At 56.7% G+C, this 139,139-nt stretch overlaps 1 protein-coding gene across 5 annotated transcripts; it reads left to right on the top strand.

Moving 5' to 3' along the window:
• Positions 1-18,180: 18,180 nt before the first annotated feature.
• Rxra (retinoid X receptor alpha) lies at positions 18,181-115,432 on the top strand. 5 transcript variants are annotated; one of them, XM_020177356.2, is made up of 10 exons: positions 18,181-18,296; positions 86,315-86,580; positions 91,370-91,520; positions 92,120-92,299; positions 99,950-100,119; positions 102,431-102,560; positions 106,125-106,257; positions 108,452-108,543; positions 109,803-109,908; positions 111,635-115,432. In XM_020177356.2, the coding sequence occupies exons 1-10, from the start codon at positions 18,269-18,271 to the stop codon at positions 111,780-111,782; spliced, it is 1,404 nt and encodes a 467-aa protein (XP_020032945.1). In that variant the 5' UTR covers positions 18,181-18,268; the 3' UTR covers positions 111,783-115,432. The 5 variants fall into 5 exon arrangements, with proteins under 5 accessions (XP_020032945.1, XP_020032948.1, XP_073908969.1 ...); XM_074052868.1 differs by lacking the exon at positions 18,181-18,296 and adding an exon at positions 19,210-19,360; XM_074052869.1 differs by lacking the exon at positions 18,181-18,296 and adding an exon at positions 64,586-64,738.
• The last annotated feature ends 23,707 nt before the right edge of the window (positions 115,433-139,139 follow it).

Here is a 139,139-nt window from a genome sequence, read left to right as displayed (position 1 = left end):
ACCCCAAGATGACATATCACATATACACACACATGCACACACACCTGGCATGACCACCCTCTGACCCATGGTCTGTGCCCAGGAAGCATCTGAGGGAAGAACCTGTGTCCACAGAGATGTGTGGAGAAGGTTGTAGTCAGAGGTGCTTAATCCTAGAAATAGTTGGGCTACTTGTTCTACACCTGGTTGCTGGACCCCAAGGCGGCCCTTACCCACTGATACTTAAGTGTGTTTAAGGAGCTGGGAGGGCTGAGGACATAGTTCAAGTGGTGGAGCACTTGTCCAGAATGTGCGAGACCCTGGGTTCAATCCAAAAAAAAACCACACCTGGAAAATGTGCACAATTGAAAGCTTAAGTGAGAAAAGTTTATTAAATTAATAATCTGATTGAAAATGTATATTAATACTTAAATAATTATATAAATTAATGATTTAATTTAAAGGTATAAAATTATAAATATAGCATGATCCCAACTATATTTATATATTTGCAGAAGAGTAAGACAAAGATGAAATTAAAGTCTTAATAGCGGTCATTTCTTCAGGGTGAAATGGCTTTTTTCTTTTTCTTTTGGTGTCTTATCTTTATCTTCTAAATTTTCCAGACTTTCTCAAATGAATTACATTTTATGATTAAAGAGGAAATGGCTTAAAAATTCACATCACACAGGACAAAATACATGCAAAAGTGTCCCCCCGGCCCCCGCACACTGCATAACGTGAAAAAGACATTCCCTGCACACGTGTGCGGCACTTTACAGTTTACAAATGCCTTTACCCGCACAGGTAGTGGGAAAGACTGAGGTAGGGCTCCAGAGGCCTGCTTGTCCCTGTCCTCATATTCACTGCGTGACCTTGAGCAGACCCCTGGCTGGGCCTGGTCAGGTTTCCTTCAGATGGCTCAGACGCCTGCCTCAGGGCTCCACTTGCTCTTCTGGTGAATTCTGTTTCTGCAGGGGACCCCGGGCCTGGTCAAGGCCTGAGCTTGTGGTGTCTGGTTGGGGAAGACAGTCAGAGACCCCTGCAGGTCCCAGGAAATATACACTACTGACCAGAGTCAAGGTCCTTCCTGGAAGGAAAAGAGACCAGGAGATACATCAAAACAAAGGGATTGACATGAGTCTGCAGAGGAGGGCGGGGTGTCCTGAGGTCAGTGTAGCCAGGACGGCTACAGCAAGGGGCAAAGGATGGAGGTTTTAGAGAGCTCGGGGGAAGGGAAAAACTCCACATGTTGATGGAGTGGAGTCAAGTTCATCTTGTGTTCCTGAGTTCCAGTTCATTTTCCTGAAGAGGCTGCTAGCTGTAGACACTTCCTGCTTCCCCAAACGTGGGTCTGTCCTGGTGTTTACATGCCATACCTCCTGCACCGGCTCCTGGCTTAGGAGAGGCCATAGCAGTCCCTCAGTCCCCACCTACATCCTCCCGCAGTGGGACTCTGCAGAGCCTCCTCTATCTCCACCCTTTGTAGACTCCTCAGGGCTCCTGTGGCTCTTTCCACTGGAAACACGTGCCCCCTTCTTTTTGGTTGGCTAACCTGACACTCACCCCCTCCTCATTGCCATCCCTGCTCCCCCCACCCAATGCTTATCATCCATCATACTCAACCATCACCCCAGGGTAACAGGCAGGCTGTGCTTCTGGTCACTGATGTGTCCCCAGCTTCAGTTCAGGCCTGGCACTTAGGAGATACTCCACCACAGTTTCTTTGTTCTTTCTTTTATCTTTCTTTCTTTTTTTCTTTCTTCCTTCCTTCCTTCCTTATTTCCTTTCTCTCTCTTTCTCTCTCTCTCTCTCTCCACACACACACTTTCTTTCTCCCTTTTCTCCTCCCTCCCTTCTTCCTTTTTGGTGGTACTAGGGTTTGAACTCAGGGCCTCCCACTTGTTTTTTGTAAATGCACACCAGAAATGAAGAGAAACAGACCATCCCCAATGTGCCTCATCCAGTAAGGCCCCTCATGCAGGTCCCCAAAGCCCCTGGAACTCTGGAAAGCATATGCCTCTTGCTGCAGGGATCCCCATCCTCGGTCCCCTGGCTTCCTCTGTCCATGCTTCACGGCCCTGCAGGAGACCATGTCCCTGCTGCCTCTCTCCTTCCTACCCACAGATGAATCCTTTCCTTGCTTTCCCCCTGGCCCTGTCCCTGTCCACTGGGGGCATCTTGCCAGGGCTCACTCAGAGGTGCCACCCACCTGGGTTGGGCAGAGGTGTGTCTGTTGGCTTCAGCCTCTGCCCACTCCTCACTGTCTCCTGCTGTCCCTGGTCCCTGGTCCACAAGCCCCCCAGCCAGATGGGCTCTGTCACTTTACTTCTGACTTGTCATTGTCGATAACACCCTATTAAAAGTTGGAAATACATTTTCCTCCTGCCGATCTTTTTCCTTTTCATTTAGCAAACATTGATTTTTTCCCCCTCCTGCAGATGGAATAGAAATGAAATCCCACTCGTCTCTTCAGGGTGATTTAGTTGTTAGAGCCTGAGGCAATGGGCAGATGAGGGGTTCCTCTTGTCACCTCATCCACCTCCATATGCTGTTTTGTGACCTCAGACAGTCCTTTAGCCTTTCTCCTCTGCCACGTGCCCCCCAGCTGGAAAAGGAGACCCTAGGGGCCCCGGTCTGGAGGAGCAGGAGGCTCTCCTCACCTGCCACAGCTGCCTCCCCCTCAAGAGGTTCGGACAAAAGCTTCTGTAAGAAAGCCAAGTTCAAGGTTGTGTCAACACCAAACACCATGAGGTGGCAATTATCCAATTAACTTGATTAGTGTAGACAGCACCACCAATGTCTGTTCTGCATCCCTTCCTGAGTTCTGTCAGCTGCACAGGAGCTCTGAGTACACTGGGAGCAAGCGACTGGGCCTGCAGGCACCCCAGCCTTTTCTCAGTTTCCCCATCTCTCATTTGGGAATGCTAGAGCCTCCCTCACAAACTGTGGTGAGGATTTGTGGGCTACCCTCAGTAAAAGCCTCTGGGAAGACTAGGGGCCGGCGCTTAAAGGGAGAATTTGGGGAGTATGCTCCTGCTTGTAGCCAGAGTCCACTGCTTCTGAGGGGCCGTGTGGCTGAGTCACTCTGTGCCTTGGTGTGGTCACTGACTCAACAGCACACAAGCACAGGGCTGGTGCTCCACAATGAGGGTGCTCACCACAATGGTGACGGTGATGAGGTTGCTGATGCTGGTGATGGTGGTGATGATGGTGATGATGGTGATGGTGATGGTGGTGATGAGGGTGACGGTGGTGGTGGTTGATGACAATGGTGGTAGTGGTGGTGGCGACGATGGTGATGGTGGTGATGATGACAATGATGGTTGTGGCAGTGGTGATGAGGTGATGATGGTGGTGATTGTTGGTGATAATGATGGTGGTGGTGATGGTGTTGCTGGTGACAGTGATGATAGGGATGGTGCTGTTGGTGGTGAAGATGGTGGTGATAGTAATGGAGCTGATGGTGGCGGTGGTGATGGGGGTGGTGATGATCACGGTGGTGACAGGACACCTACAAAATGGGCACACACAGGATGGGCCCCCACACCACAGGCGTTCTCACCGTGGGCACACATACAGCATGGGCACACGTGTGTGCACACACACCGAGGGCACACATGCTACGTGCATGTACACATCCCACAGACACACGTCATGGCTCCCCACACTACTGGCACACACAGCGCGAGTTTTTAAAGTTCTTTATGTATTAAAAGTTCTTTATGTATTCCAGACCCAAATGCTCTCCGTGGTATATGCCTTGCGAATATTTTCTTTCAATATGAGCTTTACTTTTCATTTTCCAATGGTGTCTTTTGTGGAATGAGAGTTTTGATTTTGATGAAATCCAATTAATTTCTTTAAAAAAGTGTCATGACGATTAGGAGGATATGGTGGAAGGATCTTGAATTCGAGGCCAGTCTGGGGTACATAGTGAAACCCCAGTGCGGGGAGAAAGAGAGAGAGAAGAGGGGAGAGAGTTCAAATTTTGTGTTCTATCTTGGAGTACTTTTCCTACTCAAAGTTGCAAAGATCTGTATTTTCTTCTGGAGGCTTTGTAATTTTGGGCTTAGTTCTATGATTCATTTCAAGTTAACTTTAGGGTTTGATGTAAGGATTGATGCTTAATTTTTTATATGGGTGTGTAGTTGACACAGCACCTGAAAGCCTTCTTTTGGACAAATCCTCTACCAAATGGCCTTGGGTCTTGTGTCAACAGTTAAGCATAAACATGGTGTCTATTCTGGACTCTATTCCTCTAATAGCCACACATATTTCACCTATTTGTTTTAAACCAGTGCCACGCTATCTTGATTAATGTAGTTTTTATAGAAAGACAATCAGGTAGGGTAAGTCCTTCAATTTTGTTTTTTTTTTTTTTTTTTAAAAAGTAACTTTGACTCTTATGCATCATCTATTTGCATCTTCATATAAATTTTGTATAGATTGCTGATTCCTCTGAAAAATTGTGCTGGGATTTGAATTGGGATTATGTTGAATCCATTTGGGGAAATCCTCATCTTATCCAAAGTTCAGTTCTCAATTCATGAACACGCTGTATCTTCATTTATTTATGACTTCTTTTTTTTTTTTTTTTGCACTGTTTTCTTCTTAATACACTTTCTGTATGGAGGTCTTGGACAAGTTCTGCTAGATTTCTTCCAAGTGCTTTGCTTTCTTTGTGTTATGATAAGTAGAATGTTTAAGATTTTAATCTCCAACTGTTTGCTAACATATAAGAGGATAGCTGGGCACTCTTCTCGTGCCTGTAATCCCAGCTATTCAGAAGGCAGAGATCAGGAAGATCATGGCTTGAAGCCAGCCCTGGGCAAATAGTTCATGAGACCCTAGCCTGAAAAAACCCAACACAGAAAATGGTTGGTGGAGTGGCTCAGGTGGTAGAATGCCTGCCTAGTAAGGGTGAGGCCCTGAGTTCAAACACTAGTACCATCCAAAAATACTATGTGTATAAGAGTATAATAGGTTTTGTTTTGAGGGGCTTGGAATTGAACCCAGGGCCTTACACATGCTAGGCAAGTGCTCTACCTTTCAGCTACATCTTTAGCCCCAAGTATGGTGGAATTTTTCTATTAACCTTGCTTCCTGTGACCTAGCTGAATTCATCTACTGGTTCTTGTTTTGTGGATTTCCTGGGGTTTTCTACATAAATAATCCTATCCTCTGCAAAGGGGGCAGTTTTACTTCCTTTCTGAGCTTTGTCTTTTATTTCATTTTCTTGGCCTTGAGCTCCAGCTCAGATCACCAGTGCAGTGTTGAACAGCGTGGCGAGAGAGCAGCCTGGCTCATTCCCGGTCTCAGGGGGAAATAAGTCAGTGTTTTGCTATTGAGTGTGATGTTTGGTATAAGGCTGTTCTGTGGATCCTTTTTAATCAGTTTAAGGATGATTTCTTCCATGCCTAGTATTGTGGGAGTTTTTAGTCTGGATGGGCGTTAAGTTTCGTCAAATGCTTCCCGACTCTTTTGAAATAATCATACTTTTATATGATTCAAGTATGTTGATATAGTGAATTCTACTGACTATTTTACAAACATGAAACCAACATTGCATTCCTGGGGTAAACGCCACTTAATCATGCAGTATTACCCTCTTTGTATATTCTTGGACTCAATTTAATATTTTGATAAGGATTTTATCAAATCTTTGGAAAGATATTTTTTCCTAAATCTTTGACAAAAGGTTTGAATGACTGATAGAATTCACCAGTGAAACCATCTGGGCCTGGAGTTTTCTTTTGGGAAGATTTCTGATAAATTCACTCTCCTAAGGTAGTTGTGCGGCACTTCTGAAATTCCAGCACTCAGGAGGCTGAGGAAGGAAGATCACTAGTTTGAGGCCAGCCTGGGCTCCATGGTGAGATCTTGTCTTTAAAAAAAACAAAAAACAAAAAAACCCAAAAAGCAAAACAAAACAAAATCCAATCTCCTTAATAGCTATAGGCTTTTAGTTCTTTTCCAAGCCGATTTTGGTGAGTTGTCTTTTTCAAGAAACATGCCTGTTTCCTTTGCATTGCCACATTTTTAGGCAAGAAAGGTGTTCCTGGTATTTGTTTAATCTCTCACAGTGTATAGCAAGGGCCTGTCGTGACAATCTTTTCCATGGCTGATCTGGTCATTTCTGCTGTCTTCACCTCTGGATTATTCTAACTAGAGGCTTGTCAATTTTACTGCTATTTTTGAAGAACCAATTTTATGCTTTGATTTTTCTTTTTTTTTTGCCTTTGTCAATTCCCTCCAAGATCTGCTACTAGTTTGTTGATTTTCACTTCCTTCTACTTACTTTGGATTTACTTTGTTCTTTTTTTTTTTAAATCACCTCAAACTTTAAGTCAACGATTTTAGTTTTTTTCCCTTTCTAATTAAAGCACTAAGGCTTCCTCTAAGCACCGCTTTAGCTACTTCATACAAATGTTGATATGCAGGATCACTTTTAGATTGCGACTTCATTCTCTGTATTTGGAGAAATCAGGCTGGATCCAGGGTGCTCATGTGTGATTTTGTCTCAGGGCTCTGGGCAGAGGGAGGCCCCTAGCTGGGTGAACTCTTGCAGTGCTGATCCCTGTGGGAGTCACAGGGATTCCCACATGGGCTCGGCTTCCCCTGTGCTCCCTCCAACCAGCCATCTCCTCCTCCTCTGCCACCTTCCCAAACTGCAGCCTGACACCTGTGTCCATATGCCCTCTACTGCTGCTGCATGGCCAGCGCCAGCCCTGCCTTATCACACTCGTCATTGCTCAGGACACTGGTCTAAACTATGTCCCAGCATGTGCTCGTGTCTGGACCCCAGCTCCTGCAGGCATAAGTCACAGTCTTGGTCCTCGTGGGTGCACTTATCTCATCCTTTCTGCACTTACAGGATTTTATCTTGCCTCCTCTCTGGGCTGACAACTGATGATGACAATACAGCACGTGCACGGCTTCCTCTTTTCACCCTGCCCCTCGTGGAAGTTCGAATGTCCCCACTTACAGAGGAGGAAAGGTGGTGTGGAGGCACTCTGAGTCGTGCCTGTCTCCGAGTCGTGTGGCTAACTGTGGCGAGTGGAAAAGTCAACCCAGGCTTCGCTGCTGTGAAAGCCAAGGCCTTCCCCCGTGGCCCGGGTGGCTCTTAGTGACATTGGTTGACGTGGACATGGGGCTGTCATTCTCTTACTCTGGCTGGGACAGGGCTGGGCCACCTGCTGTCAAAGGGGAATCTCCTCCCGAAGAGACCCTGACAAAGGTGGTAGCCAGGGAGGCTGCTCAGTGGGTGGGGTGCACTGGGTGGAGAAGAATCTCTGAGCATTCCTTTTCCTTCTTTCCACAGTCAAGTTCTTTTCTTTTCTTCTTCTTTTAAGCCAACATGTACTGTTTGCTGTGTATATACACATTGTGTTATGCTCTTTGGCTATTACTGGTGTCCATTTCACAGGTGAGGAAACTGAGGCTCTGAGCGACTTGCCCCAAAAGGTGGTTGAGTCTGTCAGTCCCCCTAGGCTGAACCACAACTTCTCACTCACACTAGGCTCCAACCTGCCCTGGCTGGTGACTGAGACACCGGAGTCTTGCCTTTAGCTCCATTTTGGAGGGGAAAAGCTGAAAGTTACCTGGGGCATTTGGGCCAGTAACGGCCCCATGGAGATAAAGATGATGTGGATACCCACCCAGGATGTCTTGGAAGCTCCATACCAGGTTCTGAGAACCATGGCCCCCAGGGGGCAGTTACAGCCTGTGGGCCCCTCTCGCCTAGGGAGGGATCCAGCAAACCCAGTCATGCATTCGAGAGTCCCCTTGTAAGAGCCGTGAGGCTGGGTCACAGCACATAGCATCCTCTGTAGGCATTGCTCCTCTGATCACAGCGACATGCCCCTCTGTATCACACCTTCCAGCAATGGGACGAGGGCTCACTGGCTTATTGGAGAGCTGGCTTTGCCTGCTGGCCTGAAACCCAGGTCAGCCAGGAGAGGCTGGCTTCAGAAGGAGACATATTCAGAACAGCAGGGGGCTGGGGTCAGGGCAGAGGGAGGAGAGCCCAGCTAATTCCTCTTCAGGCCCTGAAGGGGATAATCTAAAGAGCGGCAGGCAGGGCGGAGAATCCTGTTAGTCTTTCCCTCAGCTCCTGCAAGGGCACGTGTCCAGCAATTCAGACAAAGCAGCCCGGGGGCTTCCTGTGGCAGCAGTGGGCGTTCCGGGAGGACCGAGGGACTGTCTGCATGTGCAGACCAAGGGAGGGCGGCAGCTGGGAGTGGTGGGGGCTGGCACGCATGGGCGCCCTGCTCACAGGCTGGAGCTAGGCGAGACTCTTCCTTCTGGACTTCTTCCCTGTGCATAAAATTGGAGGGCAAAGGGAAAAAGCAAACCTCCAAGGGGTCTAGGGGCTAGGGTGGCATCCTGAGTTCTGCCTGGGGCTCTCCTTTGTGCAGGGTGAGGCCCCTGGCTCTTCTTGGGGTGTGAGTGATGTGTACCTGGCAGCAGAGCTGGCCTGGGGTCATAGGAGGTGGGTGTGTGCAGCCGGCAAGGCCAGACCAGCTTTGCCCTCCCAGGACTGGGTTTGGTGGCTTCCAAGTCACTTCCCATCTCTGAATCTGGTTTTCCTTCTTGGGAAAATGGCGTCAATAATCCCATTGATCTGTGGCATGAGAGCAAGGGCCTAGAGGCCATGGCACCGAGTGCAGGTCCCTCTGGGCTCAGAACTAACCCTTTGCCCAGTGAACAAGAATCTACCCAACCTGGCCCACCCCGACCTTCGGAGGCAGAGCCATCACCCTCACCAAGCACCCAAAGTGCCCTTTGCCCCACACCCTGTGGTGCTCTCACTTGGCCAACCTCCACTGGACCTCCCATCAGGATGCCTGGCCCTCTCATGCCCCCAGCCAGATCTGGACCCACCTACAGGCCACTTCTGTGACTGTGCCCTGCTATCTGGGCAGGAAGCCCCAGAACTCCAGACTCCCAGAGGTGCCTCTGACTAATCACTCCCTTCCCTCCTTGGTCTTGTGTGCTCGGTCCTTGGCCTGTCTTGGGTGGGACCTGGCCCACAGAGCACAAGTCCAAGGCCAGTGTGTCACCTGGGCATCATGGCCAATGAGGTCCATACCTCATTGTCCATGTCCCCTTGACCCTCCTCCTTCCCTCTTGGTGGACATTTGTGGGGTACTGGGGCCTGGGGTGCTGGGGTCTGGGGCATCCTTCTGGCCAAGCCCAGCCATTCACTGTGCTGGCACGGGATGACTGTGAACACAAGCCAAGCAGTGTCTGCGTCAGGTTTTAAAACCACCAAAATGAGCTCACTTGTCCTACTGTGGTCCAAATATTTTGACCATTAAGACACAACCTTCTGTGCTTGTGAAATTAAGTGTATTATTAATCTCGCCTGGCTGGGTGACAGGGAGCAGATCAGGTAAATCTCCTTGCCGTGCCATGAGGGAAGAAGGGTGAATATAGTCTTATCGGCATACAGTGGGCACGGGTGTTTCCAGATGATACTGATGGAGTGGAGCGACCAGGAAGGGGTGGCCTGAGGGGAGGGGGCTGGAGTCCCACAGTGAAGAGGGCATGGGAGTGCTCAGTGGGAGAGGAGAGGGCTCCAGGGCCACAGCCATGGCTTCTGCTGTCACATGGGCTGACATGGGATGGAGGTTTCTGAGCCAAGGGGACAGGGCGATAAGGCTGAGCTGGGGGATTTCACACTGGTCTTTGTGGTTAACCCTATTTTTCCTGATTATAAAAGTAATAAGGCTGGTATGATGGTGCAAGTTTATAATCCTAGCTACTCGGGAGGTAGAGATAGGGAGGATCATTTGTTTCAAGTCAGCCTGGGCCAAAAAAAAAAAAATCAATTAAGTCAAGTGTGGTGGTGTACACCTGTGGCCTCAGCTATGAGGGAGGCATAGGTTGAAGGACAGTGGTCCAAGACCAGCTCTGGGCAAAAGACCCTATCTAAAAATTAAGCGAAAAGGGGCTGGAGGTGTGGCTCAAGTGGTAGAGCACCTGTTTAACAAGCATGAGGCCAAGTTCAATCCTCAGTACCACCAAAAAACACAACAACAACAAATTAATGAAGGCTTCTTACTAGATGAGGAAAAGCACAGAGGGTCCTGGCTATGGAAGCTGTGGACCCCATCACTGGGGCCTCACCACTGTCTGCTAATGGAAAGAGTCATTACTTCCTTCTGGGGTACCGTGTGGGTGGGATCCTGCTGTTGATGCCATGTTCTCCTGAGTTGCAGTGTAGCAGTTTGAGCTCACACTCACAGAGGAAACAGGCTGGGGTGAGCGCGTGCCACCCCACGTCAGCCTCCCTGTAGGCTGAGAGGATCCAGGCAGTGGCCAGGATGTCAGGCGGACAGCATGCTTCTGTGAACCCTGTGAACAGAGGGCAGGTGGCTGGGCTGCTATGTGCTGGAGCTGTGGCTGGCCAGAAGTTCCTCAACTCTTACCCTGGGGTCTGCTCTTCATTTCTGCCGTGCTGTGAGCCTGGGTGTGTTGGCCAGGTGAGAGCTTGCTTCTCTGCTGGTGTCTCTGTGGCAAGCCATGACAGAAGGACCCTGTGCCCTCCCCAGCTGGCTCTGAACATCTCCCAGAGCCTTCTAGGAGGCTCTTCCATTGCCCTCTTGCCTCTCCAAGTGCAGACCTTCTTAACAGCTGAGACCAGCAATGAGGAACCCCCTAGCACAGCTCTGATTTGGAAGGTTCCAGCTGCTCACCTGCACCCTAGCAGCAGGTGGACTCAGGAACATGGACCTACCACCACCTGATAGCTATGGTGCCTGGGGGCATATGGGAGTGAGCCTATCTCCACTAAAATGGTCTCAAAATTTCTGGCCACATGACCTAAACTGGACAGTGCTGGAGCCTGGCCTAGGCAGGTTGCACAGCTGGTCTCATCCCAGGTGGACACTGAGGCCTTGCCACGTCAGCAGAGGGGTCATGCAGGCACAGATCTGTCTGACCCCTGGACCTTTCAGACCCAAGGAATCCCCGCTTCCTTGGGCCTGGATTTATCATAGATTCAAGGTGCAATTAACTTGGACAATAGCAAAAGGCAGCAACCACCCTTCTCAAAAGTTAAAAATGGCTAAACTTGAAAAGTGCAACCACCTTGCAAAAGTCAAGAGAAGACAGCCTGCTCCTGGGGTGTGGACCAGAAGAGTTGGGGTCTCTTCCTTTGCTGCTGGCAGGGCAGGGAGGAGGGGTGACCTGGGGTCTTTAACTTCCTTTGCCAAATACCCACAGCCCTCCAGTTGTTCTTAAAACCACAGGGCAAGAACCATGGGTCTGGGACATTGAGATTCCTTCCAGAGTTGGGTGGTCTGTGACTCTAGTGGGTCCAGGAGACATCTTAGGGGTTGGGGCTGCTGGCTAGGCTCTGGAGTCCCCCAGAGTGTGACCCCATTATACCCTTCACAATAAGGGCATTTGGGGAAAGGGCCTGGTGACTGAGCCTCTGTGCAGCCAGGAGGTTGGGGAGCTCCCCCAAAAGCTTTAGCAAAGGCATACCTGGGGCTTAGGACCAGCATGGAACTCTCAGCTCTTTAGTGATGCTCAGTGTAGTGCAGAGCTCCCTCCGGGTGGGCACTGAGGCTCCAATACCCTAGCCAGGCTTGCTGTAGTCTGGGCGGTAGTCTGGGCTCCTTCTGGGTGACCTAATTTCCAGGAGTCCCCTTCCCCAGTGTCTCAGCTGGGAAGAGGCTCTTTTAGGGGAAGAGGACCCTCTTAACAGGAGAAACAAAGGCCAATTGTCACCACCAGCTAGTAATTCATCAGCCTGTGGACTCAGCTCCCCTGGGAGTACTGCTTCTTGTCTGCTGGAGCTGGGGCTGGGGCTGGAGCTAGGGCTGGGAGCTGGGGCTGGGGCTGGGGTTGGGGCTGGGAGCTTGGGCTGGGAGCTTGGGCTGGGGCTGGGATGAGGTAGATGGAGGCTGAGTCTTTGGGTGCTTTCCAAAGCAATCCCTAAAAACCTTCCTTGTGTGTAAATTCACCTTGGCCTCCAGGGAGCCCAGATTCCTAGGGCCACTGATTCATTGTACTGATAGGTAAACTGAGACCCTAGGAGAGGAAGATTTTTTTCTGTGCAAATTGTAGAAGGACTGAAATGTAAACAGGGATTCTGAGAGCCTGTCTTAGTGCCTGGGAAGGAGCCAGGGCCACCTCAAGCAACATGCTTAGGAGGAGGAGATGTGTTCATGGGGAGGGTCCCAGCCCCTGCCCGCAGTGAGCTCCAAGGTTGGGATGGACAGCTCTGTGTGTGTGTGTGTGGTGTGCGCGCGGGTGGGTGTGGGCAGATGGCTGCAGGCCACCATGCTGGAGCTGGTTCTTCAGGTGGAAAGTGGAAGGACCAATGTGGATGAGGTACAGGCACAGTCTATCCCCTGCTAGCCAGGGGGTGGCTTGTGGGCAGGAGGAAGATGACTCAGGGGAGGGAGGAGGGCCTGAGGAGTTTTGCTCTGAGTCTGGACTTCATCCCTGGGGCAATAGAGCAGGAAAGGGTTTTTAAGCAGGGAGTGCGGGTGGGGGCAGGGGCACTGCCTGCTCTGTGCTGGGGACAGGCCAGAACCCTATTCAGGGTCCTTCATACATGTGGCCTCCCAAGGCCTGCAGCTGGCCGGAGACTCCGCAGTGGGGAGGGCAACCTCACCATGTTCAGCTGCAGCCGGAGTCCTGCCAGGCCCTCCTGGGCCGCCAAGCCACGGCTGTGGGATAATGTGTGCTGGGTGCGTCTTCACTCCATCCGCTGGCAGTCTGGGTGAGGGGACACAAGATTTTAAGCACATTCCTTCTAATGCAAGCACCAAGGAGCGCCAGGCAAACTCCTGGGTTACTTTCCCCATTCTTCAATGCAAAACGATGCCTCTTTATGGCGCCATCCATAACACTTGCCTCTCCTGCTGCCACAGCGGCCACACACATAATATTTAAACCACATTGGGGCATGACAGAGATGGATGGATATTTTTAATCCCAACAGACTATTCCGGTTCATATCGTGTCCGTCAAATAAATGTTATGAATCATTCCCCGTTATCTTTATGGGGGCAAGCTGACTACATCGAGGGGACTGGGCGCCAAGTCTCTTCCCTGAATATTTATCCAGCTTTTATGTATATGTATGTGAACAGGGGAGATTTATAGAGCAATTGTCGATAATAAATGCCCCCGTAGAGTACATTATCTTCTCGCTTGATGGGCTGCATGTGGAGAGGGGCTTGATGCAGATGGCCAGGGAGGGGCGTGCTACCTTGAGTCAGGTGAGAGGAGACTTGTACTGGAGGTTGGGATTCTCCGTCTTGGCTTGTCTCAGCTCCTGGGTTACAATAATTTCATCTATTGTCTGCCAGGCCACAAGGTCCTCCATCATTAGCTGGGTTTCTTCTGTTTCACAGAGGTAGAGACTGAAGTTTAGAGCTGGCCCTGTCCAATGGTCATGACAGAAGTGGTGACAGAGCCAGGCTGTGACCTTCTCCTCCTGAAGCCTCCCCCAGCACCGTTTTCCAAGTCCAGCACCTGTCCCTTCTGTCTGGACTCCAGTCTTACCTGGTACCTTGTGACCTGGCTCACCTACCACACATGGTGGAAAGTATCAGTGTGGTGGCTCCCTGGAGGGAGGAGGGTGACGTTGGTGGTTGCTGGAGTTTTTCCAGGGGTCTGACTACTGGCTGGTGACCATAGTGCTGGAACCACTGCATGACCTGGACCCAGTCCCTGCTGCGCTCAGTGTCTCCATCTGTGAAATGGAGGGCAGGAGCTGGACCTGCTGGGATAGGGCTAGAGGGACAGAGTCTGCCAGTGTGTGGCAGACCTGTACCCAGAGGCAGCTGGGTCCTGGGCTCTCTGAACTGTCCTGGAGCTCTCGCCACCGCTTGCATGTGGCATTGGGTTTTGGCAAGAGCATCTCTTTGGCTCTTTGGAGGCCCCTAGAGGAACCTGCTGGCCCTTGTCCAGGGTCCTCTCCACAGACAGTCCCTGTTCCCTAAGCAGGACCCACCCCTGTTGGAGGAAGACAGCCTGTCCTACCTGATTGTAGGACCCCCCTCATTTCTCTCCTGCACTGGGCTGGGTATGGAGGCTATTCTCCACTGCCTGGTGACTGAGGCAGAGGCGTCCTGCAGGGCTGCAAATGTCTCTGCAGGTTCTGATCCCCTGGGGTCATCTTCTCTCCCTCTCCTTTCTTCCTCTCCTCTCTTTCCCTCCCATTTTTTCTGGCTACTGAGCAGAACAGACAGGAGCCCTAGTGTGGACAAGCAATTTTCCTCCTTCCCTCCCAGGACAGATGGAGATGGGAGTGGGGCCCCTGGTTCTAGTCCCAGCTCCCTCTGGCCTCACCTCAGGTGAATCCACCTTCCAGCTGGATTCATTGTCACCACAGGCAGAAGGTGTTACTATTCAGTGGAGCCACAGGGGGTGAGAAATGGCCCCTGTATGCTGCAGGGCTTGGGGACAGAGGTGAGCCAGGTGGTGCCCAAGGCCTGGGCTGCCTTGCTGGGGGCTGAGTACCTAAGCCTGGTGAGGCTGTCTGGTTACCAGCTCAGGATCCTGGGGAAGGAACTGGGGAAGCCCAGCCCCTTTGGGTCCCAGGACCTGCTGGGACCCTGAGGCAGCCTCAGGGTGCCCAATGGCACAGACACCAGTCTTTAAATATACTATTTCCCAAGCGTCCTGAGACTGGTTACAAGACTGAGCCGAGACAGAGCATGAAATAGACCAAGGTACCTCAAAAAGCATCCTTCAGGGAGAAAAGCCCCAAACAAAAACCAAAACACAAACCCACTTAGATTGCAGACTGTAAACGAGTGAAATTTCTATAAAACCGTTTTAGCTGAACCTCATAGGAGGAAGGCTGGGGTGGATTTTTCCATGGCTGCCGTGGACCTGGCTACTGTACATGGGCAGCCACCATCCCGGGCAGTTTTACGTGGGAGCCCCCAATTGAGGGCAGAATGGAAAATAATGGCCACAGAACCAACAAGCAGCCTGGCCATTTGCTGTCACACAACTGTTGTGTTTGCAACAGGGCTTCTCTCCAGGAGCTGGTTCTTCCTGCCCCATGTCCTCTGAACACGCGAAAGGCAAGGCTGAGAGCCGTTCACTCTCTGTGAGTGCTGAGGCTGGATATGAGCCAGACAGCAGGCTGTGGATGCTGGACCCTCCCTGCTGTGCTTGGACTCTTAGGAACAGAGGGTCTCTCTGGAGCTTTTGGTCTTCCCTGGGTTGAGGACCCCATGTGGAAACCTGCTGTGTGCACCCTTCTGTCTCCCACAGTTCCCACAGCTTTCCCTAGCGAGGGGTGAGGCTGGGAGATGGTGAGATGGCAAGGGGGCCAGAGATCAGCGTTCCAGGCAGTCCATTGTCAGGAGGTGACCTCAGATGCTGTCACCAGCCTCCAGGACCTCCAGGCCCAGCTTTCCCACAGTCAATTGGCATGTTCGGACCTGCTGGCCAGGTCGGCTGCTTGCTGCTCCTTTCCCACCTCCAGGCCACTGCCACGCCAGCCCTTCCCCCTGGGCGCCTTGCCCTGCCTCGACCGGATCAACACGTCCCTCCTTCAAGGCCCAACTCAAGCACCTGCCACTGAGAAGCCACCTGGCTGGACGGGCCTTGCCCTCCTGTCCCTGTCCATGGCACTTCCTGTTTGCCTGCCCCATTTTGCCCCAAACTATGGCCCCTGTGTCCACGTTGTGGCCTCTCCAGGCTGCACCTCATCACCAGCTCATAGCAATATTAAAGCAACCACTACTTGCTGAGCCCCTTCTCCAAGTGGACTGTCTCCTGACTCAATCAGGAGGTAGGATTTGTTCCTATTTTCAGATGAGGAAACTGAGGGTGGTGAGAGGCAAAGCTAGGCTCTGGTTTCTGCCTTATCCACCTTGACTGCATCTTCTCCCCTGAGTTCCCAGGGTTGGGCCTCTGGTATGGGCTCTGCAGATACAACCAATATCTGCAGATGTTTGCTGACTGGCTGATCCTCAACATAGGAGAACAGGGATCATTTCAGTTTCTATCTTCCCTTACTGGCTATCCCTCTTCATCTCTTCTGTCCTGAGCCCCAGCATGAGTGGGCTGTCCGCATCCCAGAGTCAAAGGCTGTATTTCATTGCTGGCCACCACACCAGTGGGGCCCTATGGGATCTGTGTAGGCTGATATCCTGGGTGGCCCAGTGGTTCTAAAGATAGGAGACCCTGGTTCAAATGTCACTGTTACCTCCATGGGGTAAGACATGCTTCCATCTGTCACCTCCGTGGGCCTTGCTGTCCTCACAGGTCTGGTGGGTTAGTGGTGCCCACTGCCCATGACTGCTGAAGGATTCAGAGTGACCCTGCGTCCTCTCAGCCATGTCATCTCCCTGGCTGCGAGTGCTAACTGGATCTGTGAAGTCTGATGCAGGTGGGAGGACAGGCCCCTGAAGCATCTTTGGTGTGTTCATGCCACAGGCCTGGTCTAGGGGCCATGGGGACAGGCCTGAGAAATGGGCCTGGTGCACAGCACACACCCAGCACACGTCAGCACCCATGTTTGCTCTTTCTTACTCCCAGCCCCAGACCCAGCAGGAGGAAATGGGCCAGCTGTGTGTGGGAGGTGGGGGTGGGTCTGCTGCACCCTGGTGACGACAGTGGGTGAGGGCCACCTTTAAACAACCTGTTACAGGATGGGTAGTTTTGGGCAGGGAGGTCGCCCAGCTGGACAGGGTGTGTGGAGATGGCTGGCTTCCCAACCAGGGCTTTCCCTCCCATACTCCTGTCCCAAGTGGAATAAGGAAGGGCCTCCCTCTTGGACAGGCTACAGTGGCCTTTCTGGGATACAGCTCCCTGATGTCTTTAGGAGGGTCCTGTTACTGTTGCATTTCTCAGAGGAGCAAAGAGAAGCACTTAAGTGTAGCCACACAGGTGGCAGGAGAAATCTTTTTCTTGTTTTGAGTTGTGGCTATCTGGGCAGCCTGTGTGATTTTGGTAAGCCCCTCTGCCGAAGTCTCCACTCGGGACCTTGGTCTGGCAGGCGCAAGCTGGGAGCGGGGAACGGGGAGTGGGGACCCGGGCGAGGGCGCGAGGAGCGCAGGGAGCGGGGCGGGGCGGGGCTGCCCGGCCAGGCGCTGGGGCGCCGCTCAGGGAGGCTCGGCTTGGCTCCTGGCTCTGCGCAGGTAGCTCACACCCAAACCCGAATTCCAGCCGCCCTAGACGGCGGGCCGGCCTGGAGGAGGCCCGGGCTGTCCCAGGGCAGGAGTGCTTCCTTTCGTTTTTAAACAAACAAATCATGAATTTAATAGAGCAGAGAACTACCCAAGGTATAAAAATAGCCACGGGCCACAGTCACTGTCCCACCCCCGGCAGCAGCAGAGCAGCAGAGCAGCAGCAGCAGCGCCTCTCCAGCCTGGCGCCTTGGAGGAGGGGTAACGTGGGGGCGCAGCGTGAGCCGTACCCCAGCCGGGCTGGTTTGCGGGTCCGTCCGACCCGGGGCTTGCCGCGTTTAAGTGAGAGCAGGGTCTGGGGGCGGCCAGTGCTAAACCGTCCCCTAGCGGACCGGCCAGTCTCTGGCTGTGGGATTCATGTCCCCTCCTGGGCCTCAGTTTCCCTACGTGTCCGGCAGGATGCGTGGCCTGCGGCTGTCCCGCAGGGCGCCTTCTGGGCCGGGGTCCCCGCGCGGCCACGGCCGGCCTCTTTGTGTGTGTGGCCGCGCAGACAATGGCCCGGCCGCTGGGCTCCCGGCCCCGCTCTCCTCCTCCTTTGCCGCTGGCCGCGGTTGCTTTTTTTTTTTGGCAGGCGGGGAGGGAATTCGGCTCCCGCCCGCCGCTGCCCCCGCCCCGCCCTCCTCCCACGCCGCCGCCCCGCGGCTCCCGGGAACCCCTGGCGGACGCAAACTTGCAAGTTTGCAGGGCGCTCGCAACTCGGCGGCGGGCGGCGTTCGCGGGGCGGCGGCGCCGGGCGGGGCGCGCACCGGCTGCGGGCGGGGCGAGCGGCGGCGACGGCGCTGCGCAGAGTCCGCGCCCGTCGCGGGCCCCCCGCTACCCCCCTCCCAACTCCCCCCCCACGCCCCCTCCGCCGCTGCAGGCCGGGCCGGAGCGGGGCGCGGGCGCGCGGCGGGGGCGCGGGCGGCGGGCGCGCGCGCGGTGGCGCGCAGGCACAAGTAGTTTACATTGTTGGGCGACTTTTGCAACAACTCGCCGCGCCGCGGCCTCCGCGCGCCGCCGCCGCCGCCGCCGCTGCCGGCTCCCCGCCGCCCGGGCCCGGGCCGGCCGCGCCGGGGGCCGCCGCGCCGCCGTCCGCTGTTTCGCCGCCGGCCGGGCATGAGTTAGTCGTAGACATGGACACCAAACATTTCCTGCCGCTCGGTAAGTGCCGGCCGCGGCCGGGCCGGGCCGGGCAAGGGACGGGGCCCGGGCCGGTCCGGCCGGCGGGGCGGAGACGCGTGCGCGGCGTGCGCGGGGGTCCGGCCCGGCTCGCTCGGCCGCGCGCCCCCGCCTTCCCGAGAGTTGTGGCGCCGGCCCGGAGGGCGGGTGGGCGCGGGGCAACTTTTCCCGGGCCCGGGCGGGCGGCGGGAGGGGGCGAGGGCGCCGGGCCGCCGACTTGCCGGGGGGCGGGAGTGGGCAGCAGGGCTGGCGGGGCGGCAGGTTCGCTCTGGACGAGGAGAGGGTCCCCTGTCGCTGGTGCGCGCCACAGGACAGCCCGGGCGCTCAACCCCAGCCCGGCCGCACAGGAACCGGGCCTCGCCGAAGGAGCAACTTCTGCGCTCGCTCGAGGGCTCCCGGCCTCCTTGGCATCAGGACGGGGGTGGCGCGCTGGGCCCAAGTGGCCTCTGTGCCGCCCGCCCGTCGGGTTGCCGTTTCCAGCAGGCCTCTTGGCCCCTTGAGTGTTTATCCTCTTGGAAGCCGGCTGCGACTCCCTCCTGCCCCATAGCAAACCAAGCCCAGGTGGGCACGGTCTCCCTGGGGTCTCCGAACAGGAACAGGAAAACCCAGAGCTGGGGCTCCCCATTCTGGCACCCCGAGATGTTCTCCTGGACTGGCCCTACGTTTTGGGAGAGGACAGCCCAGAGGCAGGAGGGTCAGTTTTCCTGTCCTGCTGCCATCCTGCCAGCAGCTTCCAGCTCCAGATTGTCTGCCAACTCCAAACCTAGGAGTGGGCATGACCAGGGGCCCCCACCCATTGCCCTCCCTGGGGCTTGGGAGCTGGTGAGAAGGGCGGGGGAGCTACTTTATAAATGAGCTCTGGGAAGGATATTAATTTGGTGGTGGGGACGGCAGCCAGGCTGTCAGGCTGGTGAAGGATTTGTGCTGAATGGAAATTAAGACAGCTGATTATGAACGGAGCCCCATATCCATCGTCCCTTCTGCCTGCCCACTCCCCCTGCAGCCTGGGAGGTGCTCAGAACCCAGCATGGCTGCAGAGACATGTGGTGAGATTGGGAGTTTGCTCCCCATCGTGTGAGGAGAGGGGCTGAGCACCCTGGCTTGCTCACAGCTCAGGGTATCTGGGGAAGGGGATGTTAAGTTTGTCAAGCTACTGACTCACTCCCCAGCAGTAGTGAGGGAGACTGGGGCTCCAGCTGAGAGCTCTATTTGGGTGAGCTCTGGGTTCAGCTCCAGGGCTGGGCACTCATACCCAGGTTGCAGATGAGAAACTGGCCGACAGAGGCTGTGCTCAAGAGGGTACAAAGTGGTGGTTCTGCATTGACGCCCCCAGGCTGAGGATGCCAGCGTCTGTGACTTACTATTGCAGGGCCTGGTGTGGAGCTGGCTGGGCTCCTGTGTGGGACGGCATCTCCTTTGCCTCCATTAAGGCCTTCCTACATGCATGGCACACACAGAATTAGACTCACGAAAGTCCCTTCTGGAGCAGGAATAGTCAGTCTCCAGCCCCTGGATATGGCCAGGACCTGGCTGCACTTTGGCTAGATACTGGGGATGGAGCAAGTCTGTGCCCTAAACCATCCCAAGGGGGAGGGGATAGTTGTAGGAGTTGGCATATGTAGTTCTGGGAACAAGGGTATCTGGGCTGCAGGGGGACTGAGCTGGAGTCCTGTGCCTTTGGGCTTTGGTGGACTGCCCACCTGCAAGGAGACTTGGAGTCTTGTGTTCACAGAGTAGCAGCTCTCCTGGGTCCAGCCCATGGCCTCCCAGGCAGCCTGTGTTCCAGGGCTGAGTGTCAAGGCCTGGTTGCTGCTTACATTTTATTTTTTCCTAAGCTTGTGACCAACTCTGAAGTCCAGTGCAGTTGAAGGTCCATTTAAGCAGCTACTTGCCTAAGCCCTTTTGTCAACATGGCCTAATCCCTCCTGGGGGGTGAGTGTCAGAGGGCTTGGCTCATCCAGGGCCCTGCTGGCTGTTGGGGTCAGTTCTGGGAGCTGCTGGAAGGCTTGCCTTTTTCAGCTGCTGGGACACTTCTGGGGATTGGGGCCAAGGGGGCTTCCTCCTCCCAGCATGCACAGCATGGGGCTCTGTGGGCTGGGGAGTCTCCCAGCTGCCCCACACTGAGCGGATCTGTGCAGGACGGATCTGGAGGGAAAGCGAGGCTGGGGAATGTGCCTGAGGCAGCCTCTGCTTCCTGGCCCTGCTGCCCAGGACTGGCCTTGTTCCATACCCGATGGGGAGAGGCCCCTGGCCGGCCTCAGCCTAGATGGTGGGACTGGGAAGCTGAGCCTACAAAGTCTAAAGGTCTCAGACCACACCAGCCCCTCTCAGCTGCTAGTGACGCATTAGCTTGTGGGGTCACCAGGGAGCCAGAAGCAAAGCTTTAGTCCCTCTGACCATCCATTCATGGGACATTTGGGGACCTGGAGGAGCTCGGAGCCTGGTTGAGGGGCTTCTGGTAACATCAGAGTCCTTGGGACCCAAAATAGAGCACATTCCGGGCCTCCCGAAATAACAGGGTCACGTGACTCTTGGGAGGCTGGGCTTGGAGTCCAGTTCAGGCCTGACGAGGCAGTTTGCGGCTAGGCCTGGGCATTGCCGACTTGGACGCTTGTTTTGATAAACTCTGGAGGGCCCTGTTTGCTGAGTGGGGAAACATTAAGACAGCAAAATGGCCCTCCAGTGCCTGACTGTGGCTGTGGCCTTGCCATCACGCATCCTTGTCTGAAGCTGTGTGCTGGGCCAGCACGTATGGCCCAGATATGAGCTGGGCCCCTAAGGAAGGGCCAGTGGAGGGAGGAGCCCAGGTCTTCATGGTTGAGTCCCTGGGATGTGTGGGGCGCAGAGTGGAACCAGCAGCCCGGTTACATGGGTGACTGCCATGGGCTGGCTCCCAGCTCTGCCAGTACCCAGGTGGCTCTTCCAGCTGTGCCTGTCTTTGGGGCCTGGGGCAAGGCACCTCCTCTGGGAGGCTCCTGTGATTGCCCTGGTAGGGCCCTGTCCCAGCCCTGTTGTGGCTGCGTGGGAGTCTGTGACTGGGGGTAAGGGGTCGTCATTTCCCTTTCTGGAAAAAGGGGCCGCCCAGAGGCCCCTTTGTGGAATTGTTCTGTGTGTAGAGTGGGTATTCAGACTTGCGCCTTCCATTCGAGGACTGACCATGCATGCCAGGGAGCTCTGTTCAGAGGGCATGGACAGACTTCAGCCATGCAGAGGTGGATGGGGATGGGGTGAAAGTCTTATATGCCCATCCACAGCTTGTGAGGCCACCTGGGGTTTCATTTCTTGGGTGATATGGGGTCTTGCCACACTTGGAGTTCTGCAGGGCCAGGGCCGTGAGGGCTCCCAGGCCTGGCCCAGCTGTCCCACAGATGCAGGCCAGGAGCCTCCCAGCTGGCTTAGGGCCAGGACAAGCCAAGGCCTGCCCTTCTTCCCTTCTCCATAGGCTGGAAGTTTATGGGCCTGGGCCTTGAGGGTTCCGCATGAGTTGGTTTGTTTCGGTGGGAACTTGCTATCGGTCAGGCCACGAATGGGGCTGAGGCTGGGCTCTCAAGACCCTGGGTATCTGGGTTATGGTGGTCACCTTCCAGACCTTTGTCCTGTGGTGATCAGGCAGGGGGGCTAGTGGATGCTGTGGAAGGGTGGGGCGAGAGGTGCTGTCCATTGGTCTGCAGCCTTTCCTGGTTATAAGGTGCTGTTGCAGCCTGCGTTCTCTTCTCTCTCTTGCTGAGACCCTTTGTTGGTTGACCCTCTACTCCATGACCACAACCCTCCCTTGGCCCACAGAGGGCCTGGCCTGGCTGGGCCCTAAAGGACAGGCGCAGCTGGAAGAGCCGCCTGGCTGTCTGCATCTGCACAGAGAACACATTCCTTGCTCTTCCAGGGTGCTGGGTGGGCAGCCTGTTTTGCTGCAGGCTGGCTGGGAGTTCATGGAGCTCTTTTCATGGAGTGTGCTCCCCCTTTCCCAAGGTGAGGCCTGCATCTGGATCCTTCCTGTGCCTTTGGCTTGGTCAGGGTGGGGCCAGGTCTCCAGTGTTGGATCCAAACACTTTTGAGGATTGCTGGTGTCATGGAGTGTGGGAACAGAGGAGCAAAGAGGGTGTCGGCATTACCTACCCTGGGAGCTCCGCCCTTGGTCAGAGTCCCTTGGCCAGCCCCTGGCTGCTGTACCACCATCCTCGAGGTCTTTGGGGTAGGGTGGGGCGAGGGCCCGTGCGAGTGCACACCCACCCGAGCCTGGTGCGAGATGTTCTAGCATTCGTGCCCCAGCGCCTCACAGACAGGGAAATTGCACCCTAGAGTTACAAAGCAATTGTCTAGCTCAGCCGCTGAATGAGTGGGAAACGGAGCAGAAAGCAGCTAAGTAAAATTGGCCTAGGCCGAGTTGGGGAGCGAGGGGTATGCTTGTGTGTGCGCGACCTGGATGGGTGTGGACACTCACACTTACCTGGTGCTGCTTGCTGCCCCATTAGGTGCTGTGCAAGGCAGCAGGCGAGTGAGGTGGGCCTCTCAGGGTCTCCCCAACAACACCTGGATCCTGGGGCTCAGCTAGTTCTGTCTTCCCTCTTCTAAGTCTTTCTAGCTTGTCCAGGGCTCATCTGCCTCTGTGAGGATGAGTGGGGTCATCCAGTGGGTGTCTGCTGGCTACCAGGGACTTAATTTTCAAGGGCTTGTACAAGCTTCAGAGAGGCAGGCTCGCCTAGCAATGGGAAACCCAGCCCTTGGTGGGTCTGTCGGCATTTGCACCCTGTATCACACCTCTGCCGGGTTCTCCCTTTTCCTCAGCAAATTGATTTCCCAGGTGGGGCCCAGCCCTGAGCTGCAGCTGGGCTTAGAGACTGTCTGGGGTGGAGGCTTTTGCGATTGCAAGACTCTGGCGTCCTGATCCCCGTAGCACCCTCAGAAGCTGCCTACCTGCTGATGGGTTCCACACCCGGCCTGGTCCCCCATGAGTGGCTCTTGTCCTGTAGGGAACACTGGTGGCCTGAGGTCTCACTGTGACATCTCTGATTCCTGACTGAATTTTGGCTCCTCCCATCCTCCAAAGCCCTCTGGGGTCTGGAAACCCTCTGATTCCCCACTGGAGAATCATTCTGATCTGGGGGCTGGGCTGGACTGGAAGCCCAACTGGCCAGCTGTAGGAGTAAGCAGCCAGGCACCACTCCTGGAGGATCCTGTGCCTGATGGCCACTTTGCCCTGCCGGGGCAGAGCTGTATGGCAGCAAGTTCCAGAGAGGCGGGGTGGGGAGGTAGAGGGGCGGGACCAGGCAAGGACAGCCACACTGAGGGCACACTAGGTCCCTAGGGTAGGGCAGGGACTTGGTTATCTCTGTAGTCCCCACCCCCAACACACATACACATGTGCATGCGTGCAACCACACGTGTACCGTGGAGCCCAGACTTCAGGGATCTTGTGGTGAGCCCTTCCTAAGGAGAGTCTGGACCTGCTGGTGGACTCTGTCCACCTGCTGGTAGGGATCACCTGCCAGGCATTAGCCTGGTCCTGCAGCCGGTGGGGATGGGTGGCAGAGGAGAAGCTTCCTGTCCTGCCTTCTGGTGTGGGCTGTGGGGGAGGGGAGGGTGCAACAGGTGGAGGAAGGGGTGCCCTTGCCAGACAAAGGCCCGAAGGCTGGCCTGGAGGGTTAAGGCAGGAGGTGGGGTATGTATGAGGTGAATTTGGGGAGAGCATGGGTTCTTGAGCTGCTTGGGGCATGGTAGTTAGAATCAGGCCCTCTGCACGAGCATGGGAGGGTTGGAGGCAATGAGGTGGGGCTTTGAGGAGGAGGTGCATCCTCTCTGGCTCTCTGTATCCAGGTGGGGCTGGAGATCCCTTGAAGGGTCCGTCACCCTTGCCCTGGCTGGACCATTCAGGGAGGTACCTGGACTAGGGGCTTCCAGTGGCTTCCTGGGGGCTTAGGATGGCCCCTGGTCTGACTGGGATGTCTGCACCCTTCCTAGACAGGGGCTCTGGGCCATGGGGAGGAAGAGGAGCCCCTCCTCATTGGGATCCTGGGCCCCCTATCCCTGAGAGAGGTCCTCCCCCGCCCACCTCATAAACTGAGACATCTCAAGGCTGGGGTTGGGGAGGTGGGGCATGACATGAGGGAGTATTTCTGGGTCTCTGTGGGAAAGGCCAGAAAGTTTGGTGGGCAAGAGAGTCCAAGACCAGGCCTGGCCCAGACCACTGGACGAAGTTGGGGGCCAGGCCTCCTGGAGTCAGGGCCAGGAACCCAAGGAGAATAGATTATGGGGCCAAGGAGCAGGGGTCCTTGGGAGTCCTGTGGCTGTCCTTCATGATGGCCCTTGGTTCCTGAGACAAGTTCTGCCAACTGGGCTGGGCACCTGGGGGAGCTGAGGCCTGCTGCCCTGGTCAAAGCCTGTCCTGGCCTCTCATCTTGCTGTACCTGGAGCTCAGGGCTGGTGCTGATGGGCATCTGTAGTGGCTGCAGTGTCTCAAGAGTGGCGCCTCCAGTGCCCAGGGTAGGGAAGGGTGAGCTGGGCCTCAGGCCAGGCTGTGTGTAAATCCTGCAGCCGCCATGGACAAACCCTGCAGAGTTCAAAGCCGGCCGGGCGCGGTGCAGGGCTGTAATGAGGTTACTGATTCAACTGGCTTCCTGGTGCAGCAGCCCAGAATGCAGAGAGGCTGGGAAGCCCCAGGGAGGGATCTAAGTATCCCATAATTGACCAATTTAGCTTAAGTGTCCGTGCTGGCCCCGGGCAGAGGTCAGGCGGTGACAGCCAGGTGGCCAGAGTTGTTGCTCCAGGGCTCCTATGGTGCCTTGTTCAAGCCTTCCAAAGCAGGCCTGGGGCGGGCTGCCCCATGCCTCCAGGAGCCTGCGACCCCTGCCCTACTGTCTGTAGGCTGCTTCCCACCCAGGCTACTGCTGTCCGGTCCTCAAGTCTGGGGATGCAGGGGTGGCACCTGGCTGTCTGGATTCAAACCCTGCTGTCTGATTTGCTCCTTCTCTGCCTGCTGATACTCTGCTTCCTATGGGGCTCTGGGGTGCCCACACCCTGCAGTGGGCTTTGAGTTGGTTGGTAGAGTGTCGTGCTTAGCTGGGTGGACTCCTGACTTGCCAGCCAAGATCCCATGTCTGTTTCTGAGGCCTCCCGAGGCCAGGGCCTGGTTGCTTGCTTGACGAGTTGTCTAATGGTGCAGACCTCACAGCCTGCCGATGACAGTGGCCACCTCACACCTGTACTGGTGGTGGCATGCACCTCTCTTGTTGACTGGTGTCTTGACCCGCCTGTCTGACCTGTGCTGTCCCAAATAGGGCCAGGCACAGGCAGTGTGCTCCAGTAACTGCATTGGCTACAGTGGGGGCTGTGTACACTGAGCCTTCTCTGTAGCTTGGTAGTCTGTATAGTGGGCCCTGAGATGGGGCTGGTGTTTCCCTAGCAGAGCTGAGAATGTGAGACTCTGGGAGGTTGTAGGGAAGGAACGGGCAGTTCTGGGCCCTCAGTGGCACAGTTGGGTCTGAGCCCCTGGCAGCCATGGCTGTTTCACCAGTAAAATGCCTGGGGAAATCAGGGATGCTTCACAGATGTGATATCACAGTTGGGTTTTAAAGGATGAATACAAGTTTGCTGGACAGGCTGTGGAATTAAGGCCGAGAGAATGTGTGGACCTTCTCCAGGGAGTTATCGCTCAACCAAGGGTCCCCGGAAAGGATGCCCCACTGGGCATGGGCATGGAGGTTTTTGGAAGGATTTGACTGCTTGTTCAGGTTCCTTGGCATTCCTCTTAACAGGTGGGTCATAGGTCTGTGCTGGTGGGAGCCATGTGAGCATGGGGGTGTGGTCGGCTAGTCTGGGAACGATTAACCCTGTGAAGAGCTGGGGTTGGGACTGCTCCTGGCTGGATGTGGTGGCTCCGGGCCCCATGTCTGGCAGTAGGCAGCTCCTCTGAGCTGCTCCCCTCTCTCTGCTGGACTGAATGCTTCCTGGGTATGGAGTGTAACTGTGCTGGTCCATCTCGTGTTACTGCCCAGCTCAGGCACCAGCCCTGGAAGGAGTGGTCTTTGCCAATGGGAGACCCCTTCTGCCCCGCCAGTCTGTCCCTACTTCCCTCGATCCATCCCTACTTCTGCCCTTTGGCATGGTTTGCCCAGGAGCCCCTTTGTGTGCTGGCTGTGTGGTGGCCCTGTTCCTCCTCACTGGCTGGAGAATAGCTTCGATTGGGACCAGAGTCCATGGGAGGTGGCAGAGCCGCCCCCACCCTCGCTTGTGGACTTTCTGCCTAGGATCAAGGTCGAGGAGGGGCCAGGAGGTGGGGCCTTAGTCACTGGATGCCAGGCTGCCTGGTCCCCTGAGGAGGAATGGGCCTGGGGTGGGTCTGGGCAGGAAGCCCAAGATTTGGTGGGGGGCGGGCAGACCTTCTTTCGCCCTTTCAGGGTCCCTGGGCACAAGGTCAGGGTACCAGCTGTCTCTCCAAGTGGGGTCTGCTGACACTCAAGGCTGGGACCTCGGGGACCTGGCCCTGAGAGGCCAAGTGGCAGCAGTCTCCGGCCCCTGCAGCTTCTGGTTTGTTGGGGGGGGGTGGGGGGGAGGCACCCTCAGGGCCTACCTGCCTCTCCCTCTGCTGCATGCACTGTGACTCTGAGCGCCTTGCTCCTTTCCTCTTGGTCACTTCCTCACTGGCAGGCAGGCAGGAAGGAAGGATGTTGGCTGAGTGGCCGTGGGAAGTGTGCGGCTGGCGCTGCTGCCGCTGCTGCCGCCCACCAGGACCTGTGGCAGACATCCCTAAATTGAGTTCAGCCCTTTTCTGTGGCGCCCTGGACCTCAGAGTCTTTCTCAATACGGGGCTGGCTCCACACGCCCCATCCTCCAGGGGAGGTGGCTTTTATTTGCTGCTGAATCCACAGTGCCAGGCGCTGCACAGGCCTTGGGATGTTTGCTGAATGAGTTAATGCTCTGTGCAGACTCCTGTCACCCCCCCCCCGCCCCCCCCCCCGACCTGGCCTCCCAAGTTCAGAAATGTAATGGGTGAGCCCATTCATTCCTTGTGAAGATGGTTTCAGAGTCATTGCCATTGCTTGAATCACCCTCCTTCAGGGGCTCCTGAAATTTGCTGGGGAGAAGTCAGTTTCTGCATCCTCACCACGGAGTCTTGGCTCAGCATCATGAGAGGCTGCTTCTGGGGCAGAGCTCATTAATGCCACCGTCCTGTGTCTCACACAGCACGTGCCTTCCCCCCTTGGGACCAGCTTCAAGACTTCTGGGTGTCTTGTGGTTCTGGCCTCCAGCAGCTACGTACCTGATCATGAGTGGGTGCTGAGTACAGAACTCGAATGCTGGAGAGAAGTGAAAACGTGGAATCCTTCAGTTCAGTCGGCTGCGTGTCAGCCCTGCAAGGTGCCAGGGAGTCAAGCTGGGCCACTGGGCCTCTGGCACTCTTAGAAGCCATCCATAGCCACGCTGGGTGGAAGGCAAGGCCTCCCTCCACTGCCAGGCTGGGAGAGGTGAGTGGGCAGCGGGCTGCTGGGGGAGGTTTGGGACTCAGGAAGATGTACAGGGAAGAGGCTGGTGAGGGGTAGAGGGACAGTGGGTTGAGAGGTGGCCAGAGGTGATGCTGAGTGTGGGACTGAGAGTGGACTGTTCAGCATGTGTGCACAGGTGTGGCAAGGAGCTCTGGGGTGGCCAGTGTTGGGCCACACGGTCACATCCCTGGAGAGCTGGGGAGAGTGGAGTGGTGGGCCAAGGGAGGGAGGGTAAAGGGTAGGACATGAGTAGGTTGGAGGGTGTTAGTGTCAGAAGGCATCACATCTATCATGGGGGATGCAGCTGGGTCCTGGAGGGTGTGGTGTCTGACCTGTGTTTGGTGGACCTGGCTGCTACCAGGGCAGGTGGGGTACTGACCAGGTGGGGCAGCAGGGCAGCAGGTGTATTTATCAGGTGGGAGTGGGGAGTGCCCTGGGGTGGTCCCAGGAGGTTGGTGGGGTGGAGGACCCTGGGACAGCGACCTTCCAGGTTGTCTGGAAGACTTGGCCTTTAGGCTTTGGGGTGGGATCCCACCCCACCTGCCCCAGGCCTATCCCTGCTGGGGGCCCTGGTAGCAGATCTGCCAGTAAGGTCAGTGCTGGGACCCACAAAGCAGCCAACAGCTGGGCTGAGGGAGATGGCCGTAGGCTGGTGCCAGGTATTCAGTGAGTCTGGAGGTGGCCCTGCCCCTTCTCCCTTCCCATCCCACACGGGGTCTGTGTTCTCTGTCTGCCCAGGCAGACACACATCTGTCTGCCTGGGAGAGCAGCAGAGCATGTCTGCAGTCCCAGGCTGGCAGCTGACCTTAGCTCCCCCATGACCTGGGGCATCCCTTCCCAGCCCCTGGTGACCCAAACTAGGAGAATGGGCCTGGGCACCTGGAAGGTGACCCAGGCCCTGGCTCCATGTCTGCCTGCACAGGTCATAGCAGCCCAGGTTTCCTGGCTTGCTCAATCAGTATCATCATGGGCCTCCCTCAGCCTGGAATGCTGGACAGGTGTGGCAGGGTTGCTGGGGGGAGGGGAGGGTGGTCAGCCGGTCATGTGACCCTGCTGGCTTATTCCTGGCTCTCTGGGGTGGGTGGTGGGTGTGCGATACAGCTATGTAAAGAAATCATCACGGTGCTTGTAGGGTTGCCTGGTGTCGGGGTGCAGTCCTCTTTTGTTTCATTCATCGGGCTGCATCCCAGGGGCCACTCTTGGTCCCTGTGACCTGGGCTGATATCCTCCAGGTCATGGGGTCATGAGCAAAGTCACCCTGCGCCCCCCGCTAATTCCCACAGGGTGGCATGCTTCCCATGTACATCTGACTAGCTGCAGCTGTGGCTGGCAGGTCAGGTGTTGGTGGCCTCTCGCTGCAGTGGATTGCAGGACTTATCTGCTTGTGGACAGTTACTTTACTGCTTGTGCTAGGCGGTGGAACACGCTCACAGTCGGCTGGTGGGCGGGGGAGGGGACGGCTTCCGAGCCGAATGGCCCTGGACACAGCTGATAAGCTGGGAAGCTCATTATCAGGGGGCAGACGGCCCCTGTGCCCTCGGCTGTGATTCCAGCCTTGCATGGAGGCCAATGCTGTACCTGCTTGACCTTGTGGGTTCTGTGGGGGAGGGAGCAGGCTGTGGGATTGTGATCTCCGGGGACCCCCCAGAGCTCGGCTAGCCTGCCCTGGGCCTCTCTCCTGATTGACCCCTCTACCCGTCTTGGATGGCCGCCCTGCCTTCCACCCCTCCCTCCCTCAGGTCTCTTTGCCCGTGTTCCTGAGAACAACGCTGTGATTGTCACCACTGCCATCCGCCTTCTACTGAGGCCTCCTCACTTAGTGTTTGTCCCTGCAGTGGGAACCTGGGACCTCTGAGGAACCTAGGTTGCGGCTTCTGAGCCGCCGTGTCTGGACAGGGCTGGTGGTCCCCCACCTGGGGTTGGCTCCAGGTTCTTCGGAACCCATAGGGCTTAGGACCCTGCCTCTTTTGTCTTCAGCCCCTACCTGTCTGTGCATTGCCTATGGGGATCCCTGCCTTGTGCCGTCTGGAGAGCTCAGAGGGCCTGCAGCTTGGAGCCCACTTGGTGGAAAAGCCAGAACTAGACAGCATGTGTGTGGCTCTCAACCACATGGCCTTCCAGACCCTCTCCTGGTCTTGGAGCCATAGGCACTGACAGTACAGGTCAGGCAGAATGCAGGGGTTCTAAGCCAGAGTGCATGTGTCTAAGCCTCATAATGTGTGTGTGTGTGTGTGTGTGTGTGTGCGCGTGTGTACCTGTGTGTGACTGTGCATGAGCATGTCTGTGCACACCTGTGTCCAGGTGTGAGTTTCTGTGCATTGTCCAGATGTGGTTGTGTGTCTCTGTGGGCCTATGTTTGGGTGCTCTGTACCCCTCCTCTGCTGGTAGCCCCTGCAAGTCCAGGTCTGAGATGGGCTATGCTGTGTGGTTTGCTGCCTCAGTCAGCTCAGAGTGCCAAGGGCAGGGGCTGGCCCAGGCCAGGGATGGTGTAGGCTGTGTGTGTAGCAGGTACAGCCCTATGTGTGTGGGGAGGTCTGCAGTCAGTGCAGGCGCTTTTTGGGGAAGCAGCAGAGAATGGGCTCCAGGCAGTATGAGCTGCCCAGGAGTGGGGTGCTCTCTGAGGATAGAAGCCCAGGGAGACTTGGAAGACCCCCAGCTGACGTGGTAGGGTCAGGCCAGTGAGCTCACCCAGCCAGATCCCAGGGAGTGGTACGGGGCAGTGGTTCCAGTAGCAGGGATTGAGGAGCTCCTGGGTGTGACGAGGAGCACTGAAGTAGTATATCGAGGGTCAGTGGGGGCTCAAGATGGCGTGCATCACCCGTCCCTAGGCCCAGATTGTGACGGGCATCACTACTCATCCCCAGCACGCAGACTGTCTTTCACAGGCACCCCGGGCAGAGTCTACCCATCCACGAACATTGACGCAGCAGATGTCCATGGAGCACTGTGGAGAAATGCCACACTGTCAGGGAGGGGAGGTACTGTGGCCCAGATGTCCCCTCCCCGCTCTCTAGCTAGGTGTCTCAGCTCCAGGGCCCTCTGTGCCCTGGGAGAGGGAGCCGAGTCAGTCCTGCAGCCAGGGTCAGTTGCTCGTACTTTAGTGCGAATGAGCCTGGTGTGAACCCTGGAAGGCCTAGCAGGAAGGATAGGAAGGAAGGCTTCCTCTCATTGTGTTGATGAGGAAATTGAGGTCTGAGGGCTGTGCGACGGGGCTGAGCTGAGAGCCAGGTTGCCTCTGGACTGGTCTGGCGCCCCTGCCTCCTGACTGCCCACTGTGGGTAGAGGACGCCCGCAGGTGGGAATGGCTCTGGTGGGGCGCACAAGGGGATGAGGCCTGTGACTGCACCCCTGCTGTGGGGGGGCTTTAGTGAGGCAGTGGGGCACAGTGCTGCACACCCCCCACCCTCTGTTCACCCTGGGAGGTGGACTCTGGGTCCCGCTGTGGAATCCGAGGCCAGGGTACGGAGAGGTTATGAGGCTGGTTATTGGCAGAGCCAGGAGTCCAACCCAGGTTCTCTGGACTTCCCTTCAGGATGCTTCTTTTCTGGCCCCAGGTGCCAGCTTGGCTTCCTGGTGGTTGCTGGGGGTGGGGGACATGCCGCATCTGGGAGGGACTGGAGCTGAGCCTGCCCTGTTAGGCAGGGAGATGCCTCGTTTCCTACACAAACAACCAGGGCTGGCTAGAGCAATTTTATTTTTATTTCCTATTTTTACTTCCCCCTTGGCTCTTTTTAGCAACTCTGGGTTAGATAGGCCCCCGCCCTTCAGTCTCCACCCGGCTTCCTGGTCCAAGCCTCGGACCTTGGGGCAGGGGTCATGTGTGTGACCCCTGGGTAGGGGGAACCTCAGCTCAGCAGTGGCTGGCACACACCTGGGGCCAGGAGCTCCTGATAGTTCTGCCAGGCATTGTATCCCTGTCTTCTGGGAGTAGCCCTGGGCAGTGGGAGTGGGGTATGCCTTTCCTATGTGTGTGTGCGCGTGCGCACGCGTGCTTGTGTGTGTGTTAGGGTGAGGTGTGGACTTTGGGTAAATAGACACTCAACGTGCCTGACTCAAACCTGGCTGGGCAGGGTGTGGTGAGGGCAAGGCAAGGCTGTGGCTTGTACATACTGCACCCCCCTGGCCCTGGCCCTGGCCCTGGCTGGGGCCATCTGTATAGGCGCTGCTGGCTGTGGGAATGAGACTGTGATCCAGGGATGCCACCTTGGGGGTTCTGGTAGCCTGGGGTGGGGTCCCCCTCCTGCTTGCATGCACAGAGCAGGGCCTCATTCCTGCTGTTTGGAGGACATGGGATTTTGAGCTTCGGGGTCAAGTTGGGGACAGCCCAGGCTGCTGTGGCTCCTGGGCCCTAGCAGGGTGGCGTTCAGGTAGAGGACTGACCAGCCGGGGTTCAACCCCTGTAGAGTCTGTCACACTCTGAGAATCCTGGGGAGGGTGTTGCCTCATTCCTAGGGAGGACCAGGTTCAGAGAGGACTCACGGGGCCCCAAGGCTGCTCAGCTTGTGGGTGTGGATGCCAATCCTGTACTTTCTTTCCTGTGCTTTGCAGACGAGAAGCACGAACTTCAGTCAGCGCCTCAGTGTGCTGCTGCTCCCTCCTAAGCCTCTTCTGCAGGGATGGCTGGGCAGGTGGCATGGGAAGGGGGAGGGGTTTCATTTGTTCAGCATTTGTGTGGGCCTGAGCATGTGGTGGGCCCTGCAGGCACGAGGTGCCCGGCACGACAGAGTGCCAGGTGTGGCCTCCGGGAGAGGTGACTGCTATGTGCAGGCCCAGCAGGCCACCTGGTAGGTTGGGGGATTTGGCCCCATAGGAGAGATAGGCCTCCATTCTGGCCCTTCCTGCCCTGGCTGGCTTGGCCTCACAGTGCAGTTGGTGGCTGTTGTCCTGCTGCAGTGGCAGTGGCCTTTTGCTAGATGTGAGTGACGAGGGAGGAGTGGCTGTGGAGGTGCCTGCACGTGTGGGTGCCCAGGATTGTTGGGTAATCCTTTGATTAGTGGTCAGGAAACCATATCCCACAAGGGGGGAGGCACCTCCTCCTTGAGAGGCCCCAGCAGATTATGGGATTTCTATCTGACCCTCCCCTGGGAGGTGTCCTTCATGGAGGGCCTTTGGCTTTGGAGGTGAGGAGGGTGCCCGCAGGGGTCAGGGGTCCAAACTGTGTGCCCTAGGCAAGTGTATCTCCCTCTGTGAGGCTCAAGTCTGCATCTGTGAGGTGGCTAATGACACCTGCTTCTAGAGTGGTTATGAGGGTCACTGAAGCTGGGCCTTCCCTCAGTTCTGGTCCGAAAGCAGGGAGCGGTGGGTGGATGTTGCTGTGATCCTCAGTGTCCTTGTCTGAGGGACAGGGAGCGAGAGGAGTTGCTCACTCTGGGTTGTGGGGCCCATGAGGATCGCCTGTCACCCTCCTGTGGCCTCAGGCATGGGAGCACTCAGCATGACACTGGGTAATGTGGGCAGGCTGGTGTGAGGCTCTGTGCATTTCCCCAAGAGGGCCAGTTCTGGGAGGGACCACTGCTTCTGGAGCCACCCAAGGCTCTGGTGTTTCCCAGGACTGGGAACAGAGGTGGTCACTGGTGTAACCAGACAGGGACTTGGGGGTTAAGTCCACTGTCCTATCCCCACTACCCCTCTGGTGGCCAGAGGAGGGATGTGTGTCCACAGGGCGTCCCCGGGCTGCCCAGGCCTCAGGACCAGCCCCTGTTGTACACCATGCGTGGCACCGAGCCAGGGATGCTGTGAGGCTGGGTTCCTTCCTCCTTCAGTCAAGGGCCTTTTGCAACTGTGGGAAAGAGCATTTCCTCCTTGAGGGTGGGTGCCTCGTCAGCAGGTGTTGTATCCCCTGGCGCCTCTTGCTCTTGGACCCTCGTGGCCCACCAAGGTAGGCTTAGCTCCCTCCCTGCAGGATGTAGTGACCTCCCTCCTGGGGGCCTGGTTGCGCTGAGCCCTGATTCCTGGCAGCCCTGCTTGGTATGTTCCCATCTCCCCGACTGCCCCTGCACTTTTTCCTTCTGTTCCCCAGCTTAAGCCCTGTGCCCTTGTCTTCTTTATGGGGTCATTGTGTGTGAGTCAGTGGGGACCAGCCTTCCTGGAGTGTGAAGCATGAACATGGGTAAATCTGCCCACCCTGGGCCTCAGTTTCCCCAGCCCTTTCCAGCACTGACACGTGAGGTTGTCCTGGATGCAGAGGGTGGAGGAAGCTTCTCCTACCCCGGGGCTCAGCTTCCTGCCTGTGCAGCCCTCCGGAAGGGGCTGTGATTGGGGTCCGCCCCTGTGTGCCTGACTCAGCAGCCACAGGGTAAGGGAAATCAGAGGTTTCTCGACAAAACCCCAAGCCAAGCCCTGATTCTTTCCTGTGAAGGTGGATGCAGAGCCCTTGGCTCCTGCCTCCGGGGCTCCTGTCAGGAAGGCAGGGCAGTGGCTGGATGTCAGACTCTGGCTCCTCCTGTCTCCTGGGTCCCTATGCTGCTCTCCTGAGCACCAGGCAGCGACTCACTTTGACAGGTATCTGCCCATTCATCACCCCCTCCAGGCAGCTCTCCTGAGTTAGGTCATCTCCACCCTCAATAAGTGCTACACTTCCTGTGGGCCAGACACTGGTGTGGACCCTGGCAGCACTGGGTGGTGGGTGTGGGGTTGTGGGGAGAGGGAATGACACACCCCAGGGGGGCTCTGTTTCCTGTGCCTGTCGGCTGTGTGTTGAAGTCTTGGCGGGGCAGAAGGCCCTAGAGAGAGTCAAGGTTGGAATCCTGAGGCTCAGCCTGGGTTCTCACCCACCATGACTGATCTGGCTGGTTGGGCTGTGGGGAGCAAGAGCCCCGGCCGGAAGTGGCTGTGCCCCAGAGGCAGTCACTGAATCTCTGGCAGTAGTGGGGCCTTAGTGTCCCCACCTGGCAGGTGTAGGAGCAGGTGTTGGCACAGCCCATGGTCCTGCGGGCTCTTTGCTCCTTACCTGCATTTCTGGTCTTAAGCTGAGAACTCAGAGAGCAGCTGTGGTGGGGTTGTGTCTGCTGGGCAGTCAGGATCTGGCTGGATCTCTGCACTTAGGAGCCTACTCTTGGCCTGCATGGTACTGGAACAAGGGTGGATAGGACTGACATGGACAACGTGTGTCTTCCCGGCCTCTCTCCCTAGGTCTTGATCTGGTCATAGGCAGCTGCCTGCTGTGATCCTCTGAAGGTGTTTGTGGAACACAGAACTGCATGGTGGGCAGAGTCAGTGGACCAGCACTTGAGGCTGAAATTGATTGTGGCGTTTTCTCTGGCCCCCACTCTTTGTTGATGCATAATGCATGCACGGGAGGGGTTACCATTAAGTTTCACTCTCTTTCTGGCCCTGTTCATTCAGACTAAATCTGGGTTGGCTCCAGGCACAGATGAACATGGAACCTCCGGCTGGGGACCATGGCAGAGCTGCTGTGTCCAGAGGCCCTCTGCTATGGCAACCCCACCTCGATTTCCCTGTTCGGGAGGGGTAGTCCCACACTTGATTCACAGACCCAAAAGTAGGGCCTGTGTTGGGAGTGGAAGGTAGCGACCTGGGCAGCTTCTTGGGTAGAGGATGGTGGGCTGTGGGTGACAGCTTGAGTGAGGTGGTAGTGTTGGGGATCACAAGCCTCCCCCCCCCACCCTAGTCCCACCAGTACTTGTTCCAAACTCCTGACCCAATTGTGTCTTCTTCCTTCCTGGTCCCCCACTCTGGTAGGTCCTTGGGCTGGACACTGGGACCTGGCACTCGGCCCTGCTCTGCCTCCACCCCCACAGATCACCAGGGGCCAGCTGTGCTGGTTGATCTGCTTTCCGTGGTGAGAACGCCCCAGTGTCATCCCTGAGTGCCACCTGAATGTCCTCTGTGGATCTTCCTGTGGCTCCTCCCTCTCCAGGCCTCTCTTGGGGGTTACTCCATGAGGGGGTCTCTGCAGCAACCTCCGAAGCCCACTCTGCCTGCTTGTTGCTCTGAGGACCAGTCACATTCTGCACTTGGTGGTGGCTCACAGATTTGTGGGCTCTTGTGTGTTTCCTCCCTGACTGGAAGCCAGGCCCTGCGGGCACCCAGGGGCTGTAGGCCCTGCCATGTCTCCTGGCATTGCCCTAGGGGGCAGTTGCCCCAGCTCTGAGCCTCATTTTAGGAGTCTGCACACCTGCCTCCTCCCACTTCAGCCTTGTGGAGTCTGAAGCCCAGAGGAGGGATCCCCCACTGGGGTGGTAGAGATTCTTAGAGGCCTTAGGAGCTTGGGGAGGCCAAGTGGGACAAGGGCAGAGGAGGGGACAGCTGGGTCTGACCGAGACCCTGCTACCTAACATTTCTCATTTATGGGGAGGGGGTTTGCTTTGCCTGCCACTGGCCACATAGAGCACAGAGGTGGCGGGCAGGACCCTGGGCCTCAAGAGGACAGCCTTTGCATGGTCACTGTGGAGTGATAGGCAGGGGGAGGGGGGAATGGGAGCCTTGGCCTTCACCCTGGTCTGCACAGGGCGGCCATGGAGAGCAGGACAGAGAAGGGGTTAAAGTGCTCAGGGAAGTAATAACATTTCTAATTTTCCTGTGTGATTTAATAAAAATGTAAATTGCTGGGCGGACGACTCGCACTGCCATGGTGTTGACCGAGATTAATCGCGGCCGCTTGGTGGTCAGCTTGCCTTTGTCTCTGCACCCTGAGCAGGCCGGTTCCTTTGCCTGTCTGGGAGGTCAGACTCTAACGGACAGACAGTGGACCCCTCCAACCGGATGGGCAGCCGGAGCATCTGGGCATCTGCTGAGGAGGAAGAGGGCCACAGAGGGACCTCAGGCAGCCCAGCTGGTCAGAATCACCCCTTTAGCCACCTGCACCCTCACCCCAGAGGAGCAGGGGGCTGGGCTAGGACGATCTGGGGCCTGCGCTGAGGACAGTCAACTCCTGGGTATGTGGAGGGTCACTAGCCACTGTGGCCAGTGAAAACCTTCCTGAGGGTGATGTTTGAGCACAGGTTATGGGATGAGGGAGAGCAGCTAGGCAGGGATGTAGAGGGACAGCCTTGCAGGCTGGGCAGCAGCATGTGCAAATGCCCTGAGATGGGGCTAGATTGGCCTGGGAGGGGCAGTGCAGAGCCAGGAGGAGATGAGGCAAGAGCAGAAGTGGAGGTTGGCAGGAGGCAGAATCAGGTGGGGGGTAGGCAGAGGTGCTAGGCCTGTCCTAACAGTGGTGGGCAGTTTTTGGATTGCGTTGGAAGAAAAACATGGCTTCTTCCTCTGGAGTTTGGCAGGACTGGAGTCCAGTCCCTGTTGGGGACTGGCTGCCTTGGGGGTGGGAGAAGCGTGTGAATCTGGATTGACATGGAGGGCCCAGGCCTGGGTGCAGGTTTAAAGTGATTGCTGGTGGTGTTGCTTGTCGGGGGCACGAGGTGAGGAGAGTCGAGGGTGCTGTCTGGGCAGTCAGGATGGGTGTCCAGCCTAGAATGGGGCTGTTCAGGGGCAGGAGAGCAGTGCATGTTGACTGGGGTGGGAGGGGACTTGGGGATCTCCAAGAGGTGGAACTCAGGATCTGTGGTCAGGCGGGGTGTTTTGGCAGAATAACCAGTAAGCTGAGGAGAGGATGGTGTAGCTGGTGCCGGCATTGTGGTGCAGGGCTGTACTGAGCTCAGGGCCGTCATTGGGAAGACTTGTCTGCATGCCAGTCTTGTCCTAAGTTAGCCACTGTCACACAGACTGTTGGTCTGATCTCTGGGGTTACAGGTGGCCAGCATGCAGGTAGAGTGTTAGCCATCGGGCTGAGATGGAACATTGGCTCCTACCTGGTATATCCTGGCCTAATGCTCTGCCTCAGGCCTCTGGCACCTGCTTATCATCAGCTGTCAGACCTCTGTCAGGAATCTGTGGTCAGTTGCTAGGTGCTGAGGCTGGGGACGCTGAGCCTGGGTCACAGGCCCCAAGGGAGAGCCAAAGTCCTGTGGATGGCTCTGAAACACCTGGTGTCTCCAGCCTCAGCAGGGCCTCTTCCTGGACACCAGCTCTGTACCACATGAACAGAAGCTTGAAGATGGGTGAAGCTTCTGGGAGTGCAGGTGCCTGAGACCCAGTCTGTCACTGATAGGGAGGAGTGGGCTTCCTGAGGGGGCTGGTCACGCAGGGCCTGCACACTGCTGCCTAGGCAGGGACCTGTGCTGCCGTACCTCATTAGGGTCCACCTGAAAGCCCTCCCAGGAGAGGGGTTTGACTGGCCATGCAGGCCCCAATTCCCTGCCCTGTGAGAGCCCTGCTGCCCTGATGCCCCTGCCTTTGCCTGGCTACCTTGTGTTGTTGCTTCTTCTCTAGCAGCTCTGGGCAGTGTGTCCAGTGTGGGCAGAGAGCCTGGCTGGGGTCCATAGGAGGAGATCAACGTCCTCAAAGGGACCCAATGGAGGGACATGGATGGGCTGGGAAATAGGTCATGGAAGAGGCCAGCTCAGGTAGGCTGGGGGCTTGAGGAACTCAGCTGCTGGGCCTGGTGCTGCCCCCTATTCTGATGGGCTGAGCTACTTGGTGCAAAACTTCAGCAGTGGTCAGTGGTGACAGGAAGGGCCATTGGCCCCAGAAGCTCATAGGTGAGGATTGTGTATTGACATGGACCCAGTGTCTCTGGGGCAGCTTCCCTCAGGTGTCCCCAGATGACAGCAGGAGGTGTCAGGAGATCACAGGGGTGATTTCCCTGTGCACCTGCCGACTTGTCTCGTGAGATTTGAGGTTTTCAGTTCTTCACAGCTGCTTGAGCCCTTCGAAGTGCATCTCTGCGATATGCTTCCCTGGGGCCAAGCCTGCTGGGCAGTGTCTATCCAGGGAGACTGTACAAAGAAGGGGCAGAGCCTGGTTGCCTCGGGTGGGTGGGCAGGACAGTTGAGGCTACCCCACAGTGGAAGTGGTGTGGGCAGTGAGTGCTCCTTGTCCTGCCTTCGACACCCTCTTCCCCTCTTGCCAACCAGCAGCTGAGGTGACCTGTGTTGTCACCCAGGTACTGCCTGATCACCTTCCTTATTCCCTGGACTCCGACTCATGTCTCTGTCCAGAGATTGGTCAGGCAGGCCTAGGGTCAGGAAGAGCTGGTCCACCAGATGGCCTGGCAGGCACATCTGCCCAGCAACGTGAGCAGACACTGTGCTGATCGCGCTTTGATTAAGCGGTCTGTCCAGGGCTGGCTGGGCAGCTGGTCAGTGTCAGGACCCAGCCCCCTATAGGATGAGAAAGCTGCTGGGGGAGGGAGGGTGCCAATGGCTTTGGGGCCTTGGGCTGGCGCTGCAGGTGGCATGCCCAGCCCCATGTTGGCACCATTTCCTGCGTCCCCCACTCTACTGCATTTTTAGGTGGCCCTTTGTCCCTGAGCTGCAGATTCCCCATCTGTAAAAGAAGGATGGTTGTCCTCATTTCACAGCCATGTTGATGGTGTGTTGGTGGATGGGTCCCCGGGGGCCACTGGGGTTGCCTCATGCCCCTTCTTTGAGTCCTATGGTTTCCTGTAGCATCTTTCAGCTGGGAGGCCCAGTGTGTACCAGCCACTGCTGTGTGGAAGGCTGTATGCAGCCTGTGGGCTCTTCCCTTGGGAACCTGTGCAAGGGAGGCCAGGACGCCTGCAGAGTGGGGCTTCCTGGCCAGGTCCCCACCTGTCTGCAAGAAGTCTGCCCTGCTGGGATCTGTTTCATCTGGGACATTTTCATTCTTTGTTCTGAAGTGGGTGTGGGGCAGTTGGGAAGTGGTGCCACTCTCCCCTGGTATATGGAGACCCAGTCGCAGGGCTGAGGGGCCTTGCCTCCTGAGTGCATTCCCCAGCAAAGCAAAGGCCTGAGCCTGAGAGGTGGGCAGAACTTCTTCTTGGTTTTGGGGCTAAGATGGGGGCACCTGACTGTGTAGCCTCGGGGTGTGGTTGCCCGATGGGAGAAGCACGGGCACTTGGGGACCAGACCCTCTGGGCACTTTGCTTAGGAGATAACCATGTCAGGGGCCTGATTCTCCTGCAGGGGTTGGACTGGGTATTGGCAGCCTAGTCAGGAGGCAGACCTGGGCCCAAGATGCTTGGTGAGAAATCATGGGCATTGGGTGGACACAGCTCCCTGTTTTGGGGAAGGTGTGGCCCGGGGATTCCCCTTGGGGGGCCCCTATGCCAACAGAGGAGTGGGAGGGCAGAGACAAGCTGAGCAGGCTGGTCTGTAGCCCCGTCCAAGTGGGCCTAGGTACTCTAGACTGCCCTGCCCCCTTCCCCCAAACTTGGTGTGGTCCTGATACAGGGAGCCCGGAGAGGCAGCCACCCTATGCCTTAGGGAACATAATCCCTCCCCAGCCTGTGAATATTTCACCAGCAGATTAAAAATTGAAGCCGTGCCCCCTCTTCTCCTGGGGCGGGGTGGGGGAAGGGCGCTGCCGGCTCTGTTTCAGGCTGGTTTGCGTATTTTTCTTGGTAATGGAGTCATGTCAATTAGAAAATGACATTGCTGTTTAAAATGTCGTTCTGGGGCCCTCTTTAATTAAGACCGAGATGTAATAACCAATCTGCTGCCGTGAATGAATTTTTAACCATCAGAATGAGAGGTGAATGACGCAAAGCAGGCTTTGTCAGAGCCAACGTGCGGGGTCCTTGGGGTGATCGATGAAGGCCACAGCACAGCTGCCGCTCTGGGTGTGGGTGTGCGTGCATGTGTGTGCGTGTACATGGGTCTGCGTGTGTGCATGTATGCACATGTGTATGTGCACAGACTGGGATGGTGCTGGACACGGGACTCTCTGGGGTCCATGGCTCTGATGCTGTGGTTCCATTGGGAGGGAGTGAGATTGCCCGGGTAGCTGGCCTCTGAGGGCCCTGGAGGCCAAGTGGAGCTGGGGCACAGCAAGGGGGAAAGGTGTTCTGTGCTTGGGGGTGGTGATGGACTGTGTGGCTTTGGGGTTGCCTGGTGGTGTGATGGCTGCTGGTGAGATGAGAGGGAAGGAGGCAGCTGATTCTGGCTCTTGAACCTGGTCTTGAATGGTACAAAGAAAACCCTGAGGAGGGCACCCGGGTGGAATGAGTGGTCAGAGGGGGGTGGCCTCTGATTAGCCCTTCAGGGTCTGAAGGGTGAGGATAGGAAAGGGCTGCACTTCCTTTCTACTTGTGAGCAGGGGCCCCACTCAGGCCCCCTGATGGCTGATGCAGGGTCTGGCAGGGCTGCCCTGTTTTCCCTGCCTCTACCCTGCCCAGGAGCAGGCAGAGTGGCTGCTTGTCAAAGCAGCAAACTGTGTGAGGCTAGGTGTCTGGGCCACTGGCCTCTAGCCATTCTTTGAGTGGCTTGTCGGGGGTGGGCAACTTGGGCCTGGTCCTTGATACACTTTGGTGGGCCGAGGTGCACCCTGGCTGCCCTGCAGCTCCTAGGGTTCTGCTTCCCTGGGGAATAGAGGCAGGGCTTTTGGTTGCCAGGACTGATTGAGATGGAGAGTGTGCAGGCCAGGGTTACCTGCACTGTGGCACAGCAGGCCCTCAGCGTGTGGCTTCGGCTCTGTGGCCTGCTCCAATGACCATGTAGCCTCTTTGGTCTAGCATGAGTTCTGGAACAGTTGGGAGCTCAGCTTCCTTGGGGAGGTTGAGGACTTACACGCCTCCTGGATGGAGGTAGGGTAGGTCAGCCGGGAGTACTTTTGGCACATCTACTCCTCTTTCCATGTTCCTTGGGTAAGGAAGCCTGTCCTCAACTGTATTTTTCTCTGGCCTTTTCTCTCCTTGGGGCTACTAGCCTACTGCCTGGTGCCTGTTCAGGGTGCAGGAGTGCTGACACCTTTTTGGAGTCGCTGTTGGACTAGGGTTAAGGTGCAGGCTCACTGTTGGACTGGCCTTGGGATGCAGGCTGGGCATGAGCAGCCCTAGGATCCTCTCCATGTCTGGAGAGTTGGGGTATAGGTCCCCGTCTGGAACTAGGAGGAGGTTTGCCAGTGTGGCTGGGAGGGGTGGCCTGGAGCTGGGGGTGCTGGGGTTTGAGGAAAAAGCCAGGACTTAAGTTTCTAAATGAGCAAACACTGTGCTTTAGTGGGCTAAGCTGGGGAGGTAGGGGTATTTATTTTCTTAAATGAATTTAAACGGCTGCTGGAGTCATGCTCGTAAATCTCTCCGAAGGTGGAATTTCTTACAGGCCTCAGTGGTTGGAGGCTTTGAACCAGTGCAGTGGAGAGAGGGAACCCAGGTGGCCTGGGCTGTATGTGCCTGTGTGCACGTGTGTTGCACCCTGTGCATAAGTTTGGTTCCTGTGTGGCCTGGCGCAGACCTTCCTCACTCTAAGCCCTCAGCTGCTTCTGAGAGTATTGAATTTGTACAATGGCGTGCGGTCAGGTACCTGTGCACCCGTGTGCCCAGCAGTATCTCTCAGAATTTCCTGAAGGTGGTGATCTGTGCTCTCCCGTCTGCCGGTGGGAGGGAGGGTGTTGCAGCTTGACTGCCCTCCCCACCCTTGCTCAGGGTAGGAGGGCTGAGGTGTTTTGGGGCAGGGTCCCCAGGCCTCTGGAGGGCAGTGGAGGATGCTGCTAGAACCCAGTGCCCTTGGAGTGTGGTTCATTCTTGGGTCTGGGGGTGCACCCACATGGAAAGCCAAGCCACCTGTGGTGTGTCTCAACCTCTCAATGATTGGGGACACCTCTGTGAGCCTTGCTTGGAGTGTGTGGAAAGCCCATCTGTATTTGGGGGATGTGTCCCTGAGAGTTTGGGGTGGTTGGGGGTGCTGATATGGAGAGCTGTGGCCTAGCCTATGAGGCCTGTTCACTGGGGGTGAGGCGCTGGAGAAGGGGCAGAGGCAGATCATATGCCACTGTCACCACCACAGAGTTAATCAGGACATACCTGGGAAAGCCAAGTATACAGTTCCCTCCAGAGTGCCTGTTGTGACTCATCTGTCCAGGCCACCTCAGCTCAGCAGCAGTGTGGCCAAGGCCATAGCAAGAAGGCCTGGGATGGATTGGTGATGTCTGCCAGGGTAGAGGTGGGCAGGTGGAGTGTGTGTGCCATGACCATTGGCTATAGTCACTGCTGGGTGATCACCTGGGGTCTTCCTAAGCCGAGTGTGGCTGTCTGTTCTCATCACGCCTGCAGAACTTCCAGCCAGGGCCCTTTGGATCATCTGTCTTTGCTGGCCTTGCCCATGTGGGGGACCTGTGGTATACGTTTGGTGGATGAGTGAACACACCTCAAGGGGCAGCAGGCTGGCTTGGCCTGGTTTGCTGGTGTGCCATCAGGATCACCTGAGCTTATTGGGACCATAGCTCATTGGAAGTCTTCACGCCTTCCTGGGGATCCTGCTGTGCTGTCACACTTAAGGTCATCCAAGGGTACACTTCTGTGGCCTTCCCTGGAGGCTCAGCTCTTCGGAAGCACTATTGTTGCTCAGAGTTCCAGGTCTGGATTAGATCTTTCCCCCACGCTACTCAGGCCATGGCTGTTTGAGTCCTCTGTGGTCAGCTGTCCATCTTACAGATCTGTGTACTGTTAGTGAGTGCCCACTTGGTGTCTAGGTTCAAGGTGGGCATACAGACCAAGGGTGAGAGGCCAGTGGGAAGTTCCAGTTGGTGCAGAGCCTGACTTGGGATTCTGGGGTGCTGGACCCAAGAGGCTCCAGTCTAGAAGTGCTCAGGGCAGAGATTTCAGGGAGCATGTAAGGCCCTCTCTCCCCACTTATGCTGGCCTTTGGAAGGGGTGGTTAGGGAAGGGCCAGGCCACCCATCCTGAAGACTGGAGCCTGACATCCCTGCTGCACCTGCTCGTGGCACCACTGCAGGGCACAAAGGGCAGGGTGTGTTGGGAGAGGGGAGATGATTGAGGATAACTTGTCTCTGTCTCCATCTTTCTTCCCTTAGTCCATTGTTACCTGCAAGAGATGCAGGTCAAGGTGTCCAGGATCTGTGTTACGGGTCCCAGGCTTAGGAGCAGCACCCTGCAGGCCAAGGCCAGGTGTTGGTGTCCCTGGGACCATCTGAGTTCACCTGCTGGGGCAGGCCCCTCCTGCGGTGGGCCTGCCGGTGGCACTCACTGTTTCCTGAGGGGCAGCCTGAAGCCCAGTTGCCCCTTCCACTCGTGGCAGGTCAGGGAGGCAATTAGGCTTCTCCAGGCCTCAGTTGCCCAATCTACCTTGCCCTCCAGAGAGCTGGGAGTTGACTGAGACAAAGCCACATGGGCTCCCTGGGTGCTCGGCCAGTTCTGGACTTGGTGGTGTCGTTTTTGGTTCATTTTTCCTCATCAGGTGGGGCAGGAGGAAGAGGTCCAGGCCCAGAGGGGACAGCAGAGCCCAAAGGGGAGGGATGGTGGCTGTCCACACACACACACACACACACACACACACACACACACACACACACACACACACACACGCAGGTACTCAAAGACGACCTCTGAGACCAGGGCCAGGACCCAGAATCTGGCCTTTGGCCCCTTCTATCAGTGTTCCCCAGCCCAGCAGGGTGGCGCAGGCAGGTAGGGACCAGCAGTTGTGCAACCTGCAGCTGGGCTGGGAGCTCCTCCCAGGCCCGGCTCGCCCTGCCCTGGGGTCTGCGTTCTTTGGGAGGCTTCCTGGCACCTCCTCGCAGTGGAGCAGAGGCTAGGAGGAGGGCTAAGGCCTGTTCCCAAGTATCAGACAAGCCTGGGGAGGGGCCACTGCAGGGGTGAGGCAGGTATGTGCAGTGCCCTCTGGACAGTAGATGGTCTTGCTCCCCCTTCCCCCCCTCATCCCCCCCAGCAGAGTGACAGCCTGGGCCCCAGGGCTGTCCCTGTAGGAACCTGGGTCAGGCTGTCCTTCTTGCCCTGCTGAAGTGGAGAAGTAGGAACCTGGAGCCCTGCCTTCTCCAGCTTCTCCTTCCCAGCTTCCCAGATCTCCCGCCCCACCCCAATCCCTACAAGGAGGGGACAGCATCAGGATCTTGGGGGTGACTCTTCCCAGGAAACTCTGGGGCCTGAGAGTAGTTATTTCACTCATCAGTTCTCACCAGGAAAATGAGGAGGGAGAGTTCCACTAGGGGTTTGGGAGGTAGAAAATCCCAGACTAGCTACACTTGGAACACACCGGACTGTGGCCTAGGCTGGGGCCTGCAAGCTGGCCAGACTGAGGAGCGGGCCAGCATACAGTGGGCACTGCCATGGTAGGGGCTCTGTCTGCCAACCCAGGAGGCCGGGAGAGTTGGTACCTTATCCGATGGTGTTGCCTCCCAGTGATGACCCTACTCAGTGAGCACCAGTGGTGTGCCATACACAGTAGGAACCCTTGTTCCCTGGCTCTTGGATTAGACAGGGAAGGCGGGAATGGGACAAGCCTGGCTGGTGGCCTGGATGCCCTCCTGGCGCTGGGAAAGTATAGTTCTCCCAGGTAGGGGCCGCCCTGCCCAGCCTCGCCCTGCCTGGGGGCTGTCCAGCCACCACCCTTGGTGGTTGCCACAGGGGTGGGTATCTTCCTGGGCCCTTTTCACCCTCCCCCCCTCCCTACCCTGGATCCCTGGGCCCAGGCACAGCACCCCAGGACACTGAAGGCCCTAAGTTGGTGGGAAGGTGAAGGAGCAGCTAGGATGGGAACAAAGCAAAATCAAGCAGAGCAAAACAGCCCCACCCCCGCCCCCAGCCCACGCCAGCTCAGCCTCGCTCCTCATCCCTCTTATCGGTGTCTTTAGGCCTGTGGCAATGGGCTGCTCTGTGTGGTTGAGAAATGCGATGAGCAGATAGCCGCCAGGCGCTCGGTGTCTGGGCGGTTGGACAGGTTTGGTTCCTGCCCGCGGAGAGGACCCTTCCAGAGCCAGGAGGGAAACCTGGCCAGAGTTCACTGCCCAGTGAGCGGACGGGACGGCACAGCCTCTGCCTGCCGCCTGTGCCTAGCACGCAGGTTTCTGGGAGTGGGGGCTCAGGGCCAGTGCAGGGTACGTGGGGCGGTCAGTCAGGCCCTTCCCGGGCTTTAGCTTTCTCTGTGTCTCCCATGAGGAGCAGAGGTGGTTGTCTGTTACCAGAGGTCTGTGTGTCCACAGGACTGTTCTTACTGCGGCCCTGGGGAATCCCCAGCGGCTGTCAGGGTGGAGGCCAGAGAGGCCCAGGCTCCGGGTCAGCTGTGCAGAGCAGTTCTAAGCAGGAAGCAGCTCTTAGGTGGGGAGTGCCCTTCCTCCCCAGCCAGAAGTCAGGTTCTGTTAGCTGGAACATTCTGGAACACAAATGTACACCAGAAGTCAGCAGAAAGGGCCACCTTGGGGCAGAGCCCCTGTTCTTAGAAAATGGTGTGCCCCCTGTGCACGCCGTAGGGAGCTTGTTTATCCGTTTTGCCCTGGCAGCCTGTGATCTGTCTTACCCTCAGAGGTGACTGTGGGGGCAGTTTGTAGTCGATCCTGGGACAGGGTAGGACGAAGCAGAGTCTTTCCAGGGACCTGGGTCCTCAGTGCAGGGCTGGGAATGCCCAGTTGTCCACAGAGCCCCTGGAGAACACAAGGAAGGGGTGGGGATTGGCCAGTAGGTGGGGACTGGCATCCTTCTGGGGTATGGGTGGGACTGGAGGGAGGTGAGACCTAGGTGTGTTTTCATGGACAGACCCTAATGGCCTGTCTGCCTGAGGCCAGCTCCTTAGAGCAGTCTGGTGGGAGACTGGGCTGCCAGGGGGCAGGTTATCAGGCCACTGACCAAGGAGAGCCAGATGTGAGCACCTTTCCAGGTCAGCGCCTAAACGTCAAGTTCCACCTGCCCAGCCTGGCATCCTCACCTGGAGAGCACGTCCTGGCTAAGAACTATGAGCTGGGCATGGGGCCACTGTCACCAGAGACTTTGGGACAGTAGGTGGGTAAGGGTGTTGCGGGCGTAGTCAGGATGAGAGGTAGGGTGTGGGTTACTGCTGTCCAGGGCAAAGGGCCTCTCAGTCTAGGGAGGATGGAGCTGGACAGAGGGCTTCTCAGATGAGGTGACAACAAACAGATCCCAGACAAGGGACCACATAGGGAACAGAATATACAAAGGCCCAGAGGTGAGAGGGAAGCACTGACATTCTGTATGGGGCGGTCCAGTGTGGAGGCCAGGCAGTTCTCAGAAGTCCTGTGCAGGTCTGGATTTGACTGTGGTGCTGGCGAGCCATGGGAGTACAGGTTCACAGAAGCTGATGAGGTCCAGTTCTGGGAGTTCTAGGGCCCCCTGCTTCCCAGGCTTCTGTTTGGATGCTGTTCCAGAACATCAGTGCTGCTGTCCCATTCCCTGGGTGTCTGGCGCACCGGTCAGGGGCTTTGCCCAAGACTAGCAGTGTCTGTAGTCAGCAGGCCTGAGTCTGCCTGTGTGTGTGAAAGCAGCTGTACACTCAGGTGGGCTGTGAAGACCTTGGGCAGAGGACCAGGAGTCCCAGAATTGCTGCTGTGGGCTCTAGGGAAGGGGTGGAGATCCCATTAAACCCCTGAGCCTAGTGAAAGAGGAGAAGAGGGGCGGGTGAAGCCCTCAGTGCCTGGCTGAAATTGACTGGGAGGTCCACAGCCCCAGCGGTGGGGATTTTCTTTAAGCCTTGCACCTTGGACCTGGTCACTTTTTGAGAGCATTTATTGAGCGACTGCTGGGTAGCTGCCATGTGGAGGGTGCAGGAGAAATGTGAAATGAAGTCATGGCCCAGGCTGCAGTGCAAGCAGCACCCTGGAGAAATCTTACAGGCCTCTGCTCTTAAAATTAAGGAAGTGAGATGCTCAGTTAGGGTCAGTGTGCCCCATTCACAGTGGCACTGCCTTCGAGTGTGGTTTAAACTCCCGATCTCTCTGTGCAGCTGGGGATGCTGAGGCTGTACAGGGACTCCTGGCTAGCTAGTCCTGAGGCGCCAGCTGTCATATGCCCTGCTGCTGAAGGGCCACCGTGGCCTCTAATGCTTGGGAGCCTCCCCATGATAATTACCTGGCAGTAACCCGCTAATTAACAGCTGCACGTATGTGGTCATCTGCTTCCCTTCCCGGCTCTCTTCTCTGTCTTCATCCCCTGCATCTCTCCATCCTTCCTACCCTCTAGTGCTTCTCCCTGGTGCTTGTCCACCTGGGCTGCCCTGCTCCAACAAGCCCGCCATACATGCTGCTAAAATCTGACCCTGTGGAAGATGAACTCATGAATCACCAGCCTGTTCTCCTCTGGGCTCATTGCCTCTAAGGGAACGCCAGTCATAGCCTTGTCTATCTGCAGGGCGAGGTGTGGGCTGGGAGACCCTGGAGGAAGCAGCTCTTCCCTCTCCTCCAAATTAGTGGACTAGGATGGTTTTTCTGGAAGACTGAAGAAGACCCTTACTTACCCTGCCGAATAAAGAGTAAGAACTCAGGAATCATGGGGGCCTTGTATTGGCTGAGGGCAGAGTAAATGGGTCCTGAGAGTCCAGCATGAGCTCTGCGTGCACCTTGGTTGGGGCTGATGCCAAGTGCTCAGCTTCCCTGACCCTGTCCCCTTCCTTCTCAATGAAGGGCCTGTCTTGAAGGCCCCCTGCACTGTTTCCCTGTGAACTGTGCTCTGGTCCTTTGTGCCTCTGGTTTGTGTAAGCCTGGTGCTCTGGGCAGGCCCAGTTCCTCCTCGCCCGTCTGGGAGCCACGGGAAGGTTCTGGAGCTGCTGGGGCTGCAGAGCAGAGTGGTAATCTCAGTGTGGGCATTGTGCGGCCACTCCTAGACACATGGCCCCATCCTGGCAGAGATGGGCACACCAGTCATATCACACTGTTGTCCAGATGAGGAGGCATGGGCTGGGAGTTCCCAGGTCATCATTTAAGGCCTCACTTTGACACTGTTCTGCTGGGGTGGCCAGGGTGCCTGGGAGCGACCTTGGAGCTGTTGACTGCTCTTGGTGGCCTTGTTTGGGGGTGTGGGGCACTGGGCCAGGCTTCTGACCACAGGAGGCTGTGCTTCCTGAGTAGGTGACAGGCTGCAGATTGCTATGTCAGGGGGGCGGGGCAGAGTGGAAGGAAACGACTGTATCCCCCACCCCATCCCAGCCAGTCACGGGATTGTGCTGCCAGAGCCTTGCAGATGATGCAAGCCCTGGATTTGAATTCCATCTCTGGTGCCTGGGCCTCAGCAAGGCCTGTTGCCTCTCTGAGCCTCAGTTTCCCTTCCTGGAGGACTGGTGTGAGGAGAGTAGGTGGCCAGCACCGGCTGTGCCAGGCACCGCGTCTAGGCCACTCATGGTTACTCGTCTGCTCTCAGGTTGTTACAGTTGTTCCGAGGTTGAGGTGCTGTCCTGGATCTGAGGCCCCTTGACTGTGCTTGCCTGGTACTGGAGGGGATACTCTGACCACAGGGCTTCTCTGGGTTGGGGGTAAATTTGTGGTCTGGGGCCAGTGAGAAAGGCGTTCTGGTTGGCATCTCCTGGAAGAGTGACCCCATTGTAGGTCTGGGGTCCTTGTGATGGGGGGGGGCTACCCGTAGAAGGCCAAGGCCTTGGGAGCTGGAGAGTGGCCATGGTCTGCAGCTGGGTTCTGGGCAGATGCTGAGCTGTGGGCAGGCAGAACCCACTGAGGCCTAAGTGGGGTCAGAAGGCCTGATATGGGCAGGGATCCTGGAGACCTCCAGTTTCCCCTCTGAAACTGAAGTCTGGGAGCCCCCTGGTAGTCCCAGAAGTTCAGAGGGGCCTCCCTGTGAGGCAGCAGCCCCCCACCTTCTCCTCCACCCCCCACCCCACTCCCTGTGCCTGCCTGGCGCGGCTTCTCCGGATGTAGCAGCCCCGCCCCCCAGCACTGCTGGGATTTTATCTGATGGGAGGGAGAGAGCCTTCGCTGTCAGGCTGTACTTTCCCACGTGCCCTGCCATCTGACTCATCAAGTTAATACTGTGACTATTTTGTCAATTCATTCATCAACTAACTGGTTCTGGAACTTTCTCTGGGTCCAGTGCTGGGTCTCAGAATGGAACTTGAAGATTTTTTATTCTGTGCAGGTGCCGTACTGCTAAGCTTCACCAGCCCTTGGAGATCTTTTCAATGTTCTCACATCACAGATGGTCGAACTGAGGTCTTCAATGTAGCAGAGCCCCTGTCCTCCTGCTGGCCCCGATTCTTGCCTGAGGTCCTCTGATCTTGAGTAGTCAGCTGCCTTGCATGTTGGGAAGCAGCTTAGCGGACCCTCTTGTCTCTCTTGGAGTGTTGATGCCATCGTTCTTTCTTATCTCCAGCCCAGGGGTCCAACCTGGTAGGTGGCTTGGCTGGCTGGGATAGGATAGTGACAGTGGTGGCAGAAAGGTGCAGGTGACACTGAAGCCATGGGTGCAGAGAGGTTTTGGTGCTCTTGGAGAGCCTCCAGCATGCACGATTCAGATTCATCAGGGCCTTTAGCGCCGTCAGTGGCCGTCGCCCATCATTTGTTGGTAATGAGCTTTTTCTTGCTGTAATTTGTGTGTCTTAATTGCTGAACAAGTGCCTAACGGCTCTGATTAAAATCAGAGGGACTCCGGATGTTCCTTGTTTGGTGGAAGGTTCCAGAAGAGTAGTTCAGAGTGAGAACTTTGATTTTTTTTCCTAGGATGTCCTGGGTAAGGGATTCCTCCTGCCTATCCTCAGTGTCCCTGTCGGTAGAACAGAGACAACAGTGTCCCCTGAAGTGCCCCATGTGAACCCTTGACTCCTCACATTCCTCAGCACCCCATGGGGACCACCTGCCCCAAGCAGGTATTGTGGCGGGGGTAGGGTATAGGGTGGGGGAGAGCCACAGGTTTGGCTTCTCCAGCCTTAAGCTTACCCTGCAGTCTGCCACAGCTGCTCAGGCTCTGTCTGCGCTGCTCACTGTTGAGGCTGATCCCCTGTCTGCCCACCTGTCTGTGTGAGTCAGGAGGAGGGGCTCCGACCAACGTCCAGTGGTCAAGGTGCTCCTCTGTGTAGAGCCCTGATCCCTGGGGTAGCCACTGTCCCAAGGTGTAGCTGCACCAAGATTCTCAGCTGCTGCCAAGCCTCTGCCCACCCCGCCTGCCTCACCCCCACCCCTCCATGGGCTCTTGTCCATCCCACGGGTGCCACCTATCCCTGGGGTGTCAGGGCCCAGTCTTACTTAGAGGTACTGTCTGTCTGTCTGGGGAAAGTGGGGGGAGAGTCCCCTTAAGATTCTTTGCAGCACTCATGTGTCTTCTTTTATTATTATTATTATTATTATTGTGCTGGGCAGGGAAAGTTTTTTTCTGGGAGGGCAGTAACGGTGTTTGAACTCAGGACCTTACACTTGCTAGGCATGTGCTCTTAACTGCTTGAGTCACTCCCACCAGTTTTAATTTTTTTTTTTTTTTGGCGATACTGACGTTTGAACTCAGGGCCTCATGCTTACTAAGCAGGCACTCTACCACTTGAGCCACTCCACCAGCCTTCCCGTGTGTCTTCTTTTGTGCCACAAGTTTCATGTTTTCAGTGGCTTGGCCTGTTTACCCTGCACTACCCATCCGTGAACAGTGAGAGGTCAGGAGCCACATCAGTCTCAGTGGATAGCAGGACCTCTCCCCAGAAACTGGGTCTTCTCTGCAGTGGCAGCTTGAGGTGGGAGTTCCCACTAAGTCAAGCATGGAACTGACCCCAGGGCTGGGGAAGACCTGTAGACATGTGCCACTGTCTCTGAGCAGGCAACACTCAGGGCTGTGGGAAGTGAGGCTGAGGGTCTGTGCTGAAGCCCAGGGTTCCAGTGTCCAGTGGCTGGCTCCTACTTGGAGTGACTGCCTGGGCTGGTGGCCAAGCCAGGCTGTGGGGCTCAGAGGAGGATGGGGCTTCTTGGGCAGAGGCCCCACACCTGAGCCTGCACTGGCCTCACCACACACCATGTTTTCAAAATGCTCATTCTGAGCAGCCACCTGGGTGCATCTTAAGCTTTGAGCTCCATCCCAGGCAAATCCTCACTGCTGTCAGGCAGAGGAAGTGGAGGTTGTGCAAAGCCACACTATTCCTCTCGCCCTTCCATCTAGACAGAAGCCAGGGACAAATCGAAGAGCATAGGTTCAGCTGTGCGGGGTGATGGTCCTGTCCTGCATTGCTCTCCCTTCTGCAGCCATTTTGTTCCTTGTGATGGATGTAGCCCAATTAATGACCACAGATCTGTAGGTGATGGGGGCCTCACTGCTCCCTGTCCCTTCCTAGTCCGGTGGCAGCAGGGCTTTCCAAGTCTTCTGAGGTGCCCTTGAGGGAACCAAATGGTGAGCCCAGGAGCCTGGCGCATGTGCCCACCCATTCATTCCCTGTGAGGGAGGAGGCACCTATTCAGATAATCAGCTAACTCATCTCTCAGTGACCGGCTCCTGGCCAAGCACACAGTCCTCCTGGGCCAGGTATGGACCCCCCAGGCCTGTGCCCCTCCTGCACAGGAGCATGTGCCCTGGGACGACTGGCTGGAATTGTCCTCCAGAGAGGCTCCAAATGGTGCCCCTAGGAGAGGGTTATGTATCATGGTGGTGAGGACAGCCAAATGCTCACACCCGTGTTGTGCCAAGAACTTAAATGTGGGCTGAGAAATGACTGGTGCAGTAGCAGTTACTGTCCATCCAGGTACATACGCCTGTGCCTGCAGTGTCTGCCTCTCGGGACAGCCCTGCTGGGAAGTGTCTACACCACCTGGGCAGGGGATCTGGCCAGGGTAAGGCTAAGTCCTGGAGGTCTGTGGGGCCGCCTGCATCCAGGAGGGCCAGCTGGGCTTCCTTGTCAAAGCCTAGGCCTCCCAAATTTTGTCATTTCCCCTTGTTTTAGCATTTTATGGGGAAAAGCCTCCTGGAGAGCTTCACAGCTGGCAAAAGGAAAAACAAAGACAATGAAGGAAAAGAAAGAAGGTCGTTTATGCTGAGAGTGTGGTGCTGGAAGCTTGCTTTGGCCGTCCATGTGGGTTTTCCCGTTCTCTCGCCTGCGGTGACGTACTGATCTTCCTCCTAAATCTCACACTGAATTAAGATGTCTCCTCACTCAGCTGAGCGTGTAGCATCCTCAGCATCTTTACTGTAGTCTAGGCCTTAAGGAAAGATGTAGGCTTGTGGGTTAAGGGTGGGCAGGTGGGGGGCAGCTATGTGGGCAGGGAGGCATTGGCATCTTCAGCGGGCTCCATGCTCCTGTGTCCTGCCAGGCCATTGCCTCTGTGGGACAGGCCAGCTGACCTTTGGAGGCAGATTCCAGGAAGGACCTGTTGGCATTCTTGGAGCTGCAATAACAGCAGCTCCCTTCTTGGATGTCCACCTGTTGTGGCTTAGTTCCTTCAGATGTTCCCAACAGCCCCAGGAAGGCAGTTTGCAAATTGCAGCTGCAGAAACCAAGGCCCAAATGGGCCAGGCCCATTTTCTACCTGGGGCAGGTTCCCTAGCCCAGGTAGAAAGGTTCCTCCTGGCCCAGGCAACCTGCAGATTCTCTGGACCCTTTTTGCTGGAGATACAGATGTAGGTAGAGTGGCCCCAGACTCTCACCTCTACTTACGGGGAGTGGCCAGGCAGGGGCAGGGTGTGGCAGCTGTAGGATGTTCTGGGAGTTTGGGAAGACCATCTGTGGGTTGAGCTTTGTTTGCCGAGCCCTGCCTTTGTTGGACACCCAGCAGCCCCCCAGCATTGGACTGGAGGAGGAACTGGAGCATGGACTCCGCAGTGGGCTGGGACACAGCCTTACTGTGGACCCGGCTTCATGATCACTGTTGATCAGGATCTCAAATCCTTCCTGCTTCCATGTGAGGAAACTGAGACTAGAGAGGGTTGGACCCTGTCCAGCAAGGGAGGAGCAGGCCCTGTGTTCGGGGGTGTTTCTTTGGTAAAGACTGAACTCTTAGGTAAGGTGTGCAGGTGTTGGAGAGGACGTGGTACACACAGTTCCGGACGCTGCTGCTGCGGCTGCCTATGGGCCGCCCAGAGCTCCAACTTACAGATGAGTGGAGGGAGGCTCGGGGGTCACTCCCCTATATGGCACCTGGGTGGAAAACCCTTTCCTGTCAGCTGTTTCCACATGGGTGAGCAGAGGGTACTGAACAGGCACTGGGACTAGGTGTGCATGGGAAAGTGGCCCTTTCTGTTGCAGCTGGGAGGAGTTTGACCAGGACAGCTGTGCATGAGTAAGGAGCTGTGATACCTTGTGTGGGTTTGTACATGCAGCCTTGGGTGTCACCAGGGCCCTGGTGCTAAGTATGGCAAGATCCCTGCTCTTCTCACTGACCTTAGCGCTGTGGACAGGACCAGGCTAGGGCTGTGCTAGGGCCTGGTGGCCTGAAATGAATCTGTCCTCTGTCTAGAAGCTCCTGTGTATGAACCAGGGTCCTGAACAGTCCCTTAGTGGGCCTGGATCAGGATAGTTGGGCCAGGTTTAGGTCTTGATGGGCGTGAAACCCTGGCCCAGGGCAGCTCCAAGGGATTGGTTAGAGTCGGTTGTCAAGGTCCCTTCACAGAAGGGAAGTTATATGGGTCAGCAAGAACCTGCAGCAGCACCTACCTGCTTTGGGGGGGAGAGGTCCTGTGCTGGGGGACAGGCTGACAGGGAGATACACACAGAGGCCATTTGGAGCCCGGCACTTGGGGCAGCATGGAGCTGAAGTGTGAGCACAAGTGCGGGGCAGCCCTTGGGGTGGCAGGTCAAGAGACCCTGGTGTCTGTTTTTCAGAGCTTTGGGGATCTCATGTCTGACAGCTCGCCTGCTGTCCTTCCTTCTTGGGGATCTGATCAACATTTCTTCAGCATCTCTCAGTCTAGCATGCAGTGCCTCAGTAGAGACCCTGGAGGAGGTGCTGTCCCCAGTGTGTACAGGAGAGAATCCTGGCCCAGGTTCCAGGGCCTGTCCTGGCTTGTTTGTGGCGGGCTCGGGGAGGGTCTCCCATGGCGCTGCTAGGTGGTCTTCCTCCAGTACACCCAGGAGGAGGGCACATCTTTTCCTCTGCTGCTACAGGTTGCCTCTTCTGGGTCCAGTAGGCCTTGGCTGGCAGAGGCTCAGGCAGTGATGGTCGGTGCCCAGATTCCTCAGCAGGGCGCCAGCTGTTCCTGCCTTCTCCAGCCACATCTGGAATGCATTAGCTCAAGTATCAGCTGTGGAGTGGCCCTGTGGTGCTACTGGTGGGAATGGAAGGGGCCCCTTGCCCAGCACTACCTGCAGCTGCCCCCTGCCCTGGATCATGTTCCCAGGTGCAGGGCGAGCCCAGCGGGGCCAGCCTGGCAGGGCCTGGGGGTGGGGCTAGAGGAAGTATGTCTGAGGCCTGCACTTCTTGCCGAACCTAGAAACTTGGTGTCATGGGAAGGGCTCTGGGGACTGCCCACAGACCCCTTCCTTTTCCATGTGCCATGGTTGGCTGAATGTAACCTGTAAACTGCACAGAAGCACTTGCTTGGGGGTAGAAATCTGTCTCATTAATACAGTAGTCGGCACTTCTCCCAGCTGGAACCAGTGGAGAGGTCAGCAGGTGTCATCCTGGGTCCCTTTGGCTCCTAAGGGAGGGGCCTGGTAGTCCCCAGACCTGTCTTCCAGCAGCCCCTCAGTCCCTAACGGCTCTCACAGCTTTTGTGTAATGCCAGGAGCATATTGCATTGCTTGATTGCTCGAGATACGAGTCACATACCATAAAATTCACTCCATTAAGTGTACCGCTCAGTGGTTTTTACTATATTCATGGCTGTCACAGCCATCCATGCGATTTTAGAAGTTTGGACCATTTCTGCCCATTTCCAAAAGATGCCCAGGCCCTGTGGCAGTCACCTCTCACCCATGGCCCCTGGCCTGATGCTGGTGATTTTACTTGTTCTTCAGAGCAGCCTGGGGCAGCACAGTGGGTCTCCACTCTCTTCAAAACACTCAGTGGGGTACAGGGCAGTTCCCCCCTCCCATATTATTTATCCTGTGTCCGCATGTACAGTTACAGCATGCCAGGGGCTGTATCTTACAGTGTCCTGATGGAGAAACCAGGTTCAGAGTGGGCAGGACCCAGCCACCTGGAGACAGGGCTTGAACCCTGGTTGGCTCTTAGTTCTATGCCAGTGGTCCTGGCCCGGGGGTGGGGGTATGGTGTGGTGTGGTGTGGTGGCCTTCTCATCCTTGTGGGCTTTTGCAAGGTCCCAGGCCTTGACTTGCCCCCACACCTAGGTTTGCAGGACACAGTGCCCCTGAGGAGCATGGAGACATCCTTAATTTCAGCTCCATGCTTGGTGTCTGGCAGTGCCTTGCTTGTTCTCTGGGATTTCCTCCCACTCAGGCCTGCCTGGCTGGGCTCAGCCGCCAGTGTTGTGCGGACCCTGCCCAAGCTGCTTATTAAGCTAATGGTTCCCAGAGCTCCCTGACAGCCCCCGTGACATCCCTTGCTGGCGATAGCACTGATAAGATGCTCCTGCATGAGTTTGTTATCAAACAGCACTGCGTTCCCTGTCTGGAGATGCCAGCTTGCACAGCCAGGGCTGCAGGCTGGGGATGCCCAGAAAGGGCGTCTGGCTTCCAGATCTAGGGAGCCAGCTGGGCTGCAGTGGGCGGGGCTTTGGGCTCGCCCAGCCACTCTCCGTATGATTTCCATCTTCTGTGGGGTGAGGGAAGGTGCCTCTCCTGTGACTTGACTGCTTTGTGCCTTCTGGAATTGTTGGGTGTCCTGCCAAACTGACATTCTGGAGAGGGACTGTCCAGTGCTGGAAGATGGGTCATGCTTGCTGCCTCATAGATAGATCCAGTCACCTTGACAGGTGTGACCAGGTTCCCATGATGAGTGTGGCTGTGTGCCTGAGGTCCCCTTCCAGGGGCCCTTCCCTAGTTCTGGTGAGACTGCCCTTTGCCAGTTGCTGGCTTGGGGCTGGGCTTCCCTTTCTGGCCAGATAGTCTGATGCAGTGAAAGTGGTGAGCTCGTGGGCTGAGAAGGCTCAGGTGGCAGAAGGTTCTGGAGAACTGGCTGTCCTGCTGTAAGAAACAAGATGTGGTTGTGTGTGTGTATCCAAGAGAGTGTGAGATTGTATGTGTGTGAGTGTGAGCGTGTGTATGTGGGAGTGTTTTATGTACATGTGTATGTATGTGTGAGAGTGTGTGTGTATGAGTGTAAATGTGAGGGAGAATGGGTGAGTGTGTGTGTGTGTGTGTGAGTGTGTGAGCGAGCAGTGAGTGTGTGATGGACGATGGCCACCATGCCTGCGAGGGTTTCTGGGGTAGACCGTCAGGTCCCCGTGAGCTCCATAGGCCCTCAGCCCCTCTGTCTCCTCCAGTTCTCCTTGGGCCTTGTGTTCCCTGGGTTTGGTAGTCCTTAGCCTGGGTTCAAGGTTAGTCCAAGGTGGCTGGTCCCTTTCCTGTGGAGTGACCTGGGGACAATACTTCCCTTCTCCGTCCAGCTGGGTCCCTGGCTGGTAGCCTCATGTTGGAAGTGTGTGGAGTGCAGTTGGGTGGATGCCCTCCTCCTACCTCAAGGCCCACCTTCACCATAAGCCTCTGTTTATATTTATCTACAGTGACGTGTGTGCTCAGACACACATATGAAATCACAGCAGAGCCCAGGGCCTTGGCAGGGAGGTCAGCCCTCCACGCAGCAGGACAGACATAGGTGCTGCTCTTCTTCCAGCTGGACATCCTGAGGGGTTCCGGGGCTGGGCCCCAAGCAGACACAAGGTCCAGTCCTGGTTCCTGGGATGCAGTGGGTCTCGTCTGTATGGGGGAGGCCTTTGAGGGATCCAGAGGGGCATGTGGGGTGATGTGCACAGTGGCCCCCAGGGGAGTAGAGGCTTTGATGTCTTTGCTCTTGAGATGGACCCAGTGCCACCTGCAGCTGACACAGGAGGCCCCTGGTGGGAACTTTGTAAGGGAGGGATAGGCTCTCTGCCCTGCTGGGGACTCTCTGCCCTCAGTGTCCAGAATGGGCCTCTCCTCCTCATCTTGTGGTCCCAGACCACCTTCTTATCTGAGTGCTGGCTCCTGTTCTGCCTCCCCTCTGGGGCTTTGATGCCCTGGGGCCAGGCCTGGGCCTCTCCGGTGTCCCTGGTTCCACATGGGACAGAGTGCTCTAGTCACTCTTTTGTTGAGGTTCTGATTCTATTGGTACAGCCTGGTCGAGCGTGAGCCTTTCAGGCTTTCAGAGAGTTGGTCAGAGGTCATTCTTTCTTGGTCACCGAAGAGTTGTCCCCCTGTTGGGTGCACTGGGCATAGTGCAGGATGCTGGGGTGGGGGACGTCTGGACAAAAACACTTGTCCTTCTGGGTGGAAGGTCCTCTGGGTGAGCCAGGAACTTGCAGTACCTTGGCCTTACACACAGTTGTAGGGCTGGGATTGGAGGCAGTGTGGACAGACCCTAGGTGCCCTTCTGCGGAGAGGGTACTGGCGAGATAGGGTGTTACCTCCATCCTGTGGGGTGGTTGTCAGAGGGGAGACACCTTCTTTAACTTGGTCCATATGAGGAACATCTTTGGAGGGTGACTGGCTGGGGGCCTGTAGAAGAGGCGTGGGGAAGAGGTCAGCTCCGAAGGTCAGGAATTTCACTTCCAGGAGCTGAAGATGGAAAGTGGGGAGGTTGACTGGTCCTGGAGGTCTTCACTGGCAGGCAGACAGCCTCTACAGAGAGCTCCTGGCAAGGGACTGTATCCAAAGTGATCCCACCATAACTTCCACCCCCATCAATTGGAAGTCTTCCCTCCCTCGGGGTGCAGGGCTAAGAGGGCTCCTCACTGTCCTGCTCCTCTGAGGTGTGGACTAGGAAAAGTCTCTTGACTCACTGGGCCTCAGTTTCCCTTGTCCTCTGAGAGAGTTGTCATATAGATTTGGAGACCTTTTCCCTGGGCAAGGGATGCGCTCCTGCGCTCGGCCTTGGCTGTGAGCTGGGCTCAGGCCACCACGGGCACAGGGAGATGACCCAGCAAATGGCCGCTCTGGCCTTGACCTGTGGGGTGCTGGGGGTGAGAGGGGCTGATGTTGTCCTCAGGCACTCTTGAGGAGCCTAGGCTTCTAGGCTTCATGGCCTCCCTGAGCCTCGTCCCTGGCAGGCTGCAGGGAGTCTGCTCCCTGTTTCTGGCCACAGCACTGGAGGCTCAAAGCAGAGTGGCTGGGGTTTGGGCTTGTGGGGCCTGCAGCTGGGTGCTGGGGTATGGAGAGTGGGGCTTTGTGCCTTCGAGATGGCCCTCTTTGTCCCCATGGATGAGAGTTGTCCCCCAGGTCAGGGCTGACAAAGATGGATGTATGCGTGGTGTCCAGCCATCTTCCTTCACCCCTGCTCTGATGGGTGGGCGGGCAGCCGGGCTGAGATGGGTGCTGCCTCATGTTGAAACCTGTCTCTGACGCAGCCTGCGATGTTGAAATAAGTGCTTGTGAGTTTCCCAACATCCTGCCAGTCTGTCACAGGACGGGGTGTCAGGCGCCTGGGTGCCAGGCCTGGCCTGGGCCTCCCTTGTGGGGTGCCTGGGCCTCATTTCCCTCCTGACCTCTCAGGCTATCCTCCCCAGCCACTGCCAATGGTGCCAGTGGAAGCTGTGACATCAGGGCAGAGTGATGTCACTGTGGTCCCACATAACCTTACGACTTACCCATTTTGTGGAATGGGGTTCTTTGAGGTTTGGCAAGGAGTGAGGAGTGGGATTTGAACACAGGCCTTTGAGCCTATGGTTTTGCTTTGAGCAGGAAGGGGTGAGTGAAGTGAAGGCAGAGCTAAGTCCAGTGAGGGCATCTCAGCAGCATGGTGGGATGTGTGCCTTTGGCTGGGGGTGGCAAGGGCAGGGGCCAGGGATCTGGGTACCCTGTGTCCCAAGGGCAGCCTGGACTGGGTATGTGCCCAACCATTGTTGGAGACAAAGATGCCAGAGCCTAAGGCAGCACCTGAGGAATGTCCCTCTGCTGAAGGGGATCAGGTGCCCTGGTTGTGAGGTTTGCAGTGGCCGAGACTGTTGCAAAGGCCGTCAATCAACACCGTGTTCCAAGCACTCCACTTAGGAGGTCTCATGGAGCCCTCCCTGCTACCTCCTGGGATCTTCATATACATGGTGTTTAGAGGAGGAAACACAGGCTCAGAGAGGCAGATTAACCCTTCCTGGGAGTGTGCAGACCGTGGGCAGGGGAATTGGTGACCAGCGCCTGGATCCTGAAGGCTCAACTTTTTCCTGGGATCCCAAGTATGATCCTGGTGGGAGTCGTGCATACCCTCACATCCCTCAGAAAGTCCTTGCTCTGCCACCTGAACTATGTGGCCTCAGGCAGGCAGTCCAGCTCTCTGATCTGGCTGGGGTGGAGGACCCGCTGGAATCTGGCCATCTGAGTGAAGGGCAGGTACAGGAGGGCTTGAGACTGCCCACCTATCTGGGTGCTGGGGACCCTAGTGACCTGGGGACCTGGGGTTCCAGGAGTTTTGTGACATTGCTATACCAGGCTGTGCATCTGCTCCCACCCTGTCAGCAGGGTGGGGCCCAAGGGAGCATCTGTTACTGATGAGGAAGCAGGTGCCCAGAGAGGGTGGGGTCCGGGTTTGGGTGCACAGCACAGCACATGCTGGACCAGGTCAGGACGGAGGGCTGGGAGCCAGCTTTAGTGAATGGAGGTTTTGGCCGTCAGGGCTGCAGAGGTGGGTGTTGGGTTCAGACAGCAGAAGTGACAGTGATGGTTCTTGAGCACCCGTCATGCCTCCCTGATGCCTGCCTGCCTTCCTCAGCTTGCTCTTGGCTCACCTTGCTCATGTCCTGATAGTTTGTGATTCGAGGCTTTCCTGGCCACCTTCCAGGTGGGAACACTATAGACCAGAGAGGTGACATTGCTTGCTGTCATCCTGGGCTAGTGGTGGACTGGCCTTGGACCTGGGCCTCCCTGCCTCCTGGTGCTGGGATGGCCACCCTCATGGTGATGTGTTACAGTAGGTATGTCCTGTTCCCCAGCTGTGAAGAGGGCCTGGGGCAGGCTGGGAGTGGGGGGACCTCCTTGTGGTACAGGATGGGTGAGAGCCACATGTCTTTCAGGGCGCTCTCCCTTTGGCTTCTTCCTGCTGCTGCTCCACCGGATGGCACTTGAGCACTGGACAAGGCAGTCTGCCTGTGTGTCTGACTGGGTTGAGGTACCGGGTAGGTAGCCTGGCCTTGCTTATCTGCCTGTTCCTGGTACTGGCTGTGGGAGAAGCAGATGTCCGATTGAGTGACCCATTGAGTGGCCACCTGTGATCTCAATCAGTCCCCATAGCTTCCAGGAGCCACAGCTGGGGACACAGACCCCTTTTTGAGGATAAGGACCTGAGGACCCAGTGGGAGTGAGTCAGGTGCTTGTGGTCCCACCCAGCCATGTGTAGTGCAACCAGGACTTGAACCCAGGCCTGCTGACTGCGGGTGCCTTGGGTGGAGCTAGGCTAGCGGTTGGTGCTCCCCACCTGGGGGATGGATGAGGAAAGGCAGCCTCGTGGCCACTCGTTCACTTCCCCAGTGCAGTGGCGCCTGGCTGTCTGCGGGAGGGTGCCTCTGGCCTCTGGCTGGCCTGAGGGAGTGAATTGCAGACTGCCCTCCTGCAGGGCTGGGCAAGCCCAAGGGGTCCTGCCCCAGCCTCCTGCGGGCACCGGCCTGAGGGAAGCCCCTGGTGCATCCCTCCTTCCTCCCTCCCCTGTGTTTAGCCCTAGCCCAGGAGAACAGGTCTAGAGCCCATCACATGGCTGGGGGATGGCGCCAGCTAGAAGAACCTGCCCTGGAGGTGCAGCAAGTGGGTGGGCTTGGGGGAGCACTAGAATCTAGACCTGCCTTCCAGCCACCTCCTTCTTACCTGACAGCTCTTTGCAAAGAGGAAATAAGGGCTCAGAGAGTTTGCTCAACCTTTGGTGTCACACAGGTTGTCAGTGCCTTGGGCTACCGCCTGAGGTCTCATTGCATCTTGAGGCGGGCTCAGCTGGTTAAGTGCCCAGCGGGTCCTGCAGCCTGTACTGACTTTGTCTGGCTGTCTCACCCCCACCCTGTCTAGCTGCACAGCAAGTCTGTGTTTGGTACCTACTCTGAGCCAGGCCAGGATGACTCAATGCTATGATGAGCTGGTCGGGGGTCCTCTCAGGACTTGGTGGCTGGTTGAGGGTGAGTGGGTTGGCTGCAGCTGTGTGCAGAGAATGCTTTTGAGGGGTGGTGGAGACTCAGGAGGGTTTTCTTCAGGAGATTAGCTAGACAACATGGAGCTGGCAGGGGCACTGAGAAGTTTCGGGCCTAGGGAGCAGGAATGCCAAGGCTGGAGCTTGTCATTCCTGGGATGACCTGGGCTGGGTAGAGGGTGGGCATAGCTGGGGTTAGGGTCAGTGGGGGATGGGGGGCAGGTAAGGAGGGAGTAGGCATGGCCTCCTGTGTGTTACATTAGGTGTAGTTGGCTGGATATTGGGGAAACCATTCTGTCCCAATGCCACAGTGGCTTCCAGGCCTTGGGACAGGCAAGGCTCATGCAAGGCTCCAGGACCCATGCTGGAGCTCTGCCCTTTCTGGAGCTGGAGTTGGTCCCTTGAGGTAGTTGAGGCAGCTTGGTTCCAGGCAGGCCCTGGCCCCACAGAAAACTGGCTCATCTCAGGTCAGCTGAGCCCTCAGTGATGAGCCTGGCTTTGAGTTAGGGCCAAGCGAGGCTGGGTCAGTAAGCAGTGAGGTTATGGTGTGGGCTAGAGGTACCCAAGATGGGCATGGGGCTGGGACCACCAGCTTAGGTGAGAAGGTTTAAGGGCCATGGGGAGGGAAGTGTTTTGGAAATAGTCATCCTTTGGCGGAGGCTGGATGCAGGGTGAGGGTTTGTGGTAGATGTCAGTGCTGAGTGTAAAATGCCCCCCAACAAAACAAAACAAGCACAGCAAAGCCCCAGCCACCCGCAATGCTGTCATAGAGGCCAGAGAGAAAACAAAGACCAGCCACAGCACCCACCCAGCGGAGGGCCGTGCTGCTCAGCCTGTCCGGGCCTCTGTCCCGTGCCTGCAGACCGACAGCGGCGTCTGTGGCTGTGGGGCTTGTTCATGTTCAAAACAGAAATGGAACTCAAATGTGGTTTGTACAAACTTGGGATTTTCATTCGGAAGCAGCACCAGCCCCCTTGGTGTTAGGGGGATGTGAGGGATTGCCAGGCCCCAAGTGGGTACCTCTGTCTTGGAAGGAAGGCAGCTACACTCACCACTATACCACCAATGCCCGCACGTGCCTCTGTCCTGGAAGGGAGGACTTCTAGGAGCTTCTGGACCCTCAGGAGGCCTGTCTGTACCAGCATCCCTTGGTCTGTACTGCTCCTACCCACCCTGTATCTCTCCCCATACTGCACTCAGCCGCCTTGGGCTCACGATCTGACCTGCCTCTGGTCAGCTGCGTGGCCTTGGGCAGGTTACACTGTTTCTGAGCCTCCTCATCCCATAAGAAGAAGGCAGTGCTTGCGTGCAGAGTTTTTGAGAGAACCGGATGAGGTCTGTACTGGGGAGTGCTAGCACAGAATCTCAGATATCTTAGCTAATCAGAGTGCTGGCTGTGCCCCTGCAGGTGGAAGGCAGGGCATTGGGCACATGCCTTTGTCCACCTGCAGCCAAGTCCTGGCACTGAGGGTCCAACAGTGTGGCCCGCGTGGGCTGTAGGGTGTTAGGAAGAAGGGGAGGAGTGTGGTGAGAGGCAAGGCAGATTCTGGGTAGGAATAGGGGCATTTACTTTCCTTGGCAGCTGGCTGAGTGGGCAGGCTGGCCTGACGTCTGGGACTGGGTTCATCTAGCTGAGCTAGGTCTTTTGTGTCTTGGCTGTACACACACCTTCTGCCCAGGCATACTCCCTGCTGTTGTGCGTCATTTCCGAGCCAGGTCCTCCTGGCAGCCTTGTGGCCACTGACCTTGGGACTGGGCCTAGCAAGGGACTGGTACATGGGAGAACAGGGACCCCAGCCAGACTTGCTCAGCTTTTGGAGGTGTTGAGAACTTAGGGTGTGGAGCTCCAACCTCCCTGCTATTGAGCTGTGCAACCAGGGTTCCCTTTGTCTTCCCTGAGCCCCTGCCCATTTCTGGGGGCTCTTTGCAGTGCTGGGAGTCACTATGTTGCATCAACCCTAGTCATGGTGGTCACAGGACATTGATGGAACCCAGCTGGCACCAACCCTGCATCTTACTGTGCTGTTCCCAGGTAGAGGGTGATGGTGATGATGTCCTTATCACCCCCTGAAAGGAGCAGGTGAGATTGGGGGGCATGTGTGTCTAACAGCTAGTCAGAGGTAGAGGCGGAGTGGGGGTCCTGGTTAGGCCCTGAGACCATCTCTACCCCATGTCAGGCAATGCTGAGTATTCTGAAGCCAGGGTTCTGTTTGGACCTGGCTTGTGTTTGGAGGAGTAATTGGATCACGGTAAGATGCATGTGTCTTTACTAGACAACCTGACCAAGTTTTCACTGGAAAGGTCTGGAACTTCCTGGCTCTTCAAGACTCTTGTAAGTCCCCAGTAGGCTGCAGCAGGTGACCCCTGTCCCCACTAGGATGATGCTCCATGGTCCCTTCGCAGCCTTTGTGTAGCTGGAAGCTGCAGTGCCCACTCTTTGGTGGACTTTGCCTATGAGATACATCTGCTTTGTCAGACTTGGATCTTTTTTTATGGTTCTAGTATAAAAGTGCCCAGTTAATTTGTCCCTCCAGCTGCTGCCAGCTGTGAGTCATTGGGTCCAACCCCTGGTGACTGCTGTCTGAGCACATGCTTGTTGGTTACGGTCGCCATGTCAAGGGTGAGAGAATATATTCGGTGGTAGCGGATTCCTGCTGAGGTGACCTGGTTGCTTTTTGGTGTTCCTTGGTTGAACCCTGTGGGGCATCCAGTCCCCTAACACATCAGGGCCAGGACCAAGATCCCCCCAGGTACTTAGTGCCTTGGGTGGAGGTGTGGTCTTAACTGCAAGTGTTTGTGACCCTGGTTACTGTAACATTATCCTGGACTGGATTTTGTGGGAGTGAGGAGCAGAGATTCCAAGCACTCATGCCAATTTTTGATGCCCTCTCTTTTGCCTTCTGTCTGTGTTGTCTGCTACCTCTTCCTGCTGTTCAGGCCAACTTCTTGCCCTCCCAGCCAGAGCCAGGCAACGGGTATCAAGGTGCTGAGCAAGGGCTCCCCCCTCCAACTGCCTCTGAAAGGCTGGGAGCATCCAGGCTTGGAGGAAGTGCCCAGTACTGCGCTGAACTGAGCTGGATGTGCCACCAGGTAGGCAGAAGCCCTGGTGTGCAGCTTGGTATTGGCCTACCCTGGGCCTGTCCATGATGCTGTCCAACTGGAGTGGTGGCCACGTGGATGGATTGTGGGGTGAGGGTGGTGAGCAGGCTTTATGCTGACTGTGGCTGGATTAGGAGCGAGCCTAGCAGGAAACTGGCAGCTGCAGGGTTCTGGGTAAGGCCAGGGAGGGGCAGAGTGTGCGGGCGAGGTCCTGAGCTCCTGGAGTGCTTAGCCACCCTGGATGGGAACCAGTTCTGGACTGAGTGCTGTTGCCACAGGGAAAGAGGCAGGTTCTCCATCACTTGGCCAGTGTTGGGGAGCCAGCTGGCCTGCAGCACTGTTGTGTGATATGTCCAGGACCCCTGTCCCCGTCTTGTCCCACTGCCCCAGTGCAGTTGACCTGGTGCCACCTGAGGGAAGCTGAGATATTCCTGTGTCCAGAAGGGGGAGCAGGAGAAAAGGTGGCCTGACCCTGTAGGGACTGTGGCCTGGAGGGAAATGTGGATACTTCAGGTTTATTTGCTCAGAGCCAGGATCCATAGTGCCCAGAGAACAGGCCTTGTTTCCTGACACAGCTGGTCTCTGTCTCCATGGAGCAGTCCTGGAGCAGGTGCCCAGATAGTGACCCTTACCACTCTAGCCATCTTAGGACTGTGGACCACCAGCCTTGATTGACAGCTGAGGATTTGACCAATGCAGTAGTTGTCAGGTTGCTCATGCCTGCAGACAGATGGAGCAGGGCACCTGCAGACCATGGGCTCTGAGGTGCCCAGCTCCTTGCATCCTCCGGTCTCCAGAACTCCGGGGAGGCCCGTCCCAGGCAGCCTCCCAGCCTGGCCCTGTTGCTGGCTCAGAGAGACCTGAAAGCAGCACGGGAGCATGGCTGTTCCTTGGCTGTTGCTGTTTTTTTTTTTTTTTTCTCAAGTCAGATTGTGCTCCTTCAACTGTGCCTGGAAGAGAGGCTCTGCTCTGTCATCTGGTAGGGACAGAGTCCCTTGCTTACCTCTGCTTCATCTCTGGGTTGGTCAGCAGACATTGTTCCACCTGGTCACTCGCCTGCTGGTTTAACTCTGGGGTCCTGGTCCGGACTCCTCAGCCCCACCAGGGACCTGTCTGGCTCCTTCAGCCTCACTGTGCTGTCCCTGCCACACCTCTGTGCAGCAGGATTGACATCAAGTTGTCTCCTGTTATACCTTACCTGCGTTCCTCCTGATCCCTTTGCCTTTATTTCTCCTTCAGATTCCTCCTCTTCCCTCATTCACAGGTGTTAGGTGAGGGCTGCCTCCACCCTTCGGGATCTTTCTTCTGCCTTGGGGGCTCCCAGAGGGCAGGGCTTGGACCTGCCTCCTCCACTGAACCTGGACATCTCTGGGTGGGTGGTGGTGGTATATGGGGGGGAGGAACGGGACAGGTGCTGTGTGTATGTGGTGGGGGGTGGGCTGGCACTGGAAGCAGTGATAGGCTGTAGGAGGGGAGCAGGCTGCCCAGAGATGGGTGCCCGTACCAGGGCTGAGTTGCTTCTGAAACACACTGGTCAGGCCTCCTTCATTCCCTATTGTCCTTTGGGCCTGTGTTTGGGTGTGGGGCAAGGGGAAGTCATGTCTGGGAAGTGTGACCACAGTGAGCTGGATGTCACTGGCTTGGTAGCCAGTGGTCTAGTGGCTGTGGTTCTAGGTAAGAGGCTGCTCTGGGCTTTGAGCCCAGGTGTGGGTGCTCCCCAGAGGTGCTGCTCCCCTCATAGCTGCAGGCCCTTGTTCTTCTGTCCTTCCTTTTCTTGGGAGGTGGGAGGATATCTGTGATAGGACATATATGGGGAGAGCTGATATCCAGCCCTCTGGGTCCTCCCTCTGTGCCTGAGGCCTGTGAGGGGTGGCCGGCCACCTTCATCCTCCTCATGAAACTCAGCTTTCTAGAACTTAAACCTGGAGGCTTGGCAGGGAGGCAGTGATTGGGGACTTGGATTGGAGGTGCCCGGAACCCCACAGGCGCTCTGGGCCCACTGTGTCAGACCTCACAGTTTGCTTCCTTGGAGAGTAGGGGGAAGGCTACAAGGCTCCCTAGAACTGTTTGGACCTTGGGGTCGGGTGCCAGTCTTGTATGGCTGGTTTTCCTGGATTATCTGCCTGAATATGATCTTCAGAACCCCTTCCTGCTGCCCCTCTGTGGTACAGGGCTTGGCTGTCCCATATTGTTCAGGACACCCCAGTTCCCAGGGCTCATTCCACTGGCCAGTTTGGTCCCAGAACTGTGGTTGTCTGTGGTGTCAAGCCTGGGCAGGTGAGTGAGTGGCGGCTGCTCTCGGTGTGGGCTAGGGGTGATGTGCCAGCCATGAGTCATGCTGATCCGGGAGAGAGGGTAGCAGGGCCGGCTCTGGCTGACAGGCTGTGGCTTGCTGCTGGCTGCCCACGGCCGTGGGGCAGCATGGGAGCCTGCCTGGGGCTAGGTCAGGGCTGTGAGGCTAGTCAGGGCTGGGGTGGTCCTGAGAAATGAGAAGCCTCCCTCAGGCCAGGGTTCACAGAACCATATTAACTGGCACTGACAGTTGGGCCAGGGTGCCAGCAAGGGGATGGGGTGGGGTGGGGTGTCTCAGGACTGGATCCTGGCTGGGTTTTCAGACTAAAGAGAAAGGGCTTCTTAGAAGAGGTAGCCTTGGTTGGGAAGACCCAGAGAGAATGAGCACATATGGTTGGGGCCAGGCCTGGGACTGAGGTGAAGGCTGATGGCCATGGCCACTACAGGGCCAGGGGCTGGACAGGGCCTACATGCCTCCCACTGTGGCCACAGGGCCTTGGGAGAAGGAGAGTGGGCAAGTGAGTGATCAAGACCCAGGGTAAATTGGGGGTGGGGCTTCCTGACTCTGCCCATCTTCCCCAGATGTTCTGGTCACCAGTTTTGGGGGTGGCTTCAGTATGGATTAACCCCACCTCAGGCCCTCTGCAGGAGGGCAGTGTTACCTCCATCCTGGGTCCTACACAGTAGGTACTTTAGGAAATGGCTGCTGGGGCCCACAGGAGGAATTGAATTACGCCAGGGGGATGTCAGGTGGAAATGAAAGTCTGGGTGTGCTTGTCAGCCAGTGAAGTGTCTGGTGTCAGATGTGGTGATCAGTGGGTCCTTACCCTCTGCCTTGGGACGCAGGACTTTGGTAGAGGAGAGCCGGCTAGCTGGGCCTTATTGGCGGCCTTTGGTCTCTATGCTGAGGACCCCCTACCCTTGCCAGGGTGTGAGGCAGAGGGAGGGGACTGTGGATTGAGCTGTGCTGTGGCTGTGGGGGCTAAGTTTAACCTCCAGGGTCCTGTGCGTACCTTCTGCCCCTCCTGCCCTGCTTGCTTGGCTCTCCCTACTGGCTGCGTGCGGGTGGAAGGAAGCTGAGGTCTGGGTGGTGTGTGGGTGTTTGCTTTTGCCTGGTTGCACAGGCTCTGGCCAGGGCCCAGTCTCCGGCCTCTAGCACCCTGCCCGGGGAGGGCAGTGGGGCCTTCCGGAGGCCATGAGCTCAGTGCTTGGCAGGTCCAGGACAGGTGGTGGGAGAGAAAGTCTAGGCTTATGATGCAAGAAGGGTGACCCATCTCCCAGAGGCGGCCCCCAGGCTGCCATCTTGGATTTGTTGGACTGATGGGTAGACAGAGGCGGGGGATCAGACCACATGGGTTCCTGTGCTTCAGTGAAACAGTGGGTCTGTGGGATCTGTGGGGTTGTGGAGAATGACAAGAGGACCTTTAGGTCACATGTCCACCTCCCTCCAGGAATGGGTGCATCGTTACGCTGATAAATATGTAACAGCCAGCTTGGCTGCCAGATAGACTGTTTTTTCTTTCTTTCTTTCTTTCTTTCTTTCTTTCTTTCTTTCTTTCTTTCTTTCTTTCTTTCTTTCTTTCTTTCTTTCTCTCTCTCTCTCTCTCTCTCTCTCTCTCTCTCTCTCTCTCTCTCTCTCTCTCCTCTCTCTTTCTTTCTCCCTCTCCCTCTCCCTCTCCCTCCCCCTCCCCCTCCCTGTCTTCCTCTCTTTCTATCTTTCTTTCGTTTCTATTGTTTTTAGGTGGGGGTACATTGTGGCATTTACAGAAGTTTTTACAATATATAAAATATACTCAATTCCCTCCCTCCACCATTCTCCTTTATCCCCTCTCCCCCAATTCCTGGAATAGTTTCAACAGCTGTCATTTTTCCATTTACACACACGTGTACACAGTCTCTGCACCCTCCCACGCTCTTCCCCCCCTAACTGTTACCGCCTTCCCAATCCCACCCAGGTAGGAACATTCGCCCTCCTGTTTCAATTCCCATGCTGTGAGCACTCCACCATAGTCACTCCAAGCTACCGATGTGATGTCAGTGTCACTGTGTTGGGAAGAGATGGCAGGAGAACTGCTCCCTGCTGCTTTGCCCAGCCAGAGTGACCTGCACTGTCATTGTTCTACCCTTGTGCCCTTGCTAGATGTTAGAGTAACTCTGGAAGGGCCTGGCAGGAAAGACTCCAGCCGAGGGGCCAGGAGGTACCCAGCTATGCTGCAGGTACAGGTCTGTGCTGCTTGGATCTTGGGCCATGTGTGACCTAGGCAGATGTGTGCGCACATAGAGGTGGGGCATGCATGAGGTGTACACATCTGCAGAGGTCACTACAGGTAGGCTGTGAAGGGGACCATGCTGCATTACCCAGAGAACCTCGTGCCACATCTGAGGCCCCCAGCTGGTGGGGGCAGCTATGTGTCTACCAGGTGAGTCTTCTCATCCTTCATGAGCCCTCTAAGGGTGGAATGAGATGGGCGTGGGGTCATTTGGGGGTCTGCTTGTGCCTGAGGTGTGGGTGGGCTGGGAGTGTGGTTGTAGTTTGGGATGTCCCCAGAGCCCAGCACTGGGCTCTGCAGAGGCAGGAGGCAAGTCCATTGACTTTGAGAGGTGGCCCTGCAGTCTTTTCATCTGGGGGGATAAGGTCGAGCCTTCAGGGACAGGTGGAGAGGGTGATGCTTGGCGCCACCACCTCCCTGGCTGCTAAGATGGCAAGAGTTAGCATTCCAGTGGTGAGGCTTGTTGGGTGTAAATGGACCATGCAGTGGGGCCAGGGCCAAGAGCATCCTGCAGGACTCGCCCACTTCCTGCCCCACCCTGTGAGCACTGGCCCAGGCTGCCTGGCCGGGTCTGCAGGCAGCTGGGAGACTCAGGAGTCACCATTGACCATCAGCCTCCGCTGAGTTGCCATGACTTGCCTCTGGGGAATGAAGCCTTTAAATAGGACTGGACTGGGGAGGTGGGCTAGGCTGCCATGTTCACTCCAGGCAGGACCCCTGTCTATGGGCTCCTTCCAGGTGTGGTCCTAGGCATAAGCCAGATGAGTGGGGTGTAGGGGCTGTGGCGTTGGAAGGGGAGTAAAGAAGGGATCCTGGTTAGCACACAGGAGGGGAGGCAGCAGGCTGGAGATGGTCTGGCCAGGTCTCACTGAAATCACTCATGCCATTTGCCATTATTTTGCAAGTAATGTGCTTGCACATTTCTTGTAAGCACAAGAAATGTCATATCTTTTCACTCTAGAACCAGGCTCTTTGACAGCTTCCACAGTGCAGTGTAACCTCTGGGGCCATCCATTATCATCTTCTAACCTCAACCTGGGCAGGTGCTTGTGGGCACTTGTTCTGTGTGACTGGGCCCAGGGTGTGGAGGGAGGGGAGCTGTGACTGGGTCCCCTGTAGTGGAGGATGGAGTCTGGAATGTGGTACAAGCAAGCCTAGTGCCCTCTTTATGGGGAGTGAAGCCCTGCCTGGTCCCTCAGCTGGTGGGCTTTCCTGTGGAAGACAAGCAGCTGTGTATTGAGTGGGGAGGGGGAGGCAGGGCTGTTCCTGGCTGTCAGCCTGGTCAACCTGTGTGTGACGCTTCTCTGACCTTTTTCCATAAGTCTTCCAGAAAGAAAGGCACCCACCTGCAGCCCTGAGTCCTGGGCTGTTGCGGCCACATGCTAAGGCCAGGCCAAGCTGTACCTGCCTTGCATGCAGGGCCAGCTGGGCCTCTTGAGCTCCAGCCCCAGGGGAAGGGTTTTCAGACAGGTGTGAGCATGGGGGTCAGGGTACTATCATGGGAGACTTCTGGTTCCCTTCCAGCCCTGGTGACATCTCAGCAGCCCATCTTGTCCTTAGTGCCAGTGGGATGGGTAGGAAATAGCCTCGCATGGAATGGGTGCCAGCAGTGCGTGCATGTGTTCAGAGTTTCCATAAGAAGTCTGCCTTGCGGTCTGGCTACCAGGCCACAATGCTGCTGCCTGAGTAGGGCAGCCTGAAACACCAGGGCTAGTGGGCCTTGGACCTTCGGGGGGAAGTGATCAAGGCCTCCCCCTTGGGCTGGCAGGGATGAAGGCCGTGTGCTACCCCCTCCCCCGAGGCTTCTGCCCCCACCGCTGCCTGGGCCTGGCCCTTGGCTGACGGGCCACAAAAGGCACCCTGTGCCCTGGAAGAATGAGCCTGTTGTGTGGCTGGAAGGAGGCTGGGAGCCACGAAGACCTCCTTCCTCTCATGCTTCCTGAAGCCCCCTCCCAGGCAGAAGCGGGCCCTTACTTCAGTCCCCAGAGGCAGGGCTGTTCAGGGCTGCTCAGGCCTGGCCTCCCCTACTGTGGGCCCTGCTCTACACCCACCCTGCTCTGGGCCTGCTGACTCTTGGCCTCTGGGCCTGGCCTTGTATCCCTCTTGCAGGTTTTTTTCCCCAAGGACTTCCACGTGGGCCTTCATTCTCTGGACTCACTGCTGAATATGTCACTTGATGGGGAGCAGGTGGGAGACATGGTGTGATGTGAGGGCCTGGGAAAGGCTGCCTGTGAATGCTGGCTTCCTTCACAGCTGTCCCCCAGGCCAGGACAAGGACAAGTACACTGCGTCGTATCATCCAGTGTGCCTGGGTGCCAGCTGGCATTGTGTGCCATCATCCCATCAACATGCATGTGGGGAGCAGACTCAGCCAGGTCACCTGACCTTCCTGCAGCCAGGCAGCTTACTGGAGATGGAGCTGGATTTGAACTTGGGTCTGCCTTTGCCTGGTCCCTGGCAGACAGGGGTCCATCTACCCTGTGGGTCTGCCCCAGTCGTGTGCTGCAGTTTGAGGAAATGAGGCCAAGGCCCCTGTCCTCTTCCAAGAAGCTCTTGGTTTTGGCCATTGAGAGCCGCCTGTGGCCACAGGTGTCTGGTGGGCCGGGCAGGCCCTGGGAAAGGGGAACTGGGCTGTGGGGCCAGTGCCAGCACCATTTGCTCCCAGTGAGCACCCAGCTGTCTCCAGAGGCTGTCTTTGCTCTTGCCTTCCTCTCCTGCTCCTGCTCCTCCTCTCTGACCCAGCCGCCACACTGCATCACCCAAGGCTGTGGGACCCCAAGCCAGCTGGCCGGGGGCTGATGGGGCCACCACCATGGTGGGACCTCTCACCGGCTCTTGCCATGAGGCTGCACCTTCTCTCCTCTCTCTCAGGAAGGGGACTGGCCTGGCAGGCAGGGGACTGCAGGTGGCTGGCAGGTGAGAGTAGGTTTGGTATACACTGGGACTGTGTGGCCTGGGAGGGTCTTGCTGCAAGATGTGGGAGTCATAGCATGTCTGTGGGGATGGGGAAAGGGACTGGGAACCCAAGTGAGGGGAGTCTGGCAGGGTCTGGGCACAGGAGAACCCCATGGAGTGTGGCCAGCTGATGTCTGTGGCCCAGCTGGGATGGGGGTACTCCATGGTACTCTCTGGCCTTTTGTCTCCCAGGATTCCCCTGTAGGCTCGCCTGTAGGTGGGCAAACTGAGACTGGTCTTGGGTTTGCTAGACCTGATAGCCTGAGGCCAGGACCAGTGTCTGTGTAAGAGAGCCCCTTCCTCAGGCCAGAGGTTCTGGAAGAAACAACCAGGCTCTGGGCTAGGTCAGGAGAGTGAATCTCCTTGCCTTGAGGCTCCAGGCAGAACTCCTTGGGGTTTGGCCCCCTTCTCATAGGTGAGGAAGCTGAGGGTGAGTGAGCTGAGTGTCTAGCTGGTGGGGTGCAGTGTCCTGTCTTCCTGGGCCTTGTGGTGGGACATCCTTTGAGGGACAGCTGGTCCCTTGAGCTGCTTGATGCTGCCCAGGAGTAGTCGGCCCCCAGTCTCTGGCTCACTGGGGTGTTTTGGCTGCCTGTGGCTGCTCTGTGTGGCCAGGTCGGGGGAGGGCATCTGAGTGCTGTCTACCAGCTCCTCGAGGGGAGCCGGGGCTGCTGCAGATCCCATTCCACAGCATGGCACTGGCAGAGGCCGGGCTGACTCCTGCTCTTTTCTATCTCTCCCATAACAAGGACATCTGTTTATTTGGTGTGTGGCATGTGCTGGGACCATGCGGAGAATTTATACATTGTCACAGACGTCCCTAGGACACACTCCTCTGTGACCACGTTCCAGGGGAAACTGAGGCTTAGAGATGTGACTTGAATCCAAGGCTGTAGGCAGCTCAGGGAGGAGCCTCACTCAGATGTGTGCCATCTAGCCTCTAGGCTTTTGTTTTGGTTTTCATTTTGGTTTTTGAGACAAGGTCTCTCTGTCTCTGTCTTCCTGCCTTGCCCCTGAGTGCTCAGATTATAGGCATAACCATCATACCCGATGATCTTCCAGGCCTTTCAATAAATTTTCAGCCCCTCCTGTCTCAGTGCCCTGTAGATGGTGTAGACACCAGGCAAGGCTGTGTGGGCAGTGTCTGGGGGCTGCTTGGCCTTGACCTAAAACTGGAAACTAGAGCACTATGTACCCATGGCCTTGACCAAAGCCACCTACCGCTGAGGTGCCATTCACAAGTGTATCTCCTGTTCACCAGGCTGTCTATGATGAACACATGGGTACTTGATAACCCTGACTTGCTGGTGACCAGGAGCCCATTCTGGGTGTTTCAGGCTCAGCTTTCTTGCCCTCTTCTCGGGCTGTTTGGGGTGGCAGTGACAGCTTGCTTCAGGCCTTATCTGTGAGCTGGAGGTTTCTCAAAGGCCCTGGCCTGCTGCAGAGGAAGATGCTGGGTCTGGGGCTTGGTTTCTGTTTTGGGGGTGACCCCGGGCTTGGGTTCACATCCCTCCAGCAGCTGCTCCTAGGGACAAGACCTACACATTGGGCCTTCCTGGTGACTGCTGACAGGCCTCAACAGCACTGCGCTTTGGTTCACTCCTCTGTAAAATGGGTGCAGAAACAGTTTTCCAGGTCCGCTTGTGTCTTGATGTGCTAAAATTCACATAGTTACTCTTATAGAGAAAACATGCCCTGTCTCTGAAGCCAGAGGGACAGGGCATGACATGTGGGATGTGTATATGTGTTTTACAAAGGCTTGTGCTTATTGTAGCCTCTGTGTGTTTGTGCGTGTATGGGGTCATTGCACGCTTTGGTGACTGGGCTAGGTATTCTAAGTGTTGGGAGAGCACAGCTCCTGTCCTTCTCTCTGCATAGGACTCAGGACCATTGCTGTGGCCATGCACAGAAGCTGAGCCCAGGACGTCCTTTCCCCTGTCACCTGCACTCTGTTACTTCTTGCTACTTATCTCTCACTGATTGATTACTCCTTGGGAAGCCAACCAAAGCAGCATGTGAGCATTGTGTCTGAAGGAGTCAGTAGGCCCTGAGCATGGGCATCTCGGTGGACATGTGTGTGGAGTTGGTGGCAGCCGCTCCAAGTGTGTGTACTTTTCTTGGCTCATTTCTGTTGTCTTCCTGCATCTGGGTAGATGAGGGAGTTGTGCTTGTGACCTCTGACCCAGGAAGTCATGCTTCATTGTTCTTTCTCTGTCGTGTTCTCCTGATGAGCCAGGTAAGTGCCAGCAGTTTCCCAGGCAGCAAGAGAGCTGTGAGTTCTCTGAGTACACCGTGGACTACGTGTGGGTTTATGGGCAGGGATGGCTTGAAGCCTTGGAAGGGCATGTTTCTGGGACCCTTATTCTCCCTGCCAGAGCCCATCTGAGGTGGCGTCCCCCACTCTCCAGGGTGGGGGACCTAGTGGTGCTGTCCACCTAGCTTGTTTGCAATGGGATGAGGCTGCACCACCCCTCCCCTGGAGCCCTGCTCATGGAGCTCCAGTCTCCTGGGGGCAGGGCTGGTGACCTGGGCACCTCAGCATGGCCCCACTCTAGGAGTACCATGCCAGTCACCTGGCTAGTCCTGTCAAGGACAGCCCAGTTCCCACCCCTCTGGGTGTTCCAGAATGTTCGTTGTTCTCAGTTCATGGAGGTGTTTTCAGAAACTTGCCAGGAAGGAGGGTATGTGGTGAAAATGCTGTTTTCCAATCCCTGCCCTCACTCCTGGTCTTATCCCCTGGGGTTGCTCGTAGGATGCGGGGATATGAATGTGGCCAAGCAGGTTAGAAAGGACACTGGGTAGGGACACTGGTAGCCAGAGTGAAGGCTGCTGACTGATAGGAGCCGAGTGGGGCGGGGGCTTTGAATGTTGAGAGATAATGGGAAGCCTCAGGAGGTTATTTTGGTGATGTAATGGGTGGCATCCATCCTGCCAGGTGACTACGAGTGGAGGGACAGTAGTGGAGTGGGTGTGGTAAGCTGGTGTTAGCCTGGCCAGGGTGAGAGTTGAGCTTGGCTACTTTTGGCTCTTATATGTACAAAGGGACATTCCAGGGGGCTATGTGAATGGAACTCATGATCACTCAGAGCCTGGAAGGAGACCATCTGTGGCTTACCTGTTGGTCACTCCATCCCTGCCCTCACAGACCCTCTGGCCACTGGCTGGCTGGGCACTGCTGTACACTTGCTTCTGCTGTTCTCAGTATACCCTTGCTGCCTGTCACCTGTCTACCCTCATCTTTGCAGGTCATTTGCCACAGCAATCCTTGATAACTACTGATTGGTGGGGTACAGGGTTGGACTCAGTGAAGGCCTTCGGTCATAGCCTCTGAAAGGACAAGGGTGATGTCTGGACTGGGGGAGAACTTGGCCTGTTGTTCCCTGGGCGGATTCCTTCTCTGCTGTGGCCCCATCTCCTTGGTGCAGAGTGGACACTCCTACCCTTGGGCTTGCTGGGGAAGAAGGGTGGGCAGAGCCTGGCCCATGCAGGTCTGCACATGGTAACTCAGTGGGAGTAGATTCTCAGCTGGGGAATTGATTCTGTGGGCAATGAATGTCCCAGCCAAACCTGGCACAATGGGGACTTGACTACCAGAGAAGCTTCTGAGGCCCAGCCTGGGGCCCCAAGGCTGCTGGTGATTTGTCTTGGAGCATTGACGAGATTGATGGGGTGCCGAGAGAGAGAGAGAGAGAGAGAGGGAGAGAGAGAGAGAGAGAGAGAGAGAGAGAGAGAGAGAGAGAGAGAGAGATGTGTGTGACTGATTCCCATGGAGGATGAGTCGCTATGTCAGCTGATGGGTGAGGATGATGTTATGGGTGGGGTCTCTGGTGGTCCTGGTGAGCTGCAGTACATGCCCTGCCCCTGTGGGATGGGGGATGAGGAGGGTACCTAGGCTGTGGGTGGTGATGGGGGATGTCCCATTCTCGATCTGTCTCATAGGTAAGGCCCTGCTCTGTCTGCGGAGACCCTGCCAGCCAGGTCCCCCACCACCACCACAGGATGGGTACTCATATTAGGTGTTGCTGGCAAGTTGTGCTGGTGTGGCTGAGCTCCTGCCAAGGGGAGAACACTTTGTGCTGGCATGGGCTAGGGCTTACGTCTAGGTGCTGGGGGCAGACTCAAGAGAGCCTAACTTCTTACATTGACAGAGGCAGATGCTCCACCATCCAGGTTCCCTGCCCAGCTCTGCCTCTGTTCACCATGTGGCCATGGGCAGCCCTTGCCTGGCTGACACTGAGCACTGAGCCCACATCTCGAAAATGTTGATGCTCAGTGGGCTGTGGGAGAATGTGGGGATGTCCCTGGGAGGGGCCACACGGTGCCCCAGGAGCAGGGTCTCCTCTGCTCTGAACATCCCAGAATTCCCAACATAATTGTCCCCTGGCATAGAGCCAGGGGACAGATGGGTGGGACATGGCTGGGCATGGCCCAGGTCCCTGCAGTTGTTCGTGTAGCCAACGAGGGATGCAAATAACATTAGAAACACAGCAGGGGGTGGGGCAGGCAATAGAGAGCAGAGCCAGGGTTCCGTGGGTTCCACAACAGAGCTATGGGTGGGCGGGCGGCAGGGACCTCTGAGCTCCAGGAGCAACATGGCTCAAACTGAAACAATCATTTCTTTTCCTGTTGAAGAAAAACCCGCCTTCAAGAGTCCACAGGCTCAGGGGCCCCCGTCCCCCCTGGTCGGCTGTGGAGTGGTTGAGGTTTCTCCGAGAGTTCTGCTCCTTCCTTCCTGCCCACCCTCCTCGAAGGTCTAGGCAGGCACCGCAGAGGTGTTGGGGACAGAGCGGGGTCAGGCTGGAAGGGAGGCCGCAGTGCTTGGGAGCCCCTGCCTGGCTTTGGAGAGGTGAGCATCCTTCCAGGTTCCAGGGCCCCTGGTTGAGGGTGGTTCCTGTGAGGGTGAGCTGTGGTAGAGATGTGGGGCAGAAAACTGAACTCGGGTTCGGCCTGTATTTCCCTCGCTGGGCCTGGGTGCCCCTCTGCAGGATGGGTGGCAGTGCCTTTCTAGTGGGATGCTTCCTTCCAGAAGTTCACATGATTATGGTGCCAGCCTGGCCAGGACATGGATAGGGGCCGAGCAGCAACTGTCACCAAAGCACGTCTTTATCACCCTGCTGCGTCTGTGTTTTCAGATTGCTCTGTGTGTGTGCGAGGCGGCCCCTGGGTTATCAGTCTCCATTGTGCAGGGCACTGGGAGGGGAAGCTGTCACCAGCAGGTTAATCATGGCTCCAGCTTCTCAGTGGCCCTGTCCCTTTGGTCACACCTTTTTGTGGCTCTTCTCCCATGGGCATTCCAGCAGGCCTGGGGGTGACTCCCATCCTTCTCTGGCCTCTGCCTCTGGCAGCCCCTCATAGGCCACCAGGAAGGGGCAGGGCCCAGCTACTGGGCATGTCATCATGTTCTGCCTGCTGTGCCAGGGTAGGGGAGGCCATGCAGGGGCCCACGCCAGCCTGCTGAGGGTCCTGCTTTGTGATTGGAAGCCAGCTCTCAGGTCAGTCAAGGCCCTAGCACTTCCTAGGAGGACCTGAGCACCCTCAGCAGGGCTCCTTTCTGGGAACCAGCTGAAATCATGCAGCCGTGTGCCACCTCACCACACTGCCCTTACTCCTTTGGTACTGGCTTGGCTGGGGAGGTCACCTTTGTGTTAGTCTGCCACCCGTTCTCTACGGTGGGGAAGTGGGGGTGCTTCACAGTAAAGTCAAATGCCTTGGAGCTCTCCTAAAAGGACCAGCCTCAGATTTGGGGGTCATGGCCCTGGCCCTGGGTTCAGGACTCCACTTTGCAGCACCCAAGGTGTTGGTCAGATGTCTGCACCCTGGGTATGGCCATCCCATGGGGCTTTCCCTCCCAGGGTGGGAAGAAGCCTGGCCCTGGGTCAGGCTCTCCAGGATGGGTCTCTGAGTCCCACAGCTACTGCCCAGTCCCTGGAGAACTCCTAGGGACTAACCAACCTGCTGGGCTCTGCTGTTAGGGGTCAGCTGAATAGGTGGTCACCTAGCTTCTCCTAAGAAATAAGTCCTGCCCTGAACTGGGAAGTCCTGGATTCACAGGCAAGAGAAGGTGATGGTGGACAGCTGGCATCTGGGACATCTGTATTGTATGCAGGATGGAGCTGGGCGGGGGTCTGTGTGCAGTAGGCCCTGGACCTGTTAAGCCTAAAACTGTGAGTAGCCCCATAATGGGGAGAGTGACACCTGGGTGCACACAGGGAAGGTACAGTACAGCCAGGGAACTGGGCAAGGGAGGGCTGGCAGGAATCTAGCCAGAACCGTCCCGCTGTCTGGCCCAGGTATGCCCCTTTGTCCTTCCCGCAACATGTCTCTAAGCTGTAAAGAGTTTAAAAGTGGATGCAACCCTGGAACTCAGTTTCTTTATGTATACTGTGATGGTTTTGGTAGCCAGGCACTCCAGACAGTGTCCACCATAGGCATCTGGCAGAGCCCTACTGGCCCAGAAGGTGACGACAGTGACTGGCAAGAATCAGTGGCAAGATGGTGCAGACCTGTTTGGCTGTTCCTGTAGTTGGGGCTGGTGTGAGACTTGTGGCTACAGCCCCCATGAACCCATGGGCTTTTGAGGGGAGTGGGCATGGAGGAGCAGGTTTGTGCAGAGACCTTGGCTTTGGGGCCCAGGTGTGTTAGCACCTTTACTCCTTAGCTTTTTCCTGAATGCTGCTTGGGCACAGGCACCGGCTGGTCACAGAGAGCACTTCCTGACTACCTTCTTCCTCCTGGCTACACTTCACACTTCCCTCACTGTGGCTAGGGTCCAGCCATACCTGTTACCACCAAGTCCAACCATGGTACCTCAGGACTGTATGAGAGGCAGCTGCCTGTCTGGGCACCACTTCTTATTCCTCCATTCTCCCTTCCCCTCACCAGCCAGTCTCAGACTCACTGAGTGTACCCAAGAGAACCCAAAACACCATCCCTTTGCCACTTGTAAAACCCATCAGCTTCTTTGGGCTTCAGCCTCTCATCTGCACAGTGGAGCAGGGCAAAGAGTCACTCAGATGGTGGTGATGGTGACAATAATGGAGATGATAGCGACAGTTACAGTGGTGATGGAGATGGTGGTGATGTGTTGGTATTGGTGATGATGGTGAAGTTGGTGATGGTGGTGGTAGTGATGATGGTGATGGTTGGGATGGTGATGTCCAGGCGGGTCAGTCACTGAGTGCTTGCTGGATTCTGTCACAGAGGCCACGCTATCCTGAACTTTCTTTAGAGATTATTTCTCCTGATTAGATCCTTTGGGCTTCCATGGGCCTATTTCTATGAGGATCATTGCAGGGTTGTACCCTGTGCCCTGTCAGTTTGAGTTCAGTCAAGACTGAGGGGCCTTAGGTTGGTGTCCCCCGGCTGAGACTCAGAGAAAGTCAAGGTGAGAGGCCACCCTTCCTTGAGGTCTGTGGGGGAGGTCCCTGCCAGGCTCCTTCATATCTGGTTGCAGATCCTGCCTCTCTCTGCCTTCCTGTCTGTTTCTCTTGGGGGAGTTAACTGCATAGCTAGTCTTGTCAAGGACCACAGACCTTGGGCAGCACCTCTGGGCCCCTCACCTTCACCTCACACTCCCTCACTACCCTATGTTGCCCAGACTCCTGCTCTGGCTAGTTCCTGATCCCGCACTGGGGAAACTGGCAGGGTTCTTGCCATCGAGGCATGGGGGTAGGGTAGAAGGTGAGTTCAACGAGGGAGAGCCCAGCACATGGTATTACTTGGGGTGGGGGAACAGGTGCCTTTATAGGTGGTGACCATGAAGATGGGCTTCGCATTCAGAATCCTTGAGGGCCTAGGGGTCAGATGGAACTGGAGATTGTGAGGAGCTCACAGAGGCAGTGGCCAGACCAGCACCCTGACCCTGTCTGGCCCGCCTGGGCTCGCTGTCAAGGTCTGGATGCCTCAGATTTGCAGAGAAACATTGCCTCCTGAGCTCTGGCAGGAGTCTGAATGTGCTGAAACCACAGCCTTGGTCTTTCCCAGCTCCCTAGTGTCCTTAAGACTGACAGGACTGTGCTGGGAAGATGATCAATCTCCGTCCCTCTCTCAGGAGGGTTCTGCCTGGCCTTGGCCCTAGACCTAGCCTCCTGTGTCTACCCACCTGCTGCCTCTTCACTGCTTCTTTTCTGGCTCACCAATTGGTAGCAGGGGCAGGTGCTGACTTGTGTGAGGGTAATGGTGGTAGGGCCTTCCCACTAGGTCTCTGGTGCATCTGTGTCTATACTAGGGAAAATGGGAGGTGCAGGGCCAGGAAGACCTAGGTGCTTTGGATCTGTCCAACTACCTCATCTCTCTGAGGCCTGCAGGAGATGAAGTCTTGCTGGGTACCTAGGGCCAGCCCAGGCCAGATGGCCACTTCCTGTGGGTGGGTGGGTGAAGGAGGTACACACCTGCTTCGCTGTGCCTCCTTCTGGTTCTCCAGGGTCTGGGCCATTGTGGACCCAGAGCAGGGACCCTGAAGGCTGAAGGTCTTTATGAGTCGGACTGGGGGAGGAGTGGACTGGGTCCTTTCTGACACTTGGGGGGGCCTCCTGAGGTAGCCTCCCTTGTGCTCTTGATTGGGCTCTGCTCTTGATCGCTCTAGGGATAGGGTTGAAGGTAGGCCAGGGTTTCTCCTGACCACCAACCTGGTCCTGGGATCTCTTCATAGCAGGCTGAGATTTGGGGCTGGAGCCCTTGTTTGGGGAAAGGGCATGGTGACCCCAGAAGAGCTAAAATTTCATCACAGGCCACTTGAGCTGTAAGTTGACACTAAGCCAGGAGGCAGCTGCTGGGCCCCAGGTACTGTGCTCCCAGCTGGAGGTGGCTGCCTGAGGCTCAGCTGGCTCTCTGCAGGGGGTGGGAAGCAGGCCTCTGTACCTCTGCTGTTGGCATGCCCATGTGAAAGAGGAGGAAACTGAGACTCAGCAAGGTTAAAGTGTTGCATAGGATCCTCTGGGCAGAGAGTGATGGGCCCTGTGGCCCCAGGGCAGACAACAGCCCGTGCTTGCCACAGCTAGCGCCCGCTGGCGACAACCTGTCTGTCCACAACCTGTCTGTCCACCCAGCCCATTCCTGAAGGTCCCTACCCGTGAGGCTGTGGGATTCCTTCCTCCTCCCTACTGCCCTGACCACCCTTAACCGCCCCTAAACCTTGGTGCTGTGGTTCAGTCCTTCTAAGTCCTTACCACACCCTGCCAGGGCTGCTACTTCTCCCTCACTGGGTGGCAGGGGAAGCAGTTCTTCCGGAAGGTGGGGGCTGGAGCTGGGTGGCCCAGGAAGCTTTGAGGGCCCGCTAACCACCCACCTCAGGGTTTCGGTTCCGGGGGGGTCCCCAGGCTGGGGTGGGGGACACCATGCTCAGAACCTGGTTCCTGTCTGGGTGCAGACTCATCATGAGTGCCTGTGTGTTAGGCCTCTCTATATACTGGGCACCTTCTCCAGTCCTATTCGAGCCCCAGGTTCCCTCTTCCCTGACCAGCCCCTTTGTGGGGCTTCCTGCTAGGCCCTGGACAGGGCAATTGTACCATCCTCTTCTCTCTGTCTGTTCATGCAGACGTGTGGCCTACTCCCTTAACCAACCTGTGGCCTGCTCAGACCCTGTCAGGGTTGGTTCTGCAAATCCCAAAGGGCTGAGGGGAGCCTTCAGTTCTCTTCTTCAAGGCTGGAGTTCCCTGGCTGCCTAGGAGAGGTTGGGGGGTGCATTTTAGCAGCACCAGGCTGGTATTTCCTGCCACCTCCTCTGGCCCCACCTGCCAGGCAAAGGCCGGAAGGGAGTTGGTGAGGGTTCCCTGGGCTTTCTGCTGGGGTGTGGAGGGCCAAGAGGGTCTTGTGTGGGTAGTGTTCTGGAGGGAACCATGTGGCTCTGGAGCTCTGGTGGGCAGGTGCTTCTTCCTGACTGATGGCTAGTTGCTGCTTGCACACAACCATTAGAGTGCCCAGCACCTCGGAGATGCCTGGGCTGTTGCTGGGCAGGAGCTATAATGAAAGCATTCTACATTTTGGTTTTACTAAATGTCACTTCAGCTCACCATGTCCACCCTTTGGGGCCCTGGGTGCTGGGCAGTAGGCTTTTCATCTCTTCCACACTGGCTCCTGGTTCTGTGGCCAGCCATCTGCATTTTGGAGTCAGTGTTGCACCAAGGCAGCAATCTTACCACCGCCTCTTCTATGCAGCCTTCCCGGATTGCAGTCTAACAGCCGCATAGATACCTTTGCCATCTGGGGCTGCTGAGGCATCTCCACTGCCAGGGTCAGGGGTCTGCATTCCTCTCTCTTGTCCATTCCTAAGATCTCTGTGACCTCCCTGACCATGACCTCCTTCTCCAGGGTCCTGGCTTATAGCAGTTGCTACTGGTACTGGAGGGGCCTAGTAGGGTAAGGGGTGTGAGGTTCTAGGATTGTGGGGCCCTGAGTTTCATAGGTCCAGGGTTGCAAAATTTGGCGATTCAGTTTTGCCTCTCAGGTCGGCGTCCCTCTGAGGCCCCTCTGCAGTCCTCGGTAGGGGGGGCTGTGTGTCTGCTAGCTCCTGGGTTAGGTGCAGGGGGTCTGATGCTGGCACAGTGTAGCCCTGGGCCCCTTCTTCCACAGGCCCCCTTTGCAGCATGTGTGCATAAGTGTGTAGGTCCCAGGAGCAGTGGGAACCAGCTGGCACCAAGTCTTCTTCAACTCCAAAGTGTGGCTTTTTCAGAACACCTTATCACAACTAGGCAGAGCCATGCCTGCACGTGGAGGACAGCAGGCAGGAGGACTCTGCTTTGCAGGCAGAGGATGTTTAGACATTTTTTTTCCCATTCCCTTCCTGGCCAGAAAGTGTTTCTCTCCAGAAGACTCCAGAAAACACACCCAACCCATTGTCGCCCAGGCTCGGGGAAGGTGTCTGCTGTGGACATTCTGTGTAAACAGGAAGGCCTGGGGTGGGAGCCTGGGGGCAGTGCAGGCCTCCTGGGGCAGGCACTGCTGGTGTGGCTGCCCCTTTAGCCCTGGAGCCCTAGGCTCACAGCCTGGTTGGGGGAACTGTGGGACATTTGGGGGTGGGTTGAGGCAGGGAACCCTAACGTGAGAAGTGGCCACACCCCCAGGCTGGAGATGAGGTGCTCCTGTCCCTGTGTCTCCTTTTCCCATACCCCTCTTGGCCAGTTTCCTCCTCCATCTGATTAGCGCCCCCTCCTCAGCAGTTTCAGACTTGAGCCAGGTATGGACGTGCCTGGGGAGGGGGCAGAATATCCTTGGGGGTTAGCCTGGTAGCTGACAGCCAAGCAGCCTGGCCCCTTCTTCCTCCCTCCTTCTTTCCTTCCTTCCTCCGGCTGAAGCTTTCTCCTACCACACCCTCCTCTTCCTGCCAGGGAGAGCAATCAAGTTCACAGCCAGCCCAGCAGCTTGGGCCATGTCTATCCACTCAGGCTCAGCTGAAGCCCAAGACCTACTTCCAGTGCCTGGTGTGGCTACAGGTTACCACGTAGAATTTTAGGCCAAGAGGTCCTTTTCCTCCTCTAGCCTGGCTCCCTGGGCAGAAAGACTCCCCTGTGGGGGCCATGGGCAGCTGTCTGGGGACAGCTGGCTAGGGAGAGCCACCCCCAGGATGTTATGGCAAGCTGGCCCAAAACACCCTGTCGTTTGTCCAGTTCTGAGCCTGCTGCCCCATTCCACTCGTGACTGCCCAGAGAAGGGCACATGGAGAAACTGGGAGAGTCTGGAAGGGACAAATCTTCTGGCAGTAAACCCTTATCTTATTCTCAGAGGCCAGGGAGAAATGTAGGCATAGCTGGTCTTCAGGGGTGGGTCTCCAGCCTGGTTTCCTATAGGGTCACCATTCCCCCTCTGCACACCTGCAGAGCTGAGGTGTGCAGGGTTGATCTTGAGCTCCCGTCCTCTCTGCCTCTGAGTCAGTGGGGGTGTGTTTCTAAATTGCACTAAGAGGGGGCCCGGCCTGATCTAGGGCTCAGCCTACACAGACGCAGGGCCCAGCACAGAGCTGCGTACTTGTCTGCACTTCCTAGATGGGGAAATGGATGCTTGGGTACAGGTTTCCTCATCCAGGGGTTGGTGAAGGTCAGCCAAGGCGAGGCTGTGATGGGGCCATCTTGATGTCTTTCCAGGTGTCCCCCAGCAGTGCCAGTGGGCTTGACAGTGGTCACTTGGGCTGGGGAAGCTACAGATGGGGAAGTGTGCTTTTGGGCACTTCTTGTCTTGCACCTCCTTAGTGCCTCAGTTTCCTCTTCTGTCACAGATGGGTGATGGTAGCTTCTCTGACCAGCAAGGGTTACAAAGGGATTTCAGGCTGTCCTGAGCAGTTGATTTTGTGTTTGTCCCTCTTGGACAAACATACTCTCCTGCCTGTCTTCTCTTGTCAGCCACTGCCTACTCCTTCTAGACTTCCCTGGGTACGCATGGAGACACTGGGCTCCTAAAAGTCCACATATACAGGATCCAAAGCTCCATGTCTAATGGGTGTGATCTGTAGTACTCAACTTGGCCAGTAGGTGCCATTGTCATCTGTTTCAGAATTCCTTAAGTTGGTGTTTTCAAGTTCAGTAAAATGGTTTAGTCTCACCTTCATGAGGCTTCCAGTGGGTTGGTTGAGGCTCATTTGCTGGTAGAGCGTAGAGTCTGTCTCTCAGGTCAGACAGGGTGCTCATGGCAGCCAAGCTGGCCTCCCCATGGTGGACCTGGCTGACCTGTTGCCAGGCCTCCTTCCTGCAGCCTCCTTCCTGTAAGGGAAAGCATGGACCAGGAGCCCAGGAAGCTACAGGATGGAGATGTGCAAGGCTCTTTCAGGAGGGGCTGGTCCTGGTGGCTCTGAGCTGGCATTGGTCCAGGTACTGGGGTCACCTGCACTGCATGGGTCACCCAGCACCTCTGCAGATAGTCTCACAGAGCTGACTTGAGTCAAGTCTGGTTTGAGTGCCACGTCCTCAGTGACAGTGATCCTAAGGCCAGTGCTGTGTCCCCAGATTGTTTGCTCAGGGCTTCTTCCTCCCAGGTGCATGTACAAGAACACAGCTTCAGCAAGTGAGGTGGAGGGTGGTGAAGTCTTCTCGAGGTGTGGTGTGGTGCAGCCAGTGTGTGTCCCCCAACTAGTTGTAGCCAGTCTGTGTGCCTGTGGTTCTGCTTGACTTACTAGAAGCACATGTGCTCTCAGAGAGGAGCAGGAAGGGCCTGAGACCGTTTTGCACATGGGAAGGAGAGGGAGAATGACTTGCCTGGAGGTTCTGCTGTCTAGAGTTCCTTGCTGTCTTCTCCGTGGTCTTTTGGGCCTATGTGCAACAGATTTACCACCCGGGAGCCTCCTGAGCCTCCAGGATGGGTGGGGAAGGCTTAATTAGTCACTTGTTCTGGGCTTTGAAATCCTGCATGAAAGACTGGCACGTGGGAAGTCCCTGCCTCAACCCTGCTCTGTGGGCTGCTGCTCTCATGCCTGGCACCTACCCAGGCCCTCCATGAGGCCACCTGGAAGATCCCCACCCACACAGGAAGTGCCAGGTGCCCTCTTTTTCTCTCTGGTCCTCATCTGCTCCTGGAACCCCATGATTGCCAAACAGGCCCAGAGCCCCCAGTCTGAGGGACCCAGGGGTCTGGCAGCTGGACTATCTCTGCTGTAGTGCCTGAGAGGCCCAAGCCGTGTGGCCTGGTGTATGAAGTCATAGACTTTGTAGCTGTAAGAACTTAGTCTTGCTTCCTCCATCTGTAGATGGACCTTTCTAGCATGATAGTGCCCGTAGTACAGCAGGTTTATTCCTGACCTTCACCTCAACCCCTGTGTGCATGGCCTTGGCTCATCCCACCACTGAGCAGTCCTCCCCCTGCTTCCAATAGGCAGACCTGGGGTGCTGACCCTGGGGTGGCCTTGGTCAGCCTCAAGCCAGGCCTGGGCAGGACCATGGTGTCTTGGCAGGGAGCTCTGGCAGCCTGGCCTGGCCTTGTGTGGTGTGAATTTGCATCTGTAAGCATCATCAGCTGGACACCCTTGGGAGTGGGATTCTCCTGCAGACCCGTCTGTGGCCTGAGGGAGGGGGCAATGTGGGGGTCCTAAAGGCCACTCTGACCCACCCTCCTGCATGTTCTTGTCTTGCAGACTTCTCCACCCAGGTGAACTCTTCGTCCCTCAGCTCTCCGACAGGCCGGGGTTCCATGGCCGCCCCCTCACTGCATCCGTCCCTGGGGCCTGGCCTCGGCTCCCCACTGGGGTCACCGGGGCAGCTACACTCACCCATCAGCACCCTGAGCTCACCCATCAATGGCATGGGCCCTCCCTTCTCCGTCATCAGCTCCCCTATGGGCCCCCACTCCATGTCGGTGCCCACCACACCTACCCTGGGCTTCGGCACTGGCAGCCCGCAGGTGAGTGCAGGGCTGAAGCCTTGGGGAGGGGTAGGACTGGGGGGCTGGGAGCTTCACTTGCAGACCATGGACCCTAGGAGAGGAAGCTGTTTTTTCCCTGCAGAAGAGAACTTAGAGCACACGGGCAGGGCCTCAGGAAGCTCAGCTGACCTCAGCTCTGGCTGACTTGTGCCTGGACTTGGCAGGTATTGTTAGCCCAGCTTCCTTGCAGCAGCTCCTCTACCTGGCCCTCTGGTTCCCCAGGCTCGGCCTGTCTCCCTGGGAGCTACATGGCCGTGTGGGCCTGGGTCCTTCCCCATGCCCATGCTCAGGCCAGTGGTCTCAGTGCCCTGAGCCTGCAGGGGAGGCACATCCAAACTCAGTGTAGGGATGACGGGCCTTGGGCACCACAGAGATACCGGTATAGTCTGCTCAGTGGCCTGGGCTTCTCATGGCCTTGTGGACACTGGCCATTTGCAGGACTTTGATGCTTTTCCACTGTGGGGGTTCACACTGATGCTCCTCCAGCATCATCGGGCTTTTTGTGTTGTTTGTGAATCCGGAAGTGGCTGTTGTCTGGCAGGTCCTGGCCTGGTGGGGATTCTGGAGTCTTGTCCAGTTCTCTCTTCTCCCTTGAGGCTCTGAGTGCTCTTGTCAGAGACCCTACAGAACTAGGTTCCCCACTCCCAGCTCCTGTGTGGTTCTTGGTAGATTAATATCCTTGGTGTGCGCCAAGTCCTCTACCTGATGGCCCTGTCCTTGGGGGCTCTGCCTGTCCTTCCTGAAATACTTTATAAGTTTGGGCTCAGCCATTCATACCCCAGTACCTGAAGCTCTGTCGTGCCATCCCCCAGTGGCATGCCTGGAAGGACATAGAGTGACCACCTGCCCAGTCATGCAGCTGACAGCACTTGCTGTGCTCTGTGGATTCCTAAGCCCCCGTGCCCATTAAACCACAATACCTTCTGGGGAGCCCTTCCTGCTCTTGGCACAGGAGGACTGGGATGTGCTTGTGGTCTGGAACAAGCCCATTGCCTGTCTGGCTGGGCCTCTCTCCCTAGAGAAGCTTGTCAGCTTCTCTAGGACTTCTCTAGGGCTTCAGTTGAAGCCCCTTTGTATGGAAGAGTTAGGGCACCTGCACATGAAGATTCTGTCCCCTTTCATGTCACCTGGCTTTTCAGAAGCAGGTGGGAAGCCTGAGGTGCTGGTATAGAGGAGGCCAGGCCACCTCCTTGTGCCTGGCCGTTTTTTTGTTTGTTTGTTTGTTTTAAGCATAGCTGCCCCACGCCCATTCTTGCTGGCTGTTGATGCTGCATGCTAAGAAGGCAAATGAAGACTTGGCCTCCACTGTTGCCTGGCTTCACCGGCTGGCATGTGCTGGCTGTTAGGGTCCCCATAGTGCTTCTTGCTGGGTCTAGGTATAGCCAGGTCAGGCCAGAGCCACCTGGTACCCAAGCTGTCTTTTGTCCCCTGCCTGGTCTGGGGGCGGTACCAGAATAGGGCCCCACCAAGCCTCAGAGACTTATTTATCCACACCTGGCTCCCCTAGGTGCCTCCCATGGGTATGGGCCCTGTGGAACTGTGCTGGCTCCTAGGGAGGGAGTGACTGCAAGTGCTGAGTGAGGGGCTGGCAAGGCGTCAAGGTCTGTGACCCAGCCGAGCTTCTTGATGTGAGGGCCTGTGTAGGCCCATGGTGTAAGGCAGGTGCATAGGAGGCCCAGCATACTTCATGGTGCCGGCAGCTGGCCAACATTGATGGGGGGGGCCAAGCTGAAAGGGAACATGGAGGGGCTGAGGGCAGACAGAAGCCTGCTGTCCGTGCCCCACGGTGGTGGGCTTTCCTGAGTGGAGCTGGCCGAGGGGCCTGTCCTGAGCCTGGAAGGGCAGGGCGTGGTGGGTTGGAAGAGAGGAGTCAGGCAGATGGGTAGTGCTGGGTGGGGCACTGATGAGGCGAGAACTGAAATAGATGCCAAGAGTATGAAAGGGGAAATGGGGTGGCCCTCACTCTGACCACGCATGGAAGCTCGGGGCTCTAGTGAAGGGCCGTTGCCAAGCTGGGTCTTTTGGGAGATGGATTGGGAGTGCTGAAGTCCCAGGTAGATGGGGGCTATGGGACCCATGGGGGAGGGGCTGCCCTGTGCTCTGTTTGGAAGCTTTGATCCCCAGTCCTGGGCCATCAGCTTGGAGCTAGAAAGGGCAGGAGGACTGTCCTCCTGGCCTGCCTTCCTGCTCTGTACAGCCTTGCTATGGTTGCCACACTAGGACTGGCCACTGGTAGAGCCTGGATGAAGCTTGTGGCCAGCTACAGGCCTGCAGTAAGGGTAGGCACCCCAGATAGGGCTTCGCTTGGCCCTGATGTCAGGGGTTGATCAGGCTCTAGGCTGTGTGGGCTGTCTCTGGTCTGATTTTAGGATGCCCTGAAGTCACTGGGATCCTGTGGGGCCTGGCATGAGCTGACCGGGGAGTGTGGCTTGCTGCTCTGTCCAATCCCATCCCTCCTTGGGGCTGTGGCCAACCCCCACCACTCTGGCCATGGATCAGTTTACCTAAGCACAGGCACCAGGCCTGTGGGCAGAGCAGGGGCCCCCAGTGTGGTTGGGGCAGCCTCAGAAAGAGGAAATGTGTGAGGGCTCTCCTTGGCGCTGCCCAGGGGATCTGGCATTTGTTGGGCTCCCATGCACAGGGAAGGTGGCAGCTGGGTGGGCCTTTCACTCATCTTCTGGCCTGGCTTTCTGCCCAAGGGCTTTCTGTCTGCTAGAGTGCCAGGAGTCTGTACCCAGCAGTACCAGGCCCCAGCCCCCAGTTCTAGTTCCTTTCTCTTTTCCAGATAGTCCTTTGGTCCCCTCTCTGTTGCTTTCCTCTTTGGAAGCCAGCTCAAGCTGACTCTTCTTGGTGGCCCAGGGTGAACTGCAGCTATGGCCTCCCTAAGGTAGTATTTACAGGACGCCTGCTGTGTGCTCGCTCTGCTCCGAACCTGCCGTTCCATCCACTGTGGCCTTCACATCAGCCTTCAGACTTAGGCCCTGTGCTGAATAGCTGCAACAACAGGAGATTCTGCATGCTTAGTAACTCATGTGAGGATGGGAGCAGGATCTCGGGCTGGGTGTTGCCTCTGCTGTCTTCAGAGTCTCTGGTGCCATGACCCGCTGCTCTTCCATCCAACTACAGCCTCAGGGTTGTCCCTGCTTTCTCTCAGCTCCTCTACCCAGCAAGGCTGTAGAGTCTTGATCTCTGTTACTCCTGAGCCCTCTCAGGGCACCCATGAACAGCTCGCTATAGATGTGACCACAGAACATGCCCTCCTCCCTCTGAGTGGCCTCCCATCCTCTCAGGCCTCACTTTCCCCTTGGGAAACATGTGGCCATCGTGATCACCCCCTGCCCTGCTCAGCCACAATGTGAACCCAGCCTCCTGGAGCCTCAGGGTCTTGGTCTAGGAAAGGGAAGGGTGTTGTGCCAGGGCTTCCCATGCTGTGAGTGGAGGGTGAGCACAAGCCTGTGCACAGTACTGCCAGCAAAGGCCTGTCATGTTCTCCTGATCCCTGTGGATGTGCACACAGGGCCTTCAGCGAGTTACAACAGGGACTCCTCTCTCCCCTATGGGGACTCTGGATGCCTGCCCTGCACCACAGCTGCTATGTCTGGTTCCCTCTCCCTGCTGCACCTAGTGTTTCTGGGCCTCCCTGCAACCTACCTGAGGCCCATAGGCATTAAGCATCCTAACAGAGCCTTGTGGACCACCTTGGCAGTCCAGGAAGGACCTTGAGCTGGCCTCGACAAGAAAATTAGTGCAGACGCTAAGGCCCTATGAGAGGAGGCTTCGGGTGTTTCTGCTCTGCTTGTTTTGGGGACCACGTTTCTTCCTGTCCTGTGAGGGAGGGGGCTGGGGCTTGGGAGCTGTGGGGAAGGAAGGAGGTGAGGTTCCCTTTGCAGGGGTGGCCCAGGGCTATTCTGGGGCAGTGTGGCAGCTGGGATGGCTGCACAGCCTGCTTTCCGCCTTTGTCAGGGGTTTGCAGACGTGGGGGGGGAGGCCGCCCAGCTGGGGCTCTGCGCCCTGGCAGACGGGCTGCTGGCGGCACGGTGGGGGGGAAACGCCTCTGGGCCCTGCGCTGACTGCAGAGCTGGGCTGGAGTCTGCGGAACCAAAACTGCTGTGTCATTGCAACGCTGCAGCTGTTGCCAGGGTGACCGGGTGAGTTTCCCACGCTTGCCCTGGTGGCTGCCATGCAGGGCCAGGGTGTGCAGAGGCCAAGGTGTCCACTCTGTCTTATGCCTGGGGAGTCCACTTGTTTCTTTCTCCTGTCACAGCCAGAGACCACAGCCCTGCAAGGGTGGTGGGGGAATGTGTGGCAGTGTTTGAGCCAGGCCCCCACCCTGTGTGCCCGGGCCTCCTATTTTCATCTGTGGTCTGGGGGCCCCTGAGCACTTGTCCCTTGGAGTGACCAGGGTACCATAGCAAGTGCTCAGTGACAGGAGGTGGCTCTTAGGTGGGCGGCAGGCAGGAGTGTGAGCAGGGACTCTTGTGCGGGAATGGAGCCAAGGGGTCCTGGGTGTGTGAGATCTTCAGCATCTCTAGCTCCTCTGCAGAGATCTGTGGGTCTGCTGGGAGGGGGCAGCAGTCCTGCCTGTCTGAAGGCAGGACAGCCTCCATCAGCCTGACCAGGTATACAGCTGGTGCTCAGCAGGACTGGACCTGCTACCTCATGTCTGTGTGGCTGGGGGAGGGGACACTGGGACATGAGCATGGGTGGCATGTGGTCACGCCCATCACCAGCCTGTCCAGGCTGACCTGGCCTGGTCATCCCTCTACAGCTCAACTCACCCATGAACCCTGTCAGCAGCAGTGAGGACATCAAACCCCCGATAGGCCTCAATGGCGTCCTCAAGGTCCCCGCCCACCCATCAGGGAACATGGCCTCTTTCACCAAGCACATCTGTGCCATCTGTGGGGATCGCTCCTCAGGTAGGGCTGCGGGGAGCGGGGAGGGGAGGGGAAGCCTGGGGAGGGGACGGTGGGGGTTGTCACAGCATGTGGGCCTCGATAGCTGTCCCCACGGTGGGCTGGGTGCAGTAAGGCAGGAACCTGGGGTAGCCCCTTTCCATGCCCTGTGGAGTGAGGAGTGACTCTGAGGTCCTCATCTGGTATTCTCACCTGTGGTACAAAATCAGAGTGGGCAGGGTGGTCTGGAGGCTTCCAGAGAGGAGGCCACTGTGGATAGCTGAGAGGCAGCAAGGGCTGCCTCTTGTATGGCCTGAGCCTGGGCCATACAAGAATGGCCCAGAATCATCACCAAACCCCAACAACCTGAGGGTGATGAATGATGCCCACCTTCTTCTAGGGTGCAGTAGCTTAGACACAGAGCAGGCCACTTGCTGGGGACGCTGGTCTTTAGGTCTGGGACCTGCAACCCCAGTAAGTGGAGCCAGGAAGGCTGCTGTCCTCTGGTGAGCAGGGAGGATAAGGCCAGGGCCAGCCTGAACTCAGGAGGCCCCTCCTGCTCCCTGGCCTGCCAGCCTGCAGAGTAGGGTATCAGTGACCACTCACCCACCCCTGCCCCACAGGCAAGCACTATGGGGTGTACAGCTGTGAGGGTTGCAAGGGCTTCTTCAAGAGGACGGTGCGCAAGGACCTGACCTACACCTGCCGCGACAACAAGGACTGCCTGATCGACAAGCGCCAGCGGAACCGGTGCCAGTACTGCCGCTACCAGAAGTGCCTGGCCATGGGTATGAAGCGAGAAGGTAGGCCAGCATGTCCTGCAGGCCAGCATGTCCTGCTCATCAGACCCACGAGGCCTCCTGTGCCCTCTGTCCCAGGCATTCTTAGTACGGTGGTGCTTGGACTCAGCTCCTTCCTATACCTTTGGTTATGGTGCTGCGTGCTTCCAGTGTGGCTGCTTTACTGTGGGGCCCCCAGGCCTGTGCTGGCAAAGCTGCTGCCCACAGAGCTTGCCTCAGTACTAGCCCCTCTCCTTTCCCCTCACCTGCAATCCAAATCTTTACTCAGCACCTGCTTGCTGCCAGGCAGACTGGGTCCTGCCCACCCGTGACGCCCATCTTGTGTTGAACAAACAGCCTCTGCCAAGGCAGGGCAGGGCCAGGGCCCAGCACATGGGCTGTGGACATGAGCAATAGCACACAAACATTCTGAGCAGAAGTGTATCGAGGGCCGGGCTGGAAGTGGAGGTGGGAGTAGGGAAAGAAATGTAGGGAGACCAGAAAAGAGGGCACTGGGTGTGCTGTCGGCTTGTCTGGCTGTCTAGCTGCTCAGTAGGATGGTTGAAACCCTTGAGGGATGGCACTTTTGGGTTGGAGTGGTTGAGGGGTTCCTGGGAGGTCGTCTCGGGCTCTGCTGCTTTCTGGCCCTGGTGGGAGTACCTGTCAACCACAGGCTTTCAGGGCAGCAGGACTTTTGAGTCTGTTTATTGACAAGGTTCATCTTGCGGATGTATGGCAGGGCAGGTCACTCCCCTGAGGTTACAGAAGTTGTCAAGTTGTCCAGACTATCCCATGGCCTTGACCTGCCCTTGACCTCCCGATCCTGTTGCCATGGACCTTGGGTTTCCCTCTTAGCGCTCCCCTCTAACCCTGTGTCTGATGACCCTGTGTGTGAGTGATACCCTAGTTAGGTGTGTGTGTCTGGCCAGGCGACTCAGCGAGATTGAGCCGCCAGGCCAGGGCCTCATGGGGCTGCAGGTACTTTCTAGGTCAGGGTCTGCTTCGTTGTCCCCCAGTACTGCAGGAGCCTCCTTGTGTTTCCTCTGCTGTGGCTACTCTACACGTGGCCACACGCTTGGCTGATAGTGTCCTGCCTCCTTCCACCTGCGTCTGCCCTTCCCACTGCGTCTGCCCTTCCCACTGTGGTCTGACTTGAGTGGTGGCCTCAGTGCTGCTGTTTGCCTCATTTCATTCCTTTCCTTTCTTGTGCATTCTGGGCCTCTGTTGTTCTTGAGAAACTAAAACCTCAGCAGGCCACCGGGCCATGGGATCTCCCCGTAGGCTGTGAGGTTGGTGTCCTACGCAGGGTGCAGGGGGACGCAGACAGCTCTATTTCCACTCCTGGGGGAAAGGAGCGTGACCAGGGACCCAGAGCTGAGCACTGTGGAGCTGGTGTGCTGTGTACAAATGCTACCAGCCAGGCCTTTCTGAGCAGCACGTGTCTTTCAGAGCACTTGGCATTCATTCAGGCCTGCTTTTGGCTGTGCAGACAGGGAAACTGAGGCCCAAAGGTTCAGCTCTTGTTCAAGGTCACATGCTGGGCTGTGACCCTGGCCTCTGGTTCCTGTTCCTTTTGGCAGTGAGAGGGCTTAAAGAGGGAATGCCCTGCCATGGGAGAAGTGCTACCCCTATCCTTGGGGTGTCTCATTTCCTCAGGGAGGGCCTGCTGGAGGTGGCAAGTACAGTAGAGTCCCTGAAGGACAGAAACTCTGGCAAGGGCGTGCCTAGGGTGGGCAGTGCATGGGTAGGTACCTGGCAAGAGGGAGGAGGTAGACCCCCACATATGTCTCAGGAGCTTCGCTGAGCCCTGAGCCCACTCCCTCCTCGGAGCTCATTGCTTCTGGTGCTGGGCACAGTACCAGGTGATAGGATATGAGCTCTTATTCCCTGAAAGTGACTGTAAGATAGGCAGGCCACTGGCTCTGGGAAGCATGGGTGCTGGCACCTGACCCCACTTTGGGCAGCAGGCATGGCTCACAGTGGGAGGAAACCCACGCTGACACCAAGTGCCTAGCCAGAAGAAACCATGTCTGCACAGGCCGAGGCTGCCAGCAGACCTGGCATGTGACCAAGACCACAGCTCTGAGCTCAGAGAGGGTCCCTCTAGCTCACTTGCCTCCTTCCAATACCCTCACAGCTGTCCTTGGGTACTTTGTGTTCTCAGACTCCATCTGCCTGGTCCCCACAAGGCCTGGGAGTGTGGATGACACCCCATCCCATCTCAGTGAAGTGGTGTAGTCTCGGACCTGGGGACCTGGAGCCACTGGGTCTACAGTGCCCTTCTTGGTGCTGGTAGCAACTGGGTGTTGTTGCATACTTGCTCTGTGGGGGCCAGTGCCCCCTCCTACCCATTCTTCTTGCATATTCTCCTCACCCTGCCTCTGCCTATGTCCCGACTTCACAGCTATGCCCATACTTCACAGATGGAGAAGTGGGGTACAGAGGTGAGGACTTGGGGAAGGCTCAGGTTGGCACAGGGCAGGATCTGTCTGTACTCATTTGCCTGATCCAGAGCCCTGCCGGCCATGCAGCATTGTCGGCCCTATTCCGTATCTAGGTTCCCTCAGCCCCCGTGTAGTGTGCAGCCCTTGACAGCTGATTTACGGGCCGTTAGATAAACACCTGATCCCATCAAGGCACCCCCTCCCCTTTGTCTCCAGCTGAATTTATGAGCCCTGAACATGCAGTAAAAGCTGTCCTACAAAGCACTCTCATGCCCCAAACACAGCAAGCACAGAACTAAGCCCTGTGGACTGTGGAGAGCCATTTGTGTGGGCACCGGAGGAGGATTTGAGGCTCCTGTGCCCAATGGGCCCTGCCACCAACGCCTGGCCTTATGTCTACCCACCTGAGGCCTGTCACATTTTCCCAGGCACTCAGACCACAGCCTCTTTCTTGGTATGGGCAGCCCTAGTACAGCCTGGGAACTTGCCCTGCAGGGACACCCAAGGGCGGGTGGCTGGGAAGGGCTGGGAGTGCTTGGCTGCATGAGTGGGGCAGCCTGGCAGTTCTCAGAGAAGCTGTGGGGCCAGGCTGCCAACCCAGGGCGCTTGGCCCACAGCGTGCAGGACGTGCACTGTCGGCCCTGAGGGCCGCTCCGGCCCTGCTAAGTACCAGGCCTGATGTGGGAAGCAGCCAGTTGGCCTTGGTGCCATGACCTTCGCTTTCCTTCTGTTGGGCTTTGTCCTGGAAACCCAGGCTCTTGCAGAGGCCTCATTGCTCGGCACAGCGCTGAGAGAGAAGTTGGGGCCTGGCTGACCACAGTGGGGCCCACGTCTCCCCACAGGGTGGGCCTGCCCTGGAAGGAGCTGCTCTGGCTCCAGGCAGGTGGGGCCCCCAGCCTGCTGGCTGGTGAGGGATGCTGCAGGCTGATAGCGTCTGTATTGGGCAAGAGCAGGGCCTGCACCTGCAGGCAGCCGGCAGGGGCTCGTTCTGCAGCATTCCCCGATGGGTGGGGGGTGGGGAGTGCCCTGGTGGGGCCCTGGCCCCTCACCAGGCCTAGCCCAGGCCTGTTGGCTGGGGCAGGCAGTGGCAGGGCTGGGGGCCTGTAGGTGGGCCTGACAGGGATGATGGGGGGAGTGCCCAGTGTGCACCCTGTTCCCTGCTCCCTCCCTACAATGCGCCTCTCCACTTCCTTCCTGCCTCTCTTTGCTTCCTGCACTCTATCCTTTGGCTCTGGAGGACGGGGCTGCAGAAACAGCAGTGTCTCGAGTGTGTGTGGGTGTACGCACGGGTGCACAGATACAGGTGTCCCCACCTGTTTCCGCTATAGGGAAAGGGCCCTGGCAGCGTTCTCATGCTGTCCCTGTGACTTTGCCTCTTTGGGATCAACGTCATCAACTGTACTGGGGGGGGAGGGGGACATGAGCAGGGGCCCCTGTGTCTTGTTGGAGTAGCCCAGGCCCAGCTGGTGGTAGGGTTGGACATCATTGTTCACGGCGTGTTTGTGCATGTGTGTGTGACTGTCTGCGTGTGCGTCTACATGTGTGCACAGCGTTCTTATGTTCAGATGCCTTGTTCTAGATTGACTTCCTCGAGGACCCATGAGCTGAGCTGGAAGGACCCCAACTTGCTATGTGGCCTCCGGGAGGATGCCCCCACTCTATGCTTCCTTTCTGTAGGCCTTAAGAAGGGGCAGTTGAGCCGGAGTGTGTTGGTGGAATCCAGTCCCACCTGTCTCAGGGCCTCGGTGCCCTTATACCCAGATTTCCCACTTCTGGACTCTCTGCCCTCCCTGGGACACCCCCCCAGCCCTGCTGTGCCCGGGGGCGGGGGGCTGTGGCAGAGCGTACACCTGACTCTGGCCAAAGGGCTGCTGCTCCCCTACTCCTGGGCCAGTCTGTCTCCTCGTGTAGGATGGATGTGCTCGGAGAAGGGCAGCCTGGGCTGGGGTTGACTCCCTGTCCTGGATTCCCGAGGAGGCCTGGACTGCGAGGCTGCATTTGTCTCCTGGCTTCCACTGCTGCCACCTCCTCCCAACTCTCCGTCTCATAGTTGGGCTTGGAAGGATAACGAGGCGCTGTATTTACAGACGCCTCCCGCCCGAGGCTTTCCGGCGCCAGTGGAACATAAGTCAAACATGACTGCGTCTAAAAGGTGATTGAGCTGGCAAAACATAAATCCCCCAGCTCCCTCCTGCCCCCTCCGCTGTCTATAAATAAAACGATAATATTTATAATGATGCTGCTGAGAGTGGCTGGGGCCCTTCACAGCTTCAAAGTGGTTCACAAAACATTTGCTAATTAATTCTCGGCCGCCCCCGCTGAGGAGGCAGGTGCCGAGGACACCCTCGCCAGCCTAGCTCCAAGGCAAGGGAGGGTGTGCCTCAGGGCCACCTTCTTTTTGGCTCCCTGTGCTCTCGAACTGTTTGTGAGCTGGAGAAAATCCCAAGGCTGCCCAGCCCGGTGGGAGGTGCTTCTGTTCTGTATGGGCACCTCCCTGAGGGTTCATCCTGAAGGCAGGTACCATCATTGGTATTTCACTGGTGAGGAAGCTGAGATGCACAGAGAGGTTGTGGGCTTGCCTGGGGCCACACAGCTGTCAGTGAAAGCAGGCTTTGGGGCAGACACCGCTCTGCTCTCTGAGCCTCAGTTTCATCACTTGGGGAGGTACCCATCAGCACCCTTTTTAGGGACACTGCCTGTCTGGTTTTGGCCAAGATCAGCCTGTTCAGGGTCTCCTGTGGTGGGGCTGCCCCACAGGCTCTGTTCCCCAGGGCCCATGCCTGTCTCTGGGACTGGAGGAGTACCCCCACCTGGAGAGTGCCTGCCATGTGGAGACTGTGATAGCCCAGCTGGTGAAGGCAGGAGTCCGGCAGCCTCTGCAGCCCCTGCAGGCTTAGTGCCATCTGCCTGCAGTCTTTGCCCCCTCCCCTGAACTCCCACCTGCTGTCAGATTTTCCAGAAGAGCCAGGCTTGCAAAATGTTGGCCGCAGGCCTCTGCCTGACTGTTCAGCCCAGCTGGTGATTTCTAGAGGCATTGGATCAGCCTCCCATCCTTGGGTCCTAGCATGGTTGGAAAGTCCTCTGCTCCTTCTTGCAGCAGGCATTAGAGAGCATGGCCCCAGCATGGGATGGCCATTTGTGGATGCAGAAAGGATGCAGGGCCTGCCCTAGGGGAGCCTGAAGCCCAGGGAGGACACCTTTTAGACTCTGGCATGGGCCTGGAGGGGGTGTTGAGAGGTGGCCACTCAAGACTGTTAGTTGTGGTCAGGGAGGAACTGCACAGTCCTGGGCGGTCCCCTGGGGCCAGCAAAATGGGGCATTCTGACACTCCTGGGGCAGGAGAAGTGAGGGAATGAGGGGAGGGGAGGCATGAAAGAAAGCTACTTCCTTGGAGTGGTGACTTTGAGAGGAGGTGGCTGCTGATAGCTCTGGCTGGGCATGGAGGTCCCACAGTGTGCCACAGTGTACATACCCCTCCCTCCCACATCTGTCCTCCTGTCCTCCTGTATTTGCATTTCTTGAAGAAGCTTGCGGCCAGTGGGCCTGAGCAGGGCAGCCCCAACAGGGCAGTGAGGTAGAGGAAGGTTGGTCCACTGACCGCTGGTGTCTCGAGAGCCTGATGCTGCTGGGCTGTGGTCTGCCTGCCATGGAGATCCCATGCAGGGGCTGCCCAAGGTCCTGAGAGGTAGCATAACCAGGAGCCCCTTCCCGGGCTATACCCTCAGGCCCATAAGAAAGCACCATCTTAAGTCAGGGGAGGGAGGGGAGCCTAGGACCATCACCAGCCTGGGGCAGGAGGCAGTGATGGAGGGAGGAATCAGTGCCCTGTTAACATCTGAGCACTGATGGGAAAACCATAGGGGGTTTGCAAGGAGTGACCAGAAGAGCCTTTGCTGGAGTGGGGAACATGGTGGTGGACTGGACGGAGGACACTATGGGGACCCTGATCCTATTGCTTTTCTGTCTTTGTTCTTCACTGACTTGAACAAGTCTCTGCCTGTTGAGCTTTGAGCTCCTTCTCTGCAAGGGGGCAGGGAAAATGTGGGGGGCAGTGGAGGAGGGAGGGGACACTTTAGGATTGGAGCCTCAGCTTAGGGTCATTGTCCATGTGGGCAGGATCTCAGAAAGGGCCACTCTGAGGGGAGTGGCCTAAGAGTCACGTGGCCATATCCAACTTCATCCTGTCCCTACACTCCAGCTGCTGGATGCAGCAGGTAGGTTGGCAGTGCAGGTGGGACAGGTCCCTGAGTGCCACCCAGGTGGCTGCAGGAGAGGTGTAGCCTGTTGCCATCCTAGTGGGCATTCCTTGGAGGGCAACAGCCTCCTGGCTGAGGCCTTTCCTGGAGGCCTCCCCACTCCCCTGGACTGACTGCAGGCTGGGCAGCTCTGAAGTCAGTTGATGGAGCCCGCACCTAGCGGTAGTGACCCCAGGGTTGCAGAATATGCCTGCTGTGGTGTTGCCTTAGCTTATCTTGCTGTGCTGCCTGGACCCCAGGACTGGGCTGCTCAGAGGGTGGGTTGGCAGGTGTCTCGGTGTCTGTGCTGCCTTTCGGTGTGAGGCTGGGGTGGAGCAGAGTGAGCAGTCTCAGGGCCCACTTGGAGGAGGGGAGCAGAACCATGTGGCCCGAATGTGGCTGGAGGAGTGGGCCTGGAGGCCTGTTTCTTCCTTTTGACAGAGCCCAGTGTGGTGGACACAGGGACAGGGGTTACATGCCTTCATGCTTGCCCAGGTGGACTCTGAGCCTTTGTGCCTCTTGCACTGGCTGGTTGCCAGTTCTGGTCAGGAACATGTCCCACTGCCTCTGGGCCTTTGCATATGCTGTTTCCTCTGCTTGAATTTCAGTCTTATTGCTTGTTTCAGTCTTATTGCTACTTCTCTTTCAGAAAGCCTTTCTGGGTTTCCCTGACCATCAGAGTCAACACTCTGAGTTGGGACCCCTGCAAACTGAGCTTCGTGAAAAGCTGTCTGCTCTGGCTGGCCCTGGATGGGCTCCTGGTGTGAACATTAGTTGGATGAATTAATGAAGGTGGGCTTTGTGATCAGAGCATACAGCCACCAGGAGGCCAGACATGGGCAAGCATGGGGCTGAGCTGTCTCTATGTCCCCTGGTGGGGATGCTGGTGCCATGGACACACTGCCTTGGAGCTGGCATTTTCTGGCCTTGACCACGGAGGGACTGTCTCTGTTGTTGCTGGCTTGGCCCAGGGTGACAGTGCCTCTTGTGTGCAGCGGTGCAGGAGGAGAGACAGCGGGGAAAGGACCGGAACGAGAGTGAGGTGGAGTCCACAAGTAGTGCCAACGAGGACATGCCTGTGGAGAAAATTCTGGAAGCCGAGCTGGCTGTCGAGCCCAAGACCGAGACCTACGTAGAGGCAAACATGGGGTTAAACCCCAGCTCGGTGAGTCACAGCCACTGCAGGTATAAAGGAACCCCTGTCTTCGGTTTCCCTGTGGTTCCTCAGTCATCCTCCTGCCTGAACAGTCAATGAACCAGGATATCCTGGGGGCTGCTGAGGGCCCCTCGACCACCTCTGCACACCCTCTGCCCGGCTGGGTGACCCTGAGAACATCTCTTCCCAGTTGGGCTGCACCGTCTTTCTTGCCACTATTATGTGGTGCAGAGCGCCTGCTTCCTTCATGTTCCTGGGGCAGCACACTCACATAGCCAGGTGTTGGCTGGGTTAGTGTCCACCCATGAGACACTAACCCATGGGGTTAACACATGGGGTGACGTCTGAGCTGTGCCCACTGCCCTGCTCCAGTCAGGAATGGCAATCCTGCCTGCCCCTAGGAGCTTACACACATGCCTTTCCCTACTGTCCAGTGTGAAGGTGGCAGTCCCCACTTAAGTACTTGTGAGGCCCTGTGGCCAGGTCACTTGTCCCCATGCATACCTCGTGATGACCAGGTCCTGGCCTTGTATTGCAGAAAATGGCCTTATGGCTATGGGAAGGCACCTTCCCATGAGGACCCAGAAAATCTTGCCTTCTGTGACCCCCCACAGTGCTGCCTTGCTGGGGTCCTGCCCCCACTAGCCCTGGGGGAGCTGAAACTACAGAACCACAGCAAGTTTGGGAGGCCCATGAGGGGCCAAGGGTGGCCAGGCTTTGCTTTTGTTAAGTAAGGATGTCATCTGGGAAAAATCGTCTGCCATCTGCTTTCATCATCCTTTCATGGAAGCTCAGAGCTGCACACAGGGCTGGGCTGCTGGGCACTCAGAGCACAGCACCCCAGAGGGGAGCTGCATCCTGTGAGCCTCTAGCTCCTGACCTCGTCTGGCCTGACCTGTGAGTGCCAGCCTTGGGACAGCAGATTGCTTCCTTCGGAGGCCAACTGAGGCTGGGCAGCAGCTCCCCAGCCTCCATGGTGGGGCTCCTCTTCCACAGGTCAGAGCCTGGGCCCTGCCTGGGTGGTCCTGTTGACACTCCTCCTTGGCAGAAGCTGACAGCTCATTAAATGTCTGCTGTCGGATCATCTCAGAGGGTGAAGCAGTTGCCCGAGGCAACATGGGGATATGGAACAGGACAGAGCTGGAGTCCTGCATAGCCCCTCCTGTCCCAAAGACCCTTCCATCCAAGCCTGGTGTGCTGGGACCTGAGCTTGGGCCTTACACCTGCATGGCTTTCTACTTGAGCTCTTTGGAAGCCCTTCACGCAGGACTGGTGTTTACACTGTGTTGCTGCCGGTCAGGTGGTTTCTGTCAGGAGAGCCCTTCTGAGGAAGACGCTTTCTTCCCATTCCGCTGCTCCAGCCACTGCCATACTGGAGCGAGTGAGGGATCCTCACGCTTCTGTGCGTTGTCACAGGTGCCAGCCTCTCCCTCCACTTAGCTCTGGAGGGCTGTGGCCCCAGCCCACTTGCCAGGAACTGGAAGGGGCTCCCTCTTGCCCTGCTGGGAACCCACCTGGTTTCCTCCTCCGTGAGGTCGAGTGAGTCCTACCCTGCTGAAATTTTCTAGAATTTTTTGATGCCTGGTGTCTTGGCCAAGGCATGTGCCCAGCCTGAGCTTCTACTCACACACCTGGTAGAACATACCTCCCAGGTTGGCCACCATGGCCATCAGAGCTGAGGGGCCAGTTCCAGCCCAGCTCTCACCCCTGCCCCTGGGGTGGCCTCTCTTATGTCTGTTCCCTTATCACCTGGCACCTGACTCCCAGGGCTACGAGGAACCAGATGGCTCTGTGGCTTTCCCATGGCTGCTGTAGCAAATCGCCATAAGCTCGGTGGTTCAGCAGCGCAATTCTATTATCCTGGAATTAGAAGCCCTGATTTTGTATCCGTGGGCTTCCTTAGGGTGTCTGCAGGTCGGGCTCCTCCTGTGGCTCTGGGGAGAACCCATCTCCTGCTTTTCCTGGCATCTGGATGCCACCACATTCCTTGGCTCGTGGTCCCTGCTCTGTCTTAAGCCGGGAGCATCTCTTTCCATGACTGCTGCTTCCACTGACGCATCCCCTTCTGACTCTGAGTCTGCTGTCGCTTACGAGGACTCTGCATGATACTGGGCTTGATAATCCAGAATCATCTCCCATCCCTGGGACCTTGATATAATCCCACCTGCCAAGTCCCTTGTCCTTGCAAGGTCACAGTCACAGGCTCTAGGAGTTGTGGTGTGGATCTCTCTGGGGGCCTTCGTTTAGTTCCCCCCACAGGTCCAGCACACGGAGGGGTCTGGTGTGGGTCCGAACACTGTGTCCCCTTCCTCTACCACAGCCAAATGACCCTGTCACCAACATCTGCCAGGCAGCAGACAAACAGCTCTTTACCCTTGTGGAGTGGGCCAAGAGGATCCCACACTTCTCTGAGCTCCCGCTGGACGACCAGGTCATCCTGCTGCGAGCAGGTGAGTAGCCAGGCCTATCGGGGTGGGGGCGGGAGGTATCACTGCTGCTGCCTGGTGCTGTGCGGTGCAGGGTCTCTGTGGGCTTCAGAGAGGTGGAGGGCTGCCTGGGGCTGCCCATCATGGTCTATATGCTCCCTGCAGCCTCGTCTGTTCTGAGGCCAGCTCCTTTTCTGGGTGAGGGTCATGATGCACCTGGGAAGAGCACAAAGGTGCTTGCTTGGTGCTCACACAGGCCCTGGGACAGGGTGTCGTGGCTAGCATGGTGGGCAGAAGCATCACCTTTGGGGTCTTGGATGAGGCCAGCCGCGGGATCCCAGGTGAGGAGGCTGTCCTGTGCCATGGGTGTAATGCTGGCGATGGAACCTGCTGACTGTTCCTGAACTGGCAGGTTACTGGTGGGTGAACCAAGACCTGACTCCTTAGCCCAGGTTCCTTCCTGTGTAGTGAGGGAACACACGGTGTATGCGGTTCATGGCTGCCACTCACTGCCCTCCTGCTGCTGTGATGGTGCTGGAGACTATCCTGAGTCCCACAGTGCCCATCCACCCCGCCACTGTCCAGGGCCCTGAGTGTCCTGATTGCTTCAGCTTTCTGAGGATTCTGTGCCTTAGCCCAGCCTTGGCTAATAGAAGGCAGTTCTCTGGTAAAAAGCTTTTGGAGAAAAATAGCCAAACAAAGGTAGCTCCCTCTGCAGCATGGAATGTTTTGGAAGCTGGTTGGTCAGGGCCAGTATCGAACAGGCCCTGACTCTCCGGCTCCCGTCTTGGAAGGACTTTTGTGACAGAATTAGGCCATCCAAGTGAACCAGGATCTTCTCCCATCTCAGGTCCCCCCACGCCTGCCTCTGCTGGGTGGGCTCCTACCCCACTGGGCTGAGGCATGTGGCCCACTTTTGTGGGCACAGACTTTTCTCAGAATCTGTGGAGCATCCCGCCCAGCAGGGACATCTGTCCAGCTCTGCCCTCACTTTTAAAATTTTTTTTTTATTTTTCCCCATGATGTCTTTTTTTGTTTTATTTATTTAATTATTCATATGTGCATACAATGCTTGGGTCATTTCTTCCCCCCACCCCCCACCCCCTCCTTTACCCCCCCCCCGCCCCCCGCCCTCGGTACCCAGCAGAAGCTATTTTGCCTTTATTTCTAATTTTGTTGAAGAGAGAGCATAAGCAATAATAGGAAGGAACAAGGGGTTTTGCTGGTTGAGATAAGGATAGCTATACAGGGCATTGACTCACATTGATTTCCTGTGCGTGGGTGTTACCTTCTAGGTTAATTCTTTTTGATCTCACCTTTTCTCTAGTTCCTGGTCCTCTTCTCCTATTGGCCTCAGTTGCTTTTAAGGTATCTGCTTTAGTTTCTCTGCGTTAAAGGCAACAAATGCTAGCTAGTTTTTTAGGTGTCTTACCTATCCTCACCCCTCCCTTGTGTGCTCTCGCTTTTATCATGTGCTCAAAGTCCAATCCCCTTGTTGTGTTTGCCCTTGATCTAATGTCCACATATGAGGGAGAACATATGATTTTTGGTCTTTTGCTGCCCTCACTTTTTAGGGCTCCCCGACCTCCTTATTATTTAGCTCAGGATTCTGAGCTCTGCCTGCTTCAGATCCTGTCTGATGCCAGTGGTCTTTGGAAGGAACTGGGGGGTGGCAAAAGCCTTCACAGAGAGCAGGTGGGACTCCCTTGCCAGTCACACACAGTTTTCTTCCTTTGGAACCTGCATATCATCGTGTCCGGTGGGCAGACAAGGAGACCTGAGGGCAGGGCTGAGCTCCAGGTTGGCTGGATGGCTGTGCCCATGTGTTTGTGCGGGCACAAGGTCTGGTGCTGGGCCTGCTGCAAGGCTGCTGTCCCCTCCTGTAGGAGATGTGGGTCTTGGGTCCAGAGCATTAGATTCTGCCTAGCATCTCTGTCATCACGAGAACCACTGATCAACTCAGTGGGGGTTCTAGCCTAGCTGGAGTAGGAGCCAGTTCCGCTTGTGTTTCTGTTTGCTGATGAGGGGAGAAGGGCTCCTTCCTTGGGGCCAGAGCCCATCTGACTGTCCAGGAAACCCTCAGAGATAAAGTGTTACATAACACTGGCTTGTTCTGTTGAAGCATCAAGCACCTCAACTCTTCTGTTTGCCAGACAAGTAAACTGAGGCAGGGCCAGGGCCATCCATGGCTTCCTGACTCCCATGTCTGGCCTTCTCCCTCCCACTTTCCCATCATCCATGCTGTTTGATTTTTGAGGCCTTGTTTGCCACCTCACTTGGGTGTCCTAAGAGGCCAGGTAACATAAGAACCTCCAGGTAGAAGGAGCAAGGTGGGCCTTGAGCCAGAGGTCCTGCTTTTGGGCAGCTCAGCACACCATGAGGCACTTCTGCTCTGGATAGTCCTGTTCCCCTCCCCGCTTGGGACAGGGAGGAAGCTGGGCTCAGGCCGTGTACCTAGCAACGACCCTACCACGGGTCCCCAGGATCAACAGCCCTACTGTACTGTTTGTGTTCATTTCCCAAACTTACTGCCTCATGGAACCCCACCTTTGTTATTCTCCTTTTAAGTAGGCTGTGTGTCAACCCTTGGCCAGGAACGGGGATGGGTAGACAGGTAGGAGGTGCTGGACCAGTGTCTGTGCCCAGGTTCCCAGCACTGGCTTGTGTGGGAAGCCATCCAGTCTTCCCATAGTGTCTGCCACCCCTACTGTGCCTACAGTCCACATCTCCTGATAGCAATGGCAGCAGGCCTTGAACTGACCACTCATGCTGGTGTTCCAGTGGTCCATACCACCCAGGGCATGTCAGCAAATCTGGAGGGGGACTGTCATGTCAGCCCCCAGCTGGGGCTGGTCATCTGCCCCATACGCCTTGACTCCCCTCACAGAATAGGCCAGCGCCTGCTGTGTAAGAGTGCATCAGAGCCAGTGATGGTGCCCACACCTGGCAGCTGTGCGGCGTGGCACCTTCAGCCACCAGGGAGTTGTTGGGAGTGGGTGTTGTTATGACTGTTGGCATTGAAGATGGCTTCACGTGGTCTGTTCCCCAAGAGTCCTTTCCCCCAGGTTTCTCTCCCAGGCTTCTTCTTCGCTTGCTCTGGTTGGTCTGTACCAGAGCCTCGTATTAAGAAAGAGTTTGCCTGGGCCTGTGGCTCTACGGTGCCTTGTTTCCAATTAGTACTTTACTCCTTTGTGACAATCTGTGTGGCTCACCTTGGTCTCTGAAAGCCTTCTCGGGCCTAGGCTGGCAGCAGGGGGGCCTTTGGGTGTTCTCCCACCTTCTCTGAGGCACGCGTGCCATGTGTGGAAAGCTTTGGCCACCTCAGTTTGCTACAGGCAGTGCTCAGTGCGGGGACTTCTCAGGGCCTTCACCGTGCCAGCGTGCACTGTCGGAGGAAAACCATTTCCTGAACTTAGGTGCTCAGGAGTCTCTTCAGTGGAACCCTTCATGGGGTTAGGGTTCCGTGGAGGCTGCTTTAGGATCTGATGGGTCTGTTACATGCTGCTTTGGGGGTCCGACTAGGGGCCAAGGGAAAGGTGGGCTGGGGACTCTGGAGACAGCCAAGTGACTGTGTGACTCCTCCCCCAGGCTGGAACGAGCTGCTCATCGCCTCCTTCTCCCACCGGTCCATAGCTGTGAAGGACGGGATCCTCCTCGCTACCGGGCTGCATGTGCACCGCAACAGTGCCCACAGTGCAGGGGTGGGCGCCATCTTTGACAGGTAGGCAGGTGGGGGGCAGCCACCTCGGCCCACCTTCCCATCCTGCTTGTGAAAGTCCGAGGTGTGGCAAATACGACTGGGCAGGGGTTGCTACAGCCCTGTTGAGCCTGGCCCTGGCTGGCTGGTACCACGTGAGTGTTTCAGTTGGTCCACGTCCAGCTCTTTCCTTCTCAGTCCCAGGTGTTTAGCCATGAGAAGGACAGCTGCACTTTGCAGCACAAAAGCAAATTATCCAACAATACGGTTTGATAAAAGTGTTGGATGCTTGGACTGTCACAGCTGTCAGCACTGTGACCAGGATGCCATCGCTGCCCCAGCTGTGGCTTGTACCCTGATCAGTCACCCAGAGATACGTACCTGACTCGTTGCTCCTCAGCCCATGTGGCTGCGTTTGTGACTCTCTGTATGCACCCTGGCCATCTCTCAGCCACCCAGCACAGGGGCAGGCTGTCTGCAGGGCAGCCCACATCTAGCTGTCAGGTGTCCTCAAACACCAGGCAGTTTACACTCTACTGGGCAAGGGTTGATAACCTGCCGTTCCTGTTTCCTGCTAGGTCTTGTCTATGAGCTGAGGACCACACAGACCAGGGCGTTCTGGGGACCTGGGTGCCAGCTTCAGCCAGTGGGAGCAGGAGGACTGGGGTGGGCGATGCAGGGCACATGAAGTAATGAGTTGGGAAGGAGCAGGTCAGAGATGACATGGGGAGGGGTCCCAGGTGAGCCTCTGAGTATCAGATCCCTGAAGGTGAAGGTGAGTAGAAGCCCCTTCCACATCCATGGGTGACATGTGCATGCACTCCCCTGCCTCGTGGGAGAGTTCAGGCACAGCACACCAGCAGCCTGGGGCCCTGGGATGCATACTGCAGAAGACTTTGTGGCCACAGAGGGGCCAAACCCTGCCCTAGACAGTGCACTTATGTCAGGCTCTGAGCTGTGGGACTTCTCAGGGTCTTTGACAAGTTCAAGGGTGGGAGAACTGCCATGGGACTGTGGCAGGCAGTGTTTCTTAGAGAGACCTGACCTTCTGGGGGTCTGGCTTTGGGAAACACAGCCACATGCCCAGCTGATGGGGGTAGTGATGGTGATGAGCGCCTCAGGCTTATATTCCCTGGGGTCCCCAAGCAGCACTTGGAAAGGTCCCAGCTTGTCCTCACCTTTTGAGTGAGTGGAACACAGTTTGGCCTGTGGAAGCCAGGCCCCTGCAGCTCTGTGTCCTGCCCCAGGGCAGACATCTGCAGTCCCCACTGGCCCTGGAGCTGGGTCCTTTGAGCTGTTGTTATTGCTGCCTCCACCCCTGGCACTCTCGGGTCTCTTTTAGGAAACAGTGTGGCCTCTCCAGCCTGCAGTCCCTCAGCTCCTTGTGGCCCAGGGGAAAGTCCTAGCTCTTGAGGGGACCATCTCTGTCCTATGGCTCTAGTCTCACCAGCCACTTCCTGTTCCCAGAAACAGCAATCACATTCTGGGGTTGGAGGCAGGCTGCTGGGGTTGAGGAGACTCCAAGCTCAGCGTGTGGACACAGAGCCTTGGACTCGGAGAGCCTGTCAGGGACTCAGTGGCGCTAGGCGGGCTGAGACTGAAAGCACCTCAAAGGGCTCCACAGAGGAGTCCCTACTGTGCGGAGGAGGCTGTGTGATAGATAACGAGAATAGTCACCTCCTCCCCAGCGGCAGCTCCTACCCAGTGAGGCCGCGTCTGGGAAAAGGCCTTCCTTCTGTGGGCCCACAGGAGCAGCTGTGAATGCAGGGTGACTGAGGCTTTGTCCGTAGCTGAGCAGGGACAGGAGCAGGTCCAGCTAGGCTCATGAGACAGGAGCCTTGCCCCCAGCTTGCTTGGCTTGGCCTCAGTGCTCAGGCTCCCAGATGATGTCCCTCAGGCAGCCCAGGGGAGTAGAGGAGCCCACCTCCTGCACAGGACCAGGCCAACCTGGTGAGCAGATACCTGTGCTCATGGTTACTCTTTCCCCATCTCTGGGGCCCTGTCTGTGTAGCTCCCCGCTTGGTCTTACCCCACCCAGCTGCCTTTAGGGCCACATCAGACTTCCCAGGGTTCCTTGGGTTTTTCTGGGATTCTAGGTGCAGGTGGGTCTCTGCAGTGAGGTGCAGCCTGTTCCCACCTCTTCTTTCTTCCCTGGGATGGGGACCCTGGCGAGGACATGGTCTAACTTGGACCTTGGTCTTGCCTTCTTCCCCTGCAGGGTGCTGACAGAGCTGGTGTCCAAAATGCGAGACATGCAGATGGACAAGACAGAGCTGGGCTGCCTGCGCGCCATCGTCCTCTTCAACCCCGGTACGGCCCTCCTGCCTCCTGGCTCCAGACCTGGCCTCCCAGCAACCAGCAACTCCACTTAGTGTTGCTGCCGTGTGGGCAGACACATGTCCCAGTGTCCTCCTCACAGTGGAGAGCAGCCTGCTGTGAGGGTTACCTGAGGGGCTCGGGTGGTGCTCGGCCCTGTCCCTGTCCTCAGTGGGACCAGCAAATGCACTGGCTCCTGTCAGTGGTTCCCAAGTGAGCTTTCAGGGCTGTGCCATGCAGAACACCTTATGTTGTGCACTGAAACCCTCAGCTCAGGAGGAGGCCTGCTGTGATGTGTCCTGGCTGGGGCTGGTGATGTCAGCCTGCCAGGTGTCCAGCCTCACCTCAGGGGGAGGTGGTCCTGGTGGCAGTGGAGCACTTTTCCAGCCCCTGGACTCTTGCTCCATCACCCAGCAAAAACAGTGCTGTGTGCACAGTACCCCCTTTCCCAGCCTGCGAAGCCATCTGGTGAGTGGTGGGCCAGGCCTGCCCTCACAGATCTCTGGGTTAGGGGAAAGGGCTGCTCATACCTGCTCTTTATGTTTGTGGAAGTGCACAGAGGTAAGGGTCAGAAGAGGCCAGATGAGTGGACAGCCCAGAGAGAGTGGCTGGTGGGGCGGGGCAGCCTGCACAGGGCCCTGGAGAGCTGCTAGGCCTGTGGGCAGGGCAATGGGGGAATGAGGGGAACTGGCCAGAGCTGAGACACCTAGAGGAACCTGGCATTCTTAGGAGCCACAGGACCCCAGGTCACCTTGGTAGTCACAGTGGGTCACCTGTGCCCTGTGGTTATGTCATGTCCTTGAGGCCTGGGCTCTAGCACTTGGGTCCTGAGCTCTTGACTTGAGTCGTGAGGAGGGGCTCCTGAGCTTCTCCATGTGGTATGGGTGTGAGGTCTCTGCAGGAAGGGTGCACTGGCCTCTATTCCTACCCGGGGTTGGGGGAGGTTGTGCCCCAAGTCAGTGAAGGCATCGATTGCCTCATGGTTACCATGGCGACAAGGGGACAGATAAGAAAACTGAGTCAAGGGACTGGCACAAGGTCATGTGACTTTCCAGCAGGACTCAAGTCCAGAGCAGTCCCCCTACAATGGAACTGTGGGAACAGCCACATCCAGCTGTACAGTGTGTGCACAGTCTGACTGTGCCTTGGTGTGCAGTGGCTAGAGACAACCCCACAGATTTGTGTCCCCAGGGCCAGAACCCGGGAACATCCCGGTGTGAAGGCTCAGACTTGGAGGCTTCTTCTTCCTGCAGACTCCAAGGGGCTCTCAAACCCGGCTGAGGTGGAGGCACTGAGGGAGAAGGTGTACGCGTCGCTGGAGGCTTACTGCAAACACAAGTACCCAGAGCAGCCGGGCAGGTGAGCTACCTACTGCCTCGCCCCACCAGGCAGACAGACAGATCTTGTTTGGAGAGCCCCTGCCCCACCCTGCGTGTAGCCGTCCAGCCCTACAGGCCCTTGTGTGCAGATGAGACCATGGTGCTCTCTGCAGGTGCAGTCTGGAATGCCTCACAGTCCCCAGATGAGTGGCAAGCAGGCTGCGGTCAACACACACACCTTACCCTGTAGCCCTCCAAAAGGATTGGCCCAGTGTCTGGCGTATACTAGGTGCTTGTCTTTGTTGATGCAGATGAAGGTTCTCATCTTGAAACAGATAATTAGAGGACTGGTGACACCAGCACATAGTAGGCACTTTACAGATGTGCAGGTGGTTGTAGCTGGAAGGCAGAGTTTATTCATCCCGCACAACTTTGGCGCCAGAAGTCTGGGGGCCCATAGTATGTGTCCAGGAAGAGGCACTGTGGATTCCTGGGATTCGGCCTATGGTTCCCATTCTGCTCCTTCTCTTAAGGGCACCGCCCAGCCTCGTAGTCTGCAAACTAGGGAGCTGTGAGGGGGCTGGGCAGGCGGGGCACAACAGCCCCCCACCCCCTTACTGACTGGTGCACACACAGTTAACTGTCCATGCTGCTTCTGAGCCCTCATCTGGTTTGGTTTAAAGTGAAACTTCGTGGAGGGGGTGGAGGACAGAGGGGTGGCAGGCCAGCTTGTTTTTCCTGGCTTCCTGCCTCAGCCCATCTCGCCAGCTCAGCAGAAAACAGCCCATTCTCTGGCCCCGATCCAGCCTTCAAGCTACGTTTGTGCCTTTAAAACAAGGACTGTGAGGCAGCCAACCACAAGGCTTCCTCCCTCGGAAATAAAAGACATCGTTAATAATTAATGAGGCCCAAAGGATCCTAGAGGAGAGCCTTGGGCAGAGAAAGGGGAGGCCTAGAGCAGACATGGATGTGGAATGGGGACCCCAGGCCCGTCCCCATTCTGCACTGTCCTCCCTTGGGTCTGCAGTGGCTGACTCTGATGTCCCTCCTCCCAGAGACCCCAGACTTCTTCCTCTTTTCTTCTCACTGGTCTCCTGCCCAGGAAACTCCCCAGGGGTGGTAGGGCCCTGGGGAGCCACCCTCCCCTCTGTCAGCCTGCAGAGCTCTGCCTGGGGAGGGGAGTGCATGAGAGGTATTGGGCGGGGTTTGTGGGAGGTTGATGCTCAATGGGATAGACTGGCTTGAACACAGAGTGCGTCAGCTCTATCTCCAGTAGGGGCCACCACCCCATGGTTTCTCAGTTACACACTGAGTACCCTTCATGTTACCTCTATCTATCTTCATCCTCATTACCTCTTCCCAGGAGTCCTCACCATCTCTAGAGGGCCGACTGCTGTAGCAGAGGCACCCCTGATATTCAGATCCATTCTGTACTCTTGCCCCTGTCTGAAGTTCTGCTGTGGCTCCCCATTGCCCTGGAGCAAGCCTACATTTTGTAGCTTCTTAAGGTCCTGTTAGGCCTGCCTGGTTGGCAAGTCTTGCCCATCCCTGGCCTCTCTTTTAATCCTCAGCCCCCTGCTGTCCTGCCCCAGTAGAGTCTCCTCTGCCTTCTGTTCCTTAGATACCCCTCCTTCCTACTGCAGATGGGGTCTGAGGGCTCAGGCATTGGATCTGGCCAGTGTCTGGGGAGTCACCCAGGTGCTGGGCAGAGGAGGTAGCATCGCCTGGCCTCCCTGGCTTGCCCTAACCCACCTGCTCTCTGGCAGGTTCGCCAAGCTCCTTCTCCGCCTGCCTGCACTGCGCTCCATTGGGCTCAAGTGCCTGGAGCACCTCTTCTTCTTCAAGCTCATCGGGGACACGCCCATTGACACCTTCCTCATGGAGATGCTGGAGACCCCACACCAGATGACCTAGGCCCGCTGGCCGGCCCTCGCGCCGCCTGGTCCGGCACGCAGCCTGGACGCAGCTGCTCTGCTCAGCTCGAGCCCTGTGTCCGCCCTTCCCTGCCTGGCCTGTGTGGACCCTTGGGTGCAGCGTGTCACTGTGGCCCTGCCAGATATGTTGCCATCTCGTTAATCTTTATTACTGCTTGTCTTTGGCCCAGGGCGGTGGCTTTCCCATGGCAGTGGCTGGGATGGCCAGAACTGGTGTGAGACCCAGCCAGGTCCCTCCCCATCAGGCTGCAGGGTGCCCTGCCGTCACCCTAGGGGTGCTTCAGCAGCTCTTGGGGTCTTCAGGGCCCAGAGCTGCAGGAGCTGGGGAGGGGGCTTATTCTGGCTGCTGTTTGTGGTTGCTAGTTCTCCGAGTGCCCCTCTGTTTGGAATAATCTTCACCTGCTTGAAGTCCTGGTGCCTGACCATCTTGAGAGTCTACCTGGGGGCAGGAGGGGACAGATGGGAACAGGCTGCATCTCACTGCAGAGACCCACCTGCCCCTGGAAGCCAAGTGGGGACTCGGGCCACAGGCCTCCGTCTGCTTAGAGTGCAGAGTGACAGCCCATTTTCCAAAGATAACTTGGGACTTTGCCCTAGGCACTGAGAACAGGGGCCACCTCAAGGCTGCAGAGGCCAGGGTCACTCTGTCACCGCACCTTGGTTTCCTCTTTGTGTTGTTGTCCTGGTTTCAACTTCTCCCCTGCTACATGTTCCTGTCAATCCAGGGTGACCAGAGCTTAGAGCCCAGGCTTCCCCTCCACCCCAGACCGTCTTTTACCGTCTGTGAGGTAAGCCGAGGCTAGTTCTTGGCTCCTGGAGGGCTAGCGCAGTCTCAGGTGGGGTGTTCTTTCTGTCTCAGAAAGACCTTGTGGGCAGCACATGGGCTGTCCTGGTACAAGTTCTACTGGCCTCTCTTGCATGTACATAGGCCATCCAGAAGGCTCCTGGAGGGAAGGGAAGGAGGGCTGCTGTCTGGCTTCCCTCAGAGGGAGGCAGCGAGAGTCACAAGGACCTGAGGATGAAGGAGCCACCCTGGAGGGGGCAGCCACACTGCATCCTGACATAGCTGACACCGGGCACTGTGTGGGACCCCCACATGGGTCCCTCCTCTGGCCAGCTGGTCTGTCTGGAAGACTCTGCAGACCTTCCTGGGCCCCCAGAGTGGTGTTGCCATTTGTCCAGAGTCTTAACTGGGGCCGCATCTCACACTGCTCTGCTTGGGGGGTGGCATGGGCCTCAGCCCCTCCCACTCGTCCTGTCCTGCCTTGCCGCAGGCGCTGGTGCGGCACTCTCAGGTTGAACTGCCTCTTTGGCACTGTAGGGCCTCACTTGGGCCCCAGTACTTCTCGTGTTCATGTCTTAGATCCCTGGGCCCAGGTTTGTCGGGAGCAGATGCCTGAATGGGGCGAGCAGGTGGACGGCAGGCCAGGATGCTTGACAATGGCCTCTGTTGTCTTTTTTCAGGTTGTCCTGACACGGGGAGTGGCTGCTTCTCCAGCATCCATCCTCCCACTGGTACAGAGGGACAGGGTCATCTTAGAGGTTAGGTTGTGAGGGGCTGAGGCTTTCGGGGGAAGGACACAGCCAGTCCTTGCCTTTCTGGAGTTCCCAGCTAGGGACAGCTAAGGCATCGTCTGTGCAGGAGGACATCAAAGATTATAGGAACATCTTGCTGTCCTGACCCTTCTCAACGTGGTGGCTTGGGAGATGTGCATAGGAGGCCCACTACTTTGCTGGGGCCAGCCAGACTCCCAGAAAGTCCGGTTAGCCTTTGGGGTATGGTGATATCAGTCAGAGGGACACAGGAGCCCTGAGGGGTCCCTATTCCACACTCAGCATCAAGCCTTCTGCTGCCTGCTGCATCTCATCACTGTTGCCAGCCCAGTGCCTGCCACATGCAGTGCCCCAGGCCACTGAGGGCTCCCGAGGAGCCCTCAGTGGCTCCAGCAGAGAAAGCCCTGGAGTAGGGCTTCTTGGGAACTTCGTTGGTTCTGGGCCTGGCTGTCTATAAAGCACTGAGGCTCCTCACCACTGCCTCCGAAACCAGAACCCTGGGCCCCTCTGGCCTGCTCAGCCTTACCTCCCACTGTCATCTTAGACTCTCCCCATGGGCTTCCTGTCCCCTCTCATTAGGCCCATTGCCCCTGCTGTTGTGTGCACAGTGCTGTCTGCTTGCAGGGTGATGTGTGGGCATGGCACATTACCTGGTTGGGAGGTAGGATGTTGACTTAATCAGACCTTCAGTAGTGTTACCAATCTGGCTCAATTAAGGTGATTTTTTTTGTAATTATTATTATTTTGGTGGGACAATCTTTAATTTTCTAAAGATAGCACTAACATCAGCTCATTAGCCACCTTGTGCCCATCCTTGCCTCCGCCTGGCCAGATGAAGTGGCTGCCACTGAGGACCGTGACTTCTGCACTGCTGCGTCCTGGGTCCTCGACCACGGGTGCCTCCAGGCATGTTCCTCAGCTGTGTCACCTCCCTGTTTGGACGTTCAGATGGGGCCCCCGTGACTGAGATGCGAAGATCACCACAGAGCCAGGTGGCCCGCCTGGGATGTGTCACCTAGGCAGGCCCCTGTGGCAGCTGCTGGCCCTCGTCACTCAGGAAGCACACAGTCTTGGGAGGGTGGGGGGAGTTCAGCATCACATTCCCAGTTTTCCAAGTCACAGCATCCCAAAGGATTCTGGGCTGATGGGCTGGTGACAGAGTATCGGAGAGACACCCAAGCTCCCTGCCCTGGCGCCCCCAGGAGGGTCAGGCCGGAGCGTGCAGACGGTGGTTAAATCAGCTGATGTCCCCATCACGGAACCGAGGTGCACGGCCTTGTTCCGGTCCACGCAGGTGTGTGGAGTAAACGTGTATGTGCCGTACAGAGACTGTGCAGAGGCTGCACGCCGCCACACAGGAGCAGGCGTGACAGTTACCAACTATGTGTTTATCTGTAACCAAGACTTTCCCCATTTCCCTGTAAACTTGCTTGGCCTAAGCAAGACCTAAGGACCCCTCCTTTGGTGAGATCCGGGCTCGAATGACTGTCTCGAGGCAAGGAGCTGCATCTATTTTAAGATGCCCTGAAGCAGCAGCTGTAGCCCGTCCCAATCTTTAGCGATGCCTTAGCTGGGACGCGAGCGGACACTTAGAGAGTAAAGACGAGAGAAAAATGTCTAAGCATCGGGAAAGGTAAAAGAATCTATTTTTGTACAAATGTAATTTTATCCCTCATGTATACCGGATGCTATGGCGGGTGGGACCTGTTTTGTTACTGCTTCTAGTGGTCAAGGCGGAGCAAGAATGTTGGGACGCCGAGATGGCAGAGGGGGCTCTTAGACAAGGCTGAGGGCTTTTCTTGGTGTGAAACCGCTGCGGGGACGTTCTTCTGGTGGGAGGGTGGGCCTGAGACTTCAGGGTTTTCTTCCCCTTTCAAGTAATTTGTACAACCTCCCTCTGTCTTCGCTCTCGGCCGGCCTTCCTGCGACTCTGACTGTGAAATTACTTCCCTCTGTAATTGTTCTCTGAAACATCGCGGTGCAGATGCCAGGGTTTGATGAACAATGGTCTTTAGAATTGTGGAAAAGAAACACAGAGAGAAAAAAAACGTGAGAGGAGAAACTTTCAAAATACAACTCCGCCCAGCTCTCATCTGTTCTGCGTGGGGGTTCCTGTTTGGCTTTGGGATGCAGGCACACACAGGGCCATGGAGCCCACTGCCCCCAGGGTGGGAGAACCTGTTTTCAGCCAGTCACCCCAGCCCTCTGAGCCCAACCCATCTGAATGGGGTCCCCGAGCAGTGGGGTCCCCAGTAGCCAGGCCCCAGGTGTCAGGCTCCACAATTTCTTTTCTGTCCACCCTGCCCCGAAGTTCCTCCTGGGGCCTGTCCAGTGGCCTCTACAGAGAGCCCCGCTCAGCACATTCTGGCTCCAGGCATGTGGACACTTGCACAGCCTGTGTGTTACCCCAGTCCAGTGACAGGCTGCCTGTGCCCGGTCCCTGCATCCATGCTGGCTGGAGCAGGCAGGAGGGCCACAAAATAAATGATGTCACCTAACCACCTGATTAATAGCAGGTTAATGATGCCCCATCTGTGCCATCTTGTGTGGTAAACGCTCTTTGTCTCCATGGTGTCTGCAGTTAGGCTGTCTCTGCCCTGAGATCGGGTGGTGGTGCCCCCCGCCCTCTCTGTCCAATGGGCTCCTTCCTGAGGAAGCCCTGGGCACCGGGGTGTTGGGAATGGGGTCCAGGGCATGGGTCCTGCTCTGTGCAGTGAACACATGGCACTGTGGCTGATGTCCAGAACCAGGTATCTCAGGAGGGAGGCTTAAAAAGACCAGCGACCTGGAGGGCAGGGGTTTCCTACTGTCACTGCTCCAGGAGTACACTCACATTCATGCACACATGCACCTTGCACACTTAAGCACAAACATGCATTCGACCCAGAGGACTGATGGCAGTAGGGGGAAGTAGAGGGCAGGGCTGAGCCAGCCTCCTGTGGTGGTCAGGACCCTCACACTGATATTCTCCCCTTTCCTGGGGTGTGCCAGGAGCGGTGGCACCCTGAAACTCTTGTCTTGCCTGGGCCCCTGACCATAGCTGAATGGTAGGTGCCGGCAAGACCCTGTGAGACAGACAAATTTGCCACCTGCCTGAGACACTGCTGACCTTGGCTATTGATTCTGAAGGACCTTATCAGCCTTTGAGCCCTGCCCTGGTTGGGGTCACAGTGTCATCATCCCCTGGAACCAACTTGGGCTTCTGAGGGGAACGGGGTGGGGCAGCCTCCTTGAGCTGCCCACCTGTGGCCCTGGGCCAGCACAACCCCTCCTGGCCTTGCTGGATCCAGCTGACACTGGTTGCCTGTGATAAAATTTTGCACATGGAGTTCACAGAGGTCTCTTCGTTGGTCTGGAAAGAGAGTAAGCCCTGAGGGGACCAGGTACTGCCTGGACTGTGGGCTTTGTGCTGCCTTCCATATGCTCTCAGTACTGACATAGCCACTGGTTGGAACCAGATCCACCCGCTGGCAGCTTTCACCCTCCCTGTAACCTGGGCATGGCCTCCAAGGATGTCCATCCTCGGAATGGATGAGGGAAACCTTTAGGAAGGCCTCAGGTGAGGGTGCTGGGGACGGAAGGTGACAACTTGGGTGGACAGGTGCATGACAAAGGCCACTGGGTTCCAGGCAAAGAGAATAATGAGAAGGTTCATATCAGGTTCCTACGCCCTTGGTGCTGGTTTTTTAATAACCCACAGGTGTAGGACCAGGGGCAGTTGGGTCTGACGTCAGGACTCCCTGGGATGGGGCAAGGTGGGACGGGACTAGCCACCTCCAGGGACCTGAGCAGCACCCAGCACTGCACTAGCTCAGCAGAAGCCCCAGGCTGCCCACGGCATCACATGGCAACCTGGCCTCAGGCCTCCCTGCTGCCTCTAGTTGCCACGGCAACGTCTGCCCAGGGCAGTCCCCCTGGACCACAGATGCAAAGCTTGATACGTTTATCACCAGTAGCATCAGGCTGGACGGCTGCGCCAGCTCAGGAGCTAGGAGCTATGGAACCTGAGAGGCAGGATGGGGGTGGGGCCTCAGGGTTGGGGGGTGGTGTGTGATTTTTTTGGATGGGATGTTACTGAGCGCTCACTGTATACCCTGCTGGGGGATGGGAGAGGGCTGACCCATCAGCAAGCATCTGTGATGGGAGAAGGGACACATGGAGTGGGGGGTCCCACCTCCAAAAGCCTGGGCATTGGTGGGGGGCCCTACTCCCTCAGGAGTAGGAGCCACTGCTATGCCTGAGGACAGCAGCATGAGGTGGTCACAGACATCTAGGCAGGAAGGAACCGGAGCAGGTTATGGAGTCAGGGAAGGGGAACCCACCAGAAGACCTGGTCCTAGGCCCCTTAAATACTCAATGGTCCCATCCACAGGAGGGAAGTGTGAGCTGGCTGGTGGTCCTTCCAGCTCAGTGAAGGTCATTTTATGTACAACCCCACCCACCTGAACAATGGAACCCCTTCTGCACAGATGCCTGGAGACAGGCAGAGAGGAAGGTTGCAGCCTATCCACCTCCCCACTGCATGCTGAGACTCTGGGAGGAAGGAATTTGTCTGGAGGTGAGGCCAAGTTAGCACCAGATGGGCCTACTGCTTAGAGGCTGTGGAGGGTGTCCTGGGTCCCCAGGAATGGATGCCTGGACTCCATGGCAGGCATCCAGGTGTGAGGCGGCACTGCCCCCTGCTGGAGGTGTTGGAACAAGGCTGATCCCTCCAGAGCCTTCTGGTTCCTTTCTGGGCCTCCAGGTCCTCATGCATTTCCTTTCGTGCCCTGCACATCAGAATCTCCTGGGAACTTGCAGGGTCCTGATGCCAGCGTGCCCCATGCTGGCAAGATCAGACTTGCAAGGAGCTATAGCACCTTCCTGGTGTTTGTCAAGACTCTGGGGAGCGGGCCGTGTGCAGTCCTCTGGTAGGCTTGCCTGGCAGCAGAGCCCTTCCTGGCTCAGTTTCCCTGTCTCTGCAGTGAGGACAGAGGTCTGGGCACCTGGAAGGTTCTGTGCACTCCACTTGCTCTTTGCTTGCAGTGTGATGGGGGCTCTGATGCGGAGCATGGGGACAGGGGGAATGCTGGATGCAGATATTTGTTGTTTCCTGGGCAAGCGGTAAGAGGCTGGAACACTTGGAGAATCAGCCTTGGGGTCCACCTTGGAGAAGGCCAGGACTCTGGACCCAGGTTCCAGAAGGGGGAGCCATGACTCTTGCCCACTTGAGAGAGAGACCAGAAAGATGATGGTGCCAGGGTGCCCTTGAAGTCGAGCCAAGGACAGGTCAGAAAAGGGGGTCAAGGGGAAGAGGCTTTGGAAATGGAGGTTCCTTTGTCCATCTTCTTTATTATTTTTATTATATTGTACTGGAGACACGTGGCATTTAGAAAAGCTCTTACACTATCTCTCAGTTAAATTCACCCCTCTGTCATTCTCCTTTATGCCCTCTCCCATTCTTAGAATAGTTTCAACAGGTCTCATCTTTCCCTTGTCACATGTAATATTTCTACCATATTCACCCCATCTTTTTCTTTCTTTCATCCCATCCATCCATCCATGTGCCCTTCCTTCCTTCCTTCCTACCATCCATCCATCTTTCCATCTACCCGTCTATTCACCATCCATCCATCTACCTGATGTCACTTCTCAGGCCTAGGCCCTGCTCTCAGGGGCTCTCATTTATCTTGCATGGCTGGAAGGCATTATAGGGCTGAACTCTGGGGAATTTCAGCCGAATCTCTCAGTATTCAGGGCCTTCTTGCCCTTACCCCCTAGAAATGGGGCAGGTGCTGTGGGTTTTGTGAGAGCCATACTGGGAAACCCACCTGACAGGGCCCTGGATGCTGTGAAGAGAAGCTGTGTCCTCTGAGCACTGGCTGGAGATGGGCCTTCATGCCCCTACGCTCTGCACCAGCAGCTGCCAGTGTCTGGCCCAACCTGTCTGGGAGCAGTGGTCCCCCATCCACCCAGTGTGAGAGTCAGGAAGCCCAGCTGGGTAGAACAGAAAACATTCCTTCACTGGCCTCAGTTTGCCATCTATGCATGGGTGAGAGTTGTGTGAGCATTGTTTCCTGACGGCTTAAGGAGGTCACACCTGGCCTGAGCCCTTACAGCAGAGATGAGTAATCTCTAGTTAGCCTTTTGCTCAGGCAAGAAATGTGTCCAGGAGAGCAGGCTGGAATGCAGGCCTCCACTCCCAGGACAGTGTTGGGGACAAAAGCTACCCCTGGCCTGCCTTTGAGGCCTTTACAGCCTCAAAGGAAGGTGGCTGCACAGGTAAGTGACAACCGCACAACCAAGGAGGCTGGGATGCTAGAGATGGAGCCCAGGCTGGGAAAGGGCACAAGTGGGAGCCAAGCACTGGAAAAGAGAGACCTGTGGGCCTCACCTTCCCCTTTGCTGCCACAGCCCCAAGGTGGGTAGGACCCAAATTCTAGACCCTCAGTATGGGTATTTGAGGCTCAGCAAGGAGAGACAACTGCAGTGGAGGCTCCTCCGGTGTCCCCAACCCATGCACCAAGGCTGAGGACACGGCTGTGTAGAAGGTTTTATAAAGCTCGACGTCGTCCAGCGATCATGTGCCAAGGCCTGTGCCCTGCTGGTCTGAAAGTTTAGGTCCTTCGAAAATTCCATGCAGTTGCATTTGTAGCCACTTTATTCCTAGTTGTCCGGAGCTGAAAGTGACCCAGAAGTCCTTCAACAGGTGAGTGGAAGAGGTATGTCCATCTCGCGGAGTGGACTCAGCAGTAAAAGGAGCAAGCCGTTGAGTCGTGGAAAAGCTTCTGTGAATCCTAAATGCATGTTACGAAATGAAAGAAGGTTAAGAAGGAGGAAGGCTGTCTAGACTTGGTCTGCTTAGGTAGTAGCATTCTGGAAACAGCACAACCACAGAGAACGGCAAACTGCTTCCTGGTTACCTGGGGTCCAGGCTGAGTAGGTGAAACCTAAAAATGAACAATTCCATGGTGTCCTGGATTAGGGGACACTGAGCCATGATGCACCTGTTAAAACCACGGAAATTCATAGAACAACCAGTGACTGTCTCACACACTCCTCAAGTTCTTTAGGAGTTCAGGGAATTCCAGGCTGGACGGCAGGTGTGACAGCGCACAGTCTGCCTGTGCCACAGATGGGGGAAATGTCCTTTCTGATGGGACAGGACAGAGATGCTGACCTGGTAGTTTGGCAATGGGTAGAGGCTGGACTTACGGAGGCAAAGGGAGCCACCCAGGAGCACTGCTTAGGCTGGTAAGGTGGTTCATTACTGCAGACTGGATTTGGACATTCAGCACGGTGGCTGTTGGGCACGTCCCTGCTGGGGCAGGAGACACAGACAAGCAAAGGGGGAACACAGAGCCACCCATGTGGCGATGGCTTGGAGTTGGAGACGTGAGCAGTGTTCCGTGTTGAGTGCCACACAGATGGTTATGTGTGGAGCTTTGTGTGTTTGTCCACACGGTCAGCGAGGATCCTCCCGCAGTGTTCTTGCCGTCAGCTGAGAGAGACATCCTGGTAGCAATGAGCGCCTGACACCCAGGTTGCAGTTGTTGACTGTTCTCCCAGACAAGGACCAGTGAGTCATGGAGAGAGGGCCGGTTCTAGCTCTGGAGCAGGAGCTACACAAGATGAGCCTGGGGCCTTAGGTGCAAGAAAGAAAAATTAAAGAGATGCTAAGGAAATAAAAACCAAAAGTCTAATGAAGAAGTCTTGTCGGAGGGGCACGGGAATCCTCAAGAGTCCCGGCAGCCAAAGCAGGAACGGTATGCACTGCAGCAAAATAAATAAAGCAGTAATTGGATTATAGAGTTGATGCTCATATAAATAAAAGATTGAATAAATAAGCAAATGGCAGAGAAGAGCGAGTCCCCAGTGCAGAAGTATTCCAAACAACTTATGGAGGTTTCTTGGCCACTGAGGAGGTGGAGCGGAAACTCCCCGCCCTTGGTGTGGGCTGGGTGACGCACCACAAAGGGGACAGAGAGGAGAGACTGCCGTGTGGAGACCTGCCCAGCCAGGTGACCAAGGCCAGCACCACTGTGACAACTCCCATAGCCTCTCTGTGGCCTTCCTGTCTGTTACCAGCCTTTCGCTGCTGGGACAAATACCGAGACAGACAACTTGAAAGAAGAAGGATTGAGTTTGGCTTGGGGTCTCGGAGGTCCCAGTCCATGGTCATTTGGTCGAGGCCTGTGTGAGGTGAGGCAGTGTCATAGTGGAGCCAGGCTGCTCACCTCCTGGTGGCCAGGAGAGAGAGTGAAAGAGAGGCGAGAGAGAGAGAGAGAGAGAGAGAGAGAGGCTGAGAGGGAGGGAGGGAAAGAAGGGCCAGGTCAAGATGATACACCCTCAGAGCCCCCCAGTGACCTCCTTCCTCCACCAGGCCCCGCCTCCTAACAGCCCATTCAGTATGCACTCCTGGATGGACTAGTCCACTTATTGTTAGTGCTCTCACGACCCCGTCACTTTTCCATCGTGCCGCCAGCTGGGGACCAAGCCTTCGACACGTGAGCTGTGGGGACATTTCATACACAAACCGTAACATTCTGCCTCTCTCCCCCAAAGGCTCATGACACAAAATGCATTCAGTCCCTCTCCAACGGTCTCTCAACAGTTACAAGCCAGGAGAGGTGGTGCACACCTATAATCCCAGCACTCAAGAGGCTGAGGCAGGAGGATCTTGAGTTTGAAGCTAGCCTGGGCTACAAATACCAAGACCGTGTCCTCCATCCCTACCCCCCAAAAAAAGTCCAAATTCAAGTCTCCACTGAAACTTCACTCAAGGCAAACTTTTAGCTGTGAGCATCCAGTCAAAACCAGAGTTACCTCCTTCTTCCACTCAACAGCACATGGCAAATGCTCTCAGACCCCATCACCCTGCCTGACCGAGAGAAAAACCAGACAAATCCCACAAACACCCGGCTCGTCCTCCCCAACCCGTCAGAACAAAGGAAGCCTGAGAAGCTGTCATAGCCAAGAGGAGCCTCAGGGGATGTGTGACTAAATGTAACTTGGGGACCCGCCCATAAGTTACAGTAAGTTCAGTATGGCTTCCTAGTTGCCACAGTGTCCTGTGCTCATGTGAGGAGTTAGTGGAGGGACGCTTTGAGGTGTGTGGGAACTTGAGCGGTCTGCAACTGCTCAACAAACTCCAGATCATCCTAAGATTTTGAGAGTTTATTTAAAAAATTAAAGCAGCATGTATACATTTAAAGTCACTCAGCATTGCTTACATATTTACTTGTGGAAAGCAACCTGCTGACCGAAGACCTACTGTGCACCATTCTGGCTGTTGTGAAAAGGACTTAGCTTTTCCAGAGGACACTCTGGGGCCTGGTGACAGGAAGAGGCCCGCTGGCCTCACTCACTAGGTACCTTGAAGCTAACTGGTTTTCGCCTTTTCTCTCCTCTCAGTTGCCCACCCTCACCCCTTCTAAGGTTAGGGTCTAAGTGACCCGAGAGCCCTTTCTCAGGTGGAGGGAGACCCCAGCTGTTTCCCAAAGTGACTTCTCACCTGCAGGTGACCACCTGGGCCATGGCCTCACCTGACCACTTGGGAAAGTGGTGGCCATACTTGATTAAGAATGAAGGGCCCTCTAGGTCTTTTCCAGCGTGGTTCTTTCTCTGGGTACCTGGGGAGGTGGGAGGTGGGTGGAATGCACAGATCCTGTGATAAATGGGTGACCAAGCTGCTGTGAAGAGGGACCAGGAAACATCCAAAGTGCCCAGGGAGGGGCCTACTCGGAATGTGCAGCAGAAAGCCACGGGGCTGGAGGTGGAGCAGAGGTTGGTTCACCTGGGCTGCAGGGTCCCAAGGTGAGCAGGGTGGAGATTGTCCAGGGCCAGGGAGCAGGGTTGCTGGAGAGCTGTGGTATCACAGGAGTCCTGGGTGAGGACAAGTCAGCAGAGAAGGGCCCAAGAACTTGCCAATAAATACAAGCCCAGTGAACCTTTAAGGCAATAACGAGAGAGTTAGAAAGAAATGGAGCATAGAGCAAGGGGCAGCTCCCTGCTGCCCATCTTGGGTATCTACTCCAGCCGGTGGCAGGGGCACCTGCAAGGAAGGACCCAAGGCCCTGCAGTAGACAAGACAGCTGGCTGACTCTGAAACAGCTTTGCGAGCATGGAGGAGCACACTGTCACCAACAGAAGTGCCATTAGGCAGCTGCCTGCTCCAGTGGCTCAGTGGGACTGTGAGGGTGGAAGACGGCAGCACCCTAATCACCCAGGGCTGGACCCTTGTCTCTGTCATTCCTTTGACTTTGCTAGTTTCTTTATGCCGGTCATCGACCTTCATGGGGCTCTAGACACCCCATCAGTCCCCGAACCCTGCCTCCCATTCCCTGCACAAAGGCAGAGAGATTTTGGCTATTCTGTCTGAAGAATCACAACAGCTTGTCAAGCTGGGGTGCAATTATCAGGGTCGACAGTAGGTGGTGCTCTAATTATTCCAGATTGAAAATGTGCAACTTTAGGGTTAACACTCACCCCCCCCCCATATCTGAACAAGTTCATTAAAGCTTGCTTTGGTGCCAGACGCATGTAATCCTAGCTACTCAGGAGGCAGAGATCAGGAGGCTCACAGTTCGAAGTCAGCCCTGGGCAAATAGTTTATGAGACCCTCTCTGAAAATACCCATCACAAAAAAAGGCTGGCGGCGTGGCTCAAGTGGTAGAGTGCCTGCTCTAGCAAGCTCGAGACCCTGAGTTCAAACCCCTGTCCTGCTCTCCCCGCAAAAGCTGGCTTTTGCCACTGAGTTCTGTGGATAGCATTGAGTGGAGTCACGAACTCTTCACAATCTGCAAACAGCTTTGCTTTCTTGACATTGGAGGCAAGAGTTGAGGGCAACCTCAACCTCAACCTCAACCAAACAAACATGCCTGGGGACTGGATGCTTCTGAGACCCGCCACTGGAGACATTTGGCTTCCCACCCCAGCGGGGCTCCTGTGAGCTGCATGCATGGGGTAGCCCTACCCTGATATTTTATTCGTTTTTGATAGTACCGGGTTTTGAACTCAGGACCTTGCACTTGTTAGGCAAGTGCTCTACTTGAGCCCTTTTCTCTTTAGCTGTTTTAAAGATAGGGTCTTGTGCTGTTTGCTGGGACCAGCCTCAGACGGTGAACCTCCTACCGATACCTCCTGGGTATCTGGGATCACAGACTTGTGGCACCATGCTAGGCTTCTTTGTTGAGATGGGGTCTGGCTAACTTTCTGCCCTGACTAGCCTCCAATCACGGTCCTCCCAACCTTTGACTCCTGAGTAGCGGGATTACAGGAGTGAGCCACTGCCCCCGGCATACCTGAGAATTTTAAACTCACATAGAAGGAAGGAAGGAGAACCAGCATCGGGTGCCCTGAGGGATCTGGATACAGCACCTGGCGCCTGGCTGTCAGCACCCCTTTCCACCACCAGAGGACAGTATTGTCCTGCTGAGCGCACTACATCCACGCGGTAGCTGATTGCCACAGTCTGGTAGTCTCCCTGGCAACTGTCTCCAGCCACATTGACCAGACCCCGGACTTGTCCCTAGGTTTAGGGGCCAGGGTGCTGCCCTGGAGTGGACTGTGACAGATAAATCCCTGGCCTGCCGCTTGTCCTGGGCTCCTCGCACACTTGGTGGTGTGGAGTGGTTTGGGAAGGGTGCAGACCTCACTCCTGCCTGCTGCTGAGGGGTGCAGGTCAGGACAGCACCAGCAGTCTCTCTGCCTCTGAGTGCTACTCCCCCAGGCTCGTCCCCCAGGCTCGTCCCCCAGGCTCGGTCAGGTGTGTGTTTGCAACCCACCGCAGCACCTCACTGCTGGAGCCCTGTCTCCTCCAGGTCCCAGTGGGGCTGACCATAATACCGCGTTGTGCACAGACCCAGGGGAGGGACCTGACGAGCTGTCTTGTCTTGGGCCAGCGCACAGCGTGCTGCTGTGAGTCAGAGGCTCCAGGGCACGTGGGAGGTGTTTGGCCCCAGGAAACTACTTGTGTGTCTGTCTGCCCGTCCGTCCATCCATCCATCCTGGGAACACTGCCTGGGAGCCAGGCTATGTGCTTGGCCCAGGAGAGAGCAGAGTTACTGAGTCTGTCCAGCAGAAATCTAACACGGGCCACATGTGTTATTAAAAATTTAAAACTTCCTGGTGGCCACATTAAAGTCAGGTGAAATAAAATTAATATTGCACAGAACCCAATACGTACGGCTTATCATTTCCACGTGCACTCAACCTAGAGTTATTAAGGAGATATTAGCGTTCACGTTTTCATCCCAATCCTTGAAGCCTGGTGGGCATTTTGCCCTTTCAGCTCATCGTTTGCTGATGGCGAGTGGCTGCTGTATTGGATGGAGCAGGTCTGCAATTGTTCTCAGCGATCTGCCTGTGGCCAGCAGATGTGGGAGACCACGTTCAAGGTGCTGCAGGACCACAGAGAAAGGAGCAGCCAATGAGGGAGGAAGCTGGAAGGCTTCCCAGAGGAGGCAGCGTTTGAGCTGGGCGCTTAAGGATGACTAGGAGTTCTTAGGGTACAAGCCATGCAAGAGAAAACCCTCCTATGCTGACTGTGATCAATCTGAAGGAATCAAGAGCCTCCAGTCACCTTCCCACCAGGGGCTCCGAAGGAACCATCAGTCTGGATCTTCTGCCTTTGGGCCAGTGTTGATGCTCTCCCAAACTGTAGTGATGAGCCCGAGGTTCAAGGCCCAGCTACTCACAACCACCATGTGGGAGCGTTTGTGGAACTCCACACCCATCTGTGGTGCTGGGGACACTGTGCCAGGAGACATGGCCACACAGACCTGCCTTCTCCTGCGGGTGGCGCCCTGGAGCCCTCGCGGATCCCCTCCCCCAGTGGGGCATCCCGCTCTTCCTGTCCTGCTGTTGGGACCTGGGAGGGCGGGGGGCTGCTGGCCCATGGAAGGTCCATGAATGTCGGCTACATCAGCCAGGCCATTAGACAGTATCACCTGCTTCCTGAGGCCACCAGGGCCGTCCCCAGCCAGTGAAACACGCAGAAACTTCACCCTTGTGTACAGGGAGGAGCGCGGGGGGCATTCCTGAAACTTCTCTGCAACCAGGTGTGACCACCCGGCTTCAACCAGGCTCTGGCTGAAACCGCCCTTGCTGCTGACAACATGTCCTCCTCCCCCTGCGGAGGGGCCCGGGCCAGGGCCGCATGGCACAGGGGTGAACACGGTAGACCCTTCCCCAAGGCCAGCCTGGACAGCTGCTGTTTCCACAAAAGCTCTTATTTAAAAACCATTGAAAAATCTCTAAAAAGAATCAAAAAATGAAATCCACACCCGGGACATCTCGGAGTAGATGGCCAGAGTGGGGCTGGGTGAGCCTCGACACGCCCAGGGTGGCCAGGGCCATGTCCCTTCTGCTCTGTCCAGGCCTCAGCCTTCCCTCTGAGGAAGAGGGAATGGTCTGGAATGTACGTCCTGGGGTTCTCTGTGATTTGGTGGGAGGGGGCGGAACAGCGGGATGGTCTCCCTCTCTAACACCAGGGCTCCATCCCTGTCCAGGGCTGAGGTGGGCCTGTCTTGCTCTGCTTGGGGTCCTGGCAGGTTTGAGGGGGACCCTGAGGACTTTGAGAGCATTTGCTGCTCAAGTTCAGCCCCTACCTCAAGAGCAGAAGGAAATCCCACCCTTCTTGGAGCGGCTGCACCCACAGCAGCCAATGCTGGCCAGCAGGGGTCGGAAGGCGTGCGCAGTGGGAGATACACTGGACTTGGGCACCTTCAGAGGTGGCCTTGGGACCTGGACACATCAGGACCTCTCTTCCAGCCTCTGCCCATCCCCTGGGACTGGAGGTTATGACAGCCTCACCTGGCTCCCACAGTGCTATAAATTTGCCTGTGGCTTTTCTGCACCTCCCTCTTCCTTCCCCCCGGCTGCCCCATAGGGGCTCGCGCAAGCTGACCTCCTTGCTCGCCTGTACTGAATCATGGTCACTGTGCAGTCAAGGGTTAACCCAGCAGGCCTGGGTTGGCCACACACCGCACAGGCCCAAAAGGTCTGGCCCTGGCCCAAACTCCTGGGAGGTGACCTCTGACCTCCACCCACTTGGAGAGTCTGGCTTGATAAAAGTGTGTTTGCCTGGGAGTCTTGGGTATCCCCTGGTCTCAGCTACTTCTGTCTGCTCTGCCCACTTGGGGATAGCATGTAGATCTGGGGTGATCCAGGTGGAGGGGGGTCCCTTTGAGGGGATGTGCTGAGTTCTGGGGACATGAGCAAGTCTCACCCCAGTTCTGAAACCTCTGGAAACGTGAGGCAGATGGGCTACAGGGGTGGAGAGGACGCTGCTCAGCAGGTCTCCCCGAAATAGTGCTCTTGCTCTCTCTCCCTTGTCTCCTCTGTGGCACAGTGGAGACCAGCCACTGCCCCAAAAGGCTTCAGTGGTTCCAGGAAAGAATGGACACAGTCCGGGGCCCCATGAGCAGCAGTCTTAGGTCCAGCCCCCAGCCTTGGTATCTGCTGCCCCCTCTGCCTGGAGTGCCGTCCCCTGTGTGCCTCTGGGAGGTCCCCGGGCCTTCCTGAGCCGATGGAGCTCGCCCCTCCCTGTTCAATTCTAGCACATGGTCAGCGCCACACCTGTTTCCAGGTGTGCTGGTCCAGGTGAGGTGCTCCCAGATGCCAGCTCTGGACGAAGAGTGATTGTAGTTAAGAGTTCCCAGCAGCCACATTGCAGACGTGGCTCTCCCATGGCCGCACATGTGCGCAGTGGGGCTGGAGTGGAGCCCAGGTCGGTCTGAGCTCAGGGCCTGGTCTTCACTGCACCGCCCTGATGGTTCTTGGCTGTGGCCTCTGCTCAGCCCACAGTGTGCTCAGGGTCTCTGCATCTGGGTCAGGGCTTGTTCCTGACGCCTGTGGCCCTGTCCCCTTGGGGTCCAGACCTGGGGTCTGGGATGGGTGGCAGGCAGGAGACTCCGACCTGCCTGGAGCCCGATGCTCCCCCGCCCAGCCTGCAGACGTGGCCTTCCCCACCCTGCCACGTCGCCACTTCCACCCCGGCAGGCAGGAAGCTACGCGCTCTCGCTCCCTTTTTGTAAATTTTTGGAGGGTTGTTGTTGCAGGGAACATCTGGATGGGGTCCAAGAAACATAATAAAAAGGAGAGGAGCCTGGGGGAGGAGGCAGGGGCCGGAGTTTGGAAAAAGCATCTGACTTCACTTTGCAGAGACAACTACAATTATACCACCGAGGGTTTGCAGCCGCTTCAGACCACGCCGCTGACGTCAGTGGGAAAATATGAAACTCGCCATGGTTTGGTGACACACAGCACGAAATACATCCCAGGCTGGCTCCCAGCCCTGCCCGGACCAGGAAGGCTGATGGACTACGAGGGGCTCTTCCAGAAGAGAAAGGAAGAATGGGGAGTCCAGGGCCCTGGCTTGGACCTTGCTGGGTTCTTTCTCCTTCACACTCCCCGTGGGCTGGGAGGCTAAGAGCTCCCGAGATGCTTAGCGTCTGTCCAGGTCACTGGTTCCCTCTAGGATAGAAATGTCCTGGCCTTTTCTTGAGCCCCCACCCCACACCCAATGCCTCTGTATAGGGGGCTCTGGGGCCTGGGAGGTCCTTCTGGGCCTGCCAGGGGATACCATGCCTGGTCATCATGACTCCCTGTTTTTCACATGCCCTGGTTCCAGCACTTTCCATAGTTGTCCTATAGTGGGGGCCGGACCTGTGCCTCTTACAGTGTCTCCAGATACTCGTTACTGTATGACACAGGGAGGAATGAGGCTGGCAGCACCTCTCTGTCCCTCCTGCCCAGGGACAACTCTGAGCTGGGAGCCTGGGAATAAGAGGATCTGATTTGGTTGGTGTACAGGGGAGGAGGCTGATGCCTGTCCCCAGGATTCCAGAACCCATCAGAGTCAGAGTCACTGGCTCACCACAGTGGAGCCAGCCCTCCGGGCAAGGGTCATCTCAGCCTCACCTTCGGGACTGACTGACTCCTCCTGCTGCTACAGCTGGGGGACCACAAAGGAGGGAGTGCTCACCTGTCAAGCCATGTTGGATGTCACATACTGCCACCTTCACAGAGAGCATTTGTTGCTGGCCCCTGATACCAAGGCCCTGCCCTAGGGACACAGCTCTCCCCCTGCCTACCACACACACTGGGGTCTCCCTGGAACAAACTTCCTGTGGTCTTTTAGGGCCCAAATGGAAGCCACACACAGCTTGACTTCCCATTTCCCAGGTGGGAAACTGAGGTCTCTGGGGACATGCCACTTGTCACAGAATCTAAGCTGACTCCAGCCTCTGCCAGGATGAGAGGTAGAGGTCACCCACTAGCCTGGGACTGGCCCTGCATGGAGCAGGCCTTGGCTGTGACAGGAGCGGGGGTAGAGCAGCGCCTGTCCAGGCAGTCTGGCCAGGGAGCCATCGGCAGCACAGGTCTTGAGTCAGCGTTGGGCCTCTTACCCGCAGGGGGCTGAAGACATTTTTTCCGTGGAAGGAAGCTGCTGGCTCCCTGCTTACCAGGGAGCTGTCTGTCCCCCTTCCATTGGCTGCCGGGGCCCTTGCCGGGGGCTTGGCTGTTCTGGGGGCTGATTCTCCTTGCTGGACTTCCTGTTGGCCTGTGGTGGTGCCAGAGCATCAGGCAGGGGGCAGACAGTTGGGGTTTGGACCGAGTTTTGTCCCACTATGGAGGCCTCGTTTTATTTCCCGCTTGGTTGAGGGCTGTAGGGTGAGGGAGATCTGTGGCTGTAAGTTCTGTCTGCAATAGGCCCTGGCTGGCTGGAGATGCTGCTTGCTACCTCTTTGAGGGGGTGATAGGGTGGGGCACTCAAGACTCACAGTCTGAGGCTGTGGAAGGGTGGGGGGGGGCTGTCTGCTGATGCCAGTGGGCTTGGGGCAGCCATCCTGAAAGGACCCTGCTGGCCTTGGACTCTAGCTGCTGTGGGGCGGGTGTCTTCTCACTAGGCCTCTGCTGAGCATTCCCGAATGGTCATCAGAAGCCCCTTCTGGAGGTCTCAGAGGCTCCCCAACGAGATCCACACCGCAGGCGGGACTGAGTCGTGGGCAGGAGGTCTCAAGGGGAGGGCCGGGTGGGACACCTCGCTTCCCTCTGCACCCTCTGCAGCTTGGGGCTGGGTAGAATTGGCACACAGGCAGGTTTCAGGTGGAAGGTTTCCAGCCTAGACCAGGAACCTTCTGGCTGGGCATGGCCACAGGTGAGGAAATTTGCCAGGGGAACCGTCCTCTGTGGCCATCTCCGACACTCCTCCTTCTCCAGGAAGGCCACCCTGCCTGCCTGAGTGCCTTCCTCCTTTGCAGGATTCTGCTGCGTTTCGTGTGTGGACCACACAGTCTGATCTCTGTGTTCTCGGAGTTTTCCTGAATGTGAGTCTTGTCTCTCTAGTCGCTGCTGTGACCCTGCATGACCCACTTGCTGGAGATCTCCCCTGGTGGACTCTGCACCTCGGTGTACAGCAGGCCCGGCTGGGTGTCCACCGTTACTTTGAGTCCCTCGTAGTTGTGTGGGGGCCATCTCTCCTGTCATCACCCGCAGTGGACATTGTGACCTCTGGGCTTCTGTGACCAGAATGGACCCTAAGTCCAGAGCTGGGGCCTAATGCCAGTCCTTGGTGACAGGGAGGCAGACTCTGTCTGCACCCAGAGTGACCTGGACACAAGCCATGGGCTGCATCTCAGGAGTCAGGCCCTGGCTCCCAGGATTCACTGGGAGGCGCCCTGAACCTTCTGGGGTCCCATCTCTGAGGGCCCTGCTGGCGCTGAGGTCAAATGCAGACAAATGGGGTGCTGGGGCCCAGAGAAGGGAAGTTCACACAACTGGTTAGTGGCTGAGTTCTAACTCAAACCTAGACCTCGGGCTTCTCAGCCACGCAGAATTAGCACAGTGACGTGTTATGTGGGGGTGAGAAGGAACCTTTTGGAGGCGAGGTCACAACAGATGGAGGTGTCTCACTCTGCTGGTCCTCCTGAGGCCTGTTCCTTCTGCTGTTTGGTTCTCATCTTTCTAGAATGTTCGAGCGCACATCCTATCCACAACGCCCAGTTTCTGAGGCTCCCATGCATCCTTCTGCAGCTTAGAAGCAGCCCTGGTCTCTTTCTGAGTATTGTACATGGAGCGTCTTGTCCTTTTTGACGGTGTCCTTGATGCTGCCAGGTCCCCAACACTTGGATCATTGCTGGGTATTTTGGTTGTCCCCAGTGGGATCTCACTGTTCCGCCTCCTACAGACAGCATTTTGCAATTATTTCTCCCAAACAGAGGTTTAGACCTGGGATTTCTGGGTCAGGGGAGGGAGCACCTGTGAGATTTAACCTTCCATGGGCACCTGAGGAGGAAGAAGGAACACGAGCAGAGTTCTGGCAGACACTTTCTCCCGTGTGAATTATGGCCTGGTGAATGGGACTGGCTGTCTGCCTCCTAGAAATCATGGCATTCCCTGGAGGGGCTGTGATAACAGGACATTAAGGGGACAGCTGGGGATCCCCAGGAGAGTCGTGCCTCAGGCAGGGGAAGGTTCTGGAGCTCTGGACCCAGGTGGACAGAGCAGCTCCTTTATCCCTGATGAGTCACTGTCCTGCTGGCCAGAGGATTGGTCAGCTGTGTCCTGGACAGTGGCTGTCAGCAGGCAGAGTGGCTGACTGAGGACAAGGGGTGACAAGGGCTCCGAGGATGTGGGGGAGGCTAGGCCTTCAGGAAGCCTGTGATCCTGAGGTCAGGGGCCACCTCTCCACCTCCCTGAGCTGGAACTGTCTCCTGACCAGGCTTCTCTGGCACTCTCTGGTGGGATGAGGACATGTCACGCCACATGCTAAGATGTCCAGGTGTGGCTTCGAAGATCGCAGGGCCCCAGTTTTCCTTCCAGTTGCTGCCTTGAGCCCACACCGGGGGGATGGGGGCTGAGAGGAGAGTGCTAAGAGTCAGGCTTTGTGCAGCACAGAGGGTCCAGGGCCGAGGGGCATCTCTGTTAGGATGTAAAACGCCATCCCAAACTGAGGGCTTAGCATGGTGGTGGCCGTTCTTCAGTCTCTGAGGGTAGCATTTCCCAAGTGTTCAGTCCGGGGTGTTTCTGGCTTAGGGTCTCTGTGAGGCTGCAGCCAGGCGTCACCCTGGCTATATCATCTGGCTTCAGCCTGTGGCCACAAGCTTCTTCCTCCCGACATGGCCCCTGGTGCTTTACCAGTGTCCTCGACACGTAGTGGCGAGCCAGCTTGCAAAGTCACAGGCCGTGACTCCCACACTCCCGCCGGGTTCCAATGGTCATCTACCCTCACATTGCTTTCTTGGGCTCAGTCAGGCCCAGCAGTGGCCTTCGCCAAGGTGGCCCTCATGGCTCTGTCCTGTGACCCATTTTCTCTAATGTCTGACTCCTTTCCTGGATGGGTCCCCTTCCCGAAATGGAGGAGGTGCCGGGCGGCTGCTTGAGTTGACTGAACCCCAAGCTTCCAGGTATGGCTTCTGTCCAGGACTACAGAACTAGTGAGACCCGGGAGGTCCTCTGTGGGGTGTGTGTGACTTGGGAGGAGTGCACAGGCAGATGAACGATCGCCCAACCCCAACCTCAGTCTCCTCCCCGACAAGCTGAGTGTGGAGAGGGACACCTGGTTGTGGCGACCAGAGCCGTGTGAAGGCTTCAGTGCAGCGCCTGCTTGAGGATGACGCATGGCTGCGGGGCTCCTTATAGCCACCAAGAGAGCCTGGCTAGGTCACGTCTGTGCCCTGGCTTCCACTGCTGGGCAGCTGTGCTCTTGTTGTGCCTGGCTGGAGGAGACCTCGGGGTGGGGGCAGAGAAGGATGTTTGTCTCTCAGCTGTTGGCCATAGTCAGGGGCTTGGGTACCAGGCTCCCCTTGGCCGTGGGGAGAAGCCAGTGCCCAGATGAGGGGTTCAGCAGTCAGAACCGGGAGGGCAGGGCCAGCCAGCTTCACAGGTGAGCCCACCCTGAAACCAGGTGGGTCCCATTGCATCTTCTGTCTTTCCTGTGAAAGTCCCTGCTCTCTTCCCATGAGACACGTCAGCTGGTCATGGGCCCCCTGCTGCATTTTTCAGCCTGAAGACAGATGACAGCCTGAAAAATGGGGGCATCAGTTTTGTTGGAGCAAGGAAAAAGTAAACCTTTACAACTCAACAATAAAAATCCTGGTCAGCAGAATGCTTGGCTGGCAGGAGGCCACCAAAAGACTGAAACATGGATGCAAAACAGGGCAGCCTCTGGTCATCCCAGGCCACCTGGCAGCAGGCCATGGGTGTGCTGCCTTGGCCCTGCATCACCTTCCAGAAGGTTCCATGCCAGTGTAGGCTGTGGGTCTAGTGCCCATCCTGACATCTCCCTACTAGTGGCTCTCATTCCTGGTCACCTAAGGATTCCTTTAATTAAAAAAAGAATAAAATTTAGCATGGTGCAGCATGTCTGTAATCCCAGCTACTCTAGAGGCAGAGGCAGGAGGATCATGAGTTTGAGGCCAGCCCTGGTAAAGGTAGTGGCAAGACCTTATCTCAAAAACAGAATAAAAACAAAAAGACTGAGGATGCAGCTCTGGGGTAGAGCACTTGCCCAGCATGTGTGAGGCCTTGGGTTCCATTCCTAACACTGAAAAAAAGAAAGAAAGAGAGAGAGAAAGAAAAGAGAGTGGGAGAGAGAGAGGGAGAGAGAAAAATAGAAGGAAGAGAAAGAAAAGGAAGGAAGGAAGAAGACAGGAAGGGAGGGAGGGAGGAAAAAGGGAGGGAGAGAGAGGGAGAAGAGGGAGAGACAGAAGGAAGAGAAAGAAAGAAAGAAAAAAGAAGACGGCTCCACTCGAGGCCGGCTCGACCTGACTTGCACTGAGAAGCAGAGTGCTCAGGACTCCTGCTCAGAAATCTCATCTCTCCCAGTGAGGAGGTGGGGTGTGGGTTGTCACCGGTGTCCTCCTTTCCCATCTGTCCCTGTGGCCACCTCCTTGAGGCTACCCAGGTGCTATAGCAGCAATGGCAGCAGCAATGTCTCTGATCTTCCTCTTGGTCACCTCGTCCCTCTGCGATCTTCCCTCCTCCTCAACTGGGATGGCTCTGTGGCCCCTAGGACTTCCGATCTAGACCTTTCCTGTACCCTCCACCTGGCTCCCTCTGCCTCCTCCCTCTTCCCTCGGCACGGTGAGACCCTGGCAGCTCACGGCCTTGCTCCCTGCGCCCATCGAGCTACAGTATGATTTCCTCTTCTGCTGGCTGTGACCCCTGGAGGGGCCCTAGAGCCTCCCGCTCCTGGCTCCTGGGCTCGGCCCTCAGACGTCTGAGTGGAGGCTGGTGCCACAGTTCAGGTGAGTTTTAGGCATAACAAGGTATTAGGGAGGGTGGCTGCCTTGGACAGAAGCCAGCAGCCCACCACGCCACACGACAGTCCACCAGAACGAGGGCTCTGCTGCAGCCTTCGCTATTCCAAAGAGTCGGTGCCCGTGGGCTGCCCCTCCGGCCTCTCGGTGCTGACAGTTTGGGTCCTGGGTGGCCAGTGCGAGACCCCACTTAGGCAAAGCTCCTATTCCCATGGGGAATTCGAGTCCTTGTGGGGGCTTGGAGGGAGGCTGAGGACAGCTCATGGTGCTCAGTGCCCATCCTGGAGAAGGACACCAGGGCTGGGGGATGACGGGGTGGGGGGTACTGAGAAATACTGAGGTTCCTGGCCTGGTGTCTGCTGGGGACTTGAACCCCCAGGGCAGGCTTGTGTGAAAGACTTCATGGGGTTCCCAGGCAGAAGGGGAGTGCTGAGGCTTCTTGGGACTAGAACTGGAAAGCCGGCCTCTCCTCCCTTGGGGGTCTGCGGTGGCCGGCCTGAGCCTTCCTGTCCACCACAGACAGCAGTTCCAGTGGCCCATCGGCTTTGGCTCGCTTGTGCCTTCCAGGCCAACAGGTTTGTGGGGCGTCACCTGGCACTGTGTACCCTAAAGCATGAGGGTGGCCGAGCCAGGGAAGGTGGGAAGTGCGGCTGTGCTTGGGGGTTCTGCACCTTCCCGTTTCCACTTCCCCGTCCTCATCCCAGGGCTACCCCCACCCCCACACGCACCTGTGGGCCGGGGCACAGCCTGAGCCCAGGTGTGACCCGTGTGTGTGTAGGACAGTGAGAGGTCCCTGATACCTGGAGCCTGGGGCGCTGTGACAGCCAGACCCACTGAGCGGTGACTCACATGGATGGCAGCCATCCTGCAGTGCCTCGTTTCAGCACCAAGCTACCTTGCTCCCAACAGGGAGGCCTGCCCTGTGTTTGGTGTCTGGGCCTTCCAGGTAAGAAGTGGGGACGTGAGTGTAGGTGGGCCACAGGGCCTCCCTCGGGGGTCCCTAGCAGGGCTGTGACCTCCTTGAGCCCCCCCGAAGAAGCTTGTGAAGGTGGGATTCCAGGCTAACAGAGCCACTGGAAGGGGACAGGCTGGCCTCTCCCATTTGGTTTATCTGGCATCTGGAGGGGGCGAGGTTGGGAGGTGACCAATGAGTGGGTGGCAGAGGGGAGCTAGCTGGCCAGGAGAGGCGGGGTGAGGTTTTGGTTGCTGGCCAGGCCCCAGGCCGGGGACCAGGACGCCAGGTCAGGCTTGTCTATGTCAGGACGACTCAGGCTGTGGAGGAGACTTGGCGTTGCCAAAACAAGGTTTAAAACAGCTCAGAAAAATGTGTGGCGTGTCTTTCCCGTGGGATTCAGGCTGAGTTCTGACTTGTTGGGGGGACATCTCAGGGGAGAAAGAGTGAGAGATTTCCCCTCCATCCTAGTTGGTCTGGGGGCTATCTTCACTTTGCTCTGTCACCTGTCCCCTGCTGTCCCAGCCCAACCTCCCACCCCAGGATTTCAGAGCTGTCCTTGTTTTCTTCCCCATCCCAAGCCCCTCCCCAGGAACTGGGCCCTAAACCTATTTCGCTGACAGGTGGCCAAGGTACAGAGGCAGAGGGTAACTGAGTCCCCTGGTGTGGCAGCTGGACCCACTACAGAATTTTGGAATCAAGTACAAAATGGAGATGTAGGTCCTTGCATCCAAACAAAAATTAGTAAGAATTTTAAGAAGGCAATCGGGGAGTGTTAAAGTAAGCAGGGCCCTCCTGAGTGGACGCTGTGGAACGGGGCAGTTCGCAGGCTGGGATTTCAGCCTCCTCAGTATTTCTATGGCTGCTCCGAGCCCCGCCACCCTGTGCATCGCTTCAGATGCTGTGTGGGTTTGGGTACCAAGCACCAGGGTTATGCTGGTGCCTGACCTCCACCTTGGTGGTGTTCCAGGTCCCTTTCTCTCTCGCTGTCCCTGGGAGATAAGCCAGGCGGACATGAGCCTCAGAGGGTGCATCCCCTGGGCAGAATATGAGTCTGAGCACCTCAGGTGTGGAGGAGATGCCTGGAGGGCTCGAAGGTGGAGGTCCAGCTACTTAGAGCTGGGAGCCTTGGCCCACTCCTCTGTAAACAGTTGGGTGACCTAAGGTGTGGCCATCCCCCATTGAGGGTGTGAGTAGTGTCACAGCCATAGGTGTGCTCCCTAGGGCTCAGATTCAATCAATTGTGTCAGATTCAATTGACGCCTACTGTGTTCACACAGGCCCTGGGTTTCAATGTCTTGCAGCACTCCTGGTTCCTTTCCCTCTGGCTGGGGAGGAGGTGGGCGTCTGCCTTCCTCGGTGTGACCCCAGAGGATGGGTCCTATCTCAATGGCCCAAGAAGGGGACACTTGGGCACAGACTCTGAACTTCATTCTCCTATCAAGAGGGTGGTGAGGGGAGGGGCAAATCCATCCCAGGCAGAGGGGGTTCACGGCCCCTGGAGAAGCTCCTGCCATGGCCCCAATGCCTGCTCCCCCACGTCCCCTGAGTTTCCCCAGCCAAATGGACTTCCTACAACCTCACTGGTCACAAGAAGGATGCTTTGCTTGTGGACACTTGGGAATTCAACCTACTCAACCAGAAGGTCTGATTCAATGCCAATTCGGTCTGGGATTGAGTGATTTTGCCCTTGGGAATCCTGTGGGCTCTGGGGTCTCCAAGGCCTCTGACTGCACAATCACATATTCTTAGAGCTGCCAGTGAGGACGGTGTGGTCACCTGGACTGGCCTTGTGCTGCCCTCGTCACTGTCCTGGCCAGAGAAGCCACGGGACAGGCAGGAGTGAGAGGGCTGGCTGGGCAGTCAGGAGGCTGGGCAGGCTGGAAAGTGTCCTATGGCCTCAGCCACTCAGCTTCCTTCTCCCTTAATCCTCCTTTCCCATCTGTAGGCTTTCCTCACACCTGCTCCTGTACTGACAGTGGCCGCTGCACGTGCCCATCCTGTCCAGGGAGGCCACGGGATGGGGACCCACGCTGGCTGTTGGGAGGAGCTCTGTGTGCTCCGACTCTGTCTTGGAGCAGCAGTTTGATGAGGTTCATCCTGAGCGCGGGGCAGCCCCGGAGGCATGAGGCTCGGCCTGTGGTTGCTGACCCAAGCTCTCACTTGGAGCACCCAGGAGCCGAGTGACTGGTGGGTCCTGGTGGTGACTGTCTTCACTTTGGGCTGAGGGCAGGGTGCCTGGGCTCCATCAATGTGGCTGTTAGAAAGTTCGTGTTTATTTTGGACAGCCAGTAAGCAGTCAGGGTGACAGCTGAGCAGGCAAGAAGGACAGCCATGCAACCAGGAAAGACCTGCTCCTTTCTGTAGATGGTTGGTCCCGTGTGAGGCCACCGGGTCTTCCTGCTGTCCTGGGGGTAAAACCCAGTACCTCTGCCCAGCCCTGCTGACCCAATGGACTCCACTGTCCTTCCATGAACTCTGTTTCCACAGAGTTCCCTGCAGGAACAGCCCTAGCTGCCCATCTTGCATGGAGCCATCTGTAGACTCCAGAGCATGGTGGGCTCTGAGAGGGCTCCATCATGGTGGCTTCCCAGAATGCATCTCACCCCGGACACTGAGTATCCTCCATGGTCCTAACAGCAGCACTCAGAGGCCAAAGGCACTCACAGTCTGACCTAGAGACTATTCAAGAACCTGGTGACCTCTGCCCCTCGCCCTGCTGGAACCTCCCCAGGTAAGGCTGCAGGTGGGTGCCTCTGTGCACTGAGACTCTGAGCCTCTGAGTCCCCCAGCCCTAGAATAAGGCACACAGCTGGTGCTCACTCTGTGTTTGCTGAAGGCCACATGGTCAGTGGCACAGTACCTTTGTTCTCCACCCTGGCACCAGGTGTCTCTGTGCGTGAGCCTCAGGGCAGGACAGGAGGAGGCCCAAGGGCTTGGGGTCCTGGATGGAGATGGAGCCCATCCCACTGCAGGCTTTGGTCTGGTCTCTCCTATCCTCTTCCACTGGCCTCCTGAGAGCCCCTCTAGACTTGTCCTTGCCCTTGGGGCCACATCTGGCTGGATTTCTCTAATGGCCCCTTGGGATGGCACCCCACCCTTACCCTTCCCCCCCCAACCCCAAGAGCCCTATTCTGTTTTCCCAGCTGTCTCCCTGGTGACCAGAGTCACAGAGCACATGGAGGAAGGCAATGTGGAGGTGTAGATTTTGGCTGCCCAGGGATACTGGGTGATCTGATGGGGGAAGAGACCTGACCCCCTCCTCAGAGAATGGGAAAATGGCACCAGGAGCAAGTTCCCCAGGGAACGAGGAAGGGCAGGAAAGGAAGGAGGTGCCTCCCATTTGCACAGGACCCGGGCCCTTAGGAGTGAGGGGTGGTGTCTGGAAAGTGCCACGTGGATAGGACCAGCATGCTTTTGCTGCCTCCAAGCGTGTTCAGGAAATGAAACTTTCACTCCTCCCTTTCTGGGCGGCTTCCCAGGGAGGCTGGCTGGAAGAGAGGCTGATGTTGGCTGGAGCTGCTGGGCAGAGGGTCTCCACACATCCCACCACAGTGGGGGCTGGGACTGGGGCTGATCTAGGAGT

This window comes from Castor canadensis, chromosome 13 (genome assembly GCF_047511655.1).
Source record: "Castor canadensis chromosome 13, mCasCan1.hap1v2, whole genome shotgun sequence".
NCBI lineage: Eukaryota > Metazoa > Chordata > Mammalia > Rodentia > Castoridae > Castor > Castor canadensis.
Note: the sequence above shows the minus strand (reverse complement) of the source record. Positions and strands in the feature narration are given on the sequence as shown.

Excerpts from the sequence above, each read along its gene's own strand:
- Rxra (XM_074052868.1), top strand. The coding sequence starts at position 19,243 with ATGGAAATTAAGACAGCTGATTATGAACGGAGCCCCATATCCATCGTC. Across the intron at positions 86,581-91,369 it reads TCGGCACTGGCAGCCCGCAG|CTCAACTCACCCATGAACCC; the intron begins GTGAGTGCAGGG and ends ATCCCTCTACAG. Across the intron at positions 91,521-92,119 it reads CTGTGGGGATCGCTCCTCAG|GCAAGCACTATGGGGTGTAC; the intron begins GTAGGGCTGCGG and ends CCTGCCCCACAG.